Raw genomic sequence first — 107,015 nt, 5'->3', positions numbered from 1 at the left:
AGAAATTGTAGTTTAGATCACAAATCTGGACTACAAAAAAATGTCGCCTAACTCCACCCACAGCTTTGGATTGAGCAGCCCGGGGAAGGTGGTGGAGGGGTGTAGTTGACAGGTAAAGTAGCCACAATATAGGAGATGTGGTAGGACTCCAACCTCAGTCGTCTATGACCAGGGGCTGCTGTATTTGCTCAGACACTTACATATCAGCAAATAAAAATGGCAGCCACCAGCGGCTGCAGAAAAAAAGAACTAAATAATAAATTTTAAAATACGGCATTTAATTTTGTATTAAAAATAAATGATTATGAAAAACTTTACTCGAAAGTCATGTTTTGTTACATTTTTCATTTTTAAAAAGTTTGTTGGTAATTGCATACTTTCTTAGGGCTCTTTCCCACGTCCTGATATTTCCGGTACTGGAAAAAACAGTACTGGAGATATCCGTGTCTACGTGTGTGGCATACGTGTGGATCACATATTCCGGTGCCTGGGAATCAGCAGTACAGATAGCGCTGTTCCTAGGCGCTGGGTGCAGAAGGCATTTGTCATCATTGTCCCCTGCTTGCGCTGCAATCAGGGCCAGCATGTGACAATGTTAAGAGTTGTATTGTGACCCTGCTGTGTCCAACAAGTGTAAAAATAAGAATAAAATAAAAAATACTGATACCCACCTGTCCGATATACTGTCCCACTCTGTAATCCATCTGACTGCCAATTCTGAATCAGCATCTGTGGTGGCTTGAAGCAACCGTATACACTGAGGAGCAGGGGAGAATTACTCACTACAGCAGGCGGGCCCCTGACCTGCACTGAGTGACAGGACACTGCTCACTAAGCTCAGCGCAGTGCAGGGGCCCGCTCGCTGGAACGAGTCATTGTAATCTGCACGTCAGCATATACGGTCGCTCCAAGCCACCACAGATGCTGATGCAGAATTGTGAGTCAGATGGATTAAAGCATGGGACAGTATATTGGACAGGTGAGTATAAGTGTTTTTTATTTTATTCTTATTTTTACACTTGCTGGACACAGTGGGGGCACAATACCACTGTCAACATTGTCCCTTGCTGCTGCCGATCGCACCTGGTGTAAGGGAACAGAGTTAACTGTACTGCTGATTCCCAGGCGACGGTACGTGTCACACTGATGATACACGGATGTCATCACTGTGTCAACAGTGTGGGAAGTTTTGCGGTTCGTGCAGTGTGAAAAAAAAAGGACATGTCAGCGTGGTTTGCCCACAGACACACGAGCTGTGGAAACACACTGACATGTGTGCAGACCAATTGATTTGAATGGGTCTACGTGTCAGTGTCTCTAGTACGTGTGAAAACGGTCACCACGCGTACTGGAAACACTGACGTGTGAAAGAGCCCTACGGGATTATTTTTTTTATGTCTTTTTAACAATACTGCCTAAGATCTTCTTATTCTGGTGTAATATGGGAATGCATTGCAAGATAGTGTCTCTAATTTGAGACCTGACGTTTGGATTGGTAATCTTTTTGAGTACCAACCTTTTTGATTTTTTTCCACATTTTTTGGAGCCCAGATGAATTAAAAACAGCAGTTCAGGAATATATATATAGACAGCAAGAAGAACAAGCAAATCAATTTTGGAACAAATAAAGCCAGACATGTCACTCGAAGCAAGGATCACCAAGCTACAACTTGCCTACTTTGGATACATCATACCTAGAGAGCAATCACTGAAGATGTTCGGAAGAATACGAGGAACAAGGCGAAGAGGAAGACAAGCTGCCTGATGGCTTGAAACTATCAATATAACGGCGTAGATGACCATGGTGGATCTATCTAGGCTTGCACAAGATCGATTTTTCTACAGAGCGTTCATCCATCAAGTCGACATGGCTCGAGACTGGGCTGAAGGCCGTGAAATAATAAAATTAAAAGATATATATCTATTTTTTTCTTTTATTTTTCATCATTCAACTCCTGTATTTCAAAGCAATTTTCTGTAATACAGCGAGTAGCATCAGTCACATAACCGGATTAAGCATCAGGACTACACATGCAGTTGATAAGAACACTGTCATGGACTCATTATAAAAAGTGTTAAGACCACGCACATTCAAGAAACTCGGGTGATCATGACTTCATAGGAGTCGCAAAGACAAGTTGCGAATAAATACATTCAGTCGCAAGTCTACTTGCTCAAATGAAATCCTGACAACAGAGCAAATCGTTGATCACTATTCCTCAATCTAACACTCAGAACTGTGTCAAATGAGGATGTCATAAAACAGCTCTGAGAGCGAATATGTGATATTTTAATAAGATACATTGTATGGTACGTGTACAGTCATATGAAAAAGTTTGGGCACCCCTATTAATCTTAAGCTTAATGTTCTATAAAAATTGGTGTTTTTGCAACAGCTATTTCAGTTTGATAAATGTAATAACTGTTGGACACAGTAATGTTTCTGCCTTGAAATGAGGTTTATTGTACTAACAGAAAATGTGCAATCTGCATTCAAACAAAATTTGACAGGTGCATAAGTATGGGCACCTCACCAGAAAAGTGACATTAATAGTTAGTAGATCCTCCTTTTGCAAAAATAACAGCCTCTAGTTGCTTCCTGTAGCTTTTAATGAGTTCCTGGATCCTGGATGAAGGTATTTTTGACCATTCCTCTTTACAAAACAATTCCAGTTCAGTTAAGTTTGATGGTCGTCGAGCATGGACAGCCCTCTTCAAATGATCCCACAGATGTTCAATGATATTCAGGTCTGGGGACTGGGATGGCCATTCCAGAACATTGTAGTTGTTCCTCTGCATGAATGCCTGAGTAGATTTGGAGCGGTGTTTTGGATCATTGTCTTGCTGAAAGATCCATCCACTTTGTAACTTCATATTTATCACTGATTCTTGAACACTATTGTCAAGAATCTGCTGATACTGAGTGGAATCCATGCGTCCCTCAACTTTAACAAGATTCCCAGTGCCAGCATTGACCACACAGCCCCAAAGCATGATGGAACCTCCACCAAATTTTACTGTGGGTAGCAAGTGTTTTTCTTGCAATGCTGTGTTTTTTTGCCACCATGCATAACGCCTTTTTGTATGACCAAATAACTCAATCTTGATTTCATCAGTCCACAGGACCTTCTTCCAAAAAGAAATTGGCTTCTCCAAATGTGCTTTTGCATACCTCAGCCAACTCTGTTTGTGGCGTGCTTGCAGAAACGGCTTCTTTCGCATCACTCTCCCATACAGCTTCTCCTTGTGCAAAGTGCCTTGTATAGTTGACCGATGCACAGTGACACCATCTGCAGCAAGTTGATGCTGCAGCTCTCTGGAGGTGGTCTGAGGATTGTCCTTGACTGATCTCACCATTCTTCTTCTCTGCCTTTCTGATGTTTTTCTTGGCCTGCCACTTCTGGCCTTAACAAGAACTGTCCCTGTGTTCTTCCATTTCCTTACTATGTTCCTCACAGTGGAAACTGACAGGTTAAATCTCTGAGACAGCTTTTTGTATGCTTCCCCTGAACAAATATGTTGAATAATCTTTGTTTTCAGATCATTTGACAGTTGTTTTGAGGAGCACATGATGCCACTCTTCAGAGGAGATTCAAACAGGAGAACAACTTGCAAGTGGCCACTTTAAGTAGCTTTTCTCATGATTGCATACACCTGGCTATAAAGTTCAAAGCTCCATGAGGTTACAAAACCAAAAAAAGTGCTTTAGTAAGTCAGTAAAAAGTAGGTAGGAGTATTTAAAACAAGAAAATGATAAGGGTGCCCATACTTATGCACCTTTCAAATTTTGTTTGAATGCAGATTGCACATTTTCTGTTAGTACAAGGCAGAAACATTACTGTGTCCAACAGTTATTACATATATCAAACTGAAATAGCTGTTGCAAAAACACCAATTTTTATAAAACATTAAGCTTAAGATTAATAGGGGTGCCCAAACTTTTTCATATGACTGTATAACCTAATGATCAATAGGTTAATAAAACTGAAAAAAAAAAGGGAAAAAGAAGGAAGAATGGGTGACAAGGGAAGACAAAACAATATTACTTTCATTTTAATCAAATGAATCTCCGTACTTACATTACAAAGTCACCTGTGTAATTCCTCCTGAAAGATATATAGAACACACAACATTAAAAGGAATATGTCAGCAGGATTTTGCTACCCCATCTCCTGATTCCAGCAATGTGTCACTTACTGGGCTGCTTGCTGCCATTCTGTTAAAAACCCCATCTACCAGTTATCTGAATGTTGAGCTCTGCATAACCCCACCCACACCACTGATTGGCAGATTCCTGTGTACACTGTGCATAGGCAGAAAGCTGCCAATGAATGGTAGGGGTGGTGTTGAATAGAGCTCATGAATTTGCTTGACTACCTTGCAGCAGGTTAACTAGTCCTGTAGTGATAATCTGCTACTGATAAAACAATGGATTTTATCAAAACTACACTAAGCAGCCCAGTAAGTGGCACATCTCTGGAATCAGGGTATCTGTCTCTACATTATGCTGACGCTAAATTAGGTGGCAAAAACCTAGAGACAGATTCCATTCCATCTTGAGACCATTGGGCCAACTATAACCAGTTTGCTAATCCACATTATTTCAACATTTTAACCTTGTGACCTCCCTTTTTCTGAAGAGGTTACACTATCGGTCACTTGATACCTCGATGTTCTTCTCATAAAAATATCTAGGAACAGGAAATTCTATCTATTTCATTCAAATATCTGATCTATGCTGGTCCGATGCATTGTTTTTCAGGATGTGTAGTCTCCTCCACATATTGTAGTAATTAAACAGACTTTACAATCAATGTTGTATGTAAAGTAACCATTTATCTTAAAAAACCGTCTCCGTACAGGAGTGTGTAAATGTATTGGCCTTAATAATGTTGTTACTACAGGTTAATCAAACATCTTTGCAGCAAGCACGACGACAAGAGCCCGCTACGCCCAACTTATCACATAGAGATTTTGCTCGATGGTATGCCATGATATAAGAGTCCCAAAACATCACAATTAGAGAGAATAATTTACTATTGGCAGAATCGTCGAAGGATGTGACCAAGCTGAGTAGGACACTGACTAAATGTAGAGGCAAAGGGTATTCTTTTCTTCTGAACTTCTAGTAGTCACCTTAGCTAAGGATGTTAGGATTCTTTCCAGTTCATCCTGAGGGTACCGCATTGCTCTAAACCTAGTCATCATTTTACCCTGGTGACTCACCCGACGTTGGGGGTCAGTTACAATTCTATTCACTCTTTGGCACTGACTTTTCAGATGGGAACTGATAGTTGTTTGAGGATGACAACTATCATATAGTAAAATCTAATTTTTATCAGACAAATTCGTCTAACGATGTCCATCAAAGACAAGCACCAATGTGTCCAGAAAGCTTAGTTCCACTTGGAATAAACTATGGTGAATTTAATGTTCCTGTGTCTAGAATTTAATTCTTCCAAAAAATTATCTAATGATGTCACATTGCATGTCGATATCACAAACATGTCATCTATGTACCACAGTCAGGCCCCACAACACTGTCCATATAACTGACTGCAATATAGAAAGGACTCATTAAACTCAGCTATAAATAGATTGGCATACATGGGGGTCACATTTGCCCCATCGCAGTGCCCTGACATTGAACATAAAACTGGTCCTCAAACAAAAAATAACTCCTGTATAGAACAATCTTCAATAGGGCCACCTCAGATTTTCTGAACACGTACAGCTCTGCTCCATACACCTCGTACACATACGGCTCCGCTCCGTACACCTCGTACACATGCGGCTCCGCTCCGTACACCTCGTACACATGCGGCTCCGCTCCGTACACCTCGTACACACACAGCTCCGCTCCGTACATCTCATACACACACAGCTCCGCTCCGTACGCCTCGTACACACGTGGCTCCGCTCCGTACACCTCATACACACACGGCTCCGCTCCGTACACCTTGTACACACACAGCTCTGTTCTGTACATATACACACAGCTCTACTCTATACACGCCATGCACATTCTGTTCCATACACATCACACATGGCTTTGCTCTGTACACATCATACACACACAGTCCCAATTCATACACTTCGTACACACACAGCTCTTCTCCGTACACTTCATGCACACACAGCTCCGCTCCATACACATCATATACACACAGCTACGCTCTGTACACGCCACACACAAATTTCTGCTCAGTACCCATGATGCACACATAGCTCTACTCTGTATACCTCGTACACATACAGCTCTGCTCCATGCATGCCACACATAGTTCTGCTCTGTACACAGACTTTCACCTCATACACACCAATCTCCTCTATACACGTCACAAAGCCACAGCTCTGCTCCGTACACCTTGTACACACACGGCTCCTCTCCGTAAATATCATGTATATACAACTCTGCTCCATATACTTCTTACACTAACAGCTCCTCTCCATACACGCCACAGACACAGCTCTACTCCGTACACATCATATACACAAAGCTCTGTCTGCTCTGTACATATCATAAACACATTGCATGCACATCAATTTACGTTTCAGTTCAGACCTTCAGGTTTTTACTTTGCAGTCAGTATGCTTTAGTGCATATAAAAGGGTGTGGCCGCCCTTTGTCTGGGCTGAGACGCTCATTCTGCTTCGGTCTTATGCTCACACTAGGGATCCAGTCTCTCTGCCCTTGTCCATATGTATGTCACTTGACAAATGGTAAGGTTTTAATATTAGTTAGGACTGTCCCATAAGGGTTGCCGTGAAGTGGCGGGATAGCTTTCACATTATTTTGATCAAAATTATGTTAACTAAATACCCTTTATTATTTATTATTATTTTTGCACTGTGCGATTTATACATTTACTTTCAGTTATTTGGGTATTTTTCTTGTCTTTGGTTTTTCTCTGTCTAATGGCCTTGTGTGAACATGCATCTACATTTTGCATGCACATCAATTTACTTTTCAGTTCAGACCTTCAGGTTTTTTATATCATAAACACAGCTCCGCTATATACATGCCAAACACATTCTGTTCCGTAGATATCACACCCACATGGCTCCGCTCCATACACATCATATATGCGCGGCTCCGCATGTACACACGCGGCTCTGCTCTGTAAACGTCGTAAATACACTGCTCCGCTACATACACGTTGTACAATTGGCTCTGCTCCGTACACATTCTATACACGGCTGCACTTCGAACAGGTTGTACACATATGGCTCAACTCCGTACTCGTCGTACACTTACAGCTTCGCTCAGGGCACATTGTACAGATGGCTCTGCTCCATAAATGTCGTACACACACACGGCTCTGCTCTGTACATGTCGTACAAAAGCAGTTCCGCTCCATATGCATACTGCTCCACTCCGTACACATGCAGCTCCGCTCAATACACCTCGTACACACGCAGCTCCGCTCAGTACACCTCGTACACATGCGGCTCCATTCGCCTCGTACACACGCAGCTCCGCTCAGTACACCTCGTACACACGTGGCTCCGCACGCCTCGTACACACGCGGCTCCGCTCGCCTCGTACATATGCGGCTCCGCTACATACACCTCGTACACACGCAGCTCCGCTCAGTACACCTCGTACACATGCAGCTCCGCTCAGTACACCTCGTACACACACGGCTCTGCTCGCCTCGTACACATGCAGCTCCGCTCAGTACACCTCGTACACACGCGGCTCCGCTCCCCACACCTTGTACACACGCGGCTCCACATGCCTTGTACACATGCGGCTCCGCACGCCTTGTACACACGCAGCTCCGCTCAGTACGCCTCGTAAATACGCCGCTCTGCTCGCCTCGTACACACGCGGCTCCACTCAGTACACCTCGTACACACACGGCACCGCTCCATACATCTCGTACACACGCGGCACCACTCCATACATCTCGTACACACGCAGCTCCGCTCCATACACCTCATACACACGCAGCTCCGCTCAGTACACCTCGTACACACGCGGCTCTGATCTGTACAACTCGTACACACAGGGCTCCGCACGCCTCGTACACACGCATCTCCGCTCCGTACACCTCGTACACACGCGGCTCCGCTCAGTACACCTCGTACACACGCGGCTCCGTACGCTTCGCACACGTGCGGCTCCGCTCCGTACACCTCGTACACGCACGGCTCCGCTCCGTACACCTCGTACACGCACGGCTCCGCTCCGTACACCTCGTACACGCGCGGCTCCGCTCCGTACACCTCGTACACGTGCGGCTCCGCTCCGTACACCTCGTACACGCGCGGCTCCGCTCCGTACGCCTCGTACACGGCTCCGCTCCGTACACCTCGTACACACACGGCTCTGCTCCGCATGCCTCGTACACATGCAGCTCCGCCCCATACACCTCGTACACACGTGGCTCTGCTCAGTACACCTCGTACACACGCGGCTCCGCTCCGTACACCTCGCACACGCGCGGCTCTGCTTCGTACACCCCGTACACACGCGGCTCTGCTCCGTACACCTCGTACACGCCCGGCTCTGCTCCGTACACACGGCTCCGCACCATACGCCTCATACATTCGCGGCTCCGCTCCGTACACGCGCGGCTCCGCACGCCTCGTACACGCTCGGCTCCGCTCCGTACGCCTCGTACACGCGCGGCTCCGCTCCGTACGCCTCGCACACGCGCGGCTCCGCTGCGTACGCCTCGTACACGTGCGGCTCCGCTCCGTACGCCTCGTACACACACGGCTCCGCTCCGTACACCTCGTACACATATGTACAATCTTTGTATGGATTAATGGATGTTTATGTGTCCATAATCAAACAAACCTACATGTGTGACACACAAACTGTTTTGTTATAAAATATAACCTTTATTGGTCGATATATTAAAAAATCGCATAATTAAGGTAAAATAGGGAAAAATAACACAAACAAAAGGACACAGGGGTGGGTACCAGTAATTATAAAGTATACATACAGCCAAATAATTCATTAAGACCAACATCCATATAAATATACTGCAGGTACATAAATAAGAACAACAGTAAAGTGCAACGTGCTAGTCATATGATACCATAAGGATAAATGTGTAATGATGCAGTATAGATAGGTGAATGTGGTGTGCAGCAATAAAGCATGTATGAAGTGACTAAACTAGTACTGACCCGTGTGACCAGGATCCGACGCGCATTTCGCCAGGAGCTTTGACGAGGATATACTGACAGAGGGAAGTAGGGAATATTTATTGGGAGTCCAGCCAATGGGGAGGTAAGATTTAAGGGATATCAGGTGTGTTGCGTGTACAAGTGATTACTGACATGGCGCCATGTCCTGTGCGCCATACACAGCTTCCCCATGCTGAGCCGCGACTCACAGGAGCGCGGATCAGCTGGGAAAGCCGAGTGTCGGCGTGCGTGTCAGTGTGGAACGCAACCGGAAGTGACGTGGTACGCGTCATACGAGATGGACGGAAGGGCTATGCGTTCCAACGTGGAACGCAGACCGGAAATGTCATTGTACACAGCATACGAGAGGGGCGGAGAAGATGTGTATTACACCGCTGGGACACATAATCAACCGGTGAGAAGTGCTACGTGAATGAAAAGGAGAACAAGTGAAGAATATAATGAGAAGTGCATTGCTAATACGCTGGATATAGGTGAGTATAAAATAATAATAATGTGAATGTGTGAAAAAATGAGGATCCATAAGGCAATGAAGAAAATAATGTAATAGAGATGAAAGAAGAATTTTGTGATAATGAAGTGAAGAACAATGTGAAGCAATACAATGTATAAAAAATATAAGAATGTGAAAGTGTGATAATATATATAAACTGATAATATAAAAAATAAAATAAAAATATATATTTGAACAACGTAATAGAATGAGAAGTTATAAGTCCATAAGGGACCATATACATAATAAAAGACAAATTACGCCTAGATGATTATGGTCGAAAAGCCGCCATATGATGGCGGAAACAAATCAGAGGCCTAAAATTTTTTTTTTTTTTAAAACACGATTTTTCAACAATCAAAATAACATATAAATGGTGTGGGCCATAAGAGCTGCATAGAAAACCAAAACTGTGTACAATTAGATATACGTATGTATCACATCACCACATATAGTTATGCTGTCACCATATATTGGTAAATGATAACAAAAATGGACAAGATAATAAACATAGGTATCAAACCTAAAATAAAATAAAAACACTTATATTGAGAAAAATTAATCAGTATAGTGGTATATGATGTACATAAATCAAGAATTAATGTAGCCAACTCCCGAAACTTTGGACTGGACGGAAAATAAGACGTCAGGCGAAAGAACTAGAACAAATAGATAAAAAAGAAATAAATAAGCAAGAAAGAAAATGTGCATAACATAAAACACAAGAAAATACATATATAATTAGTTAAAAACAATGTTAAGAACATATAAAATTATGAATGATCAAATTACCATCATGTTAGTATTACTCTAAATCTAAAGGAAGGAAATAAAGCTGTTTGTTTAGTTGAGACAAGAGGGGGTCAAGGTGTTCAAAATCGTGATCCACCTTGCCTCTCTTTGTGCCAACAACTTTTTCCAGTTCCCGCCCCTAATACCGGGATAAACCCTGTCTATGCCGCTTACCTGGAGACCAGATGGATCACAGTCATGAAATTGTTTGAAGTGGCGAGGAAGTGTTTTGAGATGATCTAAGTTGTCAACTTCCCTAGCTGCCCTCATATCAAGGACGTGTTCTCTGGTTCGTCGCCGCAATTCTCTTGAAGTTAAGCCAATGTATTTCTTGCCGCAAGGGCATTTTGCACAATAGATGACCCCATTGGTCGTACAAGTGATACTGTGAGTGATCTTGAATTCTTTCGCCTGATCTGAGTTGGTAAAGACTTTAGTAGATTCAATATTAACACAGGCTACACAGGAGCCACATGGGTGGCAACCCCAGGGGGAGCCCTTTGATCAAAAAAAGCCCTTTGGTCTTATGGGGTTCTAGGTGGCTATGAACCAAAAGATCCATCAAATTTTTTGAACGTCGGTACGTAATTGTGGGATTAGATGGTAAATATTTATTCAGAATTGGATCAACTTTCCAATGTTTTTTTAAAGCTTCCCACATTTCACCATTTCTTGCATTATAGGTAGAGATGAATCTCACCATATCTTCCTTGTTTTTAGCTCTTGTATGATAAAGGAGATCATTTCTTTTGGTAAATTTGGCTCTGCGATAGCCTTGATGGATAGTTCTGTTACTGTAACCACGGTTCTGAAATCTAGTTTTCAGGTCAAGGGCTTGTCTTTCAAATTTGGTGTCATTAGAGCAGATGCGGCGCATTCTTAAGAACTGTCCAGTGGGAATACTTTTGATTATATTTTTTGGATGTGAGGATTGCGCATGAAGTAAAGTGTTTGCAGCGGTGGGTTTGCGGTGGACGTCTGTTTGAATAAAGCCATTAGAGTCAATTTCCAGAGTAACATCTAAGTACTCAATTTTTTCTCTTCCTGTTTTCAAAGTAAGTTTGATGTTGCGATCATTTCTGTTGAGTAGATTGATGAAAGATGTGACATCATCGCTGGAGCCCTGCCATAGAAAGAATATATCATCTATATATCTACCCCAATAGAGAATATTATTAGTGAAGGGTAGTCGGGTGGTCATCAATATTTCCCTTTCCCACAACCCCAAAAATAGGTTAGCATATGCCTCGTACACATGCAGCTCCGCTCCATACACCTCGTACACACGTGGCTCCGCTAGCCTCGTACACGCGCGGCTCTGCTCAGTACACCTCGTACACACGCGGCTCCGCTCCGTACACCTCGCACACGCGCGGCTCCGCTCCGTACACCTCGCACACGCGCGGCTCTGCTCCGTACACCTCGTACACGTGCGGCTCCGCTCCGTACACCTCGCACACGCGTGGCTCCGCTCCGTACGCCTCGTACACGCACGGCTCCGCTCCGTACACCTCGTACACGCACGGCTCCGCTCCGTACACCTCGTACACGCGCGGCTCCGCTCCGTACACCTCGTACACGTGCGGCTCCGCTCCGTACACCTCGTACACGCGCGGCTCCGCTCCGTACGCCTCGTACACGGCTCCGCTCCGTACACCTCGTACACACACGGCTCTGCTCCGCATGCCTCGTACACATGCAGCTCCGCCCCATACACCTCGTACACACGTGGCTCTGCTCAGTACACCTCGTACACACGCGGCTCCGCTCCGTACACCTCGCACACGCGCGGCTCTGCTTCGTACACCCCGTACACACGCGGCTCTGCTCCGTACACCTCGTACACGCCCGGCTCTGCTCCGTACACACGGCTCCGCACCATACGCCTCATACATTCGCGGCTCCGCTCCGTACACGCGCGGCTCCGCACGCCTCGTACACGCTCGGCTCCGCTCCGTACGCCTCGTACACGCGCGGCTCCGCTCCGTACGCCTCGCACACGCGCGGCTCCGCTGCGTACGCCTCGTACACGTGCGGCTCCGCTCCGTACGCCTCGTACACACACGGCTCCGCTCCGTACACCTCGTACACATATGTACAATCTTTGTATGGATTAATGGATGTTTATGTGTCCATAATCAAACAAACCTACATGTGTGACACACAAACTGTTTTGTTATAAAATATAACCTTTATTGGTCGATATATTAAAAAATCGCATAATTAAGGTAAAATAGGGAAAAATAACACAAACAAAAGGACACAGGGGTGGGTACCAGTAATTATAAAGTATACATACAGCCAAATAATTCATTAAGACCAACATCCATATAAATATACTGCAGGTATATAAATAAGAACAACAGTAAAGTGCAACGTGCTAGTCATATGATACCATAAGGATAAATGTGTAATGATGCAGTATAGATAGGTGAATGTGGTGTGCAGCAATAAAGCATGTATGAAGTGACTAAACTAGTACTGACCCGTGTGACCAGGATCCGACGCGCGTTTCGCCAGGAGCTTTGACGAGGATATACTGACAGAGGGAAGTAGGGAATATTTATTGGGAGTCCAGCCAATGGGGAGGTAAGATTTAAGGGATATCAGGTGTGTTGCGTGTACAAGTGATTACTGACATGGCGCCATGTCCTGTGCGCCATACACAGCTTCCCCATGCTGAGCCGCGACTCACAGGAGCGCGGATCAGCTGGGAAAGCCGAGTGTCGGCGTGCGTGTCAGTGTGGAACGCAACCGGAAGTGACGTGGTACGCGTCATACGAGATGGACGGAAGGGCTATGCGTTCCAACGTGGAACGCAGACCGGAAATGTCATTGTACACAGCATACGAGAGGGGCGGAGAAGATGTGTATTACACCGCTGGGACACATAATCAACCGGTGAGAAGTGCTACGTGAATGAAAAGGAGAACAAGTGAAGAATATAATGAGAAGTGCATTGCTAATACGCTGGATATAGGTGAGTATAAAATAATAATAATGTGAATGTGTGAAAAAATGAGGATCCATAAGGCAATGAAGAAAATAATGTAATAGAGATGAAAGAAGAATTTTGTGATAATGAAGTGAAGAACAATGTGAAGCAATACAATGTATAAAAAATATAAGAATGTGAAAGTGTGATAATATATATAAACTGATAATATAAAAAATAAAATAAAAATATATATTTGAACAACGTAATAGAATGAGAAGTTATAAGTCCATAAGGGACCATATACATAATAAAAGACAAATTACGCCTAGATGATTATGGTCGAAAAGCCGCCATATGATGGCGGAAACAAATCAGAGGCCTAAAATTTTTTTTTTTTTTAAAACACGATTTTTCAACAATCAAAATAACATATAAATGGTGTGGGCCATAAGAGCTGCATAGAAAACCAAAACTGTGTACAATTAGATATACGTATGTATCACATCACCACATATAGTTATGCTGTCACCATATATTGGTAAATGATAACAAAAATGGACAAGATAATAAACATAGGTATCAAACCTAAAATAAAATAAAAACACTTATATTGAGAAAAATTAATCAGTATAGTGGTATATGATGTACATAAATCAAGAATTAATGTAGCCAACTCCCGAAACTTTGGACTGGACGGAAAATAAGACGTCAGGCGAAAGAACTAGAACAAATAGATAAAAAAGAAATAAATAAGCAAGAAAGAAAATGTGCATAACATAAAACACAAGAAAATACATATATAATTAGTTAAAAACAATGTTAAGAACATATAAAATTATGAATGATCAAATTACCATCATGTTAGTATTACTCTAAATCTAAAGGAAGGAAATAAAGCTGTTTGTTTAGTTGAGACAAGAGGGGGTCAAGGTGTTCAAAATCGTGATCCACCTTGCCTCTCTTTGTGCCAACAACTTTTTCCAGTTCCCGCCCCTAATACCGGGATAAACCCTGTCTATGCCGCTTACCTGGAGACCAGATGGATCACAGTCATGAAATTGTTTGAAGTGGCGAGGAAGTGTTTTGAGATGATCTAAGTTGTCAACTTCCCTAGCTGCCCTCATATCAAGGACGTGTTCTCTGGTTCGTCGCCGCAATTCTCTTGAAGTTAAGCCAATGTATTTCTTGCCGCAAGGGCATTTTGCACAATAGATGACCCCATTGGTCGTACAAGTGATACTGTGAGTGATCTTGAATTCTTTCGCCTGATCTGAGTTGGTAAAGACTTTAGTAGATTCAATATTAACACAGGCTACACAGGAGCCACATGGGTGGCAACCCCAGGGGGAGCCCTTTGATCAAAAAAGCCCTTTGGTCTTATGGGGTTCTAGGTGGCTATGAACCAAAAGATCCATCAAATTTTTTGAACGTCGGTACGTAATTGTGGGATTAGATGGTAAATATTTATTCAGAATTGGATCAACTTTCCAATGTTTTTTTAAAGCTTCCCACATTTCACCATTTCTTGCATTATAGGTAGAGATGAATCTCACCATATCTTCCTTGTTTTTAGCTCTTGTATGATAAAGGAGATCATTTCTTTTGGTAAATTTGGCTCTGCGATAGCCTTGATGGATAGTTCTGTTACTGTAACCACGGTTCTGAAATCTAGTTTTCAGGTCAAGGGCTTGTCTTTCAAATTTGGTGTCATTAGAGCAGATGCGGCGCATTCTTAAGAACTGTCCAGTGGGAATACTTTTGATTATATTTTTTGGATGTGAGGATTGCGCATGAAGTAAAGTGTTTGCAGCGGTGGGTTTGCGGTGGACGTCTGTTTGAATAAAGCCATTAGAGTCAATTTCCAGAGTAACATCTAAGTACTCAATTTTTTCTCTTCCTGTTTTCAAAGTAAGTTTGATGTTGCGATCATTTCTGTTGAGTAGATTGATGAAAGATGTGACATCATCGCTGGAGCCCTGCCATAGAAAGAATATATCATCTATATATCTACCCCAATAGAGAATATTATTAGTGAAGGGTAGTCGGGTGGTCATCAATATTTCCCTTTCCCACAACCCCAAAAATAGGTTAGCATATGCCTCGTACACATGCAGCTCCGCTCCATACACCTCGTACACACGTGGCTCCGCTAGCCTCGTACACGCGCGGCTCTGCTCAGTACACCTCGTACACACGCGGCTCCGCTCCGTACACCTCGCACACGCGCGGCTCCGCTCCGTACACCTCGCACACGCGCGGCTCTGCTCCGTACACCTCGTACACGTGCGGCTCCGCTCCGTACACCTCGCACACGCGTGGCTCCGCTCCGTACGCCTCGTACACGCGCTGCTCTGCTCAGTACACCTCGTACACACGCGGCTCCGCTCCGTACACCTCGCACACGCGCGGCTCTGCTTCGTACACCTTGTACACACGCGGCTCTGCTCCGTACACCTCGTACACGCCAGGCTCTGCTCCGTACACGCGGCTCCGCACCATACGCCTCATACATTCGCGGCTCCGCACGCCTCGTACACGTGCGGCTCCGCTCCGTACACCTCGTACACACGCGGCTAAGCTCCGTACGCCTCTTACACACACGGCTCTGCTCCGTACACCTCGTACACACACGGCTCTGCTCCGTACACCTCGTACACACGCGGCTCTGCTCCGTACACCTCGTACACACACGGCTCTGCTCCGTACACCTCGTACACGCGCGGCTCCGCTCCGTACACCTCGTACACACGCGGCTCTGCTCCGTACACCTCGTACACACGCGGCTCTGCTCCGTACACCTCGTACACACACGGCTCTGCTACATCCACACTGTAAATACACACACGGCTCTGCTACATCCACACTGTAAACCCCTCCTGACCCCACACATAACCTTCCCCTCATCCAGCACCATGACAACCAGCACAGCAGAGTCCTGCATCCACTGAGGCCCCTGATCATGTGACCCCTGACTCCTCCCCTCCTGTGACCTCATCACAGGTCCTGTGCGCACAGAGCAGCCATATATGTGGTGGAGGCTCTGCAGGTGGAGGTATGTGGAGAGACCCCAGTACTGGCGGAAGGCACCATACACATTATATAGTGGGGGGAGAACAGTCGTTCAGTCGATAGCTCTCTCCCCCGTATACAGTAACGCTCGGCTGTGCTCCTGTGTTCTCATTAGCTGATGACAATCATCCGGATGCTTTTTTATCTGCTGGAAAGAAAAAGAACTGACTAAGTAAAATCTGATAAACTGGATCCTTCATCTGTGGGGAGAATACACAGGTCTATTCTCAGGCATCATTGTATATGTACGTCTGGTTGTTTTATTCTTTTATTCTCGGGCTGATGCTTTTACGTTTCCTTCAGGTCCCTACAATACCGGATCCTCTCAGTGGAGATCTTCTATATTAGAGAATTTTCGTGATTGACCTGTGAAGGATGGATATCGACAGAGATAAGATGGTGGAGAGGCTATTACACCTCACCCTAGAGATCCTCTTCCGGCTTACTGGAGAGGTGAGAGATTCTGATGATGTCACATTACATCATTCTTATCTATGGGAATAACAGATGGACAGAACTGGAGAGGTGAGGACTCTGGAAATGTCTGTAGTGAGATTTATTAATGTCTCTCCATAACCAGGATTACACAGTAGTGAAGAAGACCTCTAGCGAGCGCTGTGAGGTCCCTGTGTCTGAGGGATGGGGAAGAACCCTGCACCCAGTCACGGAGCCTCCACCTCACCCCCTTATACATGAGGACATCAATGACCAGAAGATCCTAGAACTCATCTACAAGATGATTGAGCTGCTGACTGGAGAGGTGACACTGCTGGGAATGCTGGGACATTATACTGTAACACTATGAAGGGATCAGGGGGATGACGGTATCATTGTATGTATCAGGTTCCTATAAGGTGTCAGGATGTCACCATCTATTTCTCGATGGAGGAGTGGGAGTATTTAGAAGGACACAAAGATCTGTACAAGGACGTCATGATGGAGGTTCCCCAGCCCCTAACATCACCAGGTAATAGACAGGACTAAATACAAATGGCCTATAATTATCTGTATGTAAAGAATGAATTCAGTCCCTGTATGTGTTTCCTCCAGATCTATCGAGTAAGAGGACAACACCAGAGAGATGTCCCCATCCTCTTCTTCCACAGGACTGTAAACAAGTAGATCCCAATGTTCCTCAGGATCATCAGGTAGATGGAGAGAAGGTATCATGAGATCTCCCCTATAATGTGTAGATGGCTGTGAAGGTCTTGTGCTCAGTCTTGTTTTATCCACCAGTATTATATGTTTTATACTTGTGTGATGAGAACGGTGGAGATGGCAGGATTAGAGCTGATCATAGATGTGACTTCTCCATCTGTCAGTGACACGTACAATATTTGTTTCAGAGTGAAGATCTGACCCACATTAATACTACAGAGACATATGTGAGGGGTGATGAGCAGTGTAAAGAGGAGATTCCTACAGATAACCGCCTAGGTGAGTAATAACTAGAGATGAGCAAACTTGTTTGGAAAACGTTCACCAATCTCAAAGTCGGCACGAACATTGCACATTCGGATTTGTGTTCAGACCCCCGAGCATTTTTACTCAAAATCGTCAAAATTCGGCCAAAGTGCGGTAAATGATTGTGTTTCCACTAATGCTTTTTTTTGGACATTGGCTAGGATAGTGGTGCTGTATGATGAGGGGAGGAGGTGGGGAGAGGTCAGAGGAGCGGCGGACTGTTATTCTTAATTTTTTTTTAACTTAATGTGTGGAGATTCTGGCAGCCAATCAGGGCACAGAAACCATCCACAACGTCCAGACACAGGGGCTTGTGTCATTGGCTGCCGAAATCACATGCCCCTCTCTAAATAAAGAGCGGACATGTTGTTTTGGCACCATTTTGTCAGTGTAACAGCGCTGCTTCTAGTGGATAGTAAGATCGGTAGGCGTTTGATTATCAGTCAGCTAGTTCAGATAGATCGGATCCTTTGTGGTTGTGAAATCAACCTTCCAGCTGATCAATCCTTTTTTGCTAATTGTGTGGTCCAGAGACATCAGGCCACATTTCAGCATATTTCAACTCTTTTGCGCTACTAATATTGTGCTCCAGGCAGGAGTCCATATTTGAAACTTGAAATTCTTTGTGCTACTAGCGTGGTGCTCTACCAAGGCCACATTTCTACATAGAAATATTTTGTGCTGGTTGTTTTTGGCCAGGCAGGAGTCAACACTTGAAAATTTAAATTCTTTGTGCTACTAGCATGGTCCTGAAACAAAGCCAAATTCAGCCAGGAGTCCGCATCTCAAAATCCTAAATTCTTTGTTCTACTAGCGTGCTCCAGAAAGCAGGCCACATTTCTGCATATAAATATTTTATGCTACAAGTTTTGCTTCAGCCACATCTCTGAATCTAATTTTTTGGTGCTAATGGCGTGCTCCAGCCACGCTATCTCAGCAAATAAATACTGATCGGTAATTTAGTGACAGGTGACTGACAGGTCTGGGTCTAGGGTTGTGAAACAGCTGGTTAAAAGAGGGGAATGGTACAACCAACATAAGTGGGGAAAAAGCAAGGTTGTGGTGGAAGGGTGAATAGGCATGGTGTTCAAGGTGTACGTGGAGTAGGTGGTAATGTTAGTGAAAGCTCTACTGAACAAACACTGTCTCGTCCTATCCAAAGACAACTAACAACTGTTACTGGATGGGCTACTCTACTCCCTTTCTTTGGCAGCCGCACAGCGGTACACCTTGTAGATGGCCAGAAAGAGCATGTGCTCCAGTGGATGCCAAGCGCTGCATCAAGTGGCCTCTCCTCCACTTCAACATCACACACAGTACAGTCCTCAGTGGTGGCACCCCAATTACCCTTGTTTCCCCCTGCGTCACAACTCTCCATCTGCCCAACTGACTGTGGGGAACCAAAGATGGGCGAGTCTGCGGAGCTATTCACACATTCTATTCCATGGGCATCAGAGATCTGCTTCACAGATTCAAGAGGAGGAAAGCATCTGCACCGATGACCAAAATTTTTTTTTTGTTGGATCCGGGGCTGGATGAAGTAGGGTCCGAGCAGAATCCAGACCCTCGTTACCAGACGTTAACCCCCAGGGATGGAGGTGATTCTAATGTGATTCAGATACCTGAGGTGCATGTGGACTGTAATGTGCTGTCAGGGCAGTAAGAGGAGAAGGGTGACTCTCAGGGTGAGGAGTAGGAGAACAGAGAGGATGACTATGAGGTTGTAGATCCCACTTGGTGAGAACCCAGAGGCACACAGCTGAGTAGCTCAGCAAAGGAGGTGGAGGAGGAAGACAAGGAGGTAACGTTGCGGTCTCCCACGCAGACATGGAGTGATGCAACCAGTCACAAGCAGTGCATCCTCAGCCAGAACTGTGGCTGTGGCCAGCAGCAGTCACGGGTCTGCAGTTTGCAGGGGCGGCAAGGGTTGCCTAGACTGGGCCTTTTTTGAGATCGCAAAGGATGACCCAACTCACGTTATCTGCCAACTTTGTAAAAAAAACTACTCGGTAGAGTGAAAAATCGCAATAATATGACAAATGCGCGATCAACATGCGTTAGTATGGGAATCTCATTGCGCTAAAATGCGGACTAGCAGGCCCCCCCAACCACCGGCCACCCCATCAACCGCATTTGCTGCTTATTCTTCCTCCATCACACAGGTTTCCATTCGCAGAAGCTTTTTTGTTTACTCGCTGCAGTCGGGTGAGTGAGAGACTGTCCGCTGTTACGGAAGTGGACATGCCTGCTGTTTTTGTGTTACCGAGCACACCACATCTTCTCAATCCACCATAACAGCTGTACCTCACTCACAGTCCAGCAGTTTGTCCATTTCACCGTACTCCACCCTCTCTCAGCACAGCAGCCAGCCCTCGGTCCTGCAGTTGTGGTCATGTAAAAGATTGTTTCCTCCAATACATGCCAAATCTAAGAGCTTTAGCTCCACCATCTCCAATCTGTTGGCAACGGAAATGCTGCCTTTCTGCCTGGTGGATACAGACGGATTCCAAAAGCTGATGGCCATCGCAGTCCCCCAGTACCAGTTGCCCAGTCGCCATTACTTCTCTAAGAAAGCTAAGCCTGCCCTACACCAGCATGTCAGACAACATCACCCGTTCCTTGAAAAAATCTATGTCTGGAAAAGTTTGCACTCCAACTTGGGTCTCCTTCACATGTGTTGCCTTTAGCAGTAGAGCTCCCAGACCGGCAGATGTGCACTTACTTTCAGTCAACTACCTGTGATACTATCCTTAAATTTTTCTAGCAACAGTAGTCTAAAAAACTGATATTTGTGCCACCTGAGTGTGGCTGAGCAGAAAAGCAGCTTGAGATATTGCATGTGGTATCAGGGCTCCCAGCACAGAAGGCCTACACTGATCCCTCACCCACCTCATCTTACGTTGAAGGTAAATTCAAAGCTGCAAATGCTGGCCCAGACACTGATACCATGCATGGACAATGGCAGACTGCTGCTGTGCCATTATAAAATTTCGACTGTGGGTCAATTGATGCCACTTTTCTTGGTGTCTGCCCCTAATTTGAGCTGTTTTGGCAGCTTTTGGCCCCCCTGAAAGTGTCTGAGTTTGGTTTTGCTTCTCATTGAATTCAATGCTCATGTGAGCCAGTTTCTTTGTAGCGCTTGATGGTTTTTGCAACTCCACTTGGGGACACTTTCAAAGTTTTCCCAATTTTTCGGACTGACTGACCTTCATTTCTTAAAGTAATGATGGCCACTCGTTTTTCTTTACTTAGCTGCTTTTTTCTTGCCATAATACAAATTCTAACAGTCTATTCAGTAGGACTATCAGCTGTGTTTCCACCAGACTTCTGCACAACACAACTGATGGTCCCAACCCCATTTATAAGGCAAGAAATCCCACTTATTAAACCTGACAGGGCACACCTGTGAAGTGAAAACCATTTCCGGTGACTACCTCTTGAAGCTCATCAAGAGAATGCCAAGAGTGTACAAAGCAGTCATCAAAGCAAAAGGTGGCTACTTTGAAGAACCTAGAATATAAGACATATTTTCAGTTGTTTCACACTTTTTTGTTAAGTATATAATTCCACATGTGTTAATTCATAGTTTTGATGCCTTCAGTGTGAATGTACAATTTTCATAGTCATGGAAATACAGAAAAATAATAATTGGTTTCATTCTTGGCAGATGACGGTGACAGGAGATCAGAGGAACTTGAAATCACACAGGATACAGATCAAGTGTATCCCATTATCCCAGATATACAATCATCTTCTCACAGCACAGATCTATCATGTGATCCTACTGAACAGGTTCTATCTTCAGATTCATCACAGACTATTAATAAAAATAAAAGACACATTACCACTCCAACTGCTCTTACAGCAGAGAATCCATTTACAGGTTCACAATATGGACAAGCTTTTTTCCTTAAAACGTCTTTTGTTACACATCAAATAATTCACACAGAAAAAATGGAAAAAACACATTCTTGTTCAGAATGTGGGAAATGTTTTGTAAATAGGTCAAATCTTTTTTCCCATCAGAGAATTCACACATGTGAGAAGATCTTTCCATGTTTAGATTGTGGGAAATGTTTTAATGAGAAAAAAAATCTAGTTGAACATCAAAGAAGTCACACAGGGGAAAAGCCATTTTCTTGTTCAGAATGTGGGAAATGTTTTTTAGGTAAATCAAAACTTGTTAGACATCAGAGAACTCATACAGGGGAGAAACCATATTCATGTTCAGAATGTGGAAAATGTTTTACCAACAAATCATATCTTCCTATACATCAAAGAATTCATACAGGGGAGAAGCCATTTTCCTGTTCAGAATGTGGGAAATGTTTTACAGATAAATCAGATGTTTTGAGACACCAGAAAATTCACACAGGAAAGAAGCCATATTCCTGTTCAGAATGTGAGAAATGTTTTACCTTCAAATCATATCTTCTTCTACATCAAAGAACTCACACAGGGGAGAAGCCATTTTTCTGTGCAGAGTGTGGAAAAGGTTTTACAACGAAGTTAAATTTTGTGAACCATAGGAGAATTCACACAGGGGAGAAGCCATATTCATGTTCGGAATGTGGGAAATGTTTTACTATAAAATCACATTATCTTCGACATCAAACAACTCATGGGAAAAGACATTCGCATATCTAGGAAGTTTGATTTTTTTTTTATTGAAAATAATATTCTGATTACAATTAAATAAAACTCACACAGAGAGAAGCTATGTATTGTATTTTCAAATTGTATGTGAAAACCTATAACAGAGAAAATCGACATCAAGTCAAATAAATAATCAAGAAAGGGAAAGCTCAAAAAGGGTGTCTAGAAAAAAAAATATTTATGACCTATCCACAGGATAGGTAATCAATATCAGATCATTGTGGATCTGGTACATTCACCAATCAGCCATTATAAACTCCAGCGCTGGCTGGATGCTAACACATAAAACCGCAGGAAATCATTCAATGTGTAGTGGCTGCTGCAGGTTACTGCAGATTAGTCCCTATTCAAAAATATAGGAGCTTTGCTACAGTACCGAGAAGCTGCCACTATTCATTGAATTGATCTGCACATTGTAGCTCTGTTCAATGTGTTAAGCTCCTGCGGATGGCAGGATTTAATTGCAACTAATTGATGGTGTTACAGGTGTCGGACCCCCTCGATATGATATTGATTACCTATCCCAAGGATCGATCATTAATATCTTATTTATAAAAAAAAGTTTATATTAAAAAGTTTGGGCACCCCTATTAATCTTAAGCTTATTGTTTTGTAAAAATTGGTGTTTTTGCAACAGCTATTTCAGTTTGATATATGTAATAACTGTTGGACACAGTAATGTTTCTGCCTTGAAATGAGGTTTATTGTACTAACAGAAAATGTGCAATCTGCATTCAAACAAAATTTGACAGGTGCATAAGTATGGGCACCTCACCAGAAAAGTGACATTAATATTTAGTAGATCCTCCTTTTGCAAAAATAACAGCCTCTAGTCGCTTCCTGTAGCTTTTAATGATTTCCTGGATCCCGGATGAAGGTATTTTTGACCATTCCTCTTTACAAAACAATTCCAGTTCAGTTAAGATTGATGGTCGCCGAGCATGGACAGCCCTCTTCAAATGATCCCACAGATGTTCAATGATATTCAGGTCTGGGGACTGGGATGGCCATTCCAGAACATTGTAATTGTTCCTCTGCATGAATGCCTGAGTAGATTTGGAGCAGTGTTTTGGGTCATTGTCTTGCTGAAAGATCCATCCCCTGCGAAACTTTAACTTTATCACTGATTCTTGAACATTATTGTCAAGAATCTGCTGATACTGAGTGGAATCCATGCGTCCCTCAACTTTAACAAGATTTCCAGTGCCGGCATTGGCCACACAGCCCCAAAGCATGATGGAACCTCCACCAAATTTTACTGTGGGTAGCTAGTGTTTTTCTTGGAATGCTGTGTTTTTTTTGCCGCCATGCATAACGCCTTTTTGTATGACCAAACAACTCAATCTTGGTTTCATCAGTCCACAGGACTGTCTTCCAAAAAGAAATTGGCTTCTCCAAATGTGCTTTTGCATACCTCAGCCGACTCTGTTTGTGGCGTGCTTGCAGAAACGGGCTTCTTTCGCATCACTCTCCCATACAGCTTCTCCTTGTGCAAAGTGCGTTGTATAGTTGACCGATGCACAGTGACACCATCTGCAGCAAGTTGATGCTGCAGCTCTCTGGAGGTGGTCTGAGGATTGTCCTTGACTGATCTCACCATTCTTCTTCTCTGCCTTTCTGATGTTTTTCTTGGCCTGCCACTTCTGGCCTTAACAAGAACTGTCCCTGTGTTCTTCCATTTCCTTACTATGTTCCTCACAGTGGAAACTGACAGGTTAAATCTCTGAGACAGCTTTTTGTATCCTTCCCCTGAAAAACTATGTTGAATAATCTTTGTTTTCAGATCATTTGACAGTTGTTTTGAGGAGCCCATGATGCCACTCTTCAGAGGAGATTCAAACAGGAGAACAACTTGCAAGTGGCCACTTTAAGTAGCTTTTCTCATGATTGCATACACCTGGCTATGAAGTTCAAAGCTCAATGAGGTTACAAAAGCAAAAAAAGTGCTTTAGTAAGTCAGTAAAAAGTAGGTAGGAGTATTTAAAACAAGAAAATGATAAGGGTGTCCATACTTATGCACCTGTCAAATTTTGTTTGAATGCAGATTGCACATTTTCTGTTAGTACAATAAACCTCATTTCAAGGCAGAAACATTACTGTGTCCAACAGTTATTACATATATCAAACTGAAATAGCTGTTGCAAAAACACCAATTTTTATAAAACATTAAGCTTAAGATTAATAGGGGTGCCCAAACTTTTTCATATAACTGTATATGGTAACACACCCCTCTGTCCCTGTGATATTCTAGGAAAACATATGGGTACAAATTGAGGGCTGTTTGACATGTCAGTGTGTCCAGTACGAGTGGTGACAGTTTCCACAGGTACCAGAGACACTGACACACGTAGACTCATTCAAATCTATGGGTCTGCGCACATGTCAGTGTGTTTCCACGGATCGTGTGTCCGTATGCTCCACATGCTGACATGTCCGTTTTTGTCCGGGAGTACGGATCAAACAGACCCATTCAAGTCAACGGGGGGGTGTAAGCACGTGCCGTACACGGATGCCATCCGTGTGACACGTACCGGCGCTTAAGAATCAGTGTACAGTTAGCGCTATTCCCAAGCGCCGTGTGCTGAACACTGCCAGCGCTGCGATCAGCACCAGCAGGGACAATGATAAGGGTAGTAGTGTCTGCTCCCACAGTGTCCGGCTGTAAAAATAAGAATAAAATAAAAAATCCTTATACTCACCTGTCCTAAGTGTCCCCCGCTGTAATCCATACAACCGCTCAGCAGAGGAGCCAGGGAGAATGAGCTGCTGCAGTGAGCGGGCCTGGAGCTGCATTCAGTGAGTGACAGGACACCACTCCTGAGCTCAGCAGAGGTCCGGGGCCGCTCGCTGCAGCGGCTCATTCTCTCCGTCTCCTCTGCTGAGCGGTAACATGGATTACAGCGGGGGACACTTAGGACAGGTGAGCATATGGATTTTTTATTTTGTTCTTAATTTTACAGGTGAAGACACTAGAGCAGACACTACTACTCTTATCATTAACCCCTGCTGGTGCTGATTGCAGTACTGGCAGGGAAACATAACGAGGGCAGCTTTCAGCACTCGGCGCTTGGGAAAAGCGCTAACTGTACCGCTGATTCCCAAGGGCCGGTACGTGTGATCCTGATGCGGCACACGGTTGCCACACGGATACCTCCAGTACCATTTTTTTCCGGTACCGGAAATATACGGACGTGTGAAACCGGCCTAAGTATCTTGGCATATACTGCTAGACTGAGCTGTACACCTGAGCTGCACATAATCTGCAGAAGAAAGGATGATAGGTCTGTCTGTAATAGTGAAGGAATCCAGAGGTCCAAAGACCTACTGGTAGGAAATTTGGATTATTAGCCCCAATGGGGACTGCAATGATAATGACTGTAAAGTGCTGTGTAGTATGATGCTGTGCTGGCACTTTTTTAAATTCTTCCAAAAAATGAAGTATTTTCCCCAGAAAATTATTGCAATTACACATGTTTTGTTATACACGTTTATTTCCTTTGGGTGTATTGGAACAACACAAAAAAAAGGCAAATTGGACATAATTTCACACACAACCACAAAATGGGCCAGACAAAATTGTTGGCACCTTTCCAAAATTGTGAATACAATTTAAAGGGTGCCAACACTTTTGGCCATAAGCTAAGCATAATAAAAAAATAAAGAGGTAATAAAGGGTGGTGTTACGAATCCGGGTGGTGGAACCTCTGTGCTGCGGTGCAAGGAGGGACCAGAGGGGCGTAACTAGGTATCAACTCGGACTGACCAAGGTCGTACGGCGGCTCAATCGACTCCTTGACCAGGGAAGGTCCAAGCAGAGGGACCAGGTGCTACTCTGGGCCAGACCTTGTATGAGAGCAGGTGACTCCCATGGGTCAGAAGGCAGGGACTGATCGGTACAGCAGATGAGAACGGCAGGCAGGCTGGCGGGTGATCTGGGTAGACGGACTGGCAGACACGGCAGGTAACTAGCAGGAGCCTCCAGGTAGGCACGGCAGGTAACAAGCAGGAGCCTCCAGGTAGGCTGGCTGGTAGGCACGGCAGGAGCCTCCAGGTAGGCTGGCAGGCAGGGCAGGTAACAGGCAGGTGCTTCCAGGTAAGCAAGTGGGTAGGCAGGCACGGCAGGTAACAAGCAGGAGCCTCTAGGTAGGCACGGCAGGTAACAAGCAGGAGCCTCCAGGTAGGCTAGCTGGTAGGCACGGCAGGTAACAGGCAGATGCTTCCAGGTAAGCAGGCGGGCTGAGCCCATAGACAGACTGGCGGACTGAACGGTAGACTGGCAGGCTGGAGAGTAGACAGGCTGGCGGACTGGACTGGTAGTCAAGCTGGCGGGCAGGACTGGTAGTCAGGCAGGCAGTGGGACCTGAGGGCTGAAGCAGAGGTAAGTACACAGTGCAACGACTTTTGCTCGGGCACCTCCATTTTGGAGGAGGTGCCTTATATACGGGAGGTCCTCCGGCCATTGGCCGGGGACTCCTTAGGACGGTGCGTGCGGCCCCTTTAAGAGGGAGGGAGCCTGCGCGCGCCCTAAGGGCAGTGCCCGGGAAGCTGCGCGCGCCGGCAGCCGCAGCAGGAGCGCCGGAGGACGCTGGGCGGGGAGCGCGGCAGTAAGAGGGACGGCGTCTCTGCCTGTCAGGAGGCAGAGACGCCGATACTACAGTATCCCCCCCCTTTACGCCCCCTCTTTTTTAGGCCAGAAAGAATTTTTTTAAGGAGAAACGGGGCATGAATGTTCTCCCTGGGTTCCCAAGTTCTCTCCTCTGGGACAAACCCCTTCCAATCCACCAGAAAAAAGGTTTTTCCTCTTACCCTCTTGGTGGCCAGAATGTTCTCTACCTCAAAAACGTCTTCAGCGGAAACCGGAGCTGGGGAAGTACCTAGATTATCGGAAAAAGAATTAAGCACAACTGGCTTGAGGAGAGATACGTGGAAGGAGTTGGGAATCCGCAAGGTGGCCGGGAGTTTTAACTTGTAGGCTACTGGGTTGATTTGCTTGAGGACTTCAAATGGACCGATGAACCGAGGACCCAACTTATAGGAGGAAATTTTGAGACAAACATGTTTGGAGGAGAGCTAAACCTTGTCCCCCGGACGGAATTGAGGCGGATCCAGACGTCTCTTGTCAGCATGTCTCTTCATCCGCTTGAAGACTGAAGAAGTACGGACCTAGTGCTTTCCCAAATGGTGGAAAATTCGCTGACCAGAGACTCCGCGGCAGGGTTGTCTACAGAAGTGGAAACGGGAAATGGAATCTGGGGATGTTGACCGTAGACCACAAAGAACGGGGACTTATAAGAAGATTCGCTTTCATGGTTGTTATAGGAGAACTCGGCCCATGGTAGGAGCTCCACCCAATCGGTATGGTGAGCGTTGACAAAGTGCCGGAGGAAGCTGGTAAGGATCTGGTTGATACGTTCCACCTGGCCATTGGACTGAGGGTGATAAGCAGAGGAGAAATCCAAGGCGACATCCAGTAGCTTACATGTAGCTCTCCAGAAGCGCGAGGTGAACTGGACCCCTCAATCAGACACAATGTGGAGGGGTAGGCCATGGAGACGGAAGATGTGATGGATGAAGTCCTTAGCCAGCTCAGATGCAGACGGAAGACCAGGCAGAGGGATGAAGTGAGCTATTTTAGTAAAGCGGCCGGCGACCACCCAAATGACCGTGCAACCTGCAGAAACAGGGAGATCAGTAATAAAGTCCATAGCAATGTGTTGCTATGGGGCAGCAGGTACGGGAAGAGGCAGGAGGCGACCGGCTGGAAAATGTCTGGGAACCTTGTTGCGGGCACAGGACGAACAGGCCGAGACGAAGTCTACCACATCTTTGCGCAGGGTAGGCCACCAGTAATGCCGAGTAATGAGCAGAAAGGTCTTCTTCTGGCCAGCATGGCCGGCTAGTTTGAATGAATGGCCCCAGTGAAGAACCTTCTTACGATCCGGAACCGCTACAAACGTCTTACCGGGTGGGAGACGAGTCAGGTCCAAGGGGGCCACATTCATTACTTTGGAGGGATCGATGATATGCATAGGCTCCTCCTCTTGATCGGAAGACAGGAAGGGTCGGGACAAGGCGTCAGCTTTAACGTTCTTGTCCGCCGGGCGGTAATGTAGGGTAAAGTTGAAACGGGCGAAGAACAAAGACCACGGGGCCTGACGCGGATTGAGTCTTTGGGCATTCTGTAGATATGCCAGGGTTTTGCGATCAGTATAGATGACCACCGGGTGCAGAGTCCCTTCGAGCAGGTAACGCCACTCCTCCAGTGCCAATTTGATGGCTAGCAGTTCTCGGTCTATAGAGTAGTGGCGCTCAGATGAGGAGAAGAGCTTGGAGAAGAAGCCGCAGGTTACCATTCTCCTGGATGGAGATTTCTGGGTGAGCACCGCTCCGGCTCCGGAGGAGGACGCATCGACCTCCAGGAAGAACTGTTTGTTGCTATCCGGACGGTGCAGCACTGGGGCAGAAGAGAAGGCTTGTTTTCTGGAGAGGAAGGCCTCCTCCGCTTCGGACGGCCATTCCTTAGGATTTGCTCCCTTTCGGGTGAGCGCAGAGATGGGAGCAGTCCGGGTAGAGAAATGTGGGATGAAAGGACGGTAATAGTTGGCGAAGCCCAGGAATCGCTGAATCGCCTTCAACCCCTCCGGACGGGGCCACTTTAAGACAGCAGAGAGCTTCTCGGGGTCCATCCGTAGACCTGTCTTGGAGATAATATAGCCCAAGAATGGAAGAGAGGTCTGCTCGAAGAGGCATTTCTCAAATTTTGCATATAGGTGATTCTGCCTAAGCCTAAGCTGGACCTGACGAACATCTCTCCGGTGTGTGGGAAGATCCGGAGAGAAGACCAAGATGTCGTCCAGGTACACCACCACGCAAGAATATAAGAGGGTACGGAAGATGTCGTTAACTAATTCTTGGAAGACGGCGGGAGCATTGCAGAGACCGAAGGGCATCACACGGTATTCATACTGACCGTCCCGGGTATTGAATGCCGTCTTCCACTCGTCCCCTTGGTGGATCCGGACCAAGTTATACGCCCCACGTAGATCGAGCTTGGTGAAGATCTTTGCGCCCTTAAGACGGTTGAACAACTCAGAGATGAGCGGCAAGGGGTATTTGTTTTTGATGGTAATTTGGTTGAGTCCTCTATAGTCGATACAGGGACGTAGTGAACCGTCTTTCTTTTTGACGAAGAAAAATCCGGCTTCAGCCGGGGAGGTAGATTTCCGGATAAATCCCCTAGCCAGATTTTCTTCGATGTACTCCGACATGGACGGGGCTCGGCCGACGACAATGGGTAAATATGCCCACGGGGTGGAGTGGAACCGGGTACCAGGTCGATAGGGCAATCATATGGCCTATGAGGTGGCAGTGTCTCTGCCTCCTTCTTGTCGAAAACATCTGCATAGGACCAGTAAGTTGCCGGTAGGCCAGGTAGATTAGCCGGAGTAGGCGGAGGTCGAGCCGGGCGAACCGGAACCAGGCAGGTCTTACAGCAATCCTGCCCCCACCGGAGCACCTCACCGGATTGCCAAGTCAGAACGGGTTCATGTCTCTGTAGCCAGGGTACACCTAGCAAAAGGGAGTGGGAGAGACTGGAAAGCACATGGAAGGAGATCCTCTCTGAGTGCAGCATTCCCACCTGCAGGGTTACAGGTTCTGTGACGAGCAAGATGGTCACCGGAAGGAGTCTTCCATCCACGGAAGCGACTGCCAATGGTTCAGCCAGAGGTTTGGTAGGAATCTGATACTTCTCTACAAGGGACTGGGAAATGAGGTTCCCAGCAGCTCCGGAATCCAGATGTGCGGTTTCAAAGAAGTGGTTCTCTCCCCAGGAGATAGAGACGGATAAAGTCAAGGACGGAGAGGATTTACTTTTGCCTAGGACGACCTCTCCGAGCGGTCCTAGACACTGGAGTTTGCCGGCTTCACCGGGCAGGAACGGATGAAGTGCTCCTTAGTGCCGCAGTAGAAACAGCTTCCCTCGGTTCAGCGTGTTTCTTGGCAAGACTTGACCATCTTGGTCTGGTCGATCTACATAGGTTCGGGCGAGCGTGCCCACGGAGTTGCTGGTTGGGATGCCGGTTTCTGGAAAACAGGAGCGAGACGAGGAAATCTTCTCTCCTGGGCAACCTCCTTGGCATGTTCAAGGAAACGGATGTCAATCCGGGTAGCTAGTGACACCTGGTCATCCAGGGTGGTAGGAATGTCCCGGCCTGCTAACTCGTCCTTAATCCGCCCGGAAAGACCCTCCCAGAAGGTGGACACCAGGGTTTCGTTGTCCCAGGCAAGCTCAGAAGCGAGGGTACGGAAGCGTATAGCATACTGGCCCACAGTGAGACTCCCTTGGCGGAGCAACGAGGAGGCAGTAGAAATTCTTCGTCCGGGTTCATCGAAGACCCTCCGGAAGGCAGTGAGGAAAGCCAGAAGGTTGGACACCAGGGGATCCCTTCTCTCCCATAGGGGGTTAAGCCATGCCAATGCTTCCCCGGTGAGGTGAGACATGACGAACGCCACCTTGGCCCTGTTGGAGGGAAACTGATGTGCCAGAAGTTCAAAGTGCAGCGTGCACTGTTTCAGAAAGCCCCGACATAAGACGGGGTCATCTCCAAAACGATGAGGCGCAGAAAGCCGAGGTCCTGGGCTGGATGCTGTGGTATTGGTGGGCAGCGGCACTGCCGAAGCGGGAGTCGCTCGACTCGAGGCGGCCACAGGTGGGACAGACATCGTGTCCAGGTGAGAGTTGACATTCCGCAGGTAGGTCAGGATGGTTCCCGGTTGGGATCTCTGACGAGAAACTTCCTGGTACAGCTCAGCAAGCGAAGGGGCCTGGGGGCCACCGGGTTCCATGGCCCGAGCAAACTGTTACGGATCCGGGTGGTGGAACCTCTGTGCTGCGGTGCAAGGAGGGACCAGAGGGGCGTAACTAGGTATCAACTCGGACTGACCAAGGTCGTACGGCGGCTCAATCGACTCTGTGACCAGGGAAGGTCCAAGCAGAGGGACCAGGTGCTACTCTGGGCCTGACCTTGTATAAGAGCAGGTGACTCCCACGGGTCAGAAGGCAGGGTCTGACCGGCAGCAGATGACACGGCAGGCAGGCTGGCGGGTGATCTGGGTAGACGGACTGGCAGACACGGCAGATAACTAGCAGGAGCCTCCAGGTAGGCACGGCAGGTAACAAGCAGGAGCCTCCAGGTAGGCTGGCTGGTAGGCACGGCAGGAGCCTCCAGGTAGGCTGGCTGGCAGGCACGGCAGGTAACAGGCAGGTGCTTCCAGGTAAGCAAGTGGGTTGGCAGGCACGGCAGGTAACAAGCAGGAACCTCTACGTAGGCACGGCAGGTAAGAAGAAGGAGCCTCCAGGTAGGCTGGCTGGTAGACACGGCAGGTAACAGGCAGATGCTTCCAGGTAAGCAGGCGGGCTGAGCCCATAGACAGACTGGCGGACTCAACGGTAGACAAACTGTCGGGCTGGAGAGTAGACAGGCTGGCGGACTGGTAGTCAAGCTGGCGGGCAAGACTGGTAGTCAGGCTGGCGGGCAGGACTGGTAGTCAGGCAGGCAGCGGGACCTGAGGGCTGAATCAGAGGTAAGTACACAGTGCAACAACTTTTGCTCGGGCACCTCCATTTTGGAGGAGGTGCCTTATATACGGGAGGTCCTCCGGCCATTGGCCGGGGACTCCTTAGAACGGCGCGTGGCCCCTTTAAGAGGGAGGGAGCGCGTGCGCCCTAAGCACAGTGCCCAGGAAGCTGCGCGCGCCGGCAGCCACAGCAGGAGCGCCGGAGGACGCCGGGCAGGGTGTAACATAGTAACATAGTTTGTAAAGCCGAATAAAGACTTGCGTCCATCAAGTTCGACCTGTTAGTTCTGTAATTGCTAAAGTTGATCCAGAGGAGGGCAAAAACCCCAAATGATTTGGCCAATCTTCACCTGAGGAAAAATTCCCTCCCGACTCTGAAACCAGCAGTCAGAATAAATCCCTGTATCAACCTACTATTTTATTTTATTTTTAAGTATATGCTGAAATCTGCCTGGTATCTAGAAATGCATCCAGTCCCCGCTTGAACTGGTGTAGTGAATCCGACATTACCGTCTCCTCACTCAGTGAATTCCATATTCTCACTGCTCTTACCGTAAAGAACCCCTTCCTATGCTGGTGCTGAAACCTTTTCTCTTCCAGTCTTAGTGAGTGCCCTCTTGTTACCGTAATATCCCTCCTTTTGAACAAATCCCGGGCAAGATCTCTATACTGTCCCCTAACATATTTGTACACATTTATTATGTCCCCCCTCAACCTTCTCTTTTCCAGGCTGAATAGTCCTAGTTTTGCCAACCTCTCTGGGTATTGCAGTCCCTCCATTCCCTTTATTAATTTTGTTGCCCTCCTTTGTACCTTTTCAAGCTCATTTATATCCTTTCTATATATTGGGGCCCATAACTGAGCACAGTATTCCAAGTGTGGTCTGACCAGTGCTTTGTACAGTGGAAGAACAATGTTCTCATCCTTTGCAGCTATACCTCTTCTGATACATCCCATTACCCTGTTTGCCCTTACAGCAGCGGCCTGACTTTGGGCACTCCAATTTAGTTTGCTATCAATCAAGATGCCCAAGTCCTTCTCCATCTCTGAATTCCCCAATGATTTCCCATTCAGTGAGTACTGGTGACTTCCATTTTTCCTTCCCATATGTATGACCTTACATTTCTCCTCGTTAAACCTCATTTGCCATTTAATGCTCCACCTACCCAGCTTATCCAAATCCCTCTGTAGGTCTGCACTGTCCTCTTTTGTATTAATTGTTTTACATAACTTTGTGTCATCTGCAAATATTGATATTTTACTATTTATCCCGTTGACTATGTCGTTAATAAAGATATTAAATAACATTGGGCCTAGTACAGACCCCTGTGGTACCCCACTAGTGACGCTTACCCAATCTGAGTATATTCCATTTATAACCACCCTCTGCCTTCTATCCTTTAGCCAGTTAGCTACCCACTTGCAGACATTTTCCCCCAGCCCCATCATTCTCATTTTGTATACCAACCTATTATGTGGCACGCTATCGAACGCTTTTGAGAAGTCGAGATACACGACATCCACTGGTTCCCCCTGATCTACTCGAGAGCTAACCTCCTCGTAGAAGTCAATCAGGTTTGTTTGGCAGGAGCGATTCCTCATGAATCCATGTTGGTTCGGGATTAAAAGATTATTAGCATCAAGATGCTCCGTAATTGCCTCTTTAATGAAGCTTTCAAAAATTTTGCCCACAACGGACGTCAGACTCACCGGCCGATAGTTTCCGGCGTCACTTTTCGCTCCCTTTTTGAATATTGGCACTACATTCGCCTGTCGCCAATCAAGTGGCACAGACCCAGTCTCAACAGAGTCCTTAAATATAAGATATAACGGTCTGTCTATCACATTACTAAGTTCCCTTAGTACCCGTGGGTGTATGCCATCAGGTCCTGGTGATTTGTTTATTTTGATGTTACTGAGACGTTTCTGTACCCCAGCTTGGGTTAGATTTGTCATACTTAGTGGAGGATTAAGTTTGTCACTTCTCATTTCTCCTGTTAGTTCGATTTCCTTTGTGAAAGTTGTCGAAAAAAAATTATTTAATAGATTAGCTTTATCCTCATCTTTCTCTATGATTTTGCCTTCCTCACTTTTTATCGGTCCAATATTATCCGATTTAATCCTTTTACTATTTATATACGGTACGTAAAGAACAGTTTGGGATTTGATCTACTTTCCCTAGCAATACGTCTCTCTGTTTCCTCCTTCGCTATTTTTATTTGTTTTTTACAGGTTCTCGTTTTTTCCTTGTAACACATTAGTGCCTCCTTACTGTTTTCCTGTTTTAATCTCTTGAATGCCTCTTTTTTGCTATTTAACGCCCCTTTTACGTTCTTGTTCAACCATATTGGTTTCCTCTTATTTCTGCCCCTTTTATTCCCATACGGTATATATCTCTCGCACTGAGTATTCAGAATTCTTTTGAAGGTTTCCCATTTACTATTCGTATTTCCTTGATTAAGAACTTTGTCCCAGTCAATAAGTTGAAGGCTTTCTTTCAGCTGATCAAACTTCGCCCTCCTAAAGTTTAATGTTTTTGTTGTTCCCTTATTGATAACCCTACTGAAGGGCATTTTGAAGTCGATAATATTATGGTCGCTATTACCTAGGTGCCCCCCTATCTGTACCTCAGTTATTCTATCAGGCCTATTAGTCAATATTAAGTCCAACACTGCCTTCCCTCTCGTTGGTTCCTGCACTAGTTGGGAGAGATAATTATCCTTAATATTTGTCAAGAACCTTTTTCCTTTCTGAGATCTACAGGTTTCTGTTTCCCAGTCAATATCCGGGTAGTTGAAATCCCCCATTACAATCACTTCATTATGTTTTGCTACTTTGTCTATTTGTCCTAATAGCAGATTCTCATTCTCCTCTGTTATATTGGGTGGCTTATAGCAGACCCCCAGTAATATTTTATTATTATTTTTAGTTCCCTCTATCTCTACCCACATGGACTCGACCCCCTCTTCTCCCTCTCCTATATCTTCCCTTAGTCTGGGTTTTAGACATGACTTTACATATAAGCAGACTCCTCCGCCTTTCCCCTGTTTCCGGTCCCTTCTAAATAAACTATAATCTAATAAATTTACCGCCCAGTCGTAGCTATCGTCTAGCCAAGTCTCTGTTATACCTACGATGTCATACCTCTCCTCCGATATAAGCGCCTGCAGCTCATCCGCCTTATTGGTCAGGCTTCTTGCGTTGGTCAGTATGCAAGATAAAACTTTGGGGTTATTTAGCATCCTATTCTTCTCTAACGATCTAACTGTACTATCCCCACCCCCCTCTCCACCCTCATTATATTCACTTCTCCCCTTCCCCCTTGCTTGCCTCACATCCCACCTATTTCCTTGGTTTCCCCCCCCCCGTCTCTAGTTTAAAAACTCCTCCAACCTATTAGCCATCTTCTTCCCCAGCACCGCTGCACCCTCCCCATTGAGGTGCAGCCCGTCCCTACGGTAGAGCCTGTAGCCGACCGCGAAGTCGGCCCAGTTCTCCATGAACCCAAACCCTTCTGCCTTGCACCAACTCTTTAGCCACTTATTCACCTCCCTAACTTCCCGTTGGCGCTCCTGTGTGGCTCGCGGGATTGGTAGTATTTCTGAGAAAACTACCTTGGAGGTCCTTGCCCTAAGCTTCCTACCTAGGTCCCTGAAATCATTTTTAAGGACTCTCCATCTACCACTCACTTTGTCATTGGTGCCGATGTGGACCATGACCGCTGGGTCTTCGCCAGCCCCACCCAGTAACCTGTCAACCCGATCCGCGATGTGCCGGACTCGAGCGCCAGGGAGGCAGCACACCGTTCGGCGATCCCGGTCTTTGTGACAGATTGCCCTGTCTGTACCCCTAATAATAGAGTCACCCACTACCAGAACCTGTCTTGCCTGCCCTACACTTCCCCCCTCCCCCTCATTACTGGAGCATACACTCCCCCGGCGGTCAGAGGATCTGTCGTGCTCCAATAATGCCGGTTCTGAACCAGCCTTCCTATACTTCTTCCCTCTATCCCTCCTAACTGTTATCCAGCTCCCTGCCTGTTCAGCCTGCACTTCCCCTCTATGCTCCAACCCCAGTATTGACCCATTGAGTGTCTGCTCGGTGAGCAGCAAACTCCGTTCCATGTTGTCGATGCTCCTCAGTACCGCTATCTGAGCACTTAGATCCAGAATTTGGGCTTCCAAGTGCACGATATGCTCACATCTCTCGCAGCAGTATGGATCCTCGAGCGGTTGCTCACGGAATGCATACATTGCGCAAGATGTACACTGCACGGCTCCGGCCAAAATGGACGTCATTCTAAATATGGGGATACAGTCAGTATATATATACAAGTACAAAACACAATTATTTATATATAGGTGTATGGACGGGGATCAATTAGGGATGTGCAAGTGTATCAATTAGATATCGGCGGGGGATCAGTAAAGTATGGACGGGGGATCAATTAAGTATCAAGTATGGACGGGGGAATCAGATAAGTAGGTCAGGTGGATTAATTAAGTAAAAGGTAAAGTAAAGAAAGATGAAATACAGTCAGCAATTCAGTCCTAAGTCCTCCCTTCCAAACTCCCTGAATCCAAAGTCACTGAAAAACAAGTCACACACTTACTTTCGTTCGCACTTACGCTCCGGACACACGCAGCTCGTTCACACTCGCAAACTAAGAGATTTAAAGAGTTTTTTTTTTTTTTTTTTCCAGCAATGTACCCTTCACCTCAATGCACTTGTGCGGCAGTAAGCGGGACAGCGTCTCTGCCTGTCAGGAGGCAGAGATGCCGATACTACAGGTGGACCTGTATCTAGAGATGGAATCTGATGAGACCCAGCAATGATAACATCCTAGCCAGAGGCGTCTCTCCAAAAGAGATGTTCCTTGCTGCCTCAGTAACGTCACTCCAAATTTCGAAGCTCAAGACAGACCAAAAAGAAGCACTTTCCTTTATCAGTGTCACACGATCACTGTTCATAGTTACTTTGTAGCTCAAAAATGGCTGCCACAAACAGTATTGGCGCAAGCTACTTAGTTTCCCAGAGCAAATGGTTTGTTTTGGCCTTTAACCCCCTATAAAGAGATTTGGACTTAAACAAGGGTCCCTGGGCTTTGACCACAGAGTCAACTGTTGTTCGGTGGTGCAAGCTGGCAAGAAGGATAGTCAGGTAGCTGGGCCAGATCCAGAAGGTCATGTCAGGGACAAAATCGTAAAGCTAGTGGGAAGTCAAAAATCAAGCCGAGGTCAAAGAACAGGAAAGTCAGAACAACAAACAGGATCACAGCACAGCAGTTATACACCAGGTTAGCAACACTATTGACTGGCAGTGGGAACTAGCTCTCAAGGGTTTATAAACACTGCGTGCAGAATTATTAGGCAAATGCGTATTTTGATCACTTTGATACTTTTTATACATGTTGTCCTACTCCAAGCTGCATAGGCTTGAGAGCCAACTACCAATTAAGTAAATCTGGTGATGTGCATCTCTGTAATGAGGAGGGGTGTTGTCTAATGACATCAATACCTTATATAAGGTGTGCTTAATTATTAGGCAACTTCCTTTCCTTTGGCAAAATGGGTCAGAAGACAGATTTGACAGGCTCTGAAAAGTCCAAAATTGTGAGATGTCTTGCAGAGGGATGCAGCAGTCTTGAAATTTCCAAACTTTTGAAGCGTGATCACCGAACAATCAAGCGTTTCATGGCAAATAGCCAACAGGGTCGCAAGAAGCGTGTTGGCCAAAAAAGGCACAAAATAACTGCCAATGAATTGAGGAAAATCAAGCGTGAAGCTGCCAAGATGCCATTCGCCACCAGTTTTGCCATATTTCAGAGCTGCAACGTTACAGGAGTATCAAAAAGCACAAGGTATGTGATACTCAGGGACATGGCCAAGGTAAGGAAGGCTGAAAAACGACCACCTTTGAACAAGAAACATAAGATAAAACATCAAGAATGGGCCAAGAAATATCTTAAGACTGATTTTTCAAAGGTTTTATGGACTGATGAAATGAGAGTGACTCTTGATGGGCCAGAGGCTGGATCAATAAAGGGCAGAGAGCTCCACTCCGACTCAGACACCAGCAAGGTGGAGGTGGGGTACTGGTATGGGCTGGTATCATCAAAGATGAACTTGTGGGACCTTTTTGGGTTGAGGATGGAGTGAAGCTCAACTCCCAGACCTACTGCCAGTTTCTGGAAGACAACTTCTTCAAGCAGTGGTACAGGAAGAAGTCGGTATCGTTCAAGAAAAACTTGATTTTCATGCAGGACAATGCTCCATCACATGCATCCAACTACTCCAAAGCGTGGCTGGCCAGTAAAGGTCTAAAAGAAGAAAAAATAATGACATGGCCCCCTTGTTCACCTGATCTGAACCCCATAGAGAACCTGTGGTCCATCATAAAAAGTGAGATCTACAGGGAGGGAAAACAGTGCACCTCTCGGAACAGTGTCTGGGAGGCTGTGGTGGCTGCGGCACGCAATGTTGATCCAAAACAGATCAAGCAACTGACAGAATCTATGGATGGAAGGCTGTTAAGTGTCATCATAAAGAAAGGTGGCTATATTGATCACTAATTTTTTTGGTTTTTGTTTTTGCATGTCAGAAATGTTTATTTCTAAATATTGTGCACTGATATTGGTTTACCTGGTGAAAATAAACAAGTTAGATGGGATTATATTTGGTTTTTATTAAGTTGCCTAATAATTCTGCACAGTAATAGTTACCTGCACAAACAGATACCCTCCTAAGATAGCCAAATCTAAAAAAGAACCACTCCAACTTCCAAAAATATTAAGCTTGGATATTTATGAGTCTTTTCGGTTGATTGAGAACATAGTTGTTGATCAATAATAAAAATAATCCTCTAAAATACAACTTGCCTAATAATTCTGCACACAGTGTAGAACACCCCACCAAGTGCTGACAGCAGATAGAAACTAAATTAATAAGATTAACCCTGAAGCTAATAGACTGGCCAGAGCCACAGGTGCCAGGAATAAAATAGAATTAATGCTGCCAAGCATCATCTACAACAACTGTGTAGCGTCGCCTAGTAGCCAAAGCAAAAACTGGTGCAGATTATACTGTATCCCCCCCCCCCATCCCGCTATGAGGTGCCTCTGGTCGCTTAGGACCAGGCTTACCAGGTAAAGAACAATGGAATTTTGTTTGTTCGTAAATTAAAATGGAAAAAGCACTTTATTAGGGAAGGCAAGAAAAGTAGTAGGGACTTGGGGATTGAAGAAGATCTACTGGAGGACGTTAGACTTCTGTACCACTTGGGAGATTTAAACCCCAATATTGATGGAAAAGGCCCATTTACGGCCTTAAAGAATAGGAGTCAGAAGATACCACCATCATCTGGTGACATTTGCTCTATAGACGTATTTTTAAATCTAGTGACAAAAGACTTGGTTGACCTTGAATACGGTAGAAACGATCGAAGCCATAATCTATCTAAGGGGGAAATGGAATGTTTGCTGAGATTGGAAGGGGACAAAAATATTGTAATAAAACCGTCTGACAAAGGCGGGAATTTAGTCATCATGGATACTGACCATTATCGTGCAATGTGTTTGGGGTTACTCGAACAGAAGGAGGGTTATCGGAGACTATCACATAACCCAACTAAGGATTTACATAACAAACTCAGGGAGTTGGTACAGGAAGGTTTCATTAACAAAGTGATTGATAAAAATGAAAAGGACTATCTGGTCCCAGCCTACCCGATCACAGCGACTTTTTATGGTCTTCCTAAAGTCCATAAAGGTCTGGAACCACTAAAAGCAAGACCCATTGTGTCTGGAATTAACAGCCTCACACATAAGGCAGGCACATATATTGATAAAATTCTGAGACCATTTGTGATAGCTTTAAATTCGTATGTGCGTGACACAGCGGACCTCTTGAGGAAACTCGAGGGTGTTGTATTGGAGCAAGACATGATTTTGGGGAGTGTGGATGTAGAAGCCTTATACTCCTCGATCCCCCATGAATTTGGTTTAAGAGCCGTTGACTACTACCTAAGATCAAGGGGTAGACAATTCACTATACATAATGAGTTCACCCTGAAACTCCTTGAATTTTGTCTCAATAACAACGTCTTCACGTTCGATGGGGAATATTTCCACCAGCTCAGGGGCACAGCAATGGGGAGTCCATGTGCTCCCTCTTATGCTAATTTGCTCCTGGGCTGGTGGGAAGAAACCATGGTTTTTAATGAGTGTGACCTAGCCAACGGGGTTGTCATGTGGCTGCGATTTATTGACGATGTTTTTGTGATATGGAACGGAACACCGGATAGTTTCCGTGAATTCGTCGCAAGACTTAATGACAACCCGATTGGTCTACTATTTACATCGGAAGTGAATAGAACAAAATTGGCCTTTTTAGATGTATTGGTTCACAGAGAGGCTAATGGCGAATTAAGGACAGAAACCTATAGAAAACCAACAGCAACTAATACCCTCCTGAGATGGGAAAGCAATCATCCAGTCCCACTCAAGAGAGGTATCCCAAAGGGTCAATTTTTAAGGCTCAGGAGGAATTGCTCTGATGTTAATGACTATGAAAGACAAGCTTGGGACTTGAGAAACAGATTTCTAGATAGAGGATACCCTAAAAAGGTTCTGAATCAGGCCTATAGAGAGTCTTTGGTGAGAGAGAGAAGTGAGCTATTGGTTCCAAAAGCCAAACATCAAGAAGAGTCTACAATTAGATTCATAACACGATTCTGTAATAAATCTCAACAGGTCAAACAGATTTTTAAGAAACATTGGGGTATCCTTCGTATGGATGAGGACGTTGGAGATAAATTGGCCTCACAACCACAAATTACCTATCGTAGAGGGAGGTCCCTTAGGGATCGTCTCGTCCATAGTCATTTTATGTCTGAGCGTAGTCCCACATGGTTGGATCGAGGGGTTTCTGGCTGCTATCGGTGTAATAACTGCAAGGCATGTTCTGCCATGACCCAGGGTAATACTTTCAGGAGCTTTGTCAAGGGGAGGGAGTTCAAGATTAGGGAACTCATAAATTGTCGATCGAAGGGAGTGATATACAAAGCGACTTGTATATGCAAATTGGAATATATTGGGAAGACACGAAGGGAGTTTAAGAAAAGGATATTAGAACACTTACGTGATATAAAAAACAAGAAAGATACCCCAATAGCTAATCATGTAAACACTATGCACCAGGGGGATGCCAATGTCATAAAATTTATGGGCATTGAAAAGGTGACACCTTCGATAAGAGGAGGAAACTGGGATTTACGCATTTTACAAAAGGAAACTCGTTGGATCTTTACCCTGGGCACCACTACCCCACTTGGTATGAATGAGATTCTTTCCTTTGCCCCATTCCTTCCAGAATAGGGACAGAGTAGGGTTAAGTAGATAGGGAAAGCCACCGTAGAGTGGGGGCGCCATTTGCGCAGGATTTGTAGGGTGCCAACCTCCACGTAGGTAGGGTAAGCAGATTAGTTATCACTATAGTTGTTTCATTAGGGCCTCCCCCCCTTTTTCTTCTGTTTCTCTTGAGAGGTCCGCTGTGGCTTTGGTGATTGATTAATATATTATTCTTTGAAACTATTTGTCCCACGGGAACCCCCATGTAACATACCGAAGCATTGCACTTATATGGTCCTTTCTATCTCGAAAAAAAACCTTTTTAATCCATGATCTATTTGTATAAATTTATGGAGAGAACTGTACGTGTTTACTTAGACAATTAGGCAGTTTTTCTGGTGACTAACAGATAGAGCCTTCTTACACATTATTATTATTTGGGGTATTTGTTTTGATAGAGATGTGGACAACGGAGGGTGGCCTTTTCCCGCTGTTGAAAATCCTTTATCCCACTTAATATGATTGCTGGATCGCATGGGGGAGGAACCTGTGGGTTCCAGCATGGCGTGAGGCGGCACCACGTATTGGTAAGGTGATGCGTGTTTCCTAGTAGCACGCTTGCGTTCCATATCCATGGGAACGCGTGACATTGACTTCCGGTAACGGGGTATTCTGGGACCGGAAGTGCGTTCCATGCCCATGGTAACGCGTGATGTTTACTTCCGGCAGTGTGGTATTCTGGGACCGGAAACACGTCACGGTCAGCGCGGTAATTATGAAGGAGCGCGGCTTAACGCACGCATATAAAGCAGGGCATAATGTGTACCCACTTGAGGCATTAGGATATGATTAAGGAACCAATGCAGGAATGAGGAATGATATACCCTTAATGAAGAGGAACTATATACCCCTGATGAAGGATTGAAACGCGTCGGGATGTTCCGTGGACAAACTGATCACCTATAATGTAAAGGGGGAGCAGACATAAAAAGACCCCGGGTGAGATGTTTCCATGTTCTATGAGGATTTAAATGCCTGGATGGTAATAGAAGGCTCCTCATAGTTCTATTTCTGTATACATACCTACCATTTAATAATGGCTTGTTATGTCTATGGGTATATGCAGATATAGGTATGATCACCGTATATATTGCTATATGGGTATTTGGTGAGGTATACCTCGGCTTGGGATGTTCCATGGATTAACTCATCACCTGGAATGTAAAGGGGGAGCAGATATATATAAAAAGACCCCGGGTGAGATGTTTCCATGTTTTATGAGGATTGAGTGCCTGGATGATAATAGAAGGCCCCTCATAGCTCTATTTGATTGTATACTTATTTACCATTTAATAATGGCTGGTTTTGTCTATGGGTATACACAGATATAGGTATAATCACCGTCTATATTGCTATATGGGCATTTGGTGAGGTATACCTTGTTTTTTTGCGTATCTGTGGGGTTCTCTTTTTGGACTTCATAGCTTGAATACCTTCATTATTCTTACTTATGCTGGACCTAATAGGGCCTGATATTCTGTCCAGCTATATCGTAGATATTTATATCTTTTTACTTATGATACACCATATGGGCATCATGTTATAAATTTCGTTTTAGACTTTTCATTAATAAAAGTTATATTTTATGTACTTATTTGCTATATCTAGTTGATATCTTCATAATAAGTCTTTTGGTCTCTGCTGGATTATATTTATATTATAGCATGGCAGGCTTTCTCACTGTTGGTATCAATACTGATCAATGGATAGATGAAGCAAAGGAGGTATTCTCAGATAGATTGTTCACTCAAAAAAAATATACTCCCTCTTTCAATTCAGCGTTCAAAGAACTTACAAAACTCTATAAGGATCAAATAGCATCCTGGTGGGAGGTACAGTCTCTTGAAAATTATATTAAGGCGGGTATTGTACCTAGACACCTGCGGATTGCCCTCTCACCTGGATATCGCTATAAGAGTTCTACCTTAATGACTAAGTGGGAAAGGGAAGCCACTGAGAGCTCGATCAGGTTTATGAAGATACTATTGGAAGAAGAAAAATCAACTTTATTCACACTTAATGAGTCTTTGAAAGAGCAGATAGAGGTCACAAAAAAATTTTCCTCAGAGCCAGAATTTATACAGAAGGAATTAAGTTTGCAGAATACGATTGAACGTTTTCAGTTCCATCTAAAAGAGAGAAAACATAAGTTCTTCAGTAAAGATCTGGCAGAATTTAAAGATAATAAGGCCTACACCTTTCCAGTGATTAGAAATACAAGGACCACTGATATTGACCCTTCTTCTTCGGAAACTGAGGTATCGGAAACTGAGGGGAAGGGTAAAAATCACAAAATAAGGGGGAGAGGTAGAGGATTTAATCAGGGGAGGAGCTCCAGTAAGAGATCACCACAGAGGAGCAATTTTTTAGACCTACAATATCCTCTCAGAAGCAGATTCAACAACCCCAACTAGAGCTTCAGATTATTAATCTCTCTAAAAGACAGTTGTTAGAAAACGAAATGTGTGTCCTCAGCAAGGGCCTATCCTTCGTCCCTACTACCGATTTTGATGCTTTTGAAGTGGTTAAGGATTTACATTTGTTTGTTCGTAAATTAAAATGGAAAAAGCACTTTATTAGGGAAGGCAAGAAAAGTAGTAGGGACTTGGGGATTGAAGAAGATCTACTGGAGGACGTTAGACTTCTGTACCACTTGGGAGATTTAAACCCCAATATTGATGGAAAAGGCCCATTTACGGCCTTAAAGAATAGGAGTCAGAAGATACCACCATCATCTGGTGACATTTGCTCTATAGACGTATTTTTAAATCTAGTGACAAAAGACTTGGTTGACCTTGAATACGGTAGAAACGATCGAAGCCATAATCTATCTAAGGGGGAAATGGAATGTTTGCTGAGATTGGAAGGGGACAAAAATATTGTAATAAAACCGTCTGACAAAGGCGGGAATTTAGTCATCATGGATACTGACCATTATCGTGCAATGTGTTTGGGGTTACTCGAACAGAAGGAGGGTTATCGGAGACTATCACATAACCCAACTAAGGATTTACATAACAAACTCAGGGAGTTGGTACAGGAAGGTTTCATTAACAAAGTGATTGATAAAAATGAAAAGGACTATCTGGTCCCAGCCTACCCGATCACAGCGACTTTTTATGGTCTTCCTAAAGTCCATAAAGGTCTGGAACCACTAAAAGCAAGACCCATTGTGTCTGGAATTAACAGCCTCACACATAAGGCAGGCACATATATTGATAAAATTCTGAGACCATTTGTGATAGCTTTAAATTCGTATGTGCGTGACACAGCGGACCTCTTGAGGAAACTCGAGGGTGTTGTATTGGAGCAAGACATGATTTTGGGGAGTGTGGATGTAGAAGCCTTATACTCCTCGATCCCCCATGAATTTGGTTTAAGAGCCGTTGACTACTACCTAAGATCAAGGGGTAGACAATTCACTATACATAATGAGTTCACCCTGAAACTCCTTGAATTTTGTCTCAATAACAACGTCTTCACATTCGATGGGGAATATTTCCACCAGCTCAGGGGCACAGCAATGGGGAGCCCATGTGCTCCCTCTTATGCTAATTTGCTCCTGGGCTGGTGGGAAGAAACCATGGTTTTTAATGAGTGTGACCTAGCCAACGGGGTTGTCATGTGGCTGCGATTTATTGACGATGTTTTTGTGATATGGAACGGAACACCGGATAGTTTCCGTGAATTCGTCGCAAGACTTAATGACAACCCGATTGGTCTACTATTTACATCGGAAGTGAATAGAACAAAATTGGCCTTTTTAGATGTATTGGTTCACAGAGAGGCTAATGGCGAATTAAGGACAGAAACCTATAGAAAACCAACAGCAACTAATACCCTCCTGAGATGGGAAAGCAATCATCCAGTCCCACTCAAGAGAGGTATCCCAAAGGGTCAATTTTTAAGGCTCAGGAGGAATTGCTCTGATGTTAATCACTATGAAAGACAAGCTTGGGACTTGAGAAACAGATTTCTAGATAGAGGATACCCTAAAAAGGTTCTGAATCAGGCCTATAGAGAGTCTTTGGTGAGAGAGAGAAGTGAGCTATTGGTTCCAAAAGCCAAACATCAAGAAGAGTCTACAATTAGATTCATAACACGATTCTGTAATAAATCTCAACAGGTCAAACAGATTTTTAAGAAACATTGGGGTATCCTTCGTATGGATGAGGACGTTGGAGATAAATTGGCCTCACAACCACAAATTACCTATCGTAGAGGGAGGTCCCTTAGGGATCGTCTCGTCCATAGTCATTTTATGTCTGAGCGTAGTCCCACATGGTTGGATCGAGGGGTTTCTGGCTGCTATCGGTGTAATAACTGCAAGGCATGTTCTGCCATGACCCAGGGTAATACTTTCAGGAGCTTTGTCAAGGGGAGGGAGTTCAAGATTAGGGAACTCATAAATTGTCGATCGAAGGGAGTGATATACAAAGCGACTTGTATATGCAAATTGGAATATATTGGGAAGACACGAAGGGAGTTTAAGAAAAGGATATTAGAACACTTACGTGATATAAAAAACAAGAAAGATACCCCAATAGCTAATCATGTAAACACTATGCACCAGGGGGATGCCAATGTCATAAAATTTATGGGCATTGAAAAGGTGACACCTTCGATAAGAGGAGGAAACTGGGATTTACGCATTTTACAAAAGGAAACTCGTTGGATCTTTACCCTGGGCACCACTACCCCACTTGGTATGAATGAGATTCTTTCCTTTGCCCCATTCCTTCCAGAATAGGGACAGAATAGGGTTAAGTAGATAGGGAAAGCCACCGTAGAGTGGGGGCGCCATTTGCGCAGGATTTGTAGGGTGCCAACCTCCACGTAGGTAGGGTAAGCAGATTAGTTATCACTATAGTTGTTTCATTAGGGCCTCCCCCCCTTTTTCTTCTGTTTCTCTTGAGAGGTCCGCTGTGGCTTTGGTGATTGATTAATATATTATTCTTTGAAACTATTTGTCCCACGGGAACCCCCATGTAACATACCGAAGCATTGCACTTATATGGTCTTTTCTATCTCGAAAAAAAACCTTTTTAATCCATGATCTATTTGTATAAATTTATGGAGAGAACTGTACGTGTTTACTTAGACAATTAGGCAGTTTTTCTGGTGACTAACAGATAGAGCCTTCTTACACATTATTATTATTTGGGGTATTTGTTTTGATAGAGATGTGGACAACGGAGGGTGGCCTTTTCCCGCTGTTGAAAATCCTTTATCCCACTTAATATGATTGCTGGATCGCATGGGGGAGGAACCTGTGGGTTCCAGCATGGCGTGAGGCGGCACCACGTATTGGTAAGGTGATGCGTGTTTCCTAGTAGCACGCTTGCGTTCCATATCCATGGGAACGCGTGACGTTGACTTCCGGTAACGGGGTATTCTGGGACCGGAAGTGCGTTCCATGCCCATGGTAACGCGTGATGTTTACTTCCGGCAGTGTGGTATTCTGGGACCGGAAACACGTCACGGTCAGCGCGGTAATTATGAAGGAGCGCGGCTTAACGCACGCATATAAAGCAGGGCATAATGTGTACCCACTTGAGGCATTAGGATATGATTAAGGAACCAATGCAGGAATGAGGAATGATATACCCTTAATGAAGAGGAACTATATACCCCTGATGAAGGATTGAAACGCGTCGGGATGTTCCGTGGACAAACTGATCACCTATAATGTAAAGGGGGAGCAGACATAAAAAGACCCCGGGTGAGATGTTTCCATGTTCTATGAGGATTTAAATGCCTGGATGGTAATAGAAGGCTCCTCATAGTTCTATTTCTGTATACATACCTACCATTTAATAATGGCTTGTTATGTCTATGGGTATATGCAGATATAGGTATGATCACCGTATATATTGCTATATGGGTATTTGGTGAGGTATACCTCGGCTTGGGATGTTCCATGGATTAACTCATCACCTGGAATGTAAAGGGGGAGCAGATATATATAAAAAGACCCCGGGTGAGATGTTTCCATGTTTTATGAGGATTGAGTGCCTGGATGATAATAGAAGGCCCCTCATAGCTCTATTTGATTGTATACTTATTTACCATTTAATAATGGTTGGTTTTGTCTATGGGTATACACAGATATAGGTATAATCACCGTCTATATTGCTATATGGGCATTTGGTGAGGTATACCTTGTTTTTTTGCGTATCTGTGGGGTTCTCTTTTTGGACTTCATAGCTTGAATACCTTCATTATTCTTACTTATGCTGGACCTAATAGGGCCTGATATTCTGTCCAGCTATATCGTAGATATTTATATCTTTTTACTTATGATACACCATATGGGCATCATGTTATAAATTTCGTTTTAGACTTTTCATTAATAAAAGTTATATTTTATGTACTTATTTGCTATATCTAGTTGATATCTTCATAATAAGTCTTTTGGTCTCTGCTGGATTATATTTATATTATAGCATGGCAGGCTTTCTCACTGTTGGTATCAATACTGATCAATGGATAGATGAAGCAAAGGAGGTATTCTCAGATAGATTGTTCACTCAAAAAAAATATACTCCCTCTTTCAATTCAGCGTTCAAAGAACTTACAAAACTCTATAAGGATCAAATAGCATCCTGGTGGGAGGTACAGTCTCTTGAAAATTATATTAAGGCGGGTATTGTACCTAGACACCTGCGGATTGCCCTCTCACCTGGATATCGCTATAAGAGTTCTACCTTAATGACTAAGTGGGAAAGGGAAGCCACTGAGAGCTCGATCAGGTTTATGAAGATACTATTGGAAGAAGAAAAATCAACTTTATTCACACTTAATGAGTCTTTGAAAGAGCAGATAGAGGTCACAAAAAAATTTTCCTCAGAGCCAGAATTTATACAGAAGGAATTAAGTTTGCAGAATACGATTGAACGTTTTCAGTTCCATCTAAAAGAGAGAAAACATAAGTTCTTCAGTAAAGATCTGGCAGAATTTAAAGATAATAAGGCCTACACCTTTCCAGTGATTAGAAATACAAGGACCACTGATATTGACCCTTCTTCTTCGGAAACTGAGGTATCGGAAACTGAGGGGAAGGGTAAAAATCACAAAATAAGGGGGAGAGGTAGAGGATTTAATCAGGGGAGGAGCTCCAGTAAGAGATCACCACAGAGGAGCAATTTTTTAGACCTACAATATCCTCTCAGAAGCAGATTCAACAACCCCAACTAGAGCTTCAGATTATTAATCTCTCTAAAAGACAGTTGTTAGAAAACGAAATGTGTGTCCTCAGCAAGGGCCTATCCTTCGTCCCTACTACCGATTTTGATGCTTTTGAAGTGGTTAAGGATTTACATTTGTTTGTTCGTAAATTAAAATGGAAAAAGCACTTTATTAGGGAAGGCAAGAAAAGTAGTAGGGACTTGGGGATTGAAGAAGATCTACTGGAGGACGTTAGACTTCTGTACCACTTGGGAGATTTAAACCCCAATATTGATGGAAAAGGCCCATTTACGGCCTTAAAGAATAGGAGTCAGAAGATACCACCATCATCTGGTGACATTTGCTCTATAGACGTATTTTTAAATCTAGTGACAAAAGACTTGGTTGACCTTGAATACGGTAGAAACGATCGAAGCCATAATCTATCTAAGGGGGAAATGGAATGTTTGCTGAGATTGGAAGGGGACAAAAATATTGTAATAAAACCGTCTGACAAAGGCGGGAATTTAGTCATCATGGATACTGACCATTATCGTGCAATGTGTTTGGGGTTACTCGAACAGAAGGAGGGTTATCGGAGACTATCACATAACCCAACTAAGGATTTACATAACAAACTCAGGGAGTTGGTACAGGAAGGTTTCATTAACAAAGTGATTGATAAAAATGAAAAGGACTATCTGGTCCCAGCCTACCCGATCACAGCGACTTTTTATGGTCTTCCTAAAGTCCATAAAGGTCTGGAACCACTAAAAGCAAGACCCATTGTGTCTGGAATTAACAGCCTCACACATAAGGCAGGCACATATATTGATAAAATTCTGAGACCATTTGTGATAGCTTTAAATTCGTATGTGCGTGACACAGCGGACCTCTTGAGGAAACTCGAGGGTGTTGTATTGGAGCAAGACATGATTTTGGGGAGTGTGGATGTAGAAGCCTTATACTCCTCGATCCCCCATGAATTTGGTTTAAGAGCCGTTGACTACTACCTAAGATCAAGGGGTAGACAATTCACTATACATAATGAGTTCACCCTGAAACTCCTTGAATTTTGTCTCAATAACAACGTCTTCACATTCGATGGGGAATATTTCCACCAGCTCAGGGGCACAGCAATGGGGAGCCCATGTGCTCCCTCTTATGCTAATTTGCTCCTGGGCTGGTGGGAAGAAACCATGGTTTTTAATGAGTGTGACCTAGCCAACGGGGTTGTCATGTGGCTGCGATTTATTGACGATGTTTTTGTGATATGGAACGGAACACCGGATAGTTTCCGTGAATTCGTCGCAAGACTTAATGACAACCCGATTGGTCTACTATTTACATCGGAAGTGAATAGAACAAAATTGGCCTTTTTAGATGTATTGGTTCACAGAGAGGCTAATGGCGAATTAAGGACAGAAACCTATAGAAAACCAACAGCAACTAATACCCTCCTGAGATGGGAAAGCAATCATCCAGTCCCACTCAAGAGAGGTATCCCAAAGGGTCAATTTTTAAGGCTCAGGAGGAATTGCTCTGATGTTAATCACTATGAAAGACAAGCTTGGGACTTGAGAAACAGATTTCTAGATAGAGGATACCCTAAAAAGGTTCTGAATCAGGCCTATAGAGAGTCTTTGGTGAGAGAGAGAAGTGAGCTATTGGTTCCAAAAGCCAAACATCAAGAAGAGTCTACAATTAGATTCATAACACGATTCTGTAATAAATCTCAACAGGTCAAACAGATTTTTAAGAAACATTGGGGTATCCTTCGTATGGATGAGGACGTTGGAGATAAATTGGCCTCACAACCACAAATTACCTATCGTAGAGGGAGGTCCCTTAGGGATCGTCTCGTCCATAGTCATTTTATGTCTGAGCGTAGTCCCACATGGTTGGATCGAGGGGTTTCTGGCTGCTATCGGTGTAATAACTGCAAGGCATGTTCTGCCATGACCCAGGGTAATACTTTCAGGAGCTTTGTCAAGGGGAGGGAGTTCAAGATTAGGGAACTCATAAATTGTCGATCGAAGGGAGTGATATACAAAGCGACTTGTATATGCAAATTGGAATATATTGGGAAGACACGAAGGGAGTTTAAGAAAAGGATATTAGAACACTTACGTGATATAAAAAACAAGAAAGATACCCCAATAGCTAATCATGTAAACACTATGCACCAGGGGGATGCCAATGTCATAAAATTTATGGGCATTGAAAAGGTGACACCTTCGATAAGAGGAGGAAACTGGGATTTACGCATTTTACAAAAGGAAACTCGTTGGATCTTTACCCTGGGCACCACTGCCCCACTTGGTATGAATGAGATTCTTTCCTTTGCCCCATTCCTTCCAGAATAGGGACAGAATAGGGTTAAGTAGATAGGGAAAGCCACCGTAGTGTGGGGGCGCCATTTGCGCAGGATTTGTAGGGTGCCAACCTCCACGTAGGTAGGGTAAGCAGATTAGTTATCACTATAGTTGTTTCATTAGGGCCTCCCCCCCTTTTTCTTCTGTTTCTCTTGAGAGGTCCGCTGTGGCTTTGGTGATTGATTAATATATTATTCTTTGAAACTATTTGTCCCACGGGAACCCCCATGTAACATACCGAAGCATTGCACTTATATGGTCTTTTCTATCTCGAAAAAAAACCTTTTTAATCCATGATCTATTTGTATAAATTTATGGAGAGAACTGTACGTGTTTACTTAGACAATTAGGCAGTTTTTCTGGTGACTAACAGATAGAGCCTTCTTACACATTATTATTATTTGGGGTATTTGTTTTGATAGAGATGTGGACAACGGAGGGTGGCCTTTTCCCGCTGTTGAAAATCCTTTGTCCCACTTAATATGATTGCTGGATCGCATGGGGGAGGAACCTGTGGGTTCCAGCATGGCGTGAGGCGGCACCACGTATTGGTAAGGTGATGCGTGTTTCCTAGTAGCACGCTTGCGTTCCATATCCATGGGAACGCGTGACTTTGACTTCCGGTAACGGGGTATTCTGGGACCGGAAGTGCGTTCCATGCCCATGGTAACGCGTGATGTTTACTTCCGGCAGTGTGGTATTCTGGGACCGGAAACACGTCACGGTCAGCGCGGTAATTATGAAGGAGCGCGGCTTAACGCACGCATATAAAGCAGGGCATAATGTGTACCCACTTGAGGCATTAGGATATGATTAAGGAACCAATGCAGGAATGAGGAATGATATACCCTTAATGAAGAGGAACTATATACCCCTGATGAAGGATTGAAACGCGTCGGGATGTTCCGTGGACAAACTGATCACCTATAATGTAAAGGGGGAGCAGACATAAAAAGACCCCGGGTGAGATGTTTCCATGTTCTATGAGGATTTAAATGCCTGGATGGTAATAGAAGGCTCCTCATAGTTCTATTTCTGTATACATACCTACCATTTAATAATGGCTTGTTATGTCTATGGGTATATGCAGATATAGGTATGATCACCGTATATATTGCTATATGGGTATTTGGTGAGGTATACCTCGGCTTGGGATGTTCCATGGATTAACTCATCACCTGGAATGTAAAAGGGGAGCAGATATATATAAAAAGACCCCGGGTGAGATGTTTCCATGTTTTATGAGGATTGAGTGCCTGGATGATAATAGAAGGCCCCTCATAGCTCTATTTGATTGTATACTTATTTACCATTTAATAATGGCTGGTTTTGTCTATGGGTATACACAGATATAGGTATAATCACCGTCTATATTGCTATATGGGCATTTGGTGAGGTATACCTTGTTTTTTTGCGTATCTGTGGGGTTCTCTTTTTGGACTTCATAGCTTGAATACCTTCATTATTCTTACTTATGCTGGACCTAATAGGGCCTGATATTCTGTCCAGCTATATCGTAGATATTTATATCTTTTTACTTATGATACACCATATGGGCATCATGTTATCAATTTCGTTTTAGACTTTTCATTAATAAAAGTTATATTTTATGTACTTATTTGCTATATCTAGTTGATATCTTCATAATAAGTCTTTTGGTCTCTGCTGGATTATATTCATACACACGTTGCTCTGCTCCATACACCTTGCACGCACACGGCTCTGCTCCGTACAACTCGTACACACGCGGCTCTGCTCCGTACACACGCGGCTCTGCTCCATACACCTTGCACGCACACGGCTCTGCTCCGTACAACTCGTACACACATGGCTCTGCTCCGTACACCTTGTATACATGCGGCTCCGCTCCGTACACCTCGTACACGCGCGGCTCCGCTCCGTACACCTCGTACACGCGCGGCTCCGCTCCGCACGCCTCGTACACGCGCGGCTCCGCTCCGTACGCCTCGTACACGCGCGGCTCAGCTCCGTACGCCTCGTACACGCGCGGCTCAGCTCCGTACGCCTCGTACACGCGCGGCTCCGCTCCGTACGCCTCGTACACGCGCGGCTCCGCTCCGTACGCCTCGTACACGCGCGGCTCCGCTCCGTACGCCTCGTACACGCGCGGCTCCGCTCCGTACGCCTCGTACACGCGCGGCTCCGCTCCGTACGCCTCGTACACGCGCGGCTCCGCTCCGTACGCCTCGTACACGCGCGGCTCCGCTCCGTACGCCTCGTACACGCGCGGCTCCGCTCCGTACACCTCGTACACACGCGGCTCCGCTCCGTACACCTCGTACACACAGCTCCGCTCCGTACACCTCGTACACACGGCTCCGCTCCGTACACGCGCGGCTCCGCTCCGTACACCTCGTACACGCGCGGCTCCGCTCCGTACCCCTCGTACACGCGGCTCCGCTCCGTACCCCTCGTACACGCGGCTCCGCTCCGTACACCTCGTACACGCGCGGCTCCGCTCCGTACACCTCGTACACGCGCGGCTCTGCTCCGTACACCTCGTACACACACGGCTCTGCTCCGTACACCTCGTACACGCACGGCTCTGCTCCGTACACCTCGTACACGCGCGGCTCCGCTCCGTACACCTCGTACACACGCGGCTCCGCTCCGTACACCTCGTACACACGCGGCTCCGCTCCGTACACCTCGTACACACGGCTCCGCTCCGTACACCTCGTACACACGGCTCCGCTCCGTACACGCGCGGCTCCGCTCCGTACACCTCGTACACGCGCGGCTCCGCTCCGTACCCCTCGTACACGCGGCTCCGCTCCGTACCCCTCGTACACGCGGCTCTGCTCCGTACACCTCGTACACGCGGCTCCGCTCCGTACACCTCGTACACGCGCGGCTCCGCTCCGTACACCTCGTACACGCGCGGCTCTGCTCCGTACACCTCGTACACACACGGCTCTGCTCCGTACGCCTCGTACACACACGGCTCTGCTCCGTACACCTCGTACACACGCGCCTCCGCTCCGTAGACCTCGTACACACGCGGCTCCGCTCCGTACACCTCGTACACACGCGGCTCTGCTCCGTACACCTCGTACACACGCGGCTCCGCTCCGTACACCTCGTACACACGCGGCTCCGCTCCGTACACCTCGTACACACGCGGCTCCGCTCCGTACACCTCGTACACACACGGCTCCGCTCCGTACACCTTGTACACACGCGGCTCCGCTCCGTACACCTCGTACACACGCGGCTCCGCTCCGTACACCTCGTACACGCGCGGCTCTGCTACATCCACACTGTAAACCCCTCCTGACCCCACACATAAACTTCCCCTCATCCAGCACCATGACAACCAGCACAGCAGAGTCCTGCATCCACTGAGGCCCCTGATCATGTGACCCCTGACTCCTCCCCTCCTGTGACCTCATCACAGGTCCTGTGCACACAGAGCAGCCATATATGTGGTGGAGGCTCTGCAGGTGGAGGTATGTGGAGAGACCCCAGTACTGGCGGAAGGCACCATACACATTATATAGTGGGGGGAGAACAGTCGTTCAGTCAATATCTCTCTCCCCCGTATACAGTAACGTTCGGGTGTGCTTCTGTGTTCTCATTAACTGTTGACAATCTTCTCCTGCTTGAATGCAAAAGAACTGACTGAGGAAAATCAGACTGACTGGATCCTTCTCTCCATCTACATCATCTGTGGGGAGAGTACACAGGTGTCATTGTATATATACATCTTGTTATTTTGTTCTCAGCTGATGCTCCTGTGTTTTGTTCAGGTTCCAATAGTATTGGATCCTCTCAGTGCAGATCTTCTGTATAAGAGAATTTACTGATGGATATAGACAAAGACAAGATGGTGGAGAGGATATTACACCTCACCCTAGAGATCCTCTCCCGGCTTACTGGAGAGGTGAGAGATTCTGATGACGTCACATTACATCATTCTTATCTATGGGAATAACAGATGGACAGAACTGGAGAGGCGAGGACTCTGCAAATGTCTGTAGTGAGATTTATTAATGTGTCTCTCCATAACCAGGATTACACAGTAGTGAAGAAGACCTCTAGTGAGCGCTGTCAGGACCCTGTGTCTGAGGGATGGGGAAGAACCCTGAGCCCAGTCACGGAGCCTCCACCTCACCCCCTTATACATGAGGACATCAATAACCAGGAGATCCTAGAACTCGCCTACAAGATGATTGAGCTGCTGACTGGAGAGGTGACATTGCTGGGAATGCTGGGACATTATACAGTAATGATATGAAGGGATCGGGGGCATGACTGTATCATTGTGTGTATCAGGTACCTATAAGGTGTCAGGATGTCTCCGTCTACTTCTCCATGGAGGAGTGGGAGTATTTAGAAGGACACAAGGATCTGTACAAGGACGTCATGATGGAGGTTCCCCAGCCCCTCACATCACCAGGTAATAGACCGGACTAAAAACACACAGCCTATAATTATCTGTATGTAAAGAATGAATTAATTCCCTGTATGTGTTTCCTCCAGTTCTATCCAGTAAGAGGACAACACCAGAGAGATGTCCCCGTCCTCTTCTCCCACAGGACTGTAAACAAGAAGATCCCAATGTTCCTCAGGATTATCAGGTAGATGGAGAGAAGGTGTCATGAGATCTCCCCTATGATGTGTAGACTGCTGTGAAGGTCTTGTGCTCAGTCTTGTTTTATCCACCAGTATTATATGTTTTATACTTGTGTAATGAGAACGGTGGAGATGGCAGGATTAGAGATGATCATAGATGTGACTTCTCCATCTGTCTGTGACTTTTACAATATTTGTTTCAGGGTGAATATTTGACCCATATTAATACTACAGAGACATATGTGAAGGGTGATGAGTGGTGTATAGAGGAGATTCCTACATATGATTACTCAGGTGAGTAGTAAAGACTACAGAGAAATCACAAATTCTTCTCATTCAGCAGCTGCTACAATGTGGGACTAAAAAGAATTAACATAATTTATTATCATAAAAATAATGTATAATAAATATATATATAATCGTCTAATTCTGTCTGTTTGTCTGTAACGGAAATCCCGCGTCGCTGATTGGTCGCGAGCGGCTGGCGCGACCAATCAGCGACAGGTGCAGTCCGGTCTCAAATTGGCGCGGGATTTGAACCACACTTTGCTGATTGGTTGCACTCAGCCGGCCGTGACCAATCAGCAATATTGGCGCGGCTACTTTAAATTAACCCTCCAATGTATCCCCCCGGGGCCCTTAATGAATTTTGTAAATTCCTCATGTTGCCAATACTGTCTGTGCACGTGACCCCCGACTGCAGCCGGCTCTTGCTTCCGCTTACATCACAACTATTTGCGGCTGCAGCCAGGAGTCTCCTGTTCCACGGTGAGTGACAGGCTTGGGCGGGGTTATCCCCCATCGTGTCACACCCAGCATCCACCGCGCGCTCTCTCAATAAATGGGCGCGCGGTGTGACGCGATGGGGGATAACCCCGCCCACAATCTGTCACTCACAGATTGGAATGCGGAACAGGAGACCCCTGGCTGCAGCCGCAAATAGTCGTGACGTAAGCGGAAGCAAGAGCCGTCTGCAGCCGGGGGTCACGTGCTGCCTGTGCGCGGTCAGCGATAGCGCCGTGCACAGGCAGTATTGGCAACATGAGGTATTTACGAAATTCATTAGGGGCCCCGGGGGGATACATTGGGGGGTTAATTTAAAGTAGTGGACAACCCCTTTAAACCCCGCTTCGCTGATTGGTCGCGCCCAGCCGGCCGCGACAAATCAGAGATATTGGCGCAGAATTTAAACCCCAGTCACAGCGTGACGTTGTTCACTCAAGTTTACTGAACAAGTTCTGTCAGTCAGTGCCACGTAGTTCAGTCACGTTTACTGAACACGTTCTGTAAGTCACAGCGTGATGAACAGATACTTCTTTACTGTACGTTATCACGATTTACGCTTCCTGTGTTCCAATGGGTCATAAGCGAAAATACGCCAATGAGGATGACAGAATAAACTACATACATATTCTAGAATACCCGATGCCTTAGAATCGGGCCACCATCTAGTTCCTTATAAGTATCCTTTAAAAATAAGGTTTCCTATGCAGATTATAGTGGAATGAGTACATATCACATATACTTTGATGTGTTTGAGTATCCTTCCCTTTTAGATATAGAATGAAATTGTAAAAAGTACAACCTTTCGCAAAATGAACACCTATTCCATATAAACAGGTGTATATTGTATTCCCTGTGCTTGTTACGTGGGTAATGAAGAATGAATATGTGCAGTTTATACTGAAATGTACACAAGTTCCGTATTATTTTTACTGGTCAATCATTAATATCTTGCATATTAGTGGATCCCTGCACTCATGGGCAGGGATATTCTAAAATAGGACACATGTACAAAACCTCCAAATGCAGAGTGGTCCCGGACTGCATTTTTGAAAAATAAAAGATTTGTTTAACTGGGTGTGGAGAACTATTGCTTTACACCAGCCAAGACTGATACAGAACACTTGAAAGGTATCCTGCAAATTTCCTATAATTTTTTGACATGAAATGTCACCTTGCATTTCTTCTCACCGAGTGTCAGATCAGGCAGGAGTCCAGCTTTGGAGAAACACTTTTAATTGCCGAATAGTGCTGTGACTGAAGATTGCACTGGTGACGAAGACACGGCTTGTACATAATTATTAAATTCACAGAAAACCACATTTTGGGATATTTCAATAATTGATCAAAATTATCTCCCACTATTTGTCCCAATCGGGACCCATATATCTACAAAAAGTGAACTCCAACATGAATATAATGCCTACAAACAACAACCGGAGTCATACACTTGTAAAATCCTAGAATTTATTAGATGATCATAAATACAAATACCACAATTAAATTATTTAAAATACATAGAGGTGCAATCAGAAGGACTCAAAATATAGTCCCTGTAGGGTGAGCAGCAACACAAAATATACATCAAGTCACTTATATATAAATATATTCGTATATTTCAGCATATGCACATATAATTAATAATTGCCCAAGTGCAACATTACTCAAATTAATATCAGCAAGTGCATTATGCTGTTTATGCAGCCACAAGTCAAGTTAATCCCTGCGCCAACCATAGGAAACCAGAATCATGCAGCAATTATATACACAGACTCGATTATAGTGACTTACCCATCACAATGGTGATACTCACACCTGGGAGACACCCTTGAACTCGCTTTTTGCGTTAGCTTTATCAACAAGTTGTTGGTAAAGCTAACGCGAAACGCGCGTTACCTCTATGTATTTTAAAGAATTTAATTGTGGTATTTGTATTTATGATCCTCTAATAAATTCTATGATTTTACAAGTGTATGACTCCGGTTGTTGTTTGTAGGCATTATATATGGCTTGTACATAGTTTGGTCTTTTCTGTGGAACATATGGATATGAAACCTGAAGATAAAGAAACAAGAAAGAAGAATCGATGCCTTCAAAATGTGGTTCTGGAGAAGGATGTTATCAATACCATGGATGGCAAGAAGAACAAACAAATCAATTTTGGAACAAATCAAGCCAGACATGTCACTCAAAACAAGGCTCACCAAGCTACGGCTTGCCTACTTTGGACACATCATACGAAGAGATCAATCACTGGAGAAGGACATCATGGTCAGAAGAATAGAAGGAACAAGGTGAAGAGGAAGACCAGCAACCCAATGTCTTGATACTATCAAGATAACGGTGGAGAAGAACTTGGTGGACCTATCTTGACTTGCACAAGATCGATCTTTGTACAGATGGTTCATTCATCAAGTTGCCATGGCCCGAGACTGAGCCAAAGGCTATTAAATAAAATAATAGTCCTGCGATCCAGTAATATTAAAGAAAATAAAAGACAACTGTATGTTCATAACACTGTAATCTGCACAAATTCTATGTCTACGGTGCCCAGGAAAACGATTATACCTCGTAGGACACTACTTCTGATGTGGTGATTTGGGAAAATGTATTTGTAGGGGTTGAGGAGAGGGAAAGGAGGAAGTTTAATGTGAGTGTGTGGATGATTTTTTTTTTTGCCTGGCTGTTAAGACTTTTAAAGGATAAAAGCAAATTTCTTGGCCGACCAGAAAATTGTTGCTCTGTTTCACACAAATATTGGTTTGTACCATTGATTCAGATTGCTGATCTTTATTTGTACTTACTTTTATCTGTTCAGTTTTTGACACTTGCATATTAAAATTTTGATAAAACAAAAAATAATTCACTGTGTTTTACAGATTTTCAGAAATCTCATGCAGTCGCTACAAAATATATCCACAGCATAAACTGGCAGGAGCAACTGGTTTGAGATCCCCAATGTGTCAATTTATGCTGCTGTGCAAGGGTGATATGTGTAGCTTGTAAAGATGTGCGGTTGTGGGTTGTAAGTAGGGCAGGTTAACGATGCAACAATATTTTATTAATCACATCCATGGTAATACAGCAATTCCAAGTAAATGGCCAAAATACAGTTCTCTCAGTCCTTAAGTTCTCAACCTGGGATCAGTAGTTTCACTTGCTCTGTATCAGGCCGTACTCACTGTCTCCCAACTTTTGGTTGGCCCACAGATTTTGTATCTCCAGCCAGTATAGTCGGTTGCCACAGTCCACAATCCTCCAGATGACGGATTAAACAATGGAAGCACAGATATCCAGTAGCAACAGTCCTAGAATAAAGTTGATATCCAACGACATATCCATAACTGTACTACGTTTATCCAGCCCAGTTGATAACTGATCTCCAACACTCCATAAGCCATCCATACATCAGCTCCACGTCCACAGCCCTAAGTCCTATCACTCCCGTGTCCTTCCATCAACTCCTCCACATCCCTGGGGTCAGCCTCCTCCTAGCACAGAAGTGATCACCCTCCCCCTCAAGCATTCACTGTTTGCTAAACAATGAAGAATATTCTAGAAGCCTTCATCTGAGATTGCATGTAAGACCCCCTGTGATGACTGCTCCACTGTGTCTCAATCCAAACTCACCTAATGAGACCATTTGCTGTTGAAACAATGGACTCCTGAGATACAGATTAGTGGAATGCTGGACATTTTACAAGTGAATCTAGTGTACACACTGACAAGATAGCAGAACTATATAAAACATTACAAGTAAATCACTAATAAAGCACAATAATAATATTAACAAAAATGGTGGTACGTTGCTGGAAAAGTATCATAGTCTTTAGAAAATGGGCAGCTCCTCACACAGCTTCCCCGCAACTTTTTCGTAATGATATCTGCAGCATTATTTACCACTGCGGATATTATGCGGGATCTCTTCTCCCGGAGGTCTACAACAAATGTGTAACGAATAGTGTTGAGCGAGTATGTTCTGTCCGAGTATGCTCGGGCCAAGCTCCGAGTATTTACAGCTGCTCGGTGATATGGTTGAATCGCTCCCGTGTGCATGATTTGCAACTGTTTGGCAGCTTTATTACATGTGAGGAATGTCTATTTGTTACACTTTCCTCACATGTAATAAAGCTGTCAAACAGTTGCAAATCATGCACACGGGAGCGATTCAAGCATATCACCAAGCAGCTGTAAATACTCGGAGCTTGGCCCGAGCATACTCGGCGAAAGGGTTAACAGAACATACTCGCTCAACACTAGTAACGAAGCCTGGTGGACTGGAGTAAGATTTCTGGTTTAGGAAAAGCCACAGGTCATCATGAATTAGACGCGCTGTGATGTCACGCCCCAGCTCTGTCCATTTTGGCAACATTTGTAAAATTCTTGTACCACTTCGAGTTGCCCTAAAATTTTTCAACTTTTCAAAGCGTTTTATTCCAGAATTCTGGCGCAATCACTTTGATAAATAGGGGGCCTCCGAATCCTATTTAAACCAAATAATAGTGACCGTTACTCTGGAACATGAACAGAGGAAGATGCTGACTTTAACAGTGATTGGGAAAAATGTTAGTGCCTGTTATTTATTATTATAGCGCCATTTATTCCATGGAGCTTTACATGTGAAAAGGGGTATACATAGTATAAAACAATTACAGTAATCTTGAGCAAAAACGTGTCCGTGACTGGTACAGGAGGAGAGAGAACCCTGAGCGCGAGGGCTCACAGTCTACAAGGGATGGGTGAGGATACAGCTGGTCATGCCGCTGTATGGTGGAACGAGGGTTGCTGCAGGTTGTAGGCTTGTCGGAAGAGGTAGATCTTCAGGTTCCTTTTGAAGGTTTCCACGGTCTGCGAGAGTCTGATATGTTGAGGTAGAGAGTTCCAGAGTATCCTGGTTGTCTGATATCATTATTTAGTGGTCCTTGCTCTGCTTTATGGTTAGAATATGAACTGTTTTGTAACCACTCTCTTTGTGAATAATCAAATTTTGCTACATGATAACAATATATCTAAGGATATAATATTGAAAAAGTAATCTGTTATTCTTGGCAGGTGACTGTATTAGGAGATCAGAGGGACTTCTGGAATCTTCAGATTTTCAATCATATGATATTGGTGTGCCACAAGACACATATGAAGACCATTGCATTATCCCAGCTGTATCCTCAGTGCTGTACAGCAATGATCTACAATTTGGTTCTTTTAAACATGTCCTATCTTCTGATTCATCACAGACTATTAAGGAAAATAAATGTCACAGAAGCGTTGTTAAAGCTTCAATAGGAAATATGACATTTTCATGTTCAAAGTGTGGGAAATATTTTAATCGTAAATCAACCTTTGTTGCACATGAGAGAACTCACACTGGGGAAAAGCCATATCCATGTCCAGAATGTGGGAAATGTTTTGCAGATAAATCAAATCTTGTTACACATCAGAGAATTCATACAGGGGAGAAGCCATTTGCATGTTTAGAATGTGGCAAATGTTTTAACCATAAATCTGATCTTGTTAGACATCAGAGAAGTCACACAGGTGAGAAGCCATTTTCATGTTTAGAATGTGGGAAATGTTTTAAGCAGAAATCATATCTTGCTACCCATGAGAGAACACACACAGGGGAGAAGCCATATTTTTGTTCAGAATGTGGGAAATATTGTAGAGCTAAATCAACTTTCCTTAGACATCAAAGAATTCACACAGGGGAGAAGCCATATTCTTGTCCTCAATGTGGGAAATATTGTAAAAACAAATTACATCTTGTTACATATCAGATAATTCACACAGCAAAGAAGTCATATGCATGTCCGGATTGTGGGAAATGTTTTACAGAAAAATCAAATCTTGTTGCACATCATAGAATTCACACAGGGGAGAAGCCATTTTCTTGTTCAGAGTGTGGGCAAGATTTTAATCAGATATCAAACCTTGTTACACATAAGAGAACTCACACAGGGGAGAAGCCTTATTCATGTTCAGACTGTGAGAAATGTTTTACACATAAATCTAATTTTGTTAGACATCAAAAAAGTCATATAGGGAAGAAGCCATACCTATGTTCACAATGTGGGAAATGCTTTTATTTCAAAACAACTCTTTTGAAACATCAAAGTGCTCACATAGGTGAGAAATCATTTTCACACCCAGAATGTGGGAAATGTTTTATTTGAAAATTTAATTTTGTTTATCAGAAATTAAGTTTTGTTACTCATTAGAAAACTCACATTCACTCATATTTATGTTCTGAATTTCAGTAATGTGTCTTCCCCGTTATAAAAAAAATATTAGCTTAAAAAAAGTGCAAAATGGAAATAGCAATTTTTTTTAACCTGCTTGGACATATTATACAAGAAAACATATAGCAATTACAAAAGTAAAGTCTCATGATTAAAAAAAACCATAGGATCACATAAAAAAATCACTAATGTGCACCTCCTAATCTAAATCTATAGGCATAGAAGAATGGGAAGGTGTCTGTGCGAATTCTTGCCTATTTATCCAGAGGAACATTTGTGAGCTCAAACAATTAAAAGTTGGACAGACAAACACAGCTGGAAATCCTAAAGGTAAAGAGCGTTTAGGTTTCATAACGTTTAGGTCATATGTGTCAAACTCCGGCCTGTGGGCCAAATCTGGCCCGCATAGTGGTTATATATGGCCCACAACACAAGAGCCACCACTCCGATGTGAGGCCATTATTCAGTATGGAGGACTATGGGAGTCCCATTCTGTATGGAGGACTATATTGTGCCCATTATTCTGTATGGAGGACTGTGTGGGTCACATTATACTGTATACTGGTTGGCACGCGACTTTGTCCAAGTTTTTCATTTTGGCCCTCTGTATGTTTACGTTTGACTTTCCTGGTTTAGGTCCAGACTCGGTGAAGGCAGTCGTTCTCCGATTAGCAAACTCTTCTTTGTGCATCGGGAAAAAGTTGTAACAGAAAACGTCATTACTCAAACTGTTCCCACAAAGTTGCAAACATGAAATTGTCCAAATTGTGTGGGTACACTAAAGTATTAAGGGTTGTCTTCACTGGAAATATGGTGATTATGCAAACCCATGAAAACCAACCCTCATAGCATTATCCCTCTTGCACCAAACATTACAGTAGACATATTAATGTCAGTCAGGTAACATTCTCCTGGCATTGAAAAGAGTCCATTACATCTCTCTCTAGAAATATTTAAGATTCATATAGACACACACCTGTATCTTGGGATTATCCTATGTTTGATGTGCTCCAGCATCTGTGCTTTTCTGCTTGCATTCATCCCTACTACGTTCCACTTCATTCGTCCTGCTGCACCTGAGATTCCTGTGTGCCAAGTCCTCACTGCCCACCGGCCTTCCTGTTTGCATCAACGCCTGAGGTCTGTGTACCCACCCAGACCTAAGGCTTAAAGGTTTCACCTCACCTGGTGAGCCAAACAGAAAGCATTAATCTTCCTCTTACCTGAAGCCTGGCGTCATTGTTGCTTAGGCCTCCCTCCTCCTCCTCCTGAGTTGGGATTCTTAAATAAAAAGATTCTTAAATAAAAAGCCTTTTCCTCCTGCTGTTACCCTACCAGTAGGAATCTCTGTCCTAGACTCTTCCTGTAAATTCCTTTTGGATGAACGAAAAGATTTTCTGGGAAAATTTGGGTATTTTGGAAAAATGAAATCCCTTTTTATCTGCTGCTTTGGTTAGAATACCATCTAGGTCTGAGCTAAACAAATATTTCACCCTAGCCAAGTAATGGAGCATTACCGAGATTTGGATCCGAAGTCACCTGCGAATGTTTTCAGCCAGATCACCTAGCGTGCAGAGTTGGAAAATGCGCAAGAAGGGCCAAAAAATGTAAAAGCATTAACTAGTGCGTCAGGCAAAAATCTGCCGCTTTCTGGATTGTTGATAACGCAGCTCAAATTTGTTCACTAGGGCATTTGTTACACAGTTGGGAATCTGATTTGTCCAAACATTTAATAAGTGAGCTAGCTGTTCAAGTAGCAACAATATTAGATTTGAATAGAAGCTGCAGATTCTAAGGCAGTTTTTAAAAAGCTATCAAGACTAAGTTCACACTGTTTTTTCCACATCCGAGAAAAATGGTCCGATTATTATGATCACACTCTGATCAGAGTAGTGAAGAGAAAAAAAAGTTTTTCCACTTTCTCCATTCTGTCAGCCCTTGAAAATCGGATCATGTGCATATATCATCCAAGCATAGTCCGATGAACCCAGAAGATGAACCTAAAACAGAGTAGTGGAACACAAAACCCCAATAAGTTATAGTTGTTCATATATAAGACTTAAAGAAACAAAAAAAGTTGAACAAAAATAAATACTCCAACAATAAATTTTATTTCACAAATAAAAAACAAACAATAAAATACATTTAATCAAGGGACAGAGTTGTACAGAATACATAGTGAAACCAATTCCATTTAAATTAATATGAAATATAATCCTGATTTATATACTCTTCATTAGTGATGAGCGAACGCGCTCGCCACTGCTCAGTACTCGCCCGAGCATCTCACTGCTCGAGATGCTCGGCGCTCTGCGAGTATTTCCGGGTTGCTCGGGCGGGAGCTTGGGTCCCCTCCCTGCATGTTTGGCGCTCTTTAAAAAGCCAATGAACATGCAGGGATTGCCTGCCACACACTGTAATGCCGCAGCCATGTTGGTTGCGACATTACAGTGATTGGCTGGCTACACAGCATCATCAGGTGTATATAAGACCGGGCGCTGCTCATCACAGTCTACACCGGAATCAGGCAGAGTAGGGAGAGGTGCTGCTGCGTCAGGGAGAGATTTGCTTGTTTAGAGTTAATATAGGTATTCCACAACATATATCTATAATATCCATCTGAACTAACAGTCCTTCTGAGGACTAATCCAGCCGCATATAATCAGTGGTGATAGCAGTAATTAGGCATGCAGGCAGTGTATGTGGCAGACTGCAGTGCATATAGAAAAAGGGTCCATTGAACGTCCTGCTAGTCTAGGTATTCCACAACATATTATATGTTATATATATATATATATACACATACTAGCTATTGAACCCGTTCTACACCCGGGTGGCGAGCATTTTTATTGGTATATGGTCTCCCATGTTGGTATGTGCTGCCCCCCTCCTGGTATTTGTGCTGCCCCCACCATCCTATCCCGGTATGCGTGGCACCCCTCATCCCCAATCCCGGTATGCGTGGCACCCCTCATCCCCAATCCCGGTATGCGTGGCTCCCCTCCTCCCCAATCCCGGTATGCGTGGCTCCCCTCCTCCCCAATCCCGGTATGCGTGGCTCCCCTCATCCCCAATCCTGGTATGCGTGGCACCCCTCATCCCTATTCTAGTATGCGTGGCACCCCTCATCCCCAATCCCGGTATGCGTGGCACCCCTCATCCCCAATCCCGGTATGCATGGCACCCCTCATCCCCAATCCCGGTATGCATGGCACCCCTCATCCCCAATCCCAGTATGCGTGGCACCCCTCATCCCCAATCCCGGTATGCGTGGCACTCCTCATCCCCAATCCCGGTATGCGTGGCACCCCTCATCCCCAATCCCGGTATGCGTGGCTCCCCTCATCCCCAATCCTGGTATGCGTGGCACCCCTCATCCCTATTCTGGTATGCGTGGCACCCCTCATCCCCAATCCCGGTATGCGTGGCACCCCTCATCCCCAATCCTGGTATGCGTGGCACCCCTCATCGCCAATCCCGGTATGCGTGGCACCCCTCATCCCCAATCCCGGTATGCGTGGCACTCCTCATCCCCAATCCCGGTATGCGTGGCACCCCTCATCCCTAATCCCGGTATGCGTGGCACTCCTCATCCCCAATCCCGGTATGCGTGGCACCCCTCATCCCCAATCCCGGTATGCATGGCACCCCTCATCCCCAATCCCGGTATGCGTGGCACCCCTCATCCCTATTCTGGTATGCGTGGCACCTTTCATCCCCAATCCTGGTATGCGTGGCACCCCTCATCCCCAATCCTGGTATGCGTGGCACCCCTCATCCCCAATCCCGGTATGCGTGGCACCCCTCATCCCTATTCTGGTATGCATGGCACCCCTCATCCCTATTCTGGTATGCGTGGCACCCCTCATCCCTATTCTGGTATGGATGGCACCTTTCATCCCCAATCCTGGTATGCATGGCACCCCTCATCCCCAATCCCGGTATGCGTGGCACCCCTCATACCTATTCTGGTATGCGTGGTACCTTTCATCCCCAATCCTGGTATGCATGGCACCCCTCTTCCCCAATCCTGGTATGCGTGGCTCCCCTCATCCCCAATGCCATTATGCGTGGCACTCCTCATCCCCAATCCTGGTATGCGTGTCACCCCTCATCCCCAATCCTGGTATGCGTGTCACAACTCATCCCCAATCCTGGTATGCGTGGCACCCCTCATCCCCAATCCCGGTATGCGTGGCTCCCCTCATCCCCAATGCCATTATGCGTGGTACCCCTCATCCCCAATCCTGGTATGCATGTCACCCCTCATCCCCAATCCTGGTATGCGTGTCACAACTCATCCCCAATCCTGGTATGCGTGGCACCACTCATCCCCAATCCTGGTATGCGTGGCACCCCTCATCCCTATTCTGGTATGCATGGCACCCCTCATCCCCAATCCCAGTATGCGTGGCTCCCCTCATCCCCAATCCCATTATGCTTGGCACCCCTCATCCCCAATCCCGGTATGCGTGGCACCCCTCATCCCCAATCCCGGTATGCGTGGCACCCCTCATCCCCAATCCCGGTATGTGTGGCACCCCTCATCCCCAATTCCGGTATGCGTGGCACCCCTCATCCCCAATCCCGGTATGCGTGTCACCCCTCATCCCTATTTTGGTATGCGTGGCACCCCTCATCCCCAATCCTGGTATGCGTGGCACCCCTCATCCCCAATCCTGGTATGCGTGGCACCCCTCATCCCTATTCTGGTATGCATCGCACCCCTCATCCCCAATCCTGGTATGCATCGCACCCCTCATCCCCAATCCCGGTATGAATGTCACCCCTCATCCCCAATCCCGGTATGCGTGGCACCCCTCATCCCTATTCTGGTATGCATGGCTCCCCTCATCCCTATTTTGGTATGCATGGCTCCCCTAATCCCGGTATGCGTGGCACCCCTCACCCCCCCACTATACACACATCCCCCAAAAAATAAACAGTTATACTCACCTTTCTTCTCTGTACTCCAGCGCTGCAGCGTCCTGTTCTGCCGGAGGCCGGGGGAGGAGTGCGGCGACAGAGCACCGTGCTGTCCGGCGCCATTTTGCTGAAGACGCACTGCAAATGTGTCTTCAGTAAAATGGCGCCGGATAGCGCTGTGCGCACGCGCCGATCCGACGTCTCACTCCGCTCCCGGTCTCCGCTGAAGAGAGGCGTATGTAAGTATGGCGCCGGAGATCGCAGTGTGCGTTCAGTGCCTACGCATACCGCGATCTCCGACGCCATACACCTCCTCTTACCTGTAAAGGGTGGATGCGGTCTTCTGTCTGGAGCCAGACTGCGCGTCACGCATGCGCAGTCTATCGAGGCTTCGGACAGAGACTCGCATCCCCGGTTATATTATAGATATATATATATATACACAGTGCCTTGTGAAAGTATTTGGCCCCCTTGAACTTTTCTACCTTTTGCCACATTTCTGGCTTCAAACAAAGATATAAAATTCAAATTTTTTTGGGAAGAATCAACAACAAGTGGGACACAATCATGAAGTGGAACAAAATTTATTGGATATTTTAAACTTTTTTAAAAAATTAAAAACTGAAAAGTGGGGCGTGCAATATTATTCGGCCCCTTTACTTTCAGTGCAGCAAACTCACTCCAGAAGTTCAGTGAGGATCTCTGAATGATCCAATGTTGTCCTAAATGACTGGTAATGATAGATAGAATCCACCTGTGTGTAATCAAGTCTAAATGCACCTGCTCTGTACAGTGTCCATTTTAGGACATGATCAGATACCAAAATCAAACAGAATGATGTCAGTTTGAGGCTAAATACCCTGTATGACAAGTGATTCTGACAAGTGATTCTGACGAGTAATTCTGACGAGTGATTTTAATGAGTGATTCTGACAAGTGATTTTGATGAGTGATTTTGACAAGTGATTCTGACGAGTGATTGTGACGGGTGATTTTGATGAGTGATTCTGACAAGTGATTTTGACGAGTGATTCTGACGAGTGATTCTGACGAGTGATTCTGACGAGTGATTGTGACGAGTGATTGTGACGAGTGATTCTGATGAGTGTTTTTGACAAATGATTCTGACGAGTGATTTTGACGAGTGACTTTGATGAGTGACTTTTACAACTATAATAATAATAATAATAAAAAAAAAAAGTAACTGTTCGCTGATGGGACTTGAGCCCAAAATTCTGTGTTCCAAAGGCAGTGCACTAACCACTAAGCTATAAACTGAGCTGTTAAAATCTAGGAGTTCTATTTGCTTATATGATTTTCAGTGCAAACTTGTCTATGACTCATTGGGACTTATGCACAGACTGCAAGCAAGCCAAATTCAAATGATGTTTGATTTTGATGTGCGAGTATGATGTGTGACTTTCTTCAAACATCAGAATCACAATGACTTTTAGTCACCCTGAGTATTTTCCTGGTTAATGTCAGAAGACAAGAAAAGCTGCCAGCTATTATCACTTGACTGGATAGTGCAATGGTAAGGCATTAGCCTTGGAAACTACAGTGTTAGAGTTCAAATCCTGATAGGAAAAATATATATATATATTTTTTTAATTATGCCTATTTAGCACACAAACTACAGGTGTGTTTTACTTTTATTATCTGACACTCTGTCATCCTGATGTGTTAAGAGTTTCAGACACGCTGTCAATTTGCATGGGATATTACATAGCCAAAGTAAATTGGGAGTTTGCAGCCAGTACTTGGGTGGATGGAAATACAAATTTACAATAAAGACATTTTATCATTAGACCCTTTAAGAAATTATGCAAATATAAAGTCACTTGGAAATAGATATGTAGTAAATTAGTGCCCCCCAATTTACTTTGGCTATGTAATTTACCATGAAAATAGACAGTGTGTCTAAAACTCTTAACACATCAGGATGACAATCAGAGTGTCAGATATTAAAAGTAAAACACCCCTGTAGTTTGTGTGCTAAATAGGCATAATTAAAAAAAAAAAAAAAAAAAAATCTTTTTCCTATAAGGATTTCAACTCTGATACTGTAGTTTCAGTGGCTGATGCCTTACCATTGCGCTATGCAGTCAAGTGATAGTAGCTGGCAGCTTTTCTTGTCTTCTGACATCAACCATGAAAATACTCAGGGTGACTAAAAGTCATTGTGATTCTGATTCTGATGTTTGAAGAAAGTCACACATCAGACTCACACATCAAAATCAAACATCATTTGAATTTGGCTTGCTTGCAGTCTGTGCATAAGTCCCAATGAGTTATAGACAAGTTTGCACTGAAAATCATATAACCAAATAGAACTCCTAGAGTTTAACAACTGAGTTTATAGCTTAGTGGTTAGTGCACTGGCTTTGGGATACAGAATTATGGGTTCAAGTCCCATAAGCAAATAGTTACTTTTTTTATTATTATAGTTGTATAAGTCACTCGTCAGAGTCACTTCTCAGGCAGGGTATTTAGCCTCAAACTGACATCATTCTGATGTTTGATTTTGATATCTGATCATGTCAAAAAATGGACACTAGCTCTGTGATAGTCTCAGGGTTCTGTTTCAAGTGCAGAGAGCATCATGAAGACCAAGGAACACACCAGGCAGGTCCGAGATACTGTTGTGGCGAAGTTTAAAGCTGGATTTGGATACAAAAAGATTTCCCAAGTTTTAAACATCTCAAGGAGCACTGTGCAAGTGACCATATTTAAATGGAAGGAGTATCAGACCACTGCAAATCTACCAAGACAAGGCCGTCCCTCTAAACTTTCATCTCGAACCAGGAGAAGACTGATCAGAGAAGCAGCCAAAAGGCCCATGATCACTTTGGATGAACTGCAGAGATCTACAGCTGAGGTGGGAGAGTCTGTCCATAAGACAACAATCAATCGTACACTGCACAAATCTGGCCTTTATGGAAGAGTGGCAAGAAGAAAGCCACTTCTCAAAGATATCCATAAAAATTCTCGTTTGAAGTTTGCCACAAGCCACCTGGGAGACACACCAAACATGTGGAATAAGGTGCTCTGGTCAGATGAAACCAAAATCGAACTTTTTGGCCACAATGCAAAATAATATGTTTGGCGTAAAAGCAGCACAGCTCATCACCCTCAAAACACCATCCCCACTGTCAAACATAGTGGTGGCAGCATCATGGTGTGGGCCTGCTTTTCTTCAGCAGGGACAGGGAAGATGGTTAAAATTGATGGGAAGATGGATGGAGCCAAATACAGGACCATTCTGGAAGAAAACCTGTTGGAGTCTGCAAAAGACCTGAGACTGGGACGGAGATTTATCTTCCAACAAGACAACGATTCCAAACATAAAGCAAAATCTACAATGAAATGGTTCAAAAATAAACGTATCCAGGTGTTAGAATGGCCAAGTCAAAGTCCAGACCTGAATCCAATCGAGAATCTGTGGAAAGAGCTGAAAACTGCTGTTCACAAGCGCCCTCCATCAAACCTCAATGAGCTCGAGCTGTTTAGCAAGGAAGAATGGGCAAGAATTTCAGCCTCTCAATGTGCAAAACTGATAGAGACATACCCCAAGCGACTTGCAGCTGTAATTGCAGCAAATGTGGCGCTACAAAGTATTAACTCAAGGGGGCCGAATAATATTGCATGCCCCACTTTTCAGTTTTTAATTTTTTTAAAAAGTTTAAAATATCCAATAAATTTCGTTCCACTTCACGATTGTGTCCCACTTGTTGTTGATTCTTCCCCCAAAAATTAGAATTTTATATCTTTATGTTTGAAGCCAGAAATGTGGCAAAAGGCAGAAAAGTTCAAGGGGGCCAAATACTTTCACAAGGTACTGTATATATCAGAGCTAGGCAGGCAGGCAGTGTATGTGACAGACTGCAGTGTATAATACAGCCCAAGAGGCTCAATTCCAGTTCTGTCTGCTTTTGCTGTTCCAGATATTTCTGCAAATAGCCCCAGGTATCAGGGGCCAGGGATAATTATTTTTTTGATCTTAATCCTGATTATTTGCTTAAAAAGCAATCCAGAGAACACAGTTTTTCTGCTGCATTTGCTTGTTGCCACAGCAGAATACAGCCAGATTCTTTTCATATTACAGTGATAAAAATCCAGAAATTTGTAGTGAACGTGGAAAATATTGGCCTCCATTTAAATTTTGTTGCAGTGTGTCAGTGAAGTTATTGACACCAGGTCGCTGTGAAAAATAGTAACCTACAGGCCAGCTATTTAAAACTGTGGTTTTCTGTCACACGTATCACATATAAGTGCGCTCCAAATTCAGCCATTTCTGGCCTCCATTTAAATTTTGTTGCAGTGTTTCATTGAAGTTATTGACACGAGGTCGCTGTGAAAAATAGTAACCTACAGGCCAGCTATTTAAAACTGTGGTTTTCCATCACATGTATCACATATCACTGGGGTTCAAATCCAGCCATTTGTAGTGAACGTGGAAAATATTGTCCTCCATTTAAAATGGGCAAGGCGCGTGGCAAGGGATGGGGAAGTGGACGTGATGGTGCATGACGAGGCCGAGGCCGTGGCCAAGCTGAAATTGTGCCACAGCAAACACCCACATCTTCTTGCTCGACCTTCCTGTCCCAATTAATAGGGGACCGCAGAACACCACTATTGAACCCAGAGCAGTGTGAAAAGGTTATTGGTTGGATAGCAGATAATGCTTCCAGTCACTTCGCCACCACCACCACCCTGTCTTCCACATGGTCAAGTCGCAGTAGCCGTGAGTCTGGACAGCATATTCCTCCCCCTGATCCTCTTTCCTCCCACCAGCTTCCGGCTCACCGAATGGTGTGTGATGTCCCCAAGCATTGGAACTCTGCATTGCAGATCTTGGGAATGATTTGTGCGCAGAAGAGGGCAGTTGTTGACTACCTGCATCAAATTCTTATGATCTGTGAAAACCTGAATAGGAAATCTAGCACCTTCCAAAAAATGACGCCAATGTTCAAACGCGAGTTTAATAGCCAGCAACTCCCAATTTCCAACATCATAATTCAGTTCGGTTTCCGAAAATTTTTTCGAAAAAAAAGCACAAGGATGTACTCCATCCCTGTTCTCCTGAGACAAAACTGCTCCAACCCCCACCGATGAAGCATCGACCTCAACCAAAAAAGGCTTGGTCTCATCAGGCTGCATAAGGATAGGGGCAGAACTAAACCTCTCCTTGAGATACTCAAATGCTTCAATGGCCTCAGTAGTCCACTGGACCGTATTCGCACCTTTCCTGGTGAGATCGGTCAGAGGCTTAACAATTGTAGAAAAATTCTTAATGAATTTCCTGTAATAATTGGCGAAACCAAAAAATCTCTGTATAGATTTCAAACCAATAGGCCTAGGCCATTCCTGTACAGCCAGAACCTTCACCGGGTCCATCTCAAAACCCTCGCTGGAGACAATGTAGCCCAAAAAACGAATTCTCTGCACAGCGAACTCACATTTCTCCAGCTTAGCAAACAGTGAATTATCACTCAATAACTGCAAAACTTCACGTACACTCTGCCAATGGGACTCTAGATCTGGTGAATAAATCAAAATGTCATCCAAATACACAACCACATTCTTACCAATCAAAGGTCTCAGGATGTCATTAATAAGGTTCTGAAAAAATGCAGGTGCATTGGTAAGACCAAAAGGCATCACCAGATTCTCAAAATGACCTATCGGAGTGTTAAAAGCAGTTTTCCATTCATCACCCTCCTTCTCTCGTAACAAATTGTATGCCCCCCGGAGATCAATTTTAGAGAACCACTTGACCCCCACCAACTGGTTAAACAAGTCAGGAATTAACGGCAATGGGTAGGAATTGCGTACGGTAATCTTATTAATTTCACGAAAATCCAGACATGGACGTAAACCCCCGTCCTTTTTTTTAACAAAGAAAAATCCAACGGCCACAGGCGACTTAGAAGGTCTAATGTGACCAGCAGCCAGGCTAGTCTGTATGTACTCCTCCAAGGCCTTTCTTTCAGGGATAGTCAGATTAAACAAGCGACTCTTGGGAAGAGTAGCTCCAGGAATAAACTCAATGGCGCAATCATAGTCCCTATGAGGAGGTAAAACTTGCGACTCCTCCTCTGAAAAAACCCTCCAAAAATCCTGAATAGGTACAGGTAATTCCCATTTTTCCACAGCCGCAATGCGACCATTACAACATTTATCATAGCACTTCGGACTCCAAGACTTAATCACATTAGTAGACCAGTCCAGTAAAGGATTGTGCAATTTTAACCAAGGCAAACCTAAAACGACCGGAGAGGGTAAATTATCTAATACAACCAAGTCCAAAATTTCTTGGTGAACTCCATTGATAGTGAGGGGAAATGCAGCAACCTTGTGAATAATACATTTCAAAGGAGTGTTATCAATTGCAATCACAGAAATAGGTGATGACAAAGGTTTGGATTCCAATTTAAGGTTTTCCAAAAACCCTTTATCAATCACATTAAGTGTTGAACCACAATCCACAAATACCTGAAATTCAATCAAATCTTCCTGCAGAGTAGTACTCACTGAAAGAAACACTCCTGCAGAGCGCAAACAAGCTATACGGGTGTAACTGACCTTTTTTTTTTCTTTACTTAAACGAAGCTCACAGTTCTTAATCAAATGGTCAGCTTTACCACAATAAAGACACAATCCTCCAGTCTCTTTCCTGAGAGGGGAGCGACCTCGCCCCAACCTCCATCGGTTCTCCGCCGTCAGAGCAGACCCTCTGGGGACTAGGACCTGACGTTACAGGAATTTTTACATCATTCACCCTGGACCTCAGTCTCCTGTCCACACATACAGCTAATTGCATGGCATCCTGCAGAGTCTCAGGTGCAGGGAATGCAATTAGCAGATCCTTAACCCTTTCACTCAGACCAGCAAGAAATAAACATTTTAGCGCCGGATCATTCCATTTAACTTCTGAGGACCACCTTCTGAAGTGTGTGCAATAATTTTCAACATCACCTGACCCCTGATTCAAACGCCTGAGTTCTGTCTCAGCAGATGAGATTCAATCAGGATCGTCATATAATAGCCCCATAGCAGAAAAAAACTCTTCTACTGACCTCAAACACGGATCATTAGGTTGGAGAGAAAAGGCCCACCCCTGTGGTTCCTTGTGCAAAAGTGACATAATAAAACCAACGCGCTATGATTCATTCCCAGAGGACCTTGGTCTCAAATGAAAATATAACAAACAAGCATTTTTAAAAGAAAAAAAATCTTTCTGTTTACCATAAAAAACATCAGGCAGTCCTACCTTAGGTTCCACAAAATGCGCTCCAGGACAGCTACTCACGTGTTGGTGGAGCTCGGTCACCTCCAGAGACAATCCCTGCAAGTGTTGAGCCAAATCTTGGACGGAAACCATACTGATCCCCGGATTTCTTTCCTTTTAGTTTTTTGGGCTGGACTTACTGTTACAGTTATATGAAAAAGTTTGGGCACCCCTATTAATCTTAAGCTTAATGTTTTCTTAAAATTGGTGTTTTTACAACAGCTATTTCAGTTTGATATATGTAATAACTGTTTGACACAGTAATGTTTCTGCCTTGAAATGAGGTTTATTGTACTAACAGAAAATGTGCAATCTGCATTCAAACAAAATTTGACAGGTGCATAAGTATGGGCACCCTTATCATTTTCTTGTTTTAAATACTCCTACCTACTTTTTACTGACTTACTAAAGCACTTTTTTTGGTTTTGTAACCTCATTGAGCTTTGAACTTCATAGCCAGGTGTATGCAATCATGAGAAAAGCTACTTAAAGTGGCCACTTGCAAGTTGTTCTCCTGTTTGAATATCCTCTGAAGAGTGGCATCATGGGCTCCTCAAAACAACTGTCAAATGATCTGAAAACAAAGATTATTCAACATAGTTTTTCAGGGGAAGGATACAAAAAGCTGTCTCAGAGATTTAACCTGTCAGTTTCCACTGTGAGGAACATAGTAAGAAAATGGAAGAACACAGGGACAGTTCTTGTTAAGGCCAGAAGTGGCAGGCCAAGAAAAACATCAGAAAGGCAGAGAAGAAGAATGTTGAGATCAGTCAAGAACAATCCTCAGACCACCTCCAGAGAGCTGCAGCATCAACTTGCTGCAGATGGTGTCACTGTGCATCGGTCAACTATACAACGCACTTTGCACAAGGAGAAGCTGTATGGGAGAGTGATGCGAAAGAAGCCGTTTCTGCAAGCACGCCACAAACAGAGTCGGCTGAGGTATGCAAAAGCACATTTGGAGAAGCCAATTTCTTTTTGGAAGAAGGTCCTGTGGACTGATGAAACCAAGATTGAGTTGTTTCGTCATACAAAAAGGCGTTATGCATGGCGGCAAAAAAACACAGCATTCCAAGAAAAACACTTGCTACCCACAGTAAAATTTCGTGGAGGTTCCATCATGCTTTGGGGCTGTATGGCCAATGCCGGCACTGGGAATCTTGTTAAAGTTGAGGGACGCATGGATTCCACTCAGTATCAGCAGATTCTTGACAATAATGTTCAAGAATCAGTGATAAAGTTGAAGTTACGCAGGGGATGGATCTTTCAGCAAGACAATGATCCAAAACACCGCTCCAAATCTACTCAGGCATTCATGCAGAGGAACAATTACAATGTTCTGGAATGGGCATCCCAGTCCCCAGACCTGAATATCATTGAACATCTGTGGGATCATTTGAAGAGGGCTGTCCATGCTCGGCGACCATCAAACTTAACTGAACTGGAATTGTTTTGTAAAGAGGAATGGTCAAAAATACCTTCATCCAGGATACAGGAACTCATTAAAAGCTACAGTAAGCGACTAGAGGCTGTTAATTTTGCAAAAGGAGGATCTACTAAATATTAATGTCACTTTTCTGGTGAGGTGCCCATTCTTATGCACCTGTCAAATTTTGTTTGAATGCAGATTGCACATTTTCTGTTAGTACAATAAACCTCATTTCAAGGCAGAAACATTACTGTGTCCAACAGTTATTACATATATCAAACTGAAATAGCTGTTGTAAAAACACCAATTTTTATAAAACATTAAGCTTAAGATTAATAGGGGTGCCCAAACTTTTTCATATAACTGTATGATCTGCAACATGAACTAAGGAAAGATAGGGGAAGGCTGTCCCTACAGTAAGACTAAGCTGAATCCCTACGATGTAGCGGGCTGCCTGTTCCTAGTGAACAGACCCGCCCTAGTCCTCGGCCAGTCTGAACAGAGACCTATAGCATAAGGGAAGGGGTCCCCAAAAGAACCAAGGACTGGGAGTCTGGGACAAAAAATGGGACACCTCCTAAAAAGAGAAGTTGTTGCATAACACAAAAATACAAACTGACATAAAGGTACCAAAGGTCCCAGAAGGACCAAGCGAACTGACAGAGATAGGCACAGAAGCACCTGGCTAGAGAAGCAGTCAAAAACTGAAGTCCAGCACAGCCAAAAGAGCGGAGCTGGAATATAAAGGCAAATGGTCACATGACCGCAAAACACAGGAAGGAAAAAAAAACAAACAGGAGGGTTCTAACACTTCCTAATAATGGGAACATTGTTTTTAGGAGGCTCTCTGACCTCTACGTCTCCAGCAAGGGGCATTGGAGTGCCTCCAAATTTTTGGCAGCCGTTGCTTCAATGCATAGGCAAACACTATGGGAGACACACTTCCTAATAATGGGAACATTGTTTTTAGGAGGCTCTCTGACCTCTACGTCTCTTGCAAGGGGCATTGGAGTGCCTCCAAATTTTTGGCAGCCGTTGCTTCACTGCATAGGCAAACACTATGGGAGACCTACTTCCTAATAATGGGAACATTGTTTTTAGGAGGCTCTCTGACCTCTACATCCAAATTTTTGGCAGCCCTTGCAGTCACTGCATACACAGTGACAGTATAGGAGACCCACTCGTTAATAATGGGAACAACAAAGCATAGCTGGCTGATGGCTCTCTAACAATAGCGAGGGCCGACTGCTGGCCCTTTAAGAATAGTAAGGGTCGCCTGATGGCCCTATAAAAATAGGTTTTGTGACTTTCAGAGTCCCTCCATCATAAATTAAACAGGATGTGTCTGATGATGTGTCACACACCACATGGCCAGATAAGGTTGTAAAATGTTAAAATGACATTTCATGGTGAATGCATTTGTCTTAAAAAATAACGTAAAAAAAAACACAGTAGGATCTTTCTTTAGTATAAAAAACAGAGTCGTCAATGTAATCTCAATGTAATCACAATGTTCATTCAGCTCCTGCACCCCTCCTCAAGTTCGGCCTCCATCTCCGAAAGACCACATCAGTCACAAGCTGAAAGCACTGCAGCACTGCCTTGACCAAGCGGCAACAGGATGTGCTGAAGAGAACACGCTTAATGCTTAGGTGACAAACCTCCCACCGCTGCAGAGTTGTTGAAAGCTGTAATACAGCAGCCTGATCTGTGGCTCTCACCGCTGAACATACAGCCAGGCATGGTCGTATGTGACAATGGGCGGAACCTGGTGACGGAGAAATGACAGCCGGAGTAGATACGGTTTCCCAAAAGTCAGTCCTTTCACCGAGCTAAAAAATATGGCTTTGGTGAAATACAACTCACCGACAAGCTGTGGACTGGCTCCGTACCGTCCCTGGCCACATTCACTTGTCCATGTGTTTGTGGTTAGGCGGTCCTTCCCAGTAAGTGCACTGGGGAGGGCATGGGTATTGTTGTGGGACCCATGCTTGTGGAAGGTGGAGACGCGACCGGAAGACATAGTGGCGGATGGGGACCGAGTATGGACACCCGGCTGCCATGAGGCTGTGGACAGCTTCCGCCTCCACGAGCCTAAAAAGCCACATTCCAAGTGCAAGCAGCTTTAGAGGACTTCCTGGGAGAAATGACAGCTGGAGTAGATACGGTTTACCAAGTCCTTTCACCAAGCTAAAGAATATGGCTGTGGTGACATACAACTCTCAGAAAAAAAAGCTGTGGACTGGCTCCGTATCGTCCCTGGCCACATTCACTTGACCACGTGTTTGTGGTTAGGCGGTCCTTCTCAGTAAGTGCACTGGGGAGGGCACGGGTAATGTTGTGGGACCCGTGCTTGTGGAAGTCAGAGACGACACCAGGAGACATAGTGGCGGCTGGGGACCGAGTATGGACACCTGGCCGCCGCCATGACGTTGTGGACAGCTTCCGCCTCCATGAGCCTAAAAGGCCACATTTCAAGTGCAAGCAGCTGTCAAAAATTTGGCAGTATAGTATTGCAGCCTGTGGTTTGGTGGGTGGCTGGCTGCATACTTGTGCTTGCATTCCAAGGAATGGAGTAGGGACAACTGAACGCTGCGCTGGGACAAGGATGTGGACGGTGATTGATGCAAGTCTGCAACGACAGGTGCACGGCGGGAGGCATCTTCGCATGTGCCAAGGATCATTTATGATGGGCACACTTTTAGGCAGTGACCTGGGAGTCAGAGATGCTTCCAAAGGTCTTCCCCATGCTGTTCCCATGTCTTTTCAGCACTGTGTGCATGTGTCTGTTGATATCTCATACACCACATGGCCAGATAAGGTGGTAAAATGTTAAAATAACATTTCCCGGTGAATGTATTTGTCTTGGTTGAAAGCAATGCAAAAGTGCAAAAATGCTACGTGTGAACATAACCCAAGGTGTGGAGGAGCATTTTTGTTTTTGGTTATTTAGTTTCCTTATATACAAGTCATTACCCTGGAAAGGATGTTCTTTAACATATTTCCCAGGAAAATCCATTTTGGCTTAGTTTTTGTATGTTTTATTGTGGCGTAATACCTCTGACAACGTTGTTAAAAGCAGTGACCTGGGAGTCAGAAATGCTTCCAGGGGTCTTCCCCATGCTGTTCCCTTGTCATTTGAGCACTGTTCCTATCGATTTGTGCAATTTTCAGGCCCTCTGCAGACCGCCGGGGGGAGCTGCCCGAAAAATGCTCGAGTTTCCCCATAGACTTACATTGGGCGTTACTTGGACCGAGCACCCGAGTATTCCAATTTGCTCGACCCAAGCATTTTAGTGCTCACTCATCACTACTCTTCATCCATATATACCGAAAGGAAAAATCTGTATCAAATCTGCACCAAAATCACAAATGCATCACACTAGTTCCCTCTAGTGGTTAAAAGATGTAATAACATATCATTATTGTGCAAAATTACAATTTTAGTCCACAAGGCATATAAAGTGCTACATACCATGCAGACATGCATTCCTACTAAACGGAGCATATAACAGTTCTATTTATCATTCATTTGTGCAAAGTTGCAATCTAAGTCCATAGAATATATAAAGTGCTGTTTAGTAGGAGTGTATTTCTGCACAATAAATAGAGCGTATATAAAGTGCTATTCAATATTTGTGCAAAATTATATAGGTTTATAAAGGTCATATGGGAGGCGGCAATCTTATGGATAGCATTTAGGTGTTCCTTGTTCAGTAGGAATAATCTCCTGCACAATAAATAGCGTTTTTTATGCTTTATAAACCTACATAATTTTGCACAAATATTGAATACCACTTTATATAAGCTCTATTTAGTAGGAGTGTATTTCTGCACAATAAACGTCACTTTATATATTCTATGAGCTTAGATTGCAACTTTGCACAAATGAATGATAAATAGAACTGCTATATGCTCTGTCTAGTAGGAATACATGTCTGCACAGTCGTAGCACTTTATATGCCTTGTGGACTAAAACTGCAACCTTGCACAATAATGTTATTACATCTTTTAACCACTAGAGGGAACTAGTGTGATGTATTTGTGATTTTGGTGCATATTTGATACTGATTTTTCCTCTCAGTATATATGGATGAAGAGTATATAAATCAGGGTTATAATTCATATTAATTTAAATGGAATTGGTTTCACTATGTATTCTGTACAACTCTGTCCCTTGAGTAAATATGCTTTTATTGTTTGTTTTATATTTGTGAAATTAAATTTATTGTTGGAGTGTTTATTTTTGTTGTTCAACTTTTTTTGGTTTCATTAAGTAAGGAAGATGTCTGTCCCTCTATGTTTTATAGGACAGGGGCACCACTAACCCATCAATGGTCATTAAAAAGGATAATAAGAAAGCTAGGGGAAAAATGAAAAGGTGCCCCATATGCAACAGCAGGTTACCCGAAGCATGGGGAAAGCAGTTATGCGAGAGAGCTGTACTACCAAGATCATCAGGGATGAGCAACTGACCATTCTCCGAGACATGAGATCTACGATTAGGGAAGAAGTCCGGGCTTCAATCTCTGGTCTAGTTTCCCACCAGACGTCTCAGCCAGGACCCCGGACAAAGAGGCCCAGGTGGGAAAATGGAGCTACCTTCAGAAGAAGAGCTACAGTCTTTCGGATCTGAAGAAGACGAGGAGGAAGATGTATATGCAATACCTCCTTACAGTATAATAAACAATTTAGACAAATTAGTCATCCGTTATTTCATAACAATATTTTATTACAATTTATTCAACATAGCAAAACAATTTAAAATTAAAAAACAGCCCCTAAAAAATTCCCACAAAACCACGGGGGTGGTGTGGTCCACCAGTTGTCTTAATTGGCAGAATTATATAATTCAATTCAGTATATATCAATATCAGCAGTATATTTATTGCATGACATAAATTAATGCATTCAATTAAATACAGAAGGGTCTATGTCAGATTCTATCCCTTGTGGTCCATTATATAAAGTGACCTAATATCTATCAATATCAACAGTATATTTACTGCATAGAATAATGCATTCAATTGAATATAGGGAGGTCTATATCAGGTTCTATCCTTTGTGGTCCATTGTGTAAGGTGACACAACGCACTGCACCTGGTAGTATATTAAGTCACCCTGCACAGTTCAAGCAGAATTAATCGTACAGGCCAATGGGGTATATAGTCACACAATGCAGGTATATAATAACAGGTTTAATTGTACAGTTCCCAAAGGGGTATAATAACCCAATGCAATACAAGTCATAAATCAATTAATAGGCTAAATTACCATCAAAAAATGTATTACATGATTGCATCAGATACAGTTGTTATATTATATTATATATATTACCTAGTGTCACCATTGATAACACATATATATTCCTCCACATAATTAGTTGTATAATAAGTAAAGATACAGACCAGATGCCATGGCGGTATCCACACACCACCGAAGCACCCCAACGCGCGTTTCGCGTATGTTGCTTCCTCGGGGGGTACTTGAAGCAGTGAATGGTCTAAATATTTATAGCTATCTGAGGGGGTTGGGCCAATTTTTATGCCCTATCACATATAGTTTGCTTAAATAGATAGGTGTTGATTAGTCATAAGTAATTACCTTTCAGATTCCCAGCATCATACCATGTGAAATATTAGAAACAGACAGCATAGCCAGAACAATAGACAGAATTTTTAGAAAATAGCAAAAGGCAATGGTACTCACCAGCCAAGGTTTCAAGAAAAAATGCACACCAGGACACGGCCGGCGCCCTTTTGTTAGAAGGAGGTAACACAGGTGCAGAATGCTGATGAACAATCGCCCTCACCCACTCTCACTGGAGGGGCGATTGCCCAGCACTAAAACTGCACACAGATGAAACTTGCAGTAGGGTGCAATTCACACACTCGCGGCACCGTGCCTAGCCAGCATCCTATTACACGCCCCTACTATTCGACTAGGCGGGATGCCCGGCACCCTATCCGTGCATCGCAGAGTTGTGAAGCCCCAACTCACAAGGTCACCATTACTGGGCCTGGCCGTGCCCTGGCAGATAAAAAAAGTGCAAAAAATATCATATGAGGTATTAGTTGATATTTTGGCCAAAATACGTAAGCTCGCAACCCATCGTCAAGGGTCCTCACGGTTTTGCGAGTCCCTACTCTAACATTAAAAACAGACAGCATAGCCAGAACAATAGACAGAATTTTTAGAAAATAGCAAAAGGCAATGGTACTCACCAGCCAAGGTTTCAAGAAAAAATGCACACCAGGACACGGCCGGCCCCCTTTTGTTAGAAGTAGGTAACACAGGTGCAGAATGCTGATGAACAATCGCCCTCACCCACTCTCACTGGAGGGGCGATTGCCCAGCACTAAAACTGCACACAGATGAAACTTGCAGTAGGGTGCAATTCACACAGTGGGTGAGGGCGATTGTTCATAAGCATTCTGCACCTGTGTTACCTTCTTCTAACAAAAGGGGTTCTGGCTATGCTATCTGTTTTTAATGTTAGAGTAGGGACTCGCAAAACTGTGAGGACCTTTGACGATGGGTTGCGAGCTTACGTATTTTGGCGAAAATATCAACTAATACCTCATATGGTGTGCATTTTTTCTTGAAACCTTGGCTGGTGAGTACCATTGCCTTTTGCTATTTTCTAAAAATCATGTGCAATATTAGCCATGATGCATGTAGTGGCGCGGCCATGATGCCCGTCACGCGTCACCCACCAGAGACCGGCGTCCCGGAAGTCGGGCCGCGCATGCACGTGCTGTCTGGCAGCCGATTGGACGCCGGAACTGGGGGGGAGGCGCGACACCGCAGCACAGGCATGTACGCATCATAGAGCTTAGGACTTCATTTTGGTATTGGGCAAAAGATGCCAGTTAACACCGCACATAGAAAGGCCATTATGGAACATGATTTTAGCATGATCTTAATTACAGCATGATATCAGCACATTATGATAGCATAATAAAAGACACAAAGACATAATGTCAGCACATTATGATAACATAATCAAAGACACAGTCAGATATATACAGTACAGACCAAAAGTTTGGACACACCTTCTCATTTAAAGATTTTTCTGTATTTTCATGACTATGAAAATTGTACATTCACACTGAAGGCATCAAAACTATGAATTAGCACATGTGGAATTATATACTTAACAAAAAAGTGTGAAACAACTGAAAATATGTCTTATATTCTAGGTTCTTCAAAGTAGCCACCTTTTGCTTTGATGACTGCTTTGCACACTCTTGGCATTCTCTTGATGAGCTTCAAGAGGTAGTCACCGGAAATGGTTTTCACTTCACAGGTGTGTCCTGTCAGGTTTAATAAGTGGGATTTCTTGCCTTATAAATGGGGTTGGGACCATCAGTTGTGTTGTGCAGAAGTCTGGTGGATACACAGCTGACAGTCCTACTGAATAGACTGTTGGAATTTGTATTATGGCAAGAAAAAAGCAGCTAAGTAAAGAAAAATGAGTGGCCATCATTACTTTAAGAAATGAAAGTCAGTCAGTGCGAAAAATTGGGAAAACTTTGAAAGTGTCCCCAAGTGCAGTTGCAAAAACCATCAAGCGCTACAAAGAAACTGGCTTACATGAGGACCGCCCCAGGAAAGGAAGACCCAGAGTCACCTCTGCTTCTGAGGATAAGTTTATCCGAGTCACCAGCCTCAGAAATCGCAGGTTAACAGCAGCTCAGATTAGAGATCAGGTCAATGCCACACACAGTTCTAACAGCAGACAAATCTCTACAACAACTGTTAAGAGGAGACTTTGTGCAGCAGGCCTTCATGGTAAAATAGCTGCTAGGAAACCACTGCTAAGGACAGGCAACAAGCAGAAGAGACTTGTTTGGGCTAAAGAACACAAGGAATGGACATTAGACCAGTGGAAATCTGTGCTTTGGTCTGATGAGTCCAAATTTGAGATCTTTGGTTCCAACCACCGTGTCTTTGTGCGACGCAGAAAAGGTAAACAGATGGACTCTACATGGCTGGTTTCCACCGTGAAGCATGGAGGAGGAGGTGTGATGGTGTGGGGGTGCTTTGCTGGTGACACTGTTGGGGATTTATTCAAAATTGAAGGCATACTGAACCAGCATGGCTGCCACAGCATCTTGCAGCGGCATGCTATTCCATCCGGTTTGCGTTTAGTTGGACCATCATTTATTTTTCAACAGGGCAATGACCCCAAACACACCTCCAGGCTGTGTAAGAGCTATTTGACCAAGAAGGAGAGTGATGGGGTGCTACGCCAGATGACCTGACCTCCACACTCACCAGACCTGAACCCAATCGAGATGGTTTGGGGTGAGCTGGACCGCAGTGTGAAGGCAAAAGGGCCAACAAGTGCTAAGCATCTCTGGGAACTCCTTCAAGATTGTTGGAAGATCATTTCCGGTGACTACCTCTTGAAGCTCATCAAGAGAATGCCAAGAGTGTGCAAAGCAGTCATCAAAGCAAAAGGTGGCTACTTTGAAGAACCTAGAATATAAGACATATTTTCAGTTGTTTCACACTTTTTTGTTAAGTATATAATTCCACATGTGTTAATTCATAGTTTTGATGCCTTCAGTGTGAATGTACAATTTTCAAAGTCATCAAAATACAGAAAAATCTTTAAATGAGAAGGTGTGTCCAAACTTTTGGTCTGTACTGTATATAGTATTATGGAACGTCATATATCAAGCTTTTATATTGTACAATAACAAGATCAAAATTTAAAATTTAAAAACATACATCTTATTAACATGCATAACAGCAAGTCGTACAATCAGATCATCTAATTATATCAAGGATTACAAATTCCCATATTGCTGCTTAGATCTTGAATGCTGATTTTCCTTAGTTATGTCTCCCTCTTGTGGCTTTTTTCCAAAGTTACAACAGTTAGATAGATTCTTATAGTTGCAATCTGAAGATACAGACACTATATTGTGAATGCAAATATTACCAAATATGCTAATAACCAGCCATAATAACCATGTAAACTTACACATATACCAAATACATAGGCATGCACTTATCATATATTATCAATAAAATCAGGTTTGGACCTAATCTAGATAAGTATGGATAACAGATCAATCCTGATAGAAATAGTATAGATATTTAACTCTTATGCATACATAGTATAATTGATACAGGAACATGGCATCATGTCTATAATCAACCATCTTCAACAAACATCATAGAGCAACCAACATATATCCCCAATGCACAGCCATATATGATAGACCAATAATAAAAATTATATTGTTTGATAAGAGATATGTAGCGTCATACGACTTCGAATTTCAAAAAGTCTCAAGAATCTCACAAGATATCACACCATGCAGCAAGAACTGTCAACTCCATTAATTACAGTACAATTGTTTATACCAAAAATGGCGCAAAGTTAATCATATCATTTAAGCCTTTTGGTTTTATCGTGTCCAGGGTTATAATCCATTTAATTTCCTTTTGTTCAAGCATTATTTTCAAATTTCCTCCTCTAGCTCCAAGATTCACCTTATCTATTTCTCTAAAGCGCAACAGTCTCCAATTACAGTTATGACATTCTTTAAAGTGCTTAGGGATATTTTTAAGAGTAGCTATTTCTTCTGGTTTCACATACAGTGGTGGCCAAAAGTATTGGCACCCCTGCAATTCTGTCAGATAATACTCAGTTTCTTCCTGAAAATGATTGCAATCACAAATTCTTTGTGTAAAGGGTCTGGGAGGTGGAACCTCTGAGCTACTATACAAAGGGGGCAGTCCTTGTAAGGAAGAGGGTGGCTCCCAGGGAAGGCGGGCAGGTAGTCACGGCAAGTGACAGGGACAGTCTCTGGGTAGAAGGGCAGGAGGTCACGGCAAGTGACGGGGACAGTCTCTTGACAGGCGGGTGGTCACGGCAAGTGACAGCAGGGTATGAGTTTCTAGACAGGCAGGTGGTCACGACACGTGACGGCAGAGCCTCCAGGTAGGCTAGCAGGCAGGTAGCAGATGAGCGCTCCCAGGTGAGCGGGCAAGAGTCTCTGGACAGGCAGGTGGTCACGGCACGTGACGGCAGAGCCTCCAGGTAGGCTAGCAGACAGGTAGCAGGTGAGTGCTCCCAGGTGAGCAGGCAAGAGTCTCTGGACAGGCAGGTGGTCACGGCACGTGACGGCGGAGCCTCCAGGTAGGCTAGCAGACAGGTAGCAGGTGAGCGCTCCCAGGTGAGCGGGCAAGAGTCTCTGGACAGGTAGGTGGTGACGGCGGAGCCTCCAGGTAGGCTAGCAGACAGGTAGCAGGTGAACGCTCCCAGGTGAGCAGGCAAGAGTCTCTGGACAGGCAGGTGGTCACGGCACGTGACGGCAGAGCCTCCAGGTAGGCTAGCAGGCAGGTAGCAGGTGAGCGCTCCCAGGTGAGCGGGCAGACAGATCCATAGACAGACTGGCAGGGCTGGTAGGCAGACTGTTGGACCGCAGGAATGAAAGTAGATAGATAAGTATCAGGCAGGTATCAAGCAGGAATCTGGCAGGTGACTGGCAGGTAACTGGTAACGGGACCTGAGGGCTGAAGCAGAGTTGAAAGGCTTTGCAGCAACATTGCTCGGGCACCTCCATTTTGGAGGAGGTGCCTTATATATGGTGAGGTCCTCCGGCCATTGGCCGGGGACTCCTTAGGACGGCGCGCGCGGCCCCTTCAAGAGAGGGGGAGCGCGCGCGCGCCCTAAGCACAGAGGCCGGGAAGCAGCACGCACTGCCAGCAGAGCGGGAGGAAGTCGCCGGGCACGGAGCAGAGAGGTGAGGGGAACGGCGTCCCTGCCAAGCAGGAGGCATGGACGCCGACGCTACACTTTGGTATTATTATCTTCATTTAATTTGCTTGCAAGGAAAAAACACAAAAGAGAATGAAGCAAAAATCAAATCATTGATCATGTCACACAAAACTCCAAAAAATATGCCAGACAAAAGTATTGGCACCCTCAGCCTAATACTTGGTTGCACAACCTTTAGCCAAAATAACTGCGAACAACCGCTTCCGGTAACCATCAATGAGTTTCTTACAATGCTCTGCTGGAATTGTAGACCATTCTTCTTTGGCAAACTGCTCCAGGTCCCTGATATTTGAAGGGTGCCTTCTCCAAACTGCCATTTTGAGATCTCTCCACAGGTGTTCTATGGGATTCAGGTCTGGACTCATTGCTGGCCACCTTAGAAGTCTCCAGTGCTTTCTCTCAAACTATTTTATAGTGCTTTTGGAAGTGTGTTTTGGGTCATTGTCCTGCTGGAAGACCCAAGACCTCTGAGGGAGACCCAGCTTTCTCACACTGGGCCCTACATTATGCTGCAAAATTTGTTGATAGTCTTCAGACTTCATAATGCCATGCACACGGTCAAGCAGTCCAATGCCAGAGGCAGCAAAGCAACCCCAAAACATTAGGGAACCTCCAACATGCTTGACTGTAGGGACCGTGTTCTTTTCTTTGAATGCCTCTTTTTTTTTCCTGTACACTTTTTTCCCAAAAAGCTCTACTTTTGTCTCATCTGACCAGAGAACATTCTTCCAAAACGTTTTAGGCTTTCTCAGGTAAGTTTTGGCAAACTCCAGCCTGGCTTTTTTATGTCTCGGGGTAAGAAGTGGGGTCTTCCTGGGTATCCTACCATACAGTCCCTTTTCATTCAGACGCCGACGGATAGTACGGGTTGACACTGTTGTACCCTCGGACTGCAGGGCAGCTTGAACTTGTTTGGATGTTAGTCGAGGTTCTTTATCCACCATCCGCACAATCTTGCGTTGAAATCTCTCGTCAATTTTTCTTTTCCGTCCACATCTAGGGAGGTTAGCCACAGTGCCATGGGCTTTAAACTTCTTGATGACACTGCGCACGGAAGACACAGGAACATTCAGGTCTTTGGAGATGGACTTGTAGCCTTGAGATTGCTCATGCTTCCTCACAATTTGGTTTCTCAAGTCCTCAGACAGTTCTTTTGTCTTCTTTCTTTTCTCCATGCTCAATGTGGTACACACAAGGACACAGGACAGATGTTGAGTCAACTTTAATCCATGTTAACTGGCTGCAAGTGTGATTTAGTTATTGCCAACACCTGTTAGGTGCCAGGTAAGTTACAGGTGCTGTTAATTACACGAATTAGAGAAGCATCACATGATTTTTCAAACAGTGCCAATACTTTTGTCCACCCCCTTTTCTAGGTTTGGTGTGGAATTATATCCAATTTGGCTTTAGGACAATTCATTTTGTGTTTTTTCATTGAAGACAAATTAAATGAAGATAATAATACCAAAGAATTTGTGATTGCAATCATTTTCAGGAAGAAACTGAGTATTATCTGAGAATTGCAGGGGTGCCAATACTTTTGGCCACCACTGTATTTAGCTGCATTTCTTATATCTTTAATATGTTCAAGTATCCTTACCCGAAATTCACGAGATGTACAGTACAGACCAAAAGTTTGGACACACCTTCTCATTTAAAGATTTTCCTGTATTTTCATGACTATGAAAATTGTACATTCACACTGAAGGCATCAAAACTATGAATTAACACATGTGGAATTATATACATAACAAAAAAGTGTGAAACAACTGAAAATATGTCTTATATTCTAGGTTCTTCAAAGTAGCCACCTTTTGCTTTGATGACTGCTTTGCACACTCTTGGCATTCTCTTGATGAGCCAAAAGTATTGTATTACCGGCTAACATATTTGGAGGTTTTGGGGGAATATAGTGACTTCTCACCAAGATATCCATTAAGGTTTTTGACCTTTTTGGTGTTATAGATGGTTTCAGTGGAATTATTTGTCTTAAAACAGGGTCAGAGCGAAGGATTGGCCAAAATCTGCCAATAATTTGATACATCTCCCTCCATTGACTATGATAAGGGGTAATTAGTCTCACCTTCTAATCATGTTTTTTATCTTTAGGTTTTAAAAGTTCATCCCTGGTTGTTTCTTTAGCTCTCTGGTAACCTTTTTGAATGATGTCATACCTGTAGTGACGGGCGTTAAAGCGTTTTTTCAATTCTACAGCCTGTTTTTCAAATAATTGGTCAGTGGAACAGATCCGTCGAGCTCTGAGGAACTGTCCGGTCGGCACAGATCTAATCACCTGAGGTGGGTGAGATGACTTAGCACTTAGAAGCACATTAACTGCTGTGCTTTTTCTGAAAATATCAGTAGATATTTTACCACCTTCTTCCTTTTTGATTTTCAGATTAAGAAAGTCAATTTCCTCAGAGCTCCATGTGGTAGTAAGCCGAATATTGTACTGGTTGTCATTAAGTTTTTGAAAGAACTGTTCCAATAATGTTACATCTCCCTGCCATTAAATAAATAAATCATCAATAAATCTTACCCACATCTGGACAGCGCCATCTGTCTCCGCCGGATAAATGATGCTATGCGAAACGCACGTTGGGGTGCTTGGGTGGTGTGTGGATACCGCCATGGCAGCTGGTCTGTATCTTTACTTATTATACAACTAATTATGTGGAGAAATATATATGTGTTATCAATGGTGACACTAGGTAATATATATAATATAATATAACAACTGTATCTGATGCAATCATGTAATACATTTTTTTATGGTAATTTAGCCTATTAATTGATTTATGACTTGTATTGCATTGGGTTATTATACCACTTTGGGGACTGTACAATTAAACCTGTTATTATATACCTGCATTGTGTGACTATATACCCCATTGGCCTGTACGATTAATTCTGCTTGCACTGTGCAGGGTCACTTAATATACTACCAGGTGCTGTGCGTTGTGTCACCTTACACAATGGACCACAAAGGATAGAACCTGATATAGACCTCCCTATATTCAATTGAATGCATTATTCTATGCAGTAAATATACTGTTGATATTGATAGATATTAGGTCACTTTATATAATGGACCACAAGGGATAGAATCTGACATAGACCCTTCTGTATTTAATTGAATGCATTAATTTATGTCATGCAATAAATATACTGCTGATATTGATATATACTGAATTGAATTGTACAATTCTGCCAATTAAGACAACTGGTGGACCACACCACCCCCGTGGTTTTGTGTGAATTTTTTAGGGGCTGTTTTTTAATTTTAAATTGTTTTGCTATGTTGAATAAATTATAATAAAATATTGTTATGAAATAACGGATGACTAATTTGTCTAAATTGTTTATTATACTGTAAGGAGGTATTGCATATAGACTTGATTAATTTGGATTACTCCTTGTGATTTATTTACGGATCTATATATCCTTTATGTGGTTATTAAGAGGAGGAAGATGTAGCCTCGGATCCGCCGGAGGAAGGGAAAAGATACCTCTTCTCATCAGCAGATACAGATGAGCTCTTAAGATCAGTCAGGAACACCATGCAGGTGGAGGAGACCCAGAAATTTCATTCCATACAGGATGAGATGTTCGGCATAGGCATAGAGGCATAGAGTTTTCCCTGTAAACAGCCATATCTGATCCTTGAAGAGTGGGAGGATGCGGAGAAAAGGCTGGTGATACCACGAGACTTTAGGCTTCGTCTGCCCCCTTTGAACCAGAGGACATTAAGCCCTGGGAGGAAGTTTCTAAGATCGACATCCCAGTGGCAAAGGTAGCCAAAAAGACTTCGATCACGTTTGAAGATTCGTCCAGCCTGAAAGACCCCCATGGATAGGAAGGTGGATGGACTACTTAAAAAGAACCTGGGAGATGTCGGCAGCCGTTATTAAAACTAACATTGCTACAACCTCGGTCGCTAGGTCCATGTATTTGTGGGTTGAGGATCTTGAGGAACAATTGAGATCAAAGACTCCTAGGGAATCTATTCTCGGGCCCTTCCCCTTCTCAAATTGGCGACGGGCTTCATGGCAGATGTGTCGGCAGAGTCTAAGATTTGCGGCCAGGAATAGTGCTCTGTCAAATGCATCTGGCGAAAAACATGGTCCAGGGACAGCCAATCAAAAAAACTAAACTAAGTTCTATTCCCTTCTCAAGAGCTAGAGTGTTCGGGCCGGTGTTAGACGATATTCTAGAGAAAACATTGGATAAAAAGAAGGGGTTCCCTGGAACCCTTTCGTAGAGCCCGTCCCTCCCGCAAACCAGATTATAAGGGAAAAGGAAATTCCGTTAGATGGAGCTACCCCACAGGAGGCGAAGGCAGAGGCACCCACTTTGGCTCTGGGTCTGGTTCAGGAAGGCAACGATGCCATACGCTTGGGGGGGGGGGTGTCTGAGGTCATTCATCAGAGGCTGGCAGGAGATCTCGTGAGACCAGTGGGTACTAGGAATTATATCTTCGGGATAGAGTTCTCCCAGTTCATGCCAGAGACATTTATTCTAACCAAATTCCAGTCCGCGGCCGACACCTCTCCCATGTGGACAGAAGTGCAGGATCTACTAAAGATAGGGGTCATAATTCCAGTTCCCCGGGAGGAAAGGTTCCAGGGGCACTATTCAAGGCTATTTTCTATCAGGAAGCTCTCCAGGGAGATCTGCACGATAATAAAAATAAAACCTTTAAATCGTTGGATAAGGTACAAATGGTTCAAAATGGAGACAATGCGGTCGACCATTCCCCTGATAGACAGAGGTGCCATGATGTGTACACTAGATCTCAGGAACCATGTTCCCATTCATCGCTACAATCACAAATATCTAAGGTTAGCAATAAAATTCTGAGATCGAATCCATCATTTCCAATTCTGGTGTCTTCCCTTCCGCCTAGCCTCGGCACCGCGGGTTTTTACAGAACTGGTAGCAGAGATAGTAGCCTATTTAAGGGAAAAAGAGATTATTGTGGTCCCTTACCTCGACGATTTCCTGCTGGTGGCAGGTTCTCGTCAGGCTTTCCTAGAACACATAAAGATCTGTTTCCACCCTTCAGCGGATGGGTTGATTAATAAATTGGGAAAAATTGGTCCTAACACTGGGGACCAGAAAAGTCTTTTTGGGGGTTACCTTATACTCCCTCCTAAGGACCTAATTTTACCAGTAGTAAAGCAGAGGTCAATGAGAGACTAAATATCAGTTCTCAAGAAGTCGTTGCTCTATTAGAAGTGCAATAAGGATCCTCAGCTTGATGACAGCCTGCATTCCATGTGTCAGGTAGAGTCAGTTTCATGCCAGAAAGCTGCAGAAAGCTGTCTTGTCAGCCTGGGACAGGTGACAGATATCCCTAGAAAGGGTGATGTCCCTTTCCAGCATAGCAAGAAGATCCCTGGTATGGTGGACATTTCCAAAAAATCTTCAGGTGGGGGTAATCTTGACCTCCTCCCCGTTTGTAGTGATTACCACCACAAGGGAGGTTTTTCAGGGGATCTTGTCTCCAGAGATTCGCTCAAAATATTCAAATTACCGGGAGCGTCGTGCATGGGAAGCCCTCCTCACGCCAGAAAGCTGCAAAAAGCTGTCTTGTCAGCCTGGGACAGGTGACAGATATCCCTAGAAAGGGTGATGCCCCTTTCCAGCATAGCAAGAAGATCCCTGGTATAGTGGACATTTCCAAAAAATCTTCAGGTGAGGGTAACCTTGACCTCCTCCCCATTTGTAGTGATTACCACCACAAGGGAGGTTTTTTCAGGGGATCTTGTCTCCAGAGATTCGCTCAAAATATTCAAATTACCGGGAGCGTTGTGTATGGGAAGCCCTCCGACGCTTTCGTTCCCTAGTACAAAATAAACATGTAAAGGTCCTGTCTGACAACACAACGACAGTAGCCTTTCTGCATCACCAAGGAGGGCCATAACATTCTCTTCTCCAAGGTCTTGCTATGAAAATTTTCCTTTGGGTGGAAAAGACGGTCTTATCGATCTCGGCTTTTCCACCTAAATGAGCCCAAAATCAGTTGGCGGACTTCCTAAGCAGATGGAAGATCTGTCCCACAGAATGGGAGCTAAATGGGGAGGTATTTCTAAGATTGGTTCGCCGTTGGGGTACCCCGCAGATAGACTTTTTTCAACCAGGGAGAACGCAAAGGGCAGAAAATTATATTCCTTGAATCTCCAGGACAATCCAGAGGGGATCGATGCGCTATCCCAACAATGGAGCGAGGACCTTTCGTATGCCTTCCCGCCGCTACCCTTATTTCCAAGAGTACTGAGAAAGGTGCAGGAGGATCGGGCAAAAATAATCCTGATAGTTCCCTTTTGGCCAAAGAGTAACTGGTTTCCTCTATTGGCCAGGATGGCCTTGGAGGAACCCATCCTGCTTCCTTTAAGAGAGGATCTCCTTCATTAAGGTCCAGCTTTCTACCAGAATGTGGACAGATTACACCTCTCGGCATGGATCCTGAGAGACAGATCCTGAGGTCCCGGGGGCTATCAGACCAAGTAATTACTACTTTGCAGGCAAGCCGAAAACCAGTTACCTTGGCCATATATAGGAAAATCTGGAAGAGGGGAGTCAGCAGTAGATATCTCAAACCCCAACATTCCTAAAATCTTAGATTTTTTGCAAGCAGGGTTTAACAAAGGATTAAGAGCGAGTATACTGAGAGTTAAGATTTCGGCCCTAAGCAGATTCTTTGATGCACATTTTGGCATCTCATCCTTGGATAGCTAGATTTTCTAGGGCAGTTCAGAGACCAAAACTCTGGGTGAAGAAATCAATTCTACCATGGGACTTCAACCTTGTACTTAACACACTATGCAAGCACCTGTATGAGACAGCCAAAAATTTGAGCATCGGCAGGATCACCTTTAAGTCAGCCTTCCTGGTGGCCATTACAACTGCTAAAAGGGTGGGAGAGATACAGGTGTTATCCATTATAGATCCATATTTACAGATTTATGAGGATAGGATAGTACTTAGGTTTGACCCAACCTCTCTTCCAAAAGTTGTATCTACAAAAAATATAAACCAAGAGGTTGTCCTGCCGACTTTTTGTCAAAACCCTAAAAATCATCAGGGGCATTTTTCCATTCCCTGGATATCAGACAGACAGTTATTACTTATCTAGAGGCCACCCAGGGCTGGAGACAGGATCACAACCCGTTCGTCCAATACGGAGGAAAAAATAGGGGGAAAAAAGCTTCCAAGAAAACAATTGACAGATGGATTAGGTCAACGACAGGTCTGGCCTATACAGCAGAGGGGAAAGTCCCTCCGGAAGGGTTGAGAGCCCATTCAACCCGATCAGTTGCCACTTCATGAGCAAAGGGGGGGGCCTCGGTTGAACAGATATGTACTGCCGCAATATGGTTAAGCTTGAGTACGTTCTCCACAAACTATAAGCTAGATGTGTTAGCAGAACAAAGAGTGGCATTTGGTAGAAAGATTCTCCTTGTGGTAGTCCCACCCTAACTCAATACTTTAGTATTCTTCATGGTGCGGTCAGAAGGATGTCCTGGAAAGCGGTAATTAAACTGAACGGTAATTGTATTTCTAGGAGTCCATCCTGACAGCACAGTTAGTTTCCCTCTCTTAGTTATTTAAGTATGATGTGAATTAACATTGGTATGTATAGACTTAATACATTTGGTTGCATCCATCCTGGTGTGGTACTTAGACACTGAGGGGTGGAGGGAGGGGAGGGTATTTAACCTCTCGGTGCTTCCTGTCCTTGAAAGGATAAGAAGAATGTCCTCCATGGTGCTGTCAGGATGAACTCCTGGAAATAAAATTACCAATAAGTCTAATCACCGCTTTTTTGCATCAACACATAGGCTTGCATTGCCAACTTTGATTCGACATGTAGATAAAAATCTGACATGTCACCGATTTTTTTTTCTAAGGTCCACTCAGTATGAAGAAAAAAATCGTACATGTGCACAGCCCCATAAAATATCATCATGTACGAGTGCCTAGATATCCCGAATCATCAAACTGGAGGACTACTATTTTAGAAACTATGGACACTACCAGGGAGACTTATCTCAAGCTTCACACAAGTCATCAAAGGGATGTTTACATATGTCTAAACGAGGCACTGACACTTTCTTAACAGGTTTCTTCCATTCTTTTCTAATAAGGAATAGATATTTCTGCAAACAGGAAAGACTTCTAGGACCAATTCGTTAAGACTAGCGTTTTGCACGCTAGTCTTAACGAAGGCAGCAGTGGAGTAAGATGTACCCAATTCATTAAAAGGAGCCTGCAACTTTGAGTTGCACAAAAATCTAGCAAAAGTTTCAAGGTGTTTTAGGCCAGAATTCTGACGTCAACACCTTAATGCATCAGGCCCTCCGTGATTACATTCTTCTAACCTGCTAAACATGGCATCCTGCACTGATCGGGATTTCTTATGTAATTCTACATTCATGATCTTACAGCTTTAAATAACCTCTCTATATCCATCAATAGAAAACAAGGGCGAATGTATCATTTATATGAAGTAGGTGCAGAAGAAAAATTGCTATACATTTCACCACTTTACAAACATCATCTTCTGACCTAGAATCCTGAGACACATCACGTCTGATAGAAAAGGGTAAATTACTACTCTTAAAGTACCTTTTTTGGGGGGTGAAATTCTTAACCCCAAAATTCATTAAAACATTTTTTTATTAACTGTGTCTTTATTGAAGTTTTTCACAAATACAAGAATGAAACATAGCTGAATCATTGCAATATCCTTACATATATGATCAAAATATCAAAATAAGCTAGAGTTGAAATAAATAAATATAATAATTTAAGAAAATTCCAAAAATCAAGAAAACAAAAACAATTGGCAAAACAGTAAAATCAAATAATACAAGACAATATACCAATGAAAAGGAAAATAATAGGGGGATTAACATCCTTTGATCACAAAAGATAATACTGTACTCCACAATATTAATGACTGTCATGAATACTATATGGATCATTAAATACTTAGATATTTATAGATCATGTTCACTCTTATAGTAGTCCCTTAGAGTTCATTAAAGTTTTAATGTCCTCGAAAAGAGATGAGGATTGTTCTGAAACATTTTTTTTCTCTGCAAGTGCGATACAACCTCTTTTCAAAAGCAATAGGTAATCTAGCCTAGCATTAAGAACTGTCTCTATTTTTTGGTTTCAGACAAAGCCTTCCTATGTCTATCCTACCAAAATACACACAGACAACAAATAATCAGTATATACAAGATTAGAATGGGAATCCACTGACCCTTCTATACCCAGGACTATATCATTGTGGGAGCAGGACAGGGACCATCTGTTGGGTCACCACTGTGACTTGAAGAACCTTCCATGTTGTCGTCAGAGAATACTGAGAAAATCGCTACTCCAACCGTAAGTTGCCTTTGATGTTATTGCGTCACGCCACTTCAGTGGAACATCGGCGTGTCTTCACTGCAGTCCTTACTATTCTATCAATACTTGTATTCACTGCCACCAGCACTGACACGTTGAAGTTTACTACTTAATTCCCCAGTTTGACTTCGAAATACACTTAATATACACTGCTCAAAAAAATAAAGGGAACACTTAAACAACAGAATATAACTCCAAGTAAATCAAACTTCTGTGAAATCAAACTGTCCACTTAGGAAGCAACACTGATTGACAATCAATTTCACATGCTGTTGTGCAAATGGAATAGACAATAGATGGAAATTATTGGCAATTATCAAGACACATTCAATAAAGGAGTGGTTCTGCAGGTGGGGACCACAGACCACATCTCAGTACCAATGCTTTCTGCCTGATGTTTTGGTCACTTTTGAATGTTGTTTGTGCTTTCACACTCGTGGTTCCATGAGACGGACTCTACAACCGACAGAAGTTGCAGCTCATCCAGGATGGCACATCAATGCGAGCTGTGGCAAGAAGGTTTGCTGTGTCTGTCAGCGTAGTGTCCAGAGGCTGGATGCGCTACCAGGAGACAGGCCAGTACACCAGGAGACGTGGAGGGGGCCATAGGAGGGCAACAACCCAGCAACAGGACTGCAACCTCCACCTTTGTGCAAGGAGGAACAGGAGGAGCACTGCCAGAGCCCTGCAAAATGACCTCCAGCAGGCCACAAATGTGCATGTGTCTGCACAATTGGTTAGAAACCGACACCATGAGGGTGGTATGAGGGCCTGATGTACACAGATGGGGGTCGTGCTCACAGCCCAACACCGTGCAGGACGCTTGGCATTTGCCACAGAACACCAGGATTGGCAAAGTCGCCACTGGCGCCCTGTGCTCTTCACAGATGAAAGCAGGTTCACACTGAGCACGTGACAGACGTGACAGAGTCTGCAGACGCTGTGGAGAGCGATCTGCTGCCTGCAACATCCTTCAGCATGACCGATTTGGTAGTGGGTCAGTAATGGTGTGGGGTGGCATTTCTTTGGAGGGCCACACAGCCCTACATGTGCTTGCCAGAGGTAGCCTGATTGCCATTAGGTACCGAGATGAGATACTCAGACCCCTTGTAAGACCATATGCTGGTGCGGTTGGCCCTGGGTTCCTCCTAATGCAGGACAATGCCAGCCCTCACGTGGTTGGAGTGTGTCAGCAGTTCCAGCAAGATGAAGGCATTGAAGCTATGGACTGGCCCGCCCGTTCCCCAGACCTGAATCTGACTGAGCACATCTGGGACATCATGTCTCGCTCCATCCACCAACGTTGGATCACGTTGCACCACAGACTGTCCAGGAGTTGGCGAATGCTTTAGTCCAGGTCTGGGAGGAGATCCCACAGGAGACCATTCGCAACCTCATCAGGAGCATGCCCAGCCGTTGTAGGGAGGTCATACAGGCACATGGAGGCCACACACACAATAATGAGCATTTTGACTTGTTTTAAGGACATTACATCAAAGTTGGATCAGCCTGTAGTGTGGTTTTCCACTTTAATTTTGGGGGTGACTCCAAATCCAGGCCTCCATTGGTTAATAAATTTGATTTCCATTGATGATTTTTGTGTGATTTTGTTGTCAGCACATTCAGCTTTGTACAGAACAAAATATTCAATGAGAAAATTTCATTCATTCAGAGCTAGGAAGTGTTATTTAAGTGTTCCCTTTATTTTTTTGAGCAGTGTAGGAAGCCATTATATTAAGGGTCACATTGACCATGTTTTCAAGTGTAAAATTTATAGTTAGACAACATGGCTGACTACAACTAGATCTCAAATCTCTATGATCCACCATTTATACACAAGATGATGTGCTGCTGATCAGAATTATTATGGCAACAAACGATCTAATCATCTGACAAGCAATGTGCTAGTCAATCAGGTGATTGCTGACATGTTTTCACAGGGTGGTAATCAAGAACGAACTTTCTAACAAAAGCTCATATTTTCAAATGAGGACACTGTACCCCCTTTCCCAGCAATCTGGAAGAAACTAAATATCAATGGATGACAAAGACTAAAGGTAGGGTGACTCTAGGTAAGACTGGGTGAGCTGAAATGCCTGAAGAGGGAGAAAATTTTACAGGTTTACACCAAGCATGAAAAAGGAAAATGTAGTTAACTGGAGTTGTGCCCCCCTTTTTATAGATGACAAAACAACTACAGTTATGGTCTGTGTGATGCTACACACACAAACACATACAAAGTAGTATATGTTACATGTACACACATTTCATGCTACATACACACACACACTCACTATCTGTTAAACACAAACTCCATGTTATACACACTATACATTACACAAACAGAAATACATTCACTCCATGCTATACACACTGTAGAAGTTACATACACATTGTTAGAACTCTCCTGTTAGTTTTTTTTTAGTTTGCTGGTCACATGACCATTTTTGCCTATTTAATCCGGCTCCGCCCTCCTGGTCTTGCTGGACTTCATTGTATTTACTACTCTTGAGCTAGCTTGGTGCTCTGTTGCCGTTCTCTGTTAGTTTTGCTAGGTCTTCTGACCTCTATGCTTTTTGTTGTGTGTTTGTCTTTGACTGCTACTATTTCTGCTAGGAGGTGTCCAACTTATCCCAGTCCCTAGTTCTTGTAGGGATCCCTCCCTCACATCTATAGGTCTTCGTTCAGACTAGCCGAGGACTTTAGCGGGTCTGATCGCAGGATCAGGTTCCCCGTTACATCGTAGGGATCTAGTTTAGTTCTATTGTAGGGACAGTTCTCCTGTCTTTCCTTAGTCCCTGTAGCAGATCATAACAGTAAGTCCAGCCCTAAAAGAAAAAAAAAAAAAAATTTCTCTAAGGAAAGACCTCCAGTTTTCCATCATGGTCTCGGTTCAAGATTTGGCTCAACGCTTGCAGGGACTCTCTCTGGAGGTGGCCAAGCTCCAACAACACGTGAGTAGCTGTTCTGGAGCACATTTTGTGGAACCAAAGGTACGTCTGCCTGATTTATTTTTTGGCGAACAACAAGATTTTTTTTCTTTTAAAAATGCTTGTTTATTGTATTTTCGTTTGAGACCCGGATCCTCTGGTGATGAATCACAGCGCATAGGGTTCATAATGTCACTTTTGCGCAAAGATCCTCAGGGATGGGCCTTCTCTCTCCAACCTAGTGATCCATGCTTTAGATCAGTGGATAGTTTTTTTTCTGCTTTGGGTTTGTTGTATGATGATCCTGATCGTGTCTCATCTGCTGAGTCTGAATTGAGACGTTTGAGGCAGGGATCAGGTAATGTGGAAAAATATTGTTCTCACTTCCGTCGGTGGTCTGCCCAGGTGGGGTGGAACGATTCAGCTTTGAAAAGCTTGTTTCTTGCAGGGCTAGGTGAAAGGGTTAAGGATTTACTGATTGCTTATCCCACACCTGGAAACTTGCAGGAGGCTATGCAATTAGCTATACGGGTGGACAGGAGACTGCGTGCAAGGGTTAATGAGAGCAAATCCTCTGCTATATCAGCTCCGAGTCTTGAGAGGGTCTGTGCTGACAATGGAGAGCCGATGGAGATTGGGGCGATGCCACCCCGCTCTCAGGAAAAAGATCGCAGGCTTTCTGAAGGCTTGTGCTTCTATTGCGGAAATTCTGGTCATTTTATTAAGAACTGTGTGCTTCGTTTGAAGAAAGAAAAAAAAATGGTCAGTTATGCCCGTATTGCCTGTTTAAATTCTAAGGGAGTATTCCTATCTGCCACTACTGCTGCTCAGGATGAATTAATTGAATTTCGGGTATTTGTGGATTGTGGTTCTACTCTGAATGTGATTGATGGGGGATTCTTGGAAAAACTTAGATTAGAACCTAAAACTTTGTCATCCCCTATTGCTGTGGTTTCTGTTGATGGCTCTCCCTTGAAGAGTGTTACTCATAAGGTCTGTGAATTTCCCCTCACTATTAATGGTATTCACCAAGAAAATTTGGATTTGGTGGTATTGGATAATTTGCCTTCTCCAGTAATATTGGGGTTACCCTGGTTAACATTGCACAATCCTGTACTGGATTGGTCTACCAATGAAATTAAGTCCTGGAGCCCTAAGTGTTATGACAAGTGTTGTAACGGACGTATTGCTGCTGTGGATAAAGGGGAATTGCCTGTACCTATTCAGGATTTTTGGAGAGTTTTTTCTGAGGAGGAGTCACAAATTTTGCCTCCCCATAGAGACTATGATTGTACCATTGAATTTGTCCCTGGAGCGACTCTTCCTAAAAGTCGTTTATTTAATCTTACTATTCCTGAGAGAAAGGCTTTGGAGGAATACATACAGACAAGCTTGGCCGCCGGTCACATTAGGCCTTCCAAGTCTCCTGTGGCTGTTGGATTTTTTTTTGTAAAAAAAAAAGATGGCGGTTTACGTCCTTGTCTGGACTTTCGTGAGATTAATAAAATTACTGTACGCAATCCTTACCCACTGCCACTGATTCCTGATTTATTTAACCAGTTAGTGGGGGCCAAGTGGTTCTCTAAAATTGATCTCCGGGGGGCATACAATTTGTTGCGCATGAAGGAGGGTGATGAATGGAAGACTGCTTTTAACACTCCTGTGGGTCATTTTGAGAATCTGGTTATGCCTTTTGGTCTTACCAATGCTCCAGCATTTTTTCAGAATCTTATTAATGACATCCTTAGACCTTTAATCGGCAAAAATGTGGTTGTGTATTTGGATGACATTCTGATTTATTCGCCTGATCTGGAGTCTCATTGGCGGAGCGTACGTGAGGTATTACAGTTATTAATGGACAATTCGCTTTTTGCTAAGCTGGAGAAATGTGAGTTCGCTGTACAGAGAATTCGTTTTTTGGGCTACATTATCTCCAGTGAAGGTTTTGAGATGGACCCGGTTAAAGTTCAAGCTGTGCAGGAATGGCCTAGGCCTATTGGTTTGAAATCGATACAGAGGTTTTTGGGTTTCGCCAATTATTACAGAAAATTCATAAAAAATGTTTCTATTATTGTCAAACCGCTGACCGATCTCACCAGGAAAGGTGCTAATGCGGTTCAGTGGACTTTTGAGGCCATTGAAGCTTTTGTGTTTCTAAAGGAGAGGTTCACCTCTGCTCCCATCCTTATGCAGCCTGATGTGACTAAGCCGTTTTTGGTTGAGGTTGATGCTTCTTCGGTGGGGGTCGGTGCGGTGTTGTCTCAGGAAAACAAGGATGGAGTACATCCCTGTGCCTTTTTTTCAAAAAAAATTTCTGAGACTGAACTTAATTACGATATTGGTAATCGGGAATTGCTGGCGATTAAACTCGCATTTGAACACTGGCGTCACCTCTTGGAAGGTGCTGAATTTCCCATTCAGGTTTTCACTGATCATAAAAATCTGATCTATCTTGATGCTGCCAAGCGCTTGAATGCCCGTCAGGCTAGGTGGGTACTTTTTTTCTCGCGGTTTAATTTTTCCGTTACTTACATCCCGGGTACCAAGAATGTTAAAGCGGATGCTTTGTCTCGCAGCTTTTCTCCCATGGTCGGTGTTGAGGAGGAAGAGGAGAGCATTTTACAAGAAGGTGTTGTGATTGCTGCTTTGGACTCCGTTTTCGAGGATGAGATTCTTAAAGCTCAGGAGAATGCCCCATCTAACACTCCCCATGGGAGGTTGTTTGTGCCTAGGACCTTTAGAAGAGATTTGTTTGTTGAGTGTCATGAGTCTCGGTTGGCAGGTCATCCAGGAATTTCTGAGACCAAGAGACTTGTGGGTCGCAGTTTTTGGTGGCCTGGATGGCAGAAGGAAGTCATTAAGTGGGTGCGCCAATGTACTGTGTGTGCTAGATCCAAGTCTTCGCATGCTCCTGCTGCGGGGTTGCTTTGCCCTCTGGAGGTTCCTAGTGCACCTTGGACACATCTGGCTATGGACTTTATTACTGACCTTCCCCCCTCTGAAGGTTTCACGGTCATCTGGGTGGTCGTGGACCGTTTTAGCAAGATGTGTCACTTGGTTCCCTTCATCAAACTGCCTTGCGCTAAGACACTCGCTAAGGCCTTTGTCAAGGAAATTGTCAGACTACATGGTGTTCCTACTGACATTGTTTCTGATAGGGGACCTCAGTTCGTGGCTCGTTTTTGGCGTGACTTTTGTGACAGGTTGGGGGTTCATTTGTCGTTTTCATCTGGATATCATCCTGAGTCTAATGGCCAGACAGAAAGGAAGAATCAGGATGTTGAGCAGTTCTTGCGTTGTTTTGTGGCAGACAATCAAGAGGGGTGGTCTGAGTTTCTGCCACTTGCTGAATTTGCTCTTAACAACCATACATCCTCTTCTGCTGGTTGTTCGCCTTTTTTTTGTTGTTTTGGGAGACATCCGTCTTTTGGGTCATTCTCCAAATTGGTTTCGGCTGTGCCTGAGGAGGAGAGTTTTTCCGGTGATTTGGAGAGAGTTTGGACGGATGTGCGTGGTAATCTTCAGGAGGCTAACAAAAAATCTAAGAGGTACTTTGATAGGAAACGGCAAGAGGTTTTGTTTGTTGTTGGTGACATGGTTTGGTTGTCCTCTAAGAATCTGCGATTGAGGATTCCTTCTAAAAAATTGGGTCCCAAGTTCGTAGGGCCCTTTAAGGTGCTTCAGATAGTTAACTAATCTGCTGTTAGGTTGGAGGTTCCTACGTCCTGGAAGATTAACCCGGTGTTTCATGTTTCTCTGTTGAAAAAAGCTGATGTGTCTGATGGTGACGCCTCTGCCACTGTTCCTCCGGTGGTGGAGGACGGGGAATATGAAATTTCCCGCATCCTAAATTCTAGACGGTATAGAGGGAGTTTGCAGTATCTCGTCGCTTGGAAGGGTTTCGGACCTGAGGACAACTCATGGGTGAGGGCGGATGATGTTTCTGCTTCCAGACTTGTCAGAGCGTTTCACAGGAGGTTTCCTGGTAAGCCTGGGCCTAGGGGATCCGGAGGATCCTCTTAGAAGAAGGGGTACTGTTAGAACTCTCCTGTTAGGTTTTTTTTAGTTTGCTGGTCACATGACCATTTTTGCCTATTTAATCCGGCTCCGCCCTCCTGGTCTTGCTGGACTTCATTGTATTTACTACTCTTGAGCTAGCTTGGTGCTCTGTTGCCGTTCTCTGTTAGTTTTGCTAGGTCTTCTGACCTCTATGCTTTTTGTTGTGTGTTTGTCTTTTCCGTGCTACTATTTCTGCTAGGAGGTGTCCAACTTATCCCAGTCCCTAGTTCTTGTAGGGATCCCTCACTCACATCTATAGGTCTTCGTTCAGACTAGCCGAGGACTTTAGCGGGTCTGATCGCAGGATCAGGTTCCCCGTTACATCGTAGGGATCTAGTTTAGTTCTATTGTAGGGACAGTTCTCCTGTCTTTCCTTAGTCCCTGTAGCAGATCATAACACACATACTGTCAGAAAAATATTAACAATTTCTCCCCCCCCACCCCCGAGACCCCTCTTCTTCTCCCCCTCCCCTATAGTATTTGTCAGGAGAGAAGAGCTGACAATCTACCATCTGTCTGTTTGAAAATTATCCCCCACAGCAGAAGCGGCTTGGACAGATGCTGGCACAAAGAAAGGTGCTACAACCCCAATTAGCATGCGAGGGTGTTTTCCTCTGATACAGACCTGCGACAATTTACATCTAGCTGAAGAGGACACAGGTCATTAACTAAGACAATCCTCCAGCTGCAAACTGCAGGATTTTCGGCACCGAAACGAAAAATGGAATAACTAAAGTTCCATACGTCCGATAATGTTGGCACCTATATTTTTAGTGACAGTGTCAGCTAAGGAACAATATGGATATTTTCCTGTCACTGCAAGCCCCTTCAGGGAGCTATGACGCAAAAGTATCAAAATAACGGACCGCAGCCAGGTCATGTGTGGTCTCTAAAGGAAGGTAAATTTTTTCCGTTATCACTTTTGGGCTTCTGTGCTTAACCAACGATGTGTTATCACAAAAGCCAGATATTCTAATAAAGTTAGGAAGGCTAGAGACCAGCCCACGTGATGTCATCCCAGGGGGTGTGTGGACAAGTCTCTCCCTTTAGCATAAAAGAATCCGCTGAAGATTGATCAGTATTCATTGCCGGGAGTATATACTTATTATAAGCAAGTGATCCCGTTCGGTAACGGTCAAATCTGGAGTGCCTCCCCTCCACCTATATTGAATCGTCTCTGCAATCGTATAATAAGTTTCTTCTTTAATCCTTATTATTTAGTGTAACTGCATATTCTGCATTGTATTGTCCCCTTTGTAAAATTCTTGTATATTTTTCATAACACTGCCTCCCTTTTGGATTAAATATGAAATATAATAGTTCTGTTTCTTTTGTCCTGTAATCGTTCCCTCCCCCGAAGCCATATACGCTACCAGAAAGCAGGCATCCGACCAGGCCTGTAATATATTTCAAATTTGGTCGGTGGTGGCAGTGAATAATATTAATTGGGCTATCATGAAGCTGGCAGTAACTGTACGGAGCGAGTACACATATTCCATGTGTTGAAATCCGGAGGTGTGACGCCATACGCTTTCTGCTCGCTTGCCGTTAGCTACGTACTGAGTAGTCGGGATCGTGTGCTCGCGAATCCCTGACGAAATCCTGACAGAATGACGGGAACGATGAGATATTGTGTGATCTCCCCAGTGTCGTCGCTGTGGCTTCCCTGACACATACCATTATACACACACTCAAAGCTAAATTATCATCAAGATACAGAACAATAAAATAGAGATATCCCAGAAGCCAATTGACAGCCCAACATATCTTAAATGGGACAGTTTTCAATTTTGTCAAGCCATCAGATACAATCAGGTATGTTCCAACCCTACAGATAGAGACAAACATCTTGGTGGCCTCAGAAAGACCTTTTTGAATCAGGGCTATCATCCAAGAGCAACTGAAAACCAGACTGCAAGAGCCACCAGAATATCAAGGAATCCTCCCCTACATTACAAAACTAAACAAGAAAACAACCAGGTGCCTCTAGTAGTCATCTACAATCCAAATCTGGAGGTGCTAAGGGGAGCAGCACGGAAACTACAACCTTTCCTATATATCCAGACCTCCACTTCTGTTTTTTACGGAGCTCCCAAATCTAAGAAACATTATTGTCAGAAACACCTTGTTCTTGCCAAAAAAAAGGAACCTTTCCCTGAAAGCAGAAAAAAAGTAAAACCTATCCATATATAATGACAATGGCCAAGATAAAGATCCCCAAATGACATCAGGACTACAAGATTCCAGGTACTTTCAGCTGCACCACAACTAATGTAGTGTACTTCATTATATGTACCAAATGTCCAATTGGGGGTTTGTATGTCCATGAGACAGGACAAAAGCTTAGAACAAGGATGAATTCTCATCACCACACAATAAGAGAAAAAAGAATAGATCTACCTGTGGCTAAACATTTTTGTATCCCTTATCCCGGCATCATGGACATGAAATTGCTGGTATTGAAAAGTAACTTCACATCCCAGAGAGACAGAAGAATCTGGACGTACAAACTTGTGTCACATGGATTTATGTCTTTCTACATCAATTAAGGAATATGCTCCTCAGAACATTTAGGGGCATCACAACCAAGGAATAGACCTCAATCTGAGGACAATAAAACTTTCACACTCCTAGTAAACTGCTCCAATATTTACTGCCACAACTGTTTTCTCCCCTTCCCACATTGATAGTTCTGCTTCACGTCACTTGTCTTATTACTGCACTATTATGTCCTGCTGTGTATAAGCATGTAACTCTTCATATTTTGTGTTATACTGACACCTGATGAAGAGACCTGAGTAGTCTCGAAAGCTGCTATTTACACACACAAAAAATACAAGCAGAGAATGATGACTGAAAAAGGAATACCAAGAAAATAGAATGAGTGGAAAAAATGGCCAGCAGCACTGTGATCGTTTTCCAATTCAAAAGCTGCAGAATCTGAATCCACCAGTAAATGTTCAAATCATCTCAATGCTTGATAACATTTTCAATCTTTTTCTTGTTGCGAGCGATAGAAACCAAAACATGTTGCAACAAGTAGAAAAATGAATAGGAGCACTCACCAAGTCCTTTGGCTAAAAAGTCCTTTATTTCATAGTGCTCTGGACAATCAGATGCAGCGGTCTATCTGAGGTGCAGTGGAGACATGCGGGGAGACGAGAGGACAACGGCCATTTCGCGTCTTACAAACGCTTCTACGGTTTGTATTTTTACAGCTAGCTTTCCAAGGGCATATTTTTCCTAAAATTATTTATCACTACCTTGGCCCCTTTATCAAATTTGTGACTTGTAGGATGTGTCAGTGGTAGCAATACTACTTTTTGCCATCTGAAAAGCAGCATGCTGTTGAAAATACTGAATCTGCTGCTGTATCTGAAGTAACTATTGGTCTCTCTGGACTATAGCACTATCTAGGCTAGGTATAACAATGTCTC

At 44.1% G+C, this 107,015-nt stretch overlaps 2 protein-coding genes across 2 annotated transcripts; both read left to right on the top strand.

Moving 5' to 3' along the window:
• The first annotated feature begins 16,382 nt into the window (after nucleotides 1-16,382).
• On the top strand, nucleotides 16,383-80,990 carry LOC141271819 (uncharacterized). Its single transcript, XM_073681991.1, has 9 exons — nucleotides 16,383-16,679; nucleotides 16,764-16,913; nucleotides 17,041-17,220; nucleotides 17,304-17,427; nucleotides 17,511-17,623; nucleotides 17,807-17,897; nucleotides 21,592-22,533; nucleotides 61,836-63,052; nucleotides 80,679-80,990. The coding sequence occupies exons 2-8, from the start codon at nucleotides 16,836-16,838 to the stop codon at nucleotides 62,654-62,656; spliced, it is 2,349 nt and encodes a 782-aa protein (XP_073538092.1). The 5' UTR covers nucleotides 16,383-16,679; nucleotides 16,764-16,835; the 3' UTR covers nucleotides 62,657-63,052; nucleotides 80,679-80,990.
• Nucleotides 54,511-59,262, top strand: LOC141271812 (oocyte zinc finger protein XlCOF8.4-like). The gene is made up of 7 exons (XM_073681986.1): nucleotides 54,511-54,577; nucleotides 54,878-55,011; nucleotides 55,141-55,320; nucleotides 55,404-55,527; nucleotides 55,611-55,708; nucleotides 55,907-55,997; nucleotides 58,483-59,262. Exons 2-7 carry the CDS (start codon nucleotides 54,934-54,936, stop codon nucleotides 58,536-58,538), a joined length of 627 nt encoding a protein of 208 aa, XP_073538087.1. The 5' UTR covers nucleotides 54,511-54,577; nucleotides 54,878-54,933; the 3' UTR covers nucleotides 58,539-59,262.
• Nucleotides 80,991-107,015: the final 26,025 nt, after the last annotated feature.

Source organism: Phyllobates terribilis, unplaced genomic scaffold (genome assembly GCF_046119375.1).
Source record: "Phyllobates terribilis strain yellow unplaced genomic scaffold, ASM4611937v1 Scaffold_5__5_contigs__length_657084704, whole genome shotgun sequence".
NCBI classification, from domain to species: domain Eukaryota; kingdom Metazoa; phylum Chordata; class Amphibia; order Anura; family Dendrobatidae; genus Phyllobates; species Phyllobates terribilis.
The sequence above is the reverse complement of the archived record's forward strand: the minus strand, read 5'-3'. Positions and strand labels throughout refer to the sequence as shown.

What these genes read in the sequence shown, in the direction of transcription:
- LOC141271819 (XM_073681991.1), top strand. Translation starts at nt 16,836, where the DNA reads ATGGATATCGACAGAGATAAGATGGTGGAGAGGCTATTACACCTCACC. An exon ending in TCTTCCGGCTTACTGGAGAG is followed by an intron (nt 16,914 to 17,040) that starts GTGAGAGATTCT and finishes CTCCATAACCAG; the next exon opens with GATTACACAGTAGTGAAGAA. An exon ending in ATCAGGTAGATGGAGAGAAG is followed by an intron (nt 17,624 to 17,806) that starts GTATCATGAGAT and finishes TATTTGTTTCAG; the next exon opens with AGTGAAGATCTGACCCACAT.
- LOC141271812 (XM_073681986.1), top strand. Translation starts at nt 54,934, where the DNA reads ATGGATATAGACAAAGACAAGATGGTGGAGAGGATATTACACCTCACC. An exon ending in CCAGCCCCTCACATCACCAG is followed by an intron (nt 55,528 to 55,610) that starts GTAATAGACCGG and finishes TGTTTCCTCCAG; the next exon opens with TTCTATCCAGTAAGAGGACA. An exon ending in ATGTTCCTCAGGATTATCAG is followed by an intron (nt 55,709 to 55,906) that starts GTAGATGGAGAG and finishes TATTTGTTTCAG; the next exon opens with GGTGAATATTTGACCCATAT.